At 42.0% G+C, this 103,996-nt stretch overlaps 2 protein-coding genes and 1 long non-coding RNA gene across 26 annotated transcripts; 1 reads left to right on the top strand and 2 right to left on the bottom strand.

Moving 5' to 3' along the window:
* Positions 1–7,217: 7,217 nt before the first annotated feature.
* On the bottom strand, positions 7,218–39,487 carry LOC124291266 (tropomyosin). Of its 24 annotated transcripts, none has more exons than XM_046728231.1 (9): positions 39,180–39,487; positions 38,233–38,358; positions 24,441–24,574; positions 20,952–21,069; positions 18,793–18,863; positions 15,229–15,304; positions 13,062–13,124; positions 12,554–12,623; positions 7,218–8,446 (listed from the first exon to the last, which is right to left on the bottom strand). In XM_046728231.1, the coding sequence occupies exons 1-9, from the start codon at positions 39,291–39,293 to the stop codon at positions 8,364–8,366; spliced, it is 855 nt and encodes a 284-aa protein (XP_046584187.1). In that variant the 5' UTR covers positions 39,294–39,487; the 3' UTR covers positions 7,218–8,363. The 24 variants fall into 24 exon arrangements, with proteins under 24 accessions (XP_046584187.1, XP_046584185.1, XP_046584186.1 ...); XM_046728229.1 differs by lacking the exon at positions 15,229–15,304 and adding an exon at positions 15,080–15,155 and having other exon boundaries at positions 39,180–39,480; XM_046728230.1 differs by lacking the exon at positions 20,952–21,069 and adding an exon at positions 21,430–21,547 and having other exon boundaries at positions 39,180–39,478.
* An 8,170-nt stretch (positions 39,488–47,657) lies between these two features.
* Positions 47,658–49,049, bottom strand: LOC124291258 (proline-rich protein 2-like). The gene has a single exon (XM_046728198.1). The coding sequence runs from the start codon at positions 49,047–49,049 to the stop codon at positions 47,658–47,660; it is 1,392 nt and encodes a 463-aa protein (XP_046584154.1).
* Positions 49,050–54,317: 5,268 nt separating this feature from the next.
* LOC124291275 lies at positions 54,318–79,366 on the top strand. Its single transcript, XR_006902182.1, has 3 exons — positions 54,318–54,331; positions 59,890–59,901; positions 79,297–79,366. It is a non-coding gene; the product is annotated as an uncharacterized LOC124291275 (long non-coding RNA).
* The last annotated feature ends 24,630 nt before the right edge of the window (positions 79,367–103,996 follow it).

The following is a 103,996-nucleotide window of genomic DNA, read 5'->3' as shown; positions in this document are numbered from 1 at the left end:
AATTCTCAATTACTGCAAGTTCTGGAAACGAACAGATATACCAAACTCATTTCTGGCGACAAACAAATCATTATGAAACTTTAGTTCGTCTTTGCTATGTTTCTAATAATTGCAACACAAATAAATTTTGCACAGTCACATGAAATCGACAGAACAACAAACGATCATTATTTTGTTGTCATTTGTCGCTATTTTTACGAGGGGTGACCACTTGCTGGTAGAACAGCCAGGTAATCAACAAGTGAAAGTTAAATTTCACACGTGCAACTCGCACACCTGGCTATTCCACCAGCAAGTGCCCCCCCTCCCCCCCCTCGTAAAACTAGCGAAAAGTGGCAACAAAATAATGATCGTTTGTTAAACAACCTTTTTATTCGGGTGTCCAAAATGATGAGATAAATCATCAGAATTGGTCTGTCGATTTCATGTGACTGTGCAAATTTTGGTTTTATTGCAATCATTAGATTTGTGTTAGTGAGCAATTCATCGGTCTCAAATGAAATCAAACGGACTATAGTTAAAGTTATTAGTTCACGCATGAATAAAGCATTCTAATGGACATAACGAACAAGGTATTGGTAGTATTTATGTCTATACTTGTTGACATGTTGGTTTTTCCATTGTTGATATATATACCTTAGATTTAATAATGGAAGTTGATGAGTTCTATACGCTTAATTGAACCTGAAGTTTCTTATCACTTTACGTCACATGGGTTCGAATCACTGTTTGGACAATAATTGTTTTTAAATAAAAATCTAGATTTTTGCAACTGTATATTATTTTTATATGTTATGAGTAACTTATATTTCAAATTTGAACGAAATCGGTGGAGAAATGGATTTTTTAGAAAATTCTCCCGCTACACTCATTGCATAAAATCACAGGGGTTCGAATCACTGTTTGGACAATAATTTTAAAAAATAAAAATCTAGATTTTTGCAACCGTATATTATTTTTATATGTTATGAGTAAGTTATATTTCAAATTTGAACGAAATCGGTGGAGAAATTGATTTTTTAGAAAATTCTCCCGCTACACTCATTGCATAAAATCACAGGGGCTCGAATCACTGTTTGGACCATAATTTAAAAAAATAAAAATCTAGATTTTTGCAACCGTATATTATTTTTATATGTGATGAGAAGGTTATATTTCAAATTTGAACGAAACCGGTGGAGAAATTGATTTTTTAGAAAATTCTCCCGCTACACTCATTACATAAAATAAACAAGGGGTGGCCCTCGCGATGCTAAAAGCCTGATCGAAAACCGGACAGCCCGACTATTTTAACGTGCGTTCAATCAAACCTTACGACATTTCCTCCATATAAATAGTGTGCTTTATATAGACATGTATACATTTGTGGCTTCAATGAGTTATGGCACGTTTATATCTTTCAATTTTACATTCTTAGGTATGCATACGGAAAATGTACTGTCAGATGGGCAAAGCTAAGCAAGTGTTATATTTTCTTACATAGCACCAGGGATACTCTACACCCCCTTATAGAGTCTCCCTGATAGCACATACTCATTTTGGAACATCATGTTTTCATAACATAGTACCAACAAATCCTAAATTGGGGGTACGAAGTATGAATGTATAATATTTAAAGTGTATAAAATTTCACAAATATGTGTTTATTGAAAGTATTGTAAACACAAAACTTTCATATAAAAACGACATCAATGTTTGGAGGTTACTCCAAACAAATTGGTTTTGTATATGAATTAACTGTAAACTACATCTGATTGTGAATGGTTTTGATATAAATGTAGTTTAATTTTATGTTTATGAAAGTGTTACAGAAATTTGGATAAATTTGTTTCATAATATTTCACAACTGTTTGCAATAACGAATGCAATTTTTGTGTGTGGATAAACTCTACTCTTTTTCCACCATCATTTGTCATCTCATGTACAACAATACTATCAATATTAAGAACTGTTGGAGTTATGAAATATTCATGACAAAGTAAGAGTTTTAGAGAAATGGGAAATAAATATGTAAGTAAAGATTCAGTTTCTATATGGTAATTGTGTAATCTATCATGATAGACAATGAAATGCATTGATAGATTACAAAAAAATTATTTGATTGTTTTACTAATTTTGAGACCATCCATAGGATTTATCCAGGAACAAATAGGAACACATATAATTGGGTAAGGAAAACTATTTGATAGATGAAAAGATATCTTGATATCCACTATCATTCCCTGGTAGGGGTTAGAAGGTTGGAGGGCAGTAGTTCCTTATATTAGTACCAACAAAAGATTTTTTAAGATTGGATAAAGCTCAGAATATTTTTGTTTGTTTGCAGATTCACCAACAGTCAGGTATGTGCATGTGCCACTAATGGGGTAAGGTAATACAGGAATGATTAAGAAGTTGAAATTTAATTCATATATGACCGACTCACTAGATGAGATTTAGAATTGATATTTAATGGTTTCATAGTTGATAATGCTTGAGGTCTTTGACTTAACTTGAGTCACAAGTATTTCTAGAAGAGTTTTTCAAATTTTAGAAATTGTACTATACAAGGGAAAATTTAAATGATTATACATTGCCAACATGAAAGTGTCAGCATTTAATTATTCTTAAAGTCAATTTTCATAGGATATTATCTTTTTCAAAAGATTGTTAAGATGTGATTTAAAGTATGTGGTAGCATTAGGTATTTGTTTATTATCATCATATTTCAAAAGTAATTTTGAATTATCTGTTTTGGTGAAATGTATTATTGAATAAAAAACCACATGAACTGTTTGTGTGTGTTTTATTATGCTGTGGACACTGTATGAAAATTGAATATTAAATCAACAATCACAATGAATTGATAATTGGAAGTCATTGGATATAACTGAAAATGTTGTTGACATTTATAATCTAAAAACAATCCATGAATTTACAGAAGTTAAATATTTTCCGCTTTGCATGCTTGATATTTTTATAAAACTGTTAGATTTTCATGCTGTATGCACCATGTGCACTATTTTATTGCATTTAACACCTAAACTAATTTTACTCATCATGAAAGAATTTCTAAAACCATGTTCGAGTTTTCCAAACATATCAACTGTCTAAACAATATTCCGCAATAATCGCACACGTGGAAATTGACCAATGAGAGCCGTTTTGTGTTCCGAGTCATTCCGAGATTTCGGACAGTGTCGATGTTTACCGAAGGGCGGCCAGACGTTTGTTCAAAACGGAGGGTAGTGCTAATGCGAGGGTCAGTGGTCAAATATGAAATGCTGTTAGACAAACTGAATACGATGAGCAGAAGGCCAAAAGAATAGCCTACAAGCTCAACACATTGTTTTGTAAAAAACGTAAGGTTTGATTGAATGCACGTTAAAATAGTCGGGCTGTCCGGTTTTCGATCAGGCTTTTAGCATCTCGAGTCTCACCCCTTGTGTATTTTATGTAATGTGTGTAGCGGGAGAATTTTCTAAAAATTCCATTTCTCCACCGATTTCGTTCAAATTTGAAATATAAGTTACTCATAACATATAAAAACAATATACGGTTACAAAAATCTAGAGTTTTATTTAAAAAATATATTGTCCAAACAGTGATTCGAGCCCCTGTGATTTACGTGCATTAAACAGAAAAGGAACGATGGCAGCTGTGTCAAGAAATAAAGCACTTGTTAACCTCTCGTAGCGAAATACAATGTTTATCTGTGTTGTATTTAATCGGAGGTAACCCTTTGCATCTAATGTTCAAGAGTAAAATCTCCTAAACCCATCAGAAATGTGGTACCCATGGCCAACCACATTTTAATGAACGCAGGTAGTGGTTTTGCGTGATATAATTGCGAGACCACGTGTACACACCTGCACCATGACAGTGCCAGGGGTAGGAGCCAAGACTGAAATTGCGACGACCGACTTTGGACCTTTGTCTGCATGAACTTCAATTCCAAAGGATAAAAACTCTGTTGCCACCATTCACGTAATTGCTATTATTTACCAACTGTACACCATGAACATTAACTGTCAGTCATCCTAAGAGAGTGTTGCCATGCAACTTCACGTTAATCAGTCATTCTCAATTAAAGTGGACAATTGCAGTCGTCGAGTTTGCAGGATGCGATTCATGAAACCAAAAGCACTTTTTTATCTTTAAATACATTAATAATAACAAGTAAAGTATAGGAAACACGAAAAGCAAGAAAGCTAACCAGTCATTTAAACAAATGCCTAGCATGGATTGACATACATGGGTAGGGGGGACGGTTTTTCTGGTGTCGGTGAGTGACGGACCCGTCAATAAAAGCTGCCTCTAATATGGCCACCGCTCCCACGAGTCGAATATAGTTAAGTTTTGAAAGCAATCGGGAACTGTTTATGAAAAAATAACATTAAATACGCATGTGAATACATACAAAATTGCAATGTAAGCAATAAACAATTGTCGACAGCACTCGTGTAATTTTCGTTATATCAGATTGTATTACCCATAACTAAAAACTAGAAACTGTTACAATACCAGAGAATGTGTTATTTAGGGCATGGAATGATATAGCTTAGATAGCAAGCATGTTCTGTCTACGAAAGATACAGGTTAGTTGAACACACACCAGTAATGTTCATTTTAAAGACCGATTATATTAGAACGTAATCATACGTGATGGTGATGATATTGTAACGTTGCTGCGAAGCTTTATGGGACCATTGGTTACTTTGAAACATTTCGTCCTACAGTTTAATACAGCATCAACGCAGAAACACAACCGCACAACCCGGACGATCACTTCAGATAAACAAAATGTAATTTACGTTTAATAAGCAGTTAGAATGGTATGATTACACAATTCCATTTAGAAAGTGATTAAATGTAACATGTTATATTTGGGATTACACTTTCTCAATAAAGTACAGATTCTAGTACTTTTGTTGGGTTGAGTCCCATCCGGGATACGAACCCACATCCTCGGAGTCGTTAACCTAACCGCAAGCACTTATCAGAGGGGTACACAAAGTCCGCAGTCTAGACTATATCAGTTGTCCGACTTGCATTTTTGTGGAAGTCGCGGTGGCTGAGCCGGTTATAGGCGGCTGACTTTGTGTGCTGGCGATTAGGACTCTAAGGGTGTGGTTTCGAATCACGGATGGGACTCAACTCAACAAAAGTACTATATAGAATCTGTACTTTACTAATAAAGTGCCATCCCAAAATATAACATATGTTACAGTTAGAATGATCTATGGCGTTACATGGGGAACCCAAAAAATCCATGTGTTACCCGTTTGAATGTCTGCGAGCAGAGCAATGCTCATTCTATGGATTCCATTGTCGTCCATGCCACTTTTTCACCCTGACGTAAATTATATACTAAAGGTGTTACGTAAAGTTCATACGAATATTTCTTACGGAATCATCAATTAAGATGATAAAACGATTAATATGTTGATGAAATTGAACAGTACGTTTTGCCAATATTCTAAATAAGTATGAATCCAAAGTAAACAAATGTCTCATTGTGTGATTGTTGCTTGTAGATATCTCAATGTTGCACGACTGTCTAGGCCATATTTCCAGAATATTTTTCACTTCACTTTTGATAACATATCTGGTGCAAAGATGTTTACTGTTTTTGTCATCTTTGTCGTTTCTGATAAAAATTCAGTCTTTGGATTTAACAAGAACGTAAGTTTCAACATACGTCACGCTGTAGAACTGTAACATGGTAAAGGTGTTTAACAGTTAAAGCCAACATATATTCATTCCCATTTTGTATGATTACATGGAGTTTTCGCGAAAGGGCTAGTTTTATTTTCAAGTTTCTGATTTTAATCTTTGATACTATGTAAATGTGGTATGCGTGGTTAATTCTGGATTTTGAATAGGTATCATGTGGTGTCAACAGTGTGAAATATGCTTTACTGAGTACACATTCTTTTCGATTTTCGGATGAATGAATTGTTTCCTTATTCGATGTTTGAATGAAAACAAGAACAAAAAGAGTTCATATTTTCGCGGTTTATATTGATACTACAAGTTACCCATGAACGTAAATTACTTGGGCGTTTATAGGTACCTTACTTCAAACTAGTGCTGCAAGTTTAATACTGTTCACGGAGTGCTGAAAAAGTATAAACTGTTCATTCACATGTTGTAGTTTGGGAAAATGAATATTTTTCTTGGACGGACGTGATTTTGTTTTCTGTACTGTCCTCTCTGAATTGTGCAGTTTCGTAGAGAATGACGTTTATATTTAGGACTTTATCGCGGCGTAAGCATAGGAATGGTGGGTTCTCACCTTCATCCAACATGCCCCGTCCCATAAAGGTGTATGTACGCTTACTGTCGTTACATATATCGTTTAGCTACGCACGTGTGTATATATATCTCATGTTCACATCCATGATTCCGCATATTTTACTGCGGTCGTCTGTGTTGTACCTCACTCAGTTTCCCCAATTACAAGAGTTTTAATACTTCACGAGGACACTATTAAAATCACAACCCCTTTCAGTTTCGAACTTGAACACACTGACATCACACCTTTGCTGTGAGAATACACGTCAGAATACTGCTTCAAAAGCACTTCTTTTCCCATCAAAAACATAAAACGAAATGAATCCTTCATGTGATGTAACCAATAACATCTTCCTTCACAAGAGACTGCAGTATCAAGTGTACAGTGTTACTGTGTTCACCTATTCCACATCAGTGTTTCCTGATGAAAGAAGGAACCGGGCAATAGCCTCTACCACGCCATGCCTTATAGTTCATGAAATGGTAGTTTCAGGCATCTGTTCACCTGAATTTCTCTGGAACCCTTCTTCGCGGACCTTCTTGCTCAGCACCACAGCTATTCATGATATTTAATTTTCCATACAGGTAAGAAATCCAAGGATTCTGGCTACAATCTCCTTTGACTGCAAGGTTATGACAATTTAGTGGTATCAATTAGAGAATTTAAAAAAAACCCCACCAGATTTTATTTAAAATACCCGATCAAAACAGCAAAAAAATTACACTAAAATCTTTTGAGGTGTCAGAAGATACATGTCCATTTTTGGAATATTTCTCATTGCCATAAACACTTCTAGTGCACTTAAAGCAGTATTACTACAGTGAACAAAAAAGTAATATATACCTGATCTATTCATTCAGGAAAGGAACTAAATTCTGCTTCAAAGTCACATCAGCCAGAGTCCTGATGGTATAACAAAGAAAGAATCACAGACTCTTGGTGGGAAGTAGATGATTTTTTTATTGTTAAAAAACAATGGCAATACCCAGGAAATGCAGCAAGCCATGGCTAGGGTTCTATGTGTAACTTGATACAATTGTCTTATGTGTTATGTGGAAGTCCACTACAAGCAAAGTACAAAATTGTCTTTTGTTTTCAGGATTGTTCAATATACATTATGACAAGTCAATAAGTACACATTTCTTGGATTAAATGCACAATTTCACTTTGTACGAAATAAAGTTACATGACAGCATGGAAACTTATTTGCATTATCAGCAGATCTGGATCTCAGAAGATAGCTGAGACATTAGCCGTGGAAAGAAGAGCATTTACGGGAAATAAAGAAAATTATAATAAATTTATCTGGGTCAAAATAAATACATATATAAAATTTTCGTGATCTTTGATCGCATGCAAATTTACTACTCTAATGTGTCTATCAAACATGGTGGATTTGGTTGTTTCTTAAATGTACAAGACAAAATTTGACAAGTTTGTGTCGCAGCCCTCGGTGGCCAGTGGTCGAACAAGACATGGTCATGAGATAGCACACGCCACATTCTTCTCATCTTTGGACTTGGAGACCTAGCTTGCTATCACGTGACCTCAGAGCCTAACCAGCGGCGAAATATCAAGTCCATATTGTCCCACTTCTACTTACACAAGTCTCGCCAAAAATATATAGGGACACTATAGCAGGCGTACATGCAGTGCAGACATATCCAGACATCGGCAGTTCTGAGTTACCTTCCCTTCTGCTGAGATGATTACCACTAGCCGTGTATACATGGCAGCTCAAGCAGACACCCAGTTGACATGGTGTAGAAGAGGATGATGATTCGAAAAAGGAATCAAAGTACCAAGACCACTGCAAATCTCCCATAATGTCACCCCAATACCTTTGGCAGGGCCCCAACATGTATGCTAGTAACTCTGTACAATTCATGATAGGTGTAAGTGAAAGCAAGAAATATGTATACACGTCTTACGTTGGTCATCATTTTTTCGCTTCACGCACTCAAAATAACAGGCAGAAGAGAAGAGGCACCGAGAGATAACTTTACAACATGATTCCAAAAATTGATAAATTTTTGAATAGCCTACAAAATCCATATGGCCGGTTGATAGAGGGAAGAAAACACTTTTAATAACCAGCCAACTCTGCGAAAGTCTGGTCGAGCTCGTCACTAATGGCCTTGTATTTCTCCTTCTCGGCAAGCAGCTCATCTGAAAACAACAGGCAATAATATTTCAGGTGGAGTTGTGGCAGCCAGCATAGAATCTCCATGTTATTTTGTTAGTCAATTTGTCTGAAAACAATTTGAGGACTTCTCACCAATCTGACATTAAGCCGTCATAACCATCACTAGTCACACACTTAACCTCTGCAACATCACTGGACACATACATGGCCTCTACAACAGTCACTTAACATTTCACTTGTGACAATCACTAGGCATACTTGAGGCAATTCCTGGTCTGAATGAGGAGCGCCACCATACTACACACATTAATTCTAATCAAATTCAATTTATGATACTGCTGTTCATGTACATGTCACTACTAATCAATGCTGAATTTTGATTCAAGGGCTTTCAAACGAAATGATAATTACTTGAAGCACCCTTAAAATTATCTGGAGATGAAAACTACCAATCAAGCCATTCCCATACCCCTCTCTAAACATGCTGGTAATGCCAAACTTGAATTAATACAATGTTTCTGTCTCATCTTCACAATAGTCCAGATCACAATTTAAGGAAATTAAACCTATTTTCACCCAGTCCAACCTTCGGTAATAACTTAGTTGCACAAGACAAGAACACATTGCACCTGCTGTGTTTTGGTATTTTCACTGTTATAACACAATTTTAATTTGGGTCTGTTAATGTCCACTGTATCTTACGTTAAATTATTTCATGACAAGAACAGTAATAGTCATTTAAATCAATGTTCTTATAGTCATCTGAGTCACTGCTGCAAGCCAGTTCCTCCTCATTTTGTTGAAGTCCAGATTCTTTCAACAGCAAATATTAACATGCACTGGGTGCAAATTGGTATAAATATGCGGTTGCATTTGCAGTTCATAAGTGCAAGTTCTAACTGCTTAAATTGAGGATTTAAGTCTCAAACTGGACTTAAACAACCATAACTTGTCCCATAACCTATGAAACAATCACTATACCATAACCTGATACTTGTGACTGCAACTTAGACCAGTCAGACATTAAGCTTTCATAACTCATGACACTTAACCTATATAACAATGACTACTTTATAACAAACAATCACCTCTTGACTACAAGAACATTTGTAAGATCACTGGGGCACATGGCCTCTGTAACATGACTAGACTAGATCACTATACAATTCTCACTGGCCAGCCTCCTGGACTTTATATCAGACATAGGAATCATACAGGGATGGATTTTTTTACTGATCTTTGACAAGTTACAAAATGGTGGCTAAATGTACAATTGATGTTACTTGACATCATTCTAAGGCTTGGTCTGTGCCCCTCTATGATGTTTGGATGGTTAGTTTTTAGTTTTTAATCTATACATTAAACACATCAAATTCATGCAATGCATTTAAATGTTGCTTCATTCAAGATGGTTTAACACAAATTAACAATCACATAATAAAACTTGGTTAGACTATGTGCACCTCAAACCCATGAACAATTACCAAAGTTACTAAATATAGTGAGAGTGAATATGGTTTTACGCCGCTTTCAGCAATATTCCAGCAATATCACGGCTGGGGACACCAGAAATGGGCTTCACACATTGTACGTAATATATGACACAACAGTAACTGAGAGGCCATATTTCACGTCTTCTTGTTGCATTTTCATTAGGTAAATGATGAATGAATATCTGTGTTACATCCATATCCAAAATTTAACAAAGTCAGAGATCCTTACTTATATACTATATGTAATGAGTTCTTCATACAAATAATCAGAAGCACTGGCAGGCACTAGAGAGGTAGTGATGTCACATCATATTTTTGTCTACTCTGCCAATGTTACTTTCACAGCAAGGGGATCTCCTGACAACTCCTTAGTTTCCAAATGAATGACATAGTGGGAGCCTAAGACTATAGCATTCAATCAATAATAATATAACAAAGATGAAGCTGTATTTTTGTCAGTGGGTTTGAGGCACATGGCAATACTTGAGGAAAAAATGGAGGGGGTCAGTACATGTCCTGCAGGTCGGCGAGTGTCTGCTGCATCTCCAGCTTCAGAGCCTGGTATTTTTCCGTCTGCTGATTTAGGTCGTCTGTAACACACACACAAACACATGCACATCATGCACAAACAGCCACCAGTTGCATGGTTGACTGATATCTAATAGGGTTAGCAAGAACTGGAGGATTCAGTTAACTCACATGCCATGGACATTTCAGAGATGCGCACACACAACTTATATAACAAAAGCTTGATTTAAGTTTGACATTTTCTGACACTTTCATCTGTTGATTTCTGAAGATGTTCTAGGTGTTTTCTGTCAATTTCAAATGAAGTAAATATATTTTTTTGCTGCAACAATATTCAATTATGTTCCAATCCCCCAGTTCTACATTCAAAGGTAATCACTTCAAACTTCACTGAATGGTGCTGATGATTTTCATTGAATTCTTTCTAAAATGTCTATTAAGGAAAGGAAAACGGAAAATATAACTTCACACTCAAAATCATCAGTACCTTTCACAAAAACACAAACATTTCATATACTATTAGTAAAACTCATGAAATTAGAAATTCCACTAGACATTGAAACTTGATCTTCAGCTGATACAACTCTTAGTATGAGTATGGATATCAAAAGTCTAGCGGAAATCTAATGTGCTTCACACCAGTTACCATCAATCTTCAAAGCATACACTCTAGCGTAAATCAATTATTCAGACTAAATGGACGTCACAAAAATGTATATATTACACCATTTCAAGGAGCAAGTTCTTAGTTTTTTCATGACGTCATAGCTACTAAACAACCATGCAGTCTTGTCAGCTATACTACAAAATAGCTGAAAGTAGTAATCATTATCTTGAAACATGTTTTTATCAAGACAAAAAAACTTGCAAGCATCCATGCTTCATTTACACTAGATCCGGAACAAAAACAAAAATGTAAATGATGATATGTATATGGTGTGTAAAAGGATTACACTTATGTGAATACAAAGGGTTACTGGAATTGAACTGTCATGATTTGCATATCTATTCATGGAGTTATGAGAGTTCCAGTCATGGGTGGGGTGTTAGGTGTAGGAGAGAAAGGCATACCTGATATCAGGACAGACAGCAACAGGTGGAAAACATAGGGTTAGCTACCAGTAACAACTAATGATGAAGAGCAAAGAAGAATATAAGGATGAAGAAGAAGTATTAAGAAAAGTTAAGTGGTTGATCAGTCCTTCACAGACCTCCTCTCTTGGGTACAAGCTCTAGTTCAGAATCTTTCAATTCAAGCTAAATTGATGTGCTCTTTTTGAATGACACAATCAAAATCAGAAGTTCACATGAATTGCCACAACTTCTGAAAGAATATAAGAATTTAGTTCTGCAATCATGTGTTACATTTGGGTAACTGCTCAAGACAAACTAAACCATCCAAAAGAGAAAGTCAGATCTTTTAACACGGCACTACACCCACCTCATACTTAGAACAATGAAAGCCAATGAAGTGCTTACAATTTTTTTAAAGATAATCTTAGAGTTGCTTTAAAATATTAGCCAGATTACAATTGTGGCAGTGAACGATGCCTTTCTATCAGAATGTGGAGTGAGCAGGTACGACAGTGGAAGAGGCGGCCACTGAGGAGACATACCTTCCATTGCATCTACCGTATGTTGTAGAGAATGATTCTCACGCACAGTCAACTCCAAGGTTGCTTCAGCCTGTCATGTCAAACCAGCCAAAAACAAGAATATCAACACATGCAAATAAGATATGGTAATAAAAAAAAAAAAAAAAAAAAAAAAAGAGAACTAGACAGTGCCGTGAGTTGTTGGTGAGCCAGGTGTGTAGCTGCCAAGATAGCCTAGCTAAAGTGGGGCTGGTGGGAAGATGGGTTGGGGAAGTGGGGAGGTTAGATGTCAGGTATGTCTCTCTGCTGTCACATGCTGCCAGCAAATGCTCGCCAGACGCCACCACCCATTCCTTGCCAATGCTGGTCCACTGTCCACTACTGCCTATGAGGGGCACGATGAAAATGATGCTATGATGGTATACAGACCAGCATGCTGAAACTAATACATTAGTAGAGGGACAAACATTGGTTCTTATTAGTCTGGGGGCAAGATGCAGGGCTGCAGCCATACCTTCAAGTCTGTCGACTTCCTTTTGCAATTTGGATACAGTTCTTTCAGCCTCAGTTGCCCGGTTCTCAGCCTAGCAGAAGAGAATGGGGAGTGCTTGCTTCATTACTATGCTTACACACTACCCAACAGGGGTTCTTGCCCATCCCAAAAGGTTTCCACACCTGATGACAAATGCTGCTAAGCATGTGGCTCAATCTACTGCATTCCTTTCCAAGGGCATACTCATCCCAGCTCCAACAGTATTCATATGGGAAGGTTAGGGGGTTCATTTAATCACAAAATGACATCAAATATCCCACCACCATGGGCAGAAACAAAGTAATAGGGCATAAAAGTAAACATTTATCAAAATTTATAATCACGTTTCTTTAAAAATTACAAAGAATGAATAGTTTACAATCTTCTTTTCAAATAATTTTAAACATATTAGAAGTTGATTCTCTTGAGAAAATTTAATGCTAGATTTTGCATAAAAGTTGTTGGTGTGTACAAGTGAGGTAGTACTCACGTCCTTGAGTCTCTGTGTGAGGTCACGGATGGTCTCCTCATAGCTGTCCTCTCTCTGAGATGCCTGAAACACACCCACACATGGTCTCAGAGCACAACCTCCCTCCCATGGGTTGGCAGCCCGCAAACAGACTACACAAACAACACACTACACTACATGTACATTCACACCTCTACATCACTAACATCAGAACAATAATATAAGTGAATAGTAACTTAGATACATAAACAGACATATATGCTGGAATTACAGTTAAAAAAGATAAGAGGCCATCAGGAATCATTTAAGACGAAGATCATCAGATTCTGTAAATGGTGAACATGTTAAACATTCTCCCCGAACACCGGACATCATGATGAGTTAGGAGGCACAGCACATTCCTCCTGTTCATCTACCACACGGTTTGGGAGGGTTGACTGTGAAATAAGGAGCTTGATCAGGGCACTTTTGGTGTCACAAAGACATCAGTAACATTTCAATCCACACTGACCAGACAGCACTTAGAAATGCGCACTCATCTGATCATGTGAAACGCAACCTGAAGTGGTTAAATTATCAGGACACACCTTCCAATGTTCAGTTCAATCATTACATGATTGAATGTGAGATTAACAAAGTGTAGAAAAATAACGGGATACAACAAACTGAGGAAATCCATACATTTAGTGTGTTGAACACTCGGAAAGGTGATGTGAAAATAATTTCCTTTGGTAATGTTAAATTTGCTGCAACTCTTTGTCTGAAATATGTGAAGATAATAATAGCAAAGCTGCAGTGAGTGGTATGGAGAGGGCCAGGTTAATACATGAAACATTCGTGTGAGATGGTCACCTAGAAGTGGTGCTTTAGCCTGCTCTCACTTGTCACAGATGGCAAGGCAAAAGGACAGCACTGCAGCTGTAGTTTGGGCACAGTGCCAAACACCACTGCCCTCTATCCTGCTGCATGCTTGCCAGGCAGGTGGGATGGGAAACTGTACCATTACAGATTCATTAACTTTACACTTAACAATATTAGTAATTCACTTCCATGCATGTTAGGACAATTTCCACAAAATCCACACGGTTAGATCTACATACGGAAGTGGCAATAATATACTGACAAATAACTTATGTATTGTTGAAATGTCTTTCATATGAAATTACTGTGAATGCACATGCAATTAAAAACAGCTTTCCTGAGAAGTGATGGGGGGACATTGTTGGATGGGCCGTTTTAAGGTTTAGTTGGTTTTTTTTGGCAGGTTGTCATCTTCACATATTTCAGTCCAATATCAAAATAGTTGACTCAGCTAGCATGCAGTTTGAGAGAAGATCTAAACGCTTGCTTACTCGCAGTCAGCGGGCAGCTACACCAACCAAATACAGCCTTTTTGGCAATTTCTGTCCAGATTTCCTCAGTTCGTCCTAGTGTCTGTGTGACTTCCACGTGGCCTACAAGCCAACATGGAATCTCCACATCTACTGTTACTGATGGTAGGCACCAAATGGTACGGAAGAGGCATTCCTTATCAATGATCCTTATCGTGATACCAGAGTGATTTCCAGGTAAAACGGCATTTGAGATTTGTCATTAAGCTACAATATTATGTACTATGGAGAAATATTAAAACCAAGTTAGTAGGACAGCAATATCTACTCAGCTATTCTTAAGCAAATGGGTGATAAGGGCAAGATCCTGATATTATTCATCTGGGAAACATTTCTATACATGCAATACAATAATTCCACACCAGTGGGTTGGTCATTGAGCACCCGTTCACACCAGACACTAGGCGATCAAGAGCAAATTTTTAAACTACCGGTCACTTGGTCATAAAAATAGCATGTCGAAAATTCTTGCAGACAAAATCTCCGTCCTTGACATAAATAAATAAATTACTGGGTATGAATGGGGTGCGGCAAAGTTGCATGATTGACTGCGGTCAGCAGATATCTAGCACTCTGCTGGTATGTAAACACATGCGTTGATGCCTGTAAGCAGGCAGACGGTTGGACACCATGCAACTATGGTGATACCTCTTGTTCACTGATTTCCAGTGATTTCATATTGTTGCCCACAACCTTCAACTCCTCCTCAAGCTCGAGAATCTTCCTGAAATACAGAGCTTAACATTAGATTTTGAGTACAAACTGCCTCCCTGGCACCAGCCCTAGCTCCAGCTTACCTGATCAAGTTGGACCTGGATGGTTTTGAGATTGTTACCCACTATGTGAAGCTCCTCGTCAAGCTCATAAATTTGGCTGGAATGGGATAAAAAAAGGGGTTGTTACTGGGTGTGTTAGATGAAGGTGAGTGTGTACGTACGGCAGACGTCATTCGGACGCACGAACACATTGGGAACAGGGACGCACGTATGGATGTACGGGGCGCAGACCAGAAACATGCGACCAACTGATCACCAAGTCATGAGTCACACAGCGGGCAACACTCAAACCCAGCCTTGTCCAACAAACACGGTGAGCTAGGGTGGTTTGCAGTTTGTTACGATAACCACCCACATAGCAGTCAGTCCCTATACTGACGATTCCTATACCTATGATGCGGCTGCTGACGGCAGTGTCAAAGTATCCAGCATGGTGCGAGGCAGGGGGGGGGGCATAAACTAATCCTTCCCAACTTGAGTATCTCCAACACAGCTGCTGCAAATTCTCCAAAATTAGTACTTTCTTGACAAACGGGAAAAAAAAAAGAGCAAAGTACAAACGCAGATAAAGTGGCACAAAGTTGACTGAAAACAATGTTGAAATCACTACTGCATGTTGCTGGCCAAACAGACATGCCAAATTTGAAGACATCCATATTGTAACAAATTTAACGCCAACAAAAACGCAGTGCACTTCTTTCGCAGATCATGGTAGACGGATGAACAGCAATATAGGGACTGATGCATGGAAAGAAACTAATGCATCATGATGTAACCAATGTGCAAGCCATCTAGCTGGGAGAGGGCTAATCTTACCTGCTCTTCATTAATTTCAAACGATCTAATGTTTGTGGTTAGAGAGGAAACTTCAGCTTCATAATGCTTGTACTTCCTGCAAAAGCAAACAGCAAACACACACGCAAAATTAGTCATGCAACCTAATTGCTAACAAAACATGTTAAATTCATTCTCAAACTAAACTGAACATATCAGTCCATCCATGAACATGAGAGGATATTGAAAAACAAGTCAATAACAAGACCATTTCATGATGAAATCTAGGAAAAGTAAATTCATGTGTTTTATACATTTCACTTATTCAGCAATTTTTTCTGTGTTCCATATCACCAGCAACTGAAATGAGGTCTGAGGAGACGTTCTGGAATGTGTACTTTTGGATCTTTTTAATATCAGAAAGACTGAACACAGTAAGAATTTGACAATAAGATAAAGGGTTAACCGTTCAAGGCAATGGAACAGTAATGTACGATCATAATATCCCAGTTTTCATCATCACTTTGACAAGTAAAGGGAAAATACAAGCAAATTTGGAGATAATTTAATATCCCATAAACGTATACATGGAGCTTTTTGAAACTTCCTTATTGTCAATTTGATTTCTTAATCACTATATGATAATTAAAAATGTAATATCAACTGGACAGATTCTTGTATGAGTTAATTATCAAGGAAAGATCACTGGTAATTCTTAACTACAAAGTCAACCAGTTTCAAAGTGCTCATTAATTCAAAGATGCCATTTGAAATGAAACATCAACCAGATGGGTTTTTAACAGAAGTGCATCAAACTACATCTTTGAAGCTGGTCTTTGCAAGATTCATTGTGCTTAACAGATAGATGCACCAAACAAGACTGAATCCATCACAAGCTACGCAACACCACATGCACTTGAAGATTCACAGGTGAGATAGAAGGACAGGTGTGTATGCAGCAGTGCTACATAAAGGAAAGAGGAACAGTAAGAATGATTAAGCAGACACAGATGAATGTTCTACGCTTTCCACAGGTCTGTTTTTGCCAAAGACGGACATAAATAGGGATCAACAGTTCTCAGCGTAGTTAGTTGAAAAACTACTCCAAAACATTTCCCTCTTATTATTCTTACCAATGGTAAGTTTCATGCAGAAGTGCCATGCATCTTATGTAAACTTTCTCTCACTGAACATGGTCGGGAAAAGCAAACTCAATACCTCTACTAGTCTACACAAGCTTGAAACTTATGGCTTTACACCTGGTTAACGGCAAAATTTCTAATAATAAATAATATATCATAGTTAAGAAAACTAAACGAAAAATCCCACCAATCCACCCCAAGAAAAGACCAAATATTAATTCATGACCTTTTATCACATTTAGAACTAAGAAGTGAAGCAGAGACAGCAGAGGAAACACAAAGAAATCTGATAACGCAACCAAGTGGTGGGCATCTAACCATCTGGCTAGATTGTGTCTATATTAAAATAAATAATAAGCTAGGTGAGGAGCGTGAGAGTGAAAAGATATGAAGAAAAGCAGCACCAATGGTTCAGGAGCTCACCTCCACCATCTACATTTTGCTTTGTTAAACATATAAGTAGTCAACAGCTCTTTTTATTTTTGAATGTGTGAAAGTTTTAGTTTAACGCCACTTTTAGCAATATTCCAGCAATATCACAGCAGGGGACACCAGAAATGGGCTTCACACATTGTACCCATGTGGTGGATCGAACCCGGGTCATAATTTTTTTATTTTTTTATTTATTCATTTTTTGTTGTTGAAAAGTTTGCTAATAAGAAATTGACACATTTAGTGTTGTACAAAATATTTTTAATCTGAGATAAGCGTTAGAAGATTAAACAAAACTGTACATAGTCCCTATGATGTGTACTTCTTTCCTAAGAATTCAACGAATGTGATGCCTCTCAGCTTTCCGCGAGTCAAGCAAGGTCTAATACTACTGTGACAGAGGTATTAGCATTGTGACGTCATAACTGTAAACCACTTTGACATCATAATCACGTGACGTTATTACACAGTATGTCATAACATTGTAAAATTATAAAACAGTGATATCTACCATGGGCGAGTAATAAGGGAAGTTATCCCCAAGTTACAATGACATAGGGTTAAACAGAGCAGAGTTATGCCCCCTTATCTTTATGCCTCTTACCACCCTTAGCCACTCTGCATATTGAATGTATTATTCATAGGCATGCAAATCCATCTGATATGCCAAATACAAAAAATAGTCAGTGCATTTTACGGTGTATGATCAAAGTGGCAAAATTTACTTTTTTTGTAACACATTTCTGACTACATTTGACAGTGTCTACTTTTGAAACTGCATAAGTATTTGCACCTGAATTTACACCATTGTGTAGTTTTATTAAATATATTCTACATATCTGTGTAATTCTTACAGTTGGAGGTAGATCCAGTGTCACGCAATTCTTGCTCAACATTCCATTTTGAAAATGTGCATCAGGCCAAAACAAACTTGGTATCCAGGAGATTAAACTAATTGCAAAAGAAAAATGTCAGACACCCATTTATGTCATAATGTGGTAACAATGAACAGTAGACAACACACCATACAGAGTCAACCAGGCCCTCTGAGCCGATTGAGCCGTTAAGCATATAGTATCTGCCACCAACGATCTCACCAACCTCCCGTAGTCCTCGCTCATCTCCTCCAAGCGTTCGATTTGTTCCTCAGACAATTTCAACTTGCGAGCAGTCTGAGAATACAAGACATGTTCACTAATCAGAGCTGGAGTTTTATGAAATGCTGAAAGATACTCACGCTTCTGCGGCTTCAAGACGAGCCTCTGCACGCTCAAGGTCAACCTCTGTGATCGCGAGTTTACGGGCAGCCTGTATTGAGATTAATGCCATTGGTCAATTCCATAAATGTCCAGAAAACAACAGGTCTTGGGACATTTATTTTAAACTAAGTTGTATTCATCAATTACATATATTAAGTCACATTTAATTCATTTAGGTTCTCTCCAATTAAAATAAGAAATTAAAACAGTTCTTTTCTACATTTTCAATGAAGCAGATTTTAGAAATAATTCCATATTTCTTTAATTAATCACCATGTCCCAAGACCTATACATATAAGTTAATTGAACACTGACGGAACATGCACCATGCTTTTCTTTGTACTCAAACACCAAACTTCTTTTTTGATGTAAATGCCAAGGTTGCAAAACATGCATGCTTTTATGGAGTATCTGTTAGTAGCACTCAAAATGCAGGCTCCTGACCACAGGGTTCCTCGGCTCCTCCTTGTACAAGGCAGGTTGAGCAAAGGCTCTGTTGAGGACAGTTACTGGACATGCCAGGTGTTCCTCCACACAGCATCAACTAGCACTGGCATAGATACTGCACTGGCCGATGTGGGTGGGACAACATCTGTACTAGAACTAACATGGTCTAACATGAAACCTGTCATACCAAATATAACCTATAGGAAGACAAGTTACATGTATGGTTAAGCTATAAACACTTCACAAAACTTGCAGTTGACAAACTGAACTCCTGGAAGTGACTATATCATCAGAATTTCCAAATTTATAAATGAAAATCAACATGAAAACTTTTGCTATGTAAAATGTTAATTGTTAATCTTGAATCCCCTTTTAGCAAAAGACTATACAAGGCGGTTATGAAGGAGGTTATGAATGTGAAGTATTTCCACTTTACACACTACCCTCTGGCCTGGAAGTACGAAGGTCAGTAAGAGGAAGGTGTTCTCCTTAACCGAGGGCAAATAGCTGATGTAGTCACTTGCAGAAGGACCCTAACACACTCATGTCACAAACACTATCAAATTGTAACATTGCAAACAGTAAATTTAAATCTTAATTTAAAAATTGCAAATTCTGTGTTAGTGATCTAAATATGTTACCCATCAAAGACGAAACAATTTTGAAATCCACAAAAACACTAGTATTGTTACTGTTCATGACATTCATCAAACAGCAAATTCCAACTGTGCATCCAGCATGCACCTGAAAGAAACACAAACATCAAAGCAGTCATTTGCATAGCAGTGGAACTCTGCTCGACACAGAGACTGAATATTTCAGCAGAGCCTGTATTCATAGAAGCAAGTTCCTCACTGAGTTAGTAAGCCATCAACTGTCTACATACAATATACATGTACAAACAAACACACACACACACACTTTCTTTAATGTATTGTTTCTTATCAAAAACAGAGAAATAATATAAAGAATTGTTTTAATGATTGAAAGTGAAGATATTTCTGTTATTCTAATTGTGGAAATGTCTATACAGAGCTGTTTTGTCACTGTTTCAGCATTACAAATATGAAACTGAGAGCATTTTTCATTTCCTCATAAAATAAGGAAGAACAGAAATTATCACATATGCCAAGTCTATAGCAAATTGAAGCCTGGAGCTTCAGGTCAAACTTTATTTGCATATTTGCACAAAAGTGTAAATAGAAATTGACCACGAAACCCCCCAAAAAGAGAGAAGAACATTCACAATAACAGTGATACCCATTTGATAATAATGACATGAAACAATAATAATAAAATGAATGAATAACAGTTTTTCTCTGAGTTTGCTTATGAGTAATGTTAGTAAATGAGAACATAACTGATGTCACTTGCAATCTTTCACTGTATTAACGGATTTTGTATGGTCCACCAAATGTCAAGACAAATTGAGCTGGTGAGTAAAAAGTGTTTTCAATTTGTTTCACAATGAAGAACCCATATGGAAATGCAGGGAAAGTTGCAAGTGACAGACTGGGAGCACAGCACAAAACACAACCAGACTGATGAGAATCCCAAACTAGAGCAGTGCAGGGGACGGACTGCTGACTGAATTGTTGGTCATGGATGGCAAGATGCCCATGTGCCCATGCCTACTGTGACAATGCTAATTCAAACACTCAGTTGGATGGGTGTACTTTGAGATTGTCACCTCATCATATTTACGATCTGCATCTTCAGCAATCCATTTGGCTTCATCTAACTGTTTCTCAAGGAACTCGATTCGCTCCTCATCTGACTGGCTCCTGTTTTCCAGTACCTTACGTGCTCTAGTGGTGTAATAGACAGATCGTCAGGTCAGTGGGTTAGATACCACAACAAGCACCAACGCGCAGTTTAGGTTTAGTATAACTTCTCAACTTGCTGTTATCAAAGATGAAGAAACAAAAATATTAATACTGTATTAATACTACAGTCTGATCTCTCCCTCAAACCAGTATAGAATAGTATTTTTTCATTTAACACTAAATGACGAATTTATAAAACACAAAGTAAGATAGCTGGTTGAAAAAGAGATCATTTGACCATTGTAAGACATTGTTAAGCGCTTTTGTACAATGAGGGATGTTAGCACGAGTCATGCCGTAGAATTTCATGTAGTGACATCTGTTGGCAGACACGAGAATCACCTCATCGTATTTGCGCTCAGCATCTTCTGCAATGTATTTAGCCTCTTTAAGTTGAGCTTCCAACTGATCTATCCTTTCATCATCAGCAAGACTCCTGCTCTCAAGCACTTTGCGCCCTCTGTGGGAAGACAGGGTTACTACATGGTCATAACAGGGTGAACAAATCCCTACACTCCTCTTTCTCTGCACCACCTACAAACTGCTGAAAAAAAAAGTCAATTAGTATTAAAATAATCAACCAATGAAGCAACCATTGTGCTAATACTGCATTCCTGCAATTGTTAACTCACAATACCTTTTTCAAAGAAGTATATAGTCTCATAATGTTGCTACAGTAAGATATAAGTTCCGTTGTACCAGCTTTTCATCATTTCTCTTTGTGACCATAAATCCTGAACTTGCATAAATGACCCCATCTGTGAGTACAATAGCAAGACAATATTGAACACAAGGCTTAGCAAGCCAGACATGCATTGCCTGTGTCCTATCTGCAACCTGAAAAGCTGAAGAAATAAGGAGTTAGTCGTACATGGCCAACCTACCTCGTCATATTTCATCTCAGCCTCCTGGGCCACTATCTGAGCAGTCTTCAACTGTTCCTCAAATGCTTCAGCTCGTTCCTCAGTTGCAAACAGTTTACTTTCTAAACTCCGCCTAGCCCTGTAGAAGACATCACAACACACCATGCAAATCTCATGCTCAATCAACTGAGGCTCCTTCCCGCACAATTTTTTTTATAATACAACTTATGTACTGATTAGCAGGCTGGCGAGTATTTCCAATCTGAACGACTGACTGATCACTGCTGCTTCACAAGCATTGATTTCTTGTCTTTTGGGATTCACAAGCAGCAGAGCTCACAATATTTCAAACAGGACGGTTGAAGCAAGCTTACCCTTGGTATATGTGGAATGCTATTATTTTAATGATACAACTTGTTGCCTTATGTGAAGTTTACTGAAGAAATAATAAATACATTTTTTCACACAAGTGTAGGTCAAGTATAGTCAAGAAATGTGCTCAACATGTTTCATTTAATTCGTCAGGGACATGAGGGCTATTCTCTATTCCCTCATAATATGAGTGAAACATGTCCGAAAACACTTGAGTGTTCTTTTGTGTGTGTATAAACCCAAACAATATAAACAAATAACAGCAGCTATGAAACACATAAGTTTTATGCTGTAGTTTCAAACTGTCTCGACATGCGAACAGATACATGCCAATAAAAAAGATCATTAAAACGGACAACTTGACATCCAGGAGTCTGTACAAAATTTGTTTGAATAGGCTTAATGCTGCACCTCATCATAGTCCTACTAAATCCATGAAAATGAATTTTAACAGTTGTTGCTTGAACGTGTTGTTATCAACAGAATGCTGAATGATGCAGTAGGCAGGAGCACTTCTCATCACTACACACAAACATAGGCTATTGGGTGTTTGCACATTAACTGGCTTGCTGGAGGGGTGATTCAGTCACTGAATGCCAACGACGAATATGTACACAAGTCAAAATAAGGAATTCTTTCAAGATTTGTCTGAGGAGAGAGAATGGGTGTTTGACTGGCGATAAGATGATGACATGTAAACAGTGACAGGTCAATACTGACACCATGAAAGGTCAAAGCAACAGCACATCTACCTTTGTTGCTACCAACACCCTCCACAAATTGAAAATTACCACCAATCTGTATATTATTATTTTTGCCTTGCCATTCAATCAAGATTGCCTGAGAAAACCAGTTAACTATTGACCAACAAGTCTGCAGACATCTTTTTGGGGGTACAGCCATTCTTCAAGGAGACTCGTGGATATCAGTCATCTAATAAATGCTTATGGTTTTATTCATAGATATACATGAAAACAATGAACATGCTGAAAGGAAAAATAGATGAATTTAATATATAATTAATTCCTGTCAAACAAAGGCTTACTGGGCCATGTTCCAGATTAAACAGATTTCTGATCAGCAAAATATGAACTCACAGAAATGTCCTCTTTAAGATAAACATATTCTCAACATTAGTAAGTTGACATCCAGGAGTTGATTAACAGGGTGGCATTCTACATAAAGCTCCTGATATTCATAAAAACTGAGAAGAAGAAATAAGGAATATATGAATGTAGTCAGATTGATACCCACATTTGTAAGCTACCTTTTGCTGAATTTTCATTTGCCATCTGGATTTGTTTTTGCTCTGTTGTTCTATAGTCTGCACATGCTTAATGACAGAGGACATTTTTGGGAGAAATAACTAACCACTTTCTGTCAATAAAACAACAACAACAACATATATTAAAAATAACTTAACAATAACCCACCTTTCCTTTCCAATTGTTTAGTAGGACTGCATGGTGTTACTGGTATATCACAACACGCTTTTCAAACGATATGTATTGCAATATTTTTTCTGAGAACCGGTATATTGGGTAAAGAACATATGAATTTTTGTGATTATCTTTATGGTTTAAATTAAAATCTACACATACTTACATTCACAACATGTTTTCCTGTGTTATTCAATGACAAAACAGCATACTGTAATACTATAAATTGTATAAAAAGGAAAATAGAATCCCTGACTATGCAACCTAAGTTTGAGATCGCTGTTATCAGAACCATAACCATGTATGTTTAGCGACTTATAATGTAGAAAATAGGATTGACATGAACAATTAGTGTCACTCACTGTCAATAACTAAAGTTCCCAATATATTGCAATACATATCGCAATACAGGTACCTGAATCACAATATATTGCAATACAATTTATTTGCCAATACACAGCCCTACTGTTTTGAAAACGACAACAGTTGTCACCTTATGGCCGACATATGAACTAGCAGCCTTGACATATATATCAGGCAGTGTACGCAGAGGTACCCTCACCAGTCCACCCATATCTCAGCCCCATATTCTCATCTGTAGCTTTGGATGCAGTCTGGTGTCTCAAAACAGCCACCGATACCCAACCTTAGCATACCAACTACATTGCTGGTGACTGACCTCTCACTCTCATCTGCAGCTTTGGATGCCTCCTCGAGTCTCTCTGTGGCAGTCTGAAGCCTCTCCTCATTCCTCTCCAGGTCTTCCTCCAGCAGTGTGATCTTTCTGGTGGTGCCGCTCACCTCTTGTTCCATCTACAAGATAACCTGACATTTAGCCACATGCTGCACTCACTAAGCTAGCAGAAACAACTAGTCAGTTTGACAACTATATTGAAGACTAAGTATGATTTTGTCTTTATTATTCAGGAATAACCCATTGCCCCACATCCTAGTCCAGTGTTTTTTTCTGTCGGGCAAGCAAATTTGTATATGATGCTGTATCGGTGTCCAGTTGACTTTCCAAAGTTAATTATGTTGCTTAATTAAAAAATCAACAAGAAAATCGGCTGGTATAGTGGAAAAATTATCAGGGCAAGTGATTTTACATGTGCCACTGTACCGGAGTACACTAGCAATTTAAAAGTTATTTACACCCCTGAATACATTATACTGTATTTTATAATCTATTCATTAACATTCAAACAACATGGCTGTAACAAGTATCCTTTTTGACTTCCAGCTTACATTTAAAACGCAAATAATGTGTGAGACAGTAACAACACCAGTGTTAACCCCTGGGTGCCCCAGGGACATATGTCCTTCCTCCTCAACCCTCACTTTGACGTCCAATAAAATTCTAAATATATCACGCACACAAATATACTTCACAGTTTTGAATTCTGCGGGGAATCCCGTTTCTTGATACCATCCACTATTATCTCAGACAATGCTTAAGTGCTGTAAAAGACCTTTCAAACCAGGCTTCATCGTAAATGTAACAATTTTTGACACAATACAAAATCGCGATTACAGTGTTATTTGCTGTATGTTTTGAAATGTGAAAATCGAATAATTACTGGGATGATTGAATTTCAAAAATAGCATATTAATGATCACTGATATCAGTTTTTCATTAAACCACTAATGACTATTCTGAAAGGTTGCTGATGACCTTAGAAATCAGTTGGGATGTTTTCGAAAATACACTAACACGAACGCTGAAGTGCTCTTTCCAGCATATTGGATAGTGTTTACAAAATCACGTTTCGCGAAGGCCGGTATTGAGACGCATATGACATCACTTATGTTTCATATTCAGCTGCGACAAGCGCATCACTGAATTCCCCATACATTTTAGAATTAAATTACAAATGGTCTTTGTGACCAATACTAACTGTCTAGATGAAACGAAACGAAACAAAAGACAATTCTCACACAACGTTCACTTTTCAAACCTTATGAAAATGTGCGCCTGAAAAAAAACCTCGGCATCCAGAGGGTTAACAACAGGACATCTGAGCAAGCATGTATGTGAAGAAATAATATCATCAGGTTCTTCCTATAACTGCTAACACAAATGTGATGTCAAGCTTGACACTCCAGGCCCCTCAAGAGCACAAAGCTAAATCTCATTATTATAAGCTGAGAAAAATCTATAGCCATAAAAGTGGACCAGATACACAGGAATCAATGACACCCTGCATGCAACTTGTGCCTGGTAATAAATAATCAACCCGATGCTGTAGATGGTTTGAAAGTATACTAGGGGAAGGACACTGGTGATTGTGTGCTACCTGGCTCAGAACGCTTGCTGACACAAGTTGCATGAACAACCTATGACTCATCTACACTTCTTCATTCTAAGATCACTGTAACACTAACAGCACATGGCAAGTACAACAAAGAAGGTAGTAAGCAGCATAAAATATGAACTCAAATTGAAGGGCAGCCTACCACATTTATTTATCAGCAGGATGTGATCACTTGCCAGTGTAGTTTGACTTTCCTTTTACTTAATCATGCGAATGCCACAGTGTACACAACCTTCCTGGTCTCACCAGAATGCAAGGCACTCAACAGCTTAACGCGCTGCACTTCATTTTGTTAACTACACTATGCTGCTATGATGACTAAATAGAAACTCCAGTTGGTTATGGATAATACTTTGCATTTACTGATCCCATACAAAGCAACCGTATCTACCAAGTACTCTAATGCAACAAGATTAAGAGACGATCCTATTACTGAAGCATAATGCATGATAAAATTCATGTCTGACCTACAAAACTTTATTTCAGCTTGGTTGGTTTAACCGCCTACAATCAGTCTGAATCAAAACAGCAGTGCAGAAAGCTCATTCATCAATGCATGAGCAGACCTCACCTGGATGCTGTAATAATGTATATTCGCATACAAATGATACAAATTGGGTTGTAACTGTGATGGTTGTCATTGTACAGTCTGTTCCAGATCATTACTGTCAACATTATTACAAACTGTAAAAGTCATTCTTATTCTTTTCAAAGGTTTATGCACAATATCTCTGCCAAATGAACAGATTAGTTCATAAATAACTATAATCAATGACTACTCAATTCAAAGACAAGCAACTAATTCAGCCAAGCTTTGCTGTGAACAGGACATGTATATCTTATCTACTGTATAAATGCTGTCTTAAAGAAACCTGATAAGGATCCAAGTCGTCCGATCAACAATACAGGGCTATGACTAAGTGCTGTGAACAGTGCAAGTCATATCATGAACTGGTCTATCTACATAATAATATACATTCAACAGCAAATGCTTGTACATACAAATGCTTGTTCACAAGGATAGCTGTACTCCCTAAATTTTAACGGCGAGGAAAACTTTCTCTGAGTGGCAATTTAAGAAGTAGAATCAGGGATTTATATTTGAAGGTCCTGTATTTGAAGGTCCCTGGGACTCATACTCTTAATTTTCAGGGGTCCTGGACAACACTTAAATATTATTATTAATACTGTTATTGTATTGTGTATCATGATCATCACACTGTTACATTAAATTGCAAATAATACCATAACCTAGCTAGTAGCAAACTCAGTGATAACGTATTGTCACTTGATTGGAATTTTTACAAAAAGTATTTGGATTTTTTCTGAGTCCCTGTGGACGCGCTCATAAATTTGGTTGCGTCCATTGTCAATTTTTATGCGTATAGGACGCAGGAATTCGCGTCCTGTAAATCCATGTAGAATATGTCTTTCAGTATGTTCAGATACAATTAACGAAACACGTTAAAACTCATCCTTATCTAAGACTAAGAGTGAGCCTTAAAGTTGAATTTTCGGGTGGGGGTTGGGGAGCCATGCAGCCAGCCATAAATACCTTTCTATAAATGAGCACCGGCAAAGTTATCAAACCAAGCTAAATATTGTAAACTGTCAAGTAAATTATATTGCAAATGCATATATTGTGAATTTGGTTTAAATGCAGCATTTCAAAAACGAAAACATCATTGAAATTACCATGTATTTTATTAAGATAATTGCCTATATTTAAAACAGGTGTTTTTCTGTCCTAAAACAAGTTACCTTATTTTGAAAAGTCAAAGTAATAATTGATTGTTGTGTGGCCTATAAATTTGTTATTTATTGTGAATGGGTTGATTAAATTGATGGCTATACCCTAACTTATCTGTAGCATCACATCTTATTTTCAAAATTGGGTGGTGCTTAATTAATGCACAGGTGTATAAAAACATGAGAATGAATGCTTAGAATAAGATCAATTAGGTTTAATAAACAGTATGATATCTTCAGTAATTTGGGATAATGCAGTGTTATGTGGCACCGTCACTGCATAGCTGGCAGACAGGCCCAGAGGTAACCAGGTCAGCACTGAAGTCTTGCTGCTGCCTGCCAGATTATGTCTATCTTTCTTACTGCAAACAAATTAGAAACCTTATCTTTTCAACAGAAACTTAATCATTAAATCTGGCTGAGCAAACACCATTGTGTTTCGCTGTGCCTGAGAGAGCGGGAACACTATCCTTACATTCCCCACAATTCAAGGACCATTCTCCTATATGGCCTGGTAGAGCACAAGGAGAAAGCACTGCTTCATGCAACAGAAGATACTACTCATACTAACATTTCACACTAAAATACTTGCATAGGCAATATCCAAAATGCTTTAAGATCATACGAGGATACTTTCGAATTATGTTAATACATACTTGCCAAAGGTCTTAAACATACAAGGTAGCACAGTAACATAAAACTCCATTTTACTGATCTACCTCATAATTTCATGATAAATATCTTTACTTGGGAAATATCATACTCTCACAACAGTTATCACAGCTATTTCTAAAATTCTTCACTCATGTCATTTCATGAATGATTTCTGCAATCATTAACAACATAACTGTTTCAGAACCGACCAGTGTGTTCATAAACAAACAAAAACTGTGCCAAAATTGATTCTGAAATTTACTTGATTACAGCAAACAGTATTGGCAATACTTGCAAATGTCTTCAATTTTCTAATCTTGTGTTTTGTTAGATACAGGCATAAGCATGACAAATGAATTCTTACATCTGAAAAGACCTTCCTTTCATAAGGTTTGGGCACAAGGAAACAAAAATGTGAATCAGACACCTGATGGAAATGATTGAGTGATGTTCAGACTGTAGCTCCAAATGATGAGTATTCCAGTGTTATGAGATAATGCTATTTATTGACAATTTGTGGTCACCACTTGGGTCTTGCTACTCTCAACTGACAACACTCAGCATTCCAAACTTTCACTAAATTCACAAGACCAGCAGACCAACAGGAACTCTCTCTGCCTAACAAAAGGTTAGCAAACCTTATGAATGCAATAACATACAAATAAAAAAGGAAATCGCAATCAGTATGACAAGTTAGTAAGACCACAAATTGACTGTAAGTCAAAGTGCATAATTAACTTAATAATCCTGAGATTGACACATCTTTCATTGCTGAGGTAGTTCTGAAGAGAACATAGTTTGTTCAAGAGTCCAAACGGAGAGAGGTAGGCTGCATTCTTGCTTTGACCGACATAGCTGATGTGACCTTTATGAGGTTATGTTTATCTTTACAACTCTCAGAGATTCTTCATTTACAGACACATTTGGACTGGACAGCACTGTGCCCATCCTCAGCCCGTCAGTGCAAATAAAGAACTCATTAAGAGGTCATAAATATTACAAGTTACCAATATCAATAAATTTTGGGCGTACATGCTTGAAACTTGTGAACCCTTTAGAAGTTCCTGTTGTGAGTCAACAGTGGTGGTGATGGGTGTGACATTACAATAGAATCACTCAGTGGTCAACAATACAGCAGGATACCAACACTTAGCCTATCCTTGTGCATACCCTCCATGCTGAACAAGACTGGCCTTATATGGTAGGGATATCTGAAGTTACTTTGCCTTAATATTGTCCTCTTTGAAAGAAGCAGTATATGTACTTTTGTTCATAATCCAAATCCTGTTAAGCCAAAGTTCATGATTAGCAGTAAGTGCTGCTAAATAACACAAAGAGACCTGTACATGTTCAAATTGGACTTTGTTCCTTTGGCCATGCTCATTTCTTCGTCTGGATGATGAAATTAATGACTTAGTGTTGAATGGAGATATTGACAGCTGCCATTTACTGATAGATTAAAGACACAATACAATACCAAACAGATTCCAAAAGAACTTTCAGAATCCAACTTGTAAGGTCTCCCAAATGACCAAAGCCATAAATCATTTTTAGGAGTGAAGTAGTCTGCCATACAGACCCTGAAACAAATATATCCCCAAAAGCCCATGCAAGTCTATATCATGTGGCAAGTCTATATTTAATAATAATAATAATTCACTTGTATAGCACCTGGTGTCCATTTGCTCACTGACGTATATGTAGGAGCCAGTAGAGTGAGAGGGGAAATTGTCAAATATAGTAAGCAGTTCTGAACAGAAAAGTTTTGATTAGGCTTTTAAAAGTGGATCCACAGTTTCTTGAAATGAAAAAAAGTCTCTGGACTTTTTATTATGTTTTATGATTATAATTTAGGGACTGTTTCTTTCTGGTTTACCGATAAAGTATGCATTTGGAAAAGAAAAATACAGGTTTTTATTTGGAAAGAGTTCCGCCCGTAACCCCGCTTGAAATGTATTCTGTTTATTATGATTATTTTAGGGGGTTAGGGTTTAGATTTAGCATTGTTAGGTTTAGGGTTACGGTAGGCTTTCTATAAAAAAACCCATCTATTCTTACTATAAATCTTAGGTATAGAACGATAAAAAGAACATGGGGGTTACGGGCGGAAATCTTTTATTTTATTTTACACGATATTTTGAGTCATCATTAAGAGTATAGATTGGAACAGCACATGCCTCTCAAATACCCCCAAAAAGTAAGTGCAACTGCAACGGCCTAATGTCTTTAAAAACCGTCATCCTGAAAGTCAGACGAATTACTAATTCTCCTTTCCTCCCTTCTTCTCAGACCACATTTGAACAGTAGTTATAATAGTTCCACGATTGACACTGAAAACAAGAACTTAACTGAATAACATTGACACTGAAAACAAGAACTTAACTGAATAATATTGCCTATATAACAGAACTGATTCAAAACTAGCCAAAGATGGCAGAATGTGAATGACACTGATCTCTATGTGGAATATTCACTATTAATCTGAAACTATACAACTCTGTACAGCCCATAAGTACAGTATATCCTGTCCGTGAGGCCAATTTGGGGTTTGCCGGCACAAGGTCATGTTGCCCCATTGGAATTTATATGCAGAACATATATACATTCACGTTTGGCTAGACAGACTAGACTTACATACAGATCAGTATGCCCTTGTTATGCAAAACAGTCATGAAGTTAAACTTGTAGAAACTTCACGAGAAATGTGCTGTTTCCGGAAACATCCCCAGGTCCGCCATCTTACCTAAATTTCTATGTATCGGTTTGAGGTTACCGAGACGTACATCGAGATCGGGTTACATGCTTATCTTGACATTATGCGAAGTCGCAGCTGTTCTAAGTACCTGGACGTAAGTCATCGTGATTGCAAACGTCAGAAAATTGCAGACAACAGCTTCATTTCACCTCGAATCGCTAGAATAGCAGACAATTTTCCACCTACCTTGGTAATGTCTTCCTCCTTTTTGACCAATTGACGTTTTAACATATCCCGTTCGTCCTTCAAACAGTCACTTTCTTCTCGTAATGTGTTCATTTTGCTCTTTAGAGCTGCCAAAATACCCCCCGAATTTTGCTGCATTTGGATTTGACTCATTTTGCCTGATGTCCAACTTCAACTTCTATGCTTCCGAATAGACAATCAACTCCTAGCCGGGCAGACCGAACCACCACTATGCCTATAACCCTGCACTACAAATGTAGTCCCTTCTGGTGAAGTGGTTCCGATCTGTTGGGTCAATATGTCGGTCTCGTATAACTGTGGATCGTATAGTCTTCCACTTGCTGAAACGTCCAAACTGAATGACTACGACAAATATTTCATCCAATTTCAATCGTGTCACAATCGCTCCGGAAAAGCGATATGGTCTGCGTTAGGTGTATTCTGTCACGTGACAGGGGACACCTGGCTGTTCCATTGAAATGTGTCACTCCCTCTACAAACTTTACTTCCATTTAAGGCAATAGCAAAGTTCATAATGGGAATCCCGCCCTACGACGAAGAGACGTGCGTGTAAATGTCACAGACAGTAGTGTCAGCAACACATCTTGGAATGAATGATAACTTGTTGGAAATTGCTGACATTTAATCGAGATATGGCGTGAATTTAGCGACCAATAATATACCTATAAATGTAAGTACTACAACCTTTATCCAATTGTCCATTCATAATAACACGTACTGAGCTGTTGTAATAACAATTCAATATCGGTTTGGAAAATAATGCATTCATGAAGTAGGAGGTCGAATTAATAACTTATCTTGCGATGATCATGTAGATGTTGCTATCTTTGGCCGTAGCGAGATTTCCAATAAAACCCAACAGAACATTCACGAGGAAAGGCGTTACCGAACTAAATGAGTATATAGGGCTATGTCTATGTCCATTGCAGTTTCAGCTTGTCGCATCACTTTCATAAAAATATATTGTTGCCAAATTAAATAAAGGAAGTGAAAGTCTTATCTACATTCTGAAGAGAGGATGTGTCAATGCATTCCGTAGCGAAGTATTACTTCAAAACAATGTAAAAATGTACTTTTATAGACTTTAATGGCCTAATGACTTGTATCCCGAGAGTGATGTAGCTTAGAGAAAGCTAGTAACAGACTCATAATTTGAGGACTGCTAGTTTTCAGTAGAGAAGCGTATAAGTACATGCAGGCCCCGTTGTTGAATTTGTAAACATCAAATACGGGCATGTGTTCGAGTTATCTCCCTTAATCAAAAACCCGACCTGCGATGTGCCTTCCCTTCAAAGGGAAATGACGACTTTTTAGGGCTGTGAATTTAAGTCGTTTTTAATAATTCACCCGGTGATGCGACAAGAACTAGCTCGTTACCAGCATTGAAGAGGTCATCCATAAATGTTTCTTGTAATTAAGAGGGAAATCGGATATAGAACAAACACGTTTTACGATTTTCAGCGGCATCTTCCCATAAGACAGACCTCCCAAAAGACAGACCGCTTAAAACAACACATTTTATGGTTGGTTGCATAAGCTGTACCCTTGCTAATAATAACATGTACGGTGTGTTAATACCATAACATTAGGTATTAACAATAGTTTTATCAATTCATGTAATGAATTATGATGTTTAAATGAAAACATATTGCATCAACATATATGTACATCAACATATATTTGCCAGATCACATTTACTTGTGAATATTATCAAAAACAACAATTTGTATACATGTACCTATCAAACATATTAGACCAAGCACCATCATATTTTAAATCACATGTTTGTCAGTGCACAGATATCACTTATTAGAAAGTCACTTGAACATCATAATTTTCTCCTTTCATCTTTATGAACATGATGTAACTGGCCTCGAACATGTAATTAAGCTTACTGAGGACCAGCTTGGTATCTTTATGAAATTGTTCATATTACTTTATGCTGACGATACTGTGATATTAGCTGAAACAAGTGATGGATTGCAAAAATCTTTGAATGTGTTTGACCTGTATTGTAAAGAATGGAAACATAGTGTGAATTTAGATGTCTGTGATGAACTTCACTGTTTATTATACTGTCCACCACTAAATGCTCTCAGAAATAAATTTCTTCCCCAATATTTCTGTAAACATCCTACTATTGAAAAAAAATTGTTTATCTAATGAAATGTGATTATTCACCACTTAACTCTAAAGTTGCCAAATTTATCAAAACTGGACATTGTTCAATGTTTTAATATGTATCAATATGCTGTATGTTATTGTGTCACTATAATGTGATTGTTTAGAATAAGATTTTGGTTCTATTCTGTTCAGTAAAAGGATCAGCTCCTTAATTAAATAAGGGTGGACAGCATGGCTCAGCTAATTAGTGTACTCATTGAGTCTGTCTTATGGGTGGTCTGTCTTTTGGGAAGACTTGTCTTTTTGGGAGCAATACAGTATTGGATATGATGCTTATTCTGAAACACCAACTCTTAGTTTACTTGGCGTACGTGTAACGATTGAGCGTGTAGGGCTGTCAACAAGGGGAACCGAGGTAGCCTGACGGCTAGAGCTCTGTCTCGCCACACGGGCACAAATATTCTTCCGTCACCTTCCATGATTTATGGTTAAGATATTATCGGAAAATATGTTTGCATTGAAACATTTCAAATCACAACAATACTTATTTCGTATAGTTTCGATGTTTACACGCATCACAACGTAAAGTTGAAGCTAAGATAAAAAAAGGTGGTACCAATAACTTTATATTTTCAGTGCAATCCTGAAGGAAGGCCAGTAACATGGTTTGTTGTGCGTGTTCTTCTCTACTAAACCCTCGTGAATAGTTGATACAACCATTATAGACATGTATTGGAAAGAATGATATCGTAGACAGTTGGGTCACTTTTTAAACTGAAACTGGTTTGACCACCTAACCCCAAGGTATGCAGTCAAATCGCCGCATGGGTGCTGCAATTGCTTTTACATCAAGTAATCCACCTCGCCTGTATCAAACCACTCATGTGATACGAATTATTTGACAATAACATGGGCACAGACGAAAAGCTATGTCACACGGACCCAGAACTATTATTGCACCAACTAGAAGTGTATCTAGCTATGGATTCTTACTATTCTACTAACTCATCTCAACTTTTCTAATCAATTAAGTAAAGTAATTTATGATGTATAGTTTCAAGTATGACAACGCTCAATTTAAGCATTTAGAACTTGCACAGGTGCCACCTGAAACTGCAAAACACAACCTCATATTTATACCAACGTGCACACTCAGTGCAAGATAATAATTTGCTGTTCAAAGAACACAGACTTCAGCGAGAAAGCAGAATCCGCGGGAAAATGAAATGGCGAGGAACAGGCTTAGAATATTGGCTCTGATGACTACACAGACAGTGATTGAATATCAGTTTCTGTTCATGTCAAGATATTTTAGTAAGTAAACTGTAATATAAAACGTTCTTATCAGACCCAGACAGAAATGTGTTGCTATAATGACGTTCCGAACCATCCATGCCAAACTAGAAGCATTATTCACAATTGAGCAGCAGTTGCAACCTGTTTTGGTATAGTGCAACAAGTTTATGACCAAAGGTTGCACCGAGTGCAAGTAGGCTTCATGTCCCCAAATCGAATGCTACAGTTTGTGTTTTGTTGTCACATATGATCACGTGAGCAAATGTGGTAAGCAAGTCAGTTTATACCTGTATCCTTAAAAACAAAGAAAACAAAACAACCCATCCCCCTTCCCCCAAAAAACAAAACAAACCCCCACCCCACCCCCCAAAAAAAACAAAACATTACTTAAGGTCATACTGAGTTATGAGGAATTTAGTCACGTTTTGATCACGTTTGTAATGTTTTTGTCACAAATCCAGATCTCAAATGTATATAGTTTCTTTTCTTGTCCGTTTAATTTAGAGTATATTATAACTTAAACTTAGTTCCTGCTTCTACTGTCTTTGATAAACCGAAGCTTAATTTCTGGTGAATTCAATATGCACATTAGCGTCTCTGTTCTAAATAAGATGCACAAAACAGATAATACTAGTATACGTAAACAATGGGGTGATACTACTATTCCTGCATATTGTCAAAAGAGTTGTAATTGTATGTTCTATCAAAAGTACCTCACAATGTAAAATATTTCAGGTAAAAAATTGTTTTTTCTAAAGAATAAAAGTGACATACCGGATTGCGGGCGCTCCCGTCGACACCCTCAAGATATACTAGTATGTCAGAAAGAATGCCAGTACATGAGTACACTCAAGCTTGTCACCCTCGATCGCACAAATAAATGACCTAAAAGAACCTACTGTACAGGTGCTGGCCACAAGATGAGTCAAGTAAGGAGGTGTGGAATATTTTTGCTCGCAAAGGTACAAGCTAACTAAAGCGTATAGTGACTACTGAGATAATATAGCTATTAAGAACCGCATATGTGTTTGCATTTTCATGTTCAATACCAACGAAAACACAAACTGGCAACTGTGGACAATGTTGCCAAAGCTGTTGAGGTGTCATTGATCTGTTGTCTTTAACTATTGTTCAAATAGGAACAGGGGACAAAAGATCCCTACACTTTCCTGAGACAAACCTCAAGCCTGATCAATATTCACCACGTAAATACGAGACACGAATAAAGTGGAATTCCCGACGACCAAAACAACTACTCTCTACAAGCAAACTGTAATGCTTATCACATATAACGATACGTTGAAAACAGTTTACCCTACTCTCATTTTGAAAGTTTGAAAGGTCAACGTAATAACTTCCGGTGCGGCCAAGGACTCGGCGACCGTTGTAATTGATAAATTCTCGACAGAGAGTTGTGAAAGTTTCAACTTACCTAAATAATGTGATTTGTTTACAAGGAAAATAAATACAATGATATAAACTCCTATAAGCATCTCATGGACTCGTGTTACGTGCACATAAATATCTGCAATGCCTACCCTTTTAAGGGATACTTGTATCACATTCTGCAATTCTGTTCCAATTATTGCAAACTTTATCATAGTGTTGGAATTGATCCCGAGTTGTGTGCATGGTATAAGTATTGCACCGTCCCTTCCCTGCCTGTTGGCTCTATGAAGCTTTCGACAGTCTTTATTGAAGTTGGCATAGTCCTCATCAGTGATCTCCACGTCTGAGAACAGAGCATCGTTACTATAAATAATCCTCTCATAGTCATCCACATAGGAGGCGGGCGCGTTCCCTCCCTCCGGCTCAGGTCGTCTGCTTGACGAACGTCCGGACTTCGATTTGGAACTTTTCTCACTTTTGTCCTTAGTTGATTTGTCTTTGTCTTTATCCTTCTTCTTTTTAACCTTCTTGCTAGACTTCTTCTTTTTTGGCTTAGCACCGTCTGTTGTCAGTGGAATATCTGTAGATCCTTGTGAGAGATCCTGTGTGGAAATCTGAGACTCCTGCGAGAGCTCCACACAGCCACTATACTCCGGTTCGACTGAGAGTAAACTTTCTCCCATACTGACTGAACTTTGTGCGGAGTTTTCTGAAGTTTCGAGACGTTCAACTGTCTCTTCATTTGGATCCTAAAGTCAGATGTAGACACGTGTTGAGTTTACATAAACAGTAGGAACAGGGCACAACTTGTATAAGTTCGTCTACAACACAAGAGATGGCAACCACACGCTAAAAATAGCTATTCCGTCCAGAGGGGTGAAGCGCGGCTGCCTGCACAGCCGCTATTTCCCACTTCAATCTTGCCGCTTGGGCTTTACAAACATTCCTCGCGTTGCATTCCATTTATGGCTTCATGACGTCACGGTCGGGAATGAATCACCAGGCCCGTATCATAACGAGCTGCTTCGAACGAGGGTGTATCCCCGAACTATTGATATCACTGTTTCAACGAGCAGGAGGCGTGGCCACGCTGACATTAATATTAATACACAGTCTTCTTTCAATGGCAGACCATCCCGTATGACCTTTCCTGCCGGCGGTAAATATTTGACAAGTTTCCCACAACGAAAACAAGAGATGTTGTTCCACGGTACACTACTAAACTGACTGACTTGATGAAAAAGACAGTAATAGCTCGAGTTAAACACCAGATTCACAACAGGGCCATACGTCGTGTGACCATCAGACGCCAACTGCAAACAGGTTCTCAACACCCTAACCTGGACACATGGTCATAGACACATCGCAAGGGACAAAGGTCACTGAGGCGAATTAACTGGCGATAAGCCTACCCAAATTAGGACTTAAGATTATCTTATTTCAATACAAGGTTAATGTGTGTAACCTGATACTGAGCGGACAATTAGTAAGCCATTCGCATTTCACGTAATGCATACACTGGCGATTATGTCAGACAGCGAACCAATTACACAAGAAAGACAGAAGCCAAGAAAGTAGCCATGTGTAGAAAACGTTATTAATCACAATGGTACAATGTTACGCACAACATTCCGATACACAACATATAGTCTATGGCCTTTACCAGATCTACGTTCAGTTACTATTCAGAGAGACAAGGGACCGCTTCTCAAGAGAACGCTATGAACAGGGCCAGAACATGAGCGTCAGGCCTTCATACAGGTGATTGTTTTGTATGGTTATCTTACTTGGTGTTTATTCCATTTACATACTTGTATGCTGTTAATTCAGTTTACGGTATAATCAAGTATCACTTATTAATATATATAGGGCAACCACTGATACGGTGTTAAAAGCGTGCAACTGCAGCAACTTTGCCTTTCTGTAGCAACGCGTGTCATTGATGTCGCCGTGCAAGGTCACGTGATGACCACCCGGACACCTACCTCTGTAACTCTCTTCTCGGAAGTTTCCAACTTGGTCATGGCTTCCTGCAGTTGCTCGTTTACATTGTCGAAGTCGTTTTCCAAGTTTGCGCATTTCTTTTGCAGGTTGTTCAGATCTTCTTCAATCTGCAAAGGTAAGTCATACGTGAGTATACTTCGTCCAGATGTGCTTTGTAACCTTGTATATGATTGAAGACCTTTAAGATCATAATCGTATTAGTTTTCATTATCACAGCACAATTCTGTATGACGATCATGAAACAGTGTAAAGATCATGAACTTTAAGTATGGATGAGAATATATTATATGTCGATGTAAACCTTAAAAAGACATGCTATCCTGTCAGTTCGTTACTTTCATATGTTCGTGATTGCTAAAATCCATGCAAAATTGATTTCGTATTTTTGTATTGCTCTTGATGAACAAACATTTACAAACATAACATACAGAAGCACCCTAAACTAGTATATACTTCTTTTGTAATTTGTCTAATTCGTGCTGTTTGAAGGGGTGAGGATTATTATGACATGAGCAACAGCCAAATAAAGCATTAGCCGACAACAGGATCAGTGCTGGTACAGCGAAAATAGCAAACAGACAAGGATGCCCGGGTGGTGGATCAGGTTTCAAGATGGCCGACTCTATGAAGCGGATGTCTTCAGGGAAAGAAAGTAAAAGTTTGAGATTATACAGTAAACTTTGGAAAAGGAAAGGTTGTGTGAATGAGGGTTTTCTGGCACTGTATTTCAGGGTAGGAAGAAACACACTTTAAAATTTTGGGCAACTCTCATATTGTTACTTGTTCGAACGTGCCGAATGTGCATATTTTTCGATGGCGAAAAATGTACATTGTACAGAAACTTTGAGAGAGCACGATTACACGAGACGGGTCCACCCCATGCCGTTGAGAATGTGACTGGTCAGTTCATGCCAGATAGGCGTCTTACCTTGGCCTTCTGCTCTTCGGTATCCCTTAGTTTCTGCTCGTTCTGTTCGGCCCTGTCAACAGCATTTTCCTTCTCCATCTTCATGGCCAACATCTTCTTCTTGATGGCATCCATGGCTGTAGTTTGTGTTGTGGAGCGCTAACAAATACAAAAGTATAAAAGAAAGGGAATTCCAAGCAGAAGGGAATGATCGCAACTGCAGACGAGAGTGCCTCACCAACTGAACTGAGAGCGTCTGTGCTTGGACTTAGACTCCGAAAGAGAGATCTCAGAACTGTAGCGAGGTTTCTGGCGAATGGTTTGACAGTGGGCCAAAACAGGAGGAATGCACAAGATAGCCTATCAGAGGCTGTAGGGGCAATTATAGTACAAGCAGGGCCCTCCTGGCGGCATCCACGGCGATAGGGTTACTGCCTTGTTTGGCAAGACCTCGAATGGTGGATGTGTAGGCGATTCCATATGGTATTGCAGGGGTGAGGGGCATTCCTGCAACTTAGCAACTTTCACCTAACTGGTACTGCTTACTCTGGAAACTTTACTGGCCAAATAATTCCTGATAAAAGACTGAGAAAAACCTGATTCTATATTCCTAACATTTTAGGGTTATTTTTAGGGTTATGTGTTCATACACTTTAATACAAAAACGTTTCATGGAACATCTGAGGCCGATATCCGCCATGTTTCGTAAACTGAAACCAGTAGGTAAGAGTATGCATGTGCGCTTAATCTCAACCAAAGGTGTTGTTGCCATGGTGACTGAAGTATGGCGCTGACATAGAAGGGTCGGTGTTATCTGCCGACATGACGCTTCAGTGTGACTGTATGGTTCTGCATGTGACGGCAGGGAGACACTGACACCACCATCACTTCCGCCATGCTGCCGGGGAAGCAGCTGTGTTAGGAGGTGGGGAAGGTGAAACATGATACCTGTCACCTACACTGTATACGGGATACTGCGTTACTGACATCACCTGGATTTGGTACCTTGCTGTTTGCCTTGCACCTGCATAAGCTGTCTTTGTGTCGGTGTGTTTGTTATCGTGGTTTACACATGCTCAACGAGTTATCTAACGATTTACACTTACCAGAAGCTGACGTAACGTGGTGTGAAAATGTCTTTTGTGCGAAGTGTGTATATACCCTGTCTGATTTATGGAGTATGACTATCCTCGGCAACAGAATATGGAAAATGCCACAGCGAAATAACAAGTTTACAGAGAACTGAAACGTGAACAGATCAAAATAAATTCTTCAGGAAGTGGAATTTTCTGTGTGACTGGATGAGACTGGCCCGGCTCCGGGTCTTAATCTGTCAGATATAACGGATAAACTCTGACATCTCACAAACAACCATGTCCTCAGAACTGGTATATTGAGACACATCACAATTCAGCATGTCATCAGAACTGGTATATTGAGACACATCACAATCCAGCATGTCATCAGAACTGGTATATTGAGACACATCACAATCCAGCATGTCATCAGAACTGGTATATTGAGACACATCACAATCCAGCATGTCATCAGAACTGGTATATTGAGACACATCACAATTCAGCATGTCATTAGAACTGGTATATTGAGACACATCACAATCCAGCATGTCATCAGAACTGGTATATTGAGACACATCACAATTCAGCATGTCATCAGAATTGGTATATTAATACACATCACAATTCAGCATGTCATTAGAACTGGTATACTGAGACACCTCACAATTCAGCATGTCATCAGAACTGGAATATTGAGACACATCACAATCCAGAATGTCATCAGAACTGGTATATTGAGACACATCACAATTCAGCATGTCATTAGAACTGGTATATTGAGACACCTCACAATCCAGAATGTCATCAGAACTGGTATATTGAGACACATTACAATCCAGCATGTCATCAGAACTGGTATATTGAGACACATCACAATTCAGCATGTCATCAGAATTGGTATATTAATACACATCACAATTCAGCATGTCATTAGAACTGGTATACTGAGACACCTCACAATTCAGCATGTCATCAGAACTGGAATATTGAGACACATCACAATCCAGAATGTCATCAGAACTGGTATATTGAGACACATCACAATTCAGCATGTCATTAGAACGGGTATACTGAGACACCTCACAATCCAGAATGTCATCAGAACTGGTATATTGAGACACATCACAATCCAGAATGTCATCAGAACTGGTATATTGAGACACATCACAATTCAGCATGTCATTAGAACTGGTATACTGAGACACATCACAATTCAGCATGTCATCAGAACTGGTATATTAGTACACATCACAATTCAGCATGTCATTAGAACTGGTATACTGAGACACCTCACAATTCAGCATGTCATCAGAACTGGAATATTGAGACACATCACAATCCAGAATGTCATCAGAACGGGTATATTGAGACACATCACAATTCAGCATGTCATTAGAACTGGAATGTTGAGACACCTTCACAATCCAGCATGTCATCAGAACTCCAGGGACCCGTTTCACAAAGCGATCGTAGCGCTATAAAGGTGATCATAACTCCCATACTTTAACATAGACTTACGACAGTCGTACCGCTACGATCGCTTTGTGAAACGGGGCCCAAGTAGTAAAGTTGGCTTGTGCGTAACACTGAATACCGGTATTGTTGTCTCAAGAATACAACTGAATGACAGTCAGCCACAGGCTACATATATATCTCGTAAAGCTGGCATAAGAAAGATACAGTTATATATTGGAAAAATACTGTACATCGGTATACTTGACCTGTCAATAACACTGTACATCGGTATACTTGACCTGTCAATAACACTGAATACTAGTCAACCACCGTCTGCATGCATCATACATGTAGTGTTGTCTTGAGAAAAGCACTGAATACCAGTAAGCAACCGTTTACAAACAACGTAGTATAGCTGTCTTAGGAACAACACCAAATAACAGCGACTTCCATATAATAAACGGGAATCTTCACAGTTGTGATATGCATAAACAAGATCTTCACAGAGCGAAGATATATATAGTGAAGTAGATTCATATCTCCAGATATCAGTCTCAGACATGATAGTCACAAGGACCCGAGGTATAGCTGACTGGTGATCTGCACTTAATATTGGTCTCAGACATCCATGATATCCAGGAGGTATAGCTGACTGGTGATCTACACTTAATATTGGTCTCAGACATCGATGATATCCAGGAGGTATAGCTGACTGGTGATCTACACTTAATATTGGTCTCAGACATCGATAATACGCAGGAGGTATAGCTGTCTAATGATCTACACTTAATATTTGTCTCAGACATCTGTGATATCCAGGAGGAATAGCTGTCTAATGATTTACACTTAATATTTGTCTCGCGCATCGTTGATATCCGGGAGGTACATCTGACTGGTGATCTACACTAAATATTGGTCTCAGACATCCATAATATCCAGGAGGTATAGCTGTCTAATGATCTACACTTAATATTGGTCTCAGACATCGATGATATCCGGGAGGTATAGCTGTCTACTGATCTACACTTAATATTTGTCTCAGACATCGATGATATCCAGGAGGTATAGCTGTTTAATGATCTACACTTAATATTGGTCTCAGACATCGATGATATCCGAGAAGTATAGCTGTCTAATGATCTACACTTAATATTGGTCTCAGACATCGATGATATCCAGGAGGTATAGCTGTCTAATGATCTACACTTAATATTGGTCTCAGACATCCATGATATCCGGGAGGTACAGCTGTCTAATGATCTACACTTAATATTTGTCTAAGACATCGATAATATCCGGGAGGTATAGCTGTCTAATGATCTACACTTAATATTTGTCTCAGACATCGATGATATCCAGGACGTAAATCTGACTGGTGATATACACTTGATATCAGTCTCAGACATAATGACTAACTACCTATAGTACATAATGAACTTATGTCTCAGACATAATGACTAACTACCTATAGTACATAATGAACTTTGCACTGCTATATATATCATTGAAACGGCATGAACTATATACATTTTCTCAAACTCCATCTTTGTAACTTCCTATTAATAATGACATTTCGTGTTCAGCCTAAACAACCCCCCAAAAAACAAAACAACCAACAAACAAACAAACAAATACTCGAGACATTCAATGTGAAAAATGATATGAACAGAAGAAGACCTTAATGTGAAAGCAGGTGCAACTTCTACACCCGTCTTTTGATAGGTCACGCCGAGAACCCGGGTTCCATTCCTAACATGGGTACAATGTGTGGAGCCCATTTTTGATGGTTTCAGGATGAATATTGCTATAAATAGCTTAAAACCATACTCTTTCACTGACGCACTCATTCGCACTCGTGTTTTCTAGGTTATAGAGGTGGGTGGCAGGGTAAGTTCAGTCACACGAGGGTTGTGCCACCGACATACCCTCACAGATCGGGGTTATCGTGCTCATATATAGTCGGAACTTAGTGTGTAACTCTCATTCGCCCAGTCCTTCAGTCACACGAGGGTTGTGCCACCGACATACCCTCACAGATCGGGGTTATCGTGCTCATATATAGTCGGAACTTAGTGTGTAACTCCCATTCGCCCAGTCCTTCAGTCACACGAGGGTTGTGCCACCGACATACCCTCACAGATCGGGGTTATCGTGCTCATATATAGTCGGAACTTAGTGTGTAACTCCCATTCGCCCAGTCCTTCAGTCACACGAGGGTTGTGCCACCGACATACCCTCACAGATCGGGGTTATCGTGCTCATATATAGTCGGAACTTAGTGTGTAACTCCCATTCGCCCAGTCCTTCAGTCACACGAGGGTTAGTGTGCCACCGACATACCCTCACAGATCGGGGTTATCGTGCTCATATATAGTCGGAACTTAGTGTGTAACTCCCATTCGCCCAGTCCTTCAGTCACACGAGGGTTGTGCCACCGACATACCCTCACAGATCGGGGTTATCGTGCTCATATATAGTCGGAACTTAGTGTGTAACTTCCCATTCGCCCAGTCCTTCAGTCACACTGCGACGAGGACGCCTTGTAATATGCCCTGAATACAACATCCACGTATATTTAGTGGATCATACGGATAAACAAAAGAAATATGGCCATGACTATAATAATGTCATACCAGATTCCGACATTGCAATCATACATCGATGATATCCCTGTGGTAAATCTAACTTGTGATCGAACTAGTGATCTAAACACTTGTCGACAGTGCCGTACCACTATATGCCGAAGACGTGTTTGATGTGTCAGAGTTAAAATAGTAATTGGACATCTTCACGTACTTTGGACATAATGCGTATAAGTTTGTTAATTTCCCCCTTTTGTAGTATAAATCAGAATTGTATATTTTTGTTGTGTTGTGTGGTATAAGTTACAAGGTGCTTGAGAGCGGGAATATTTTCCTCACCGGGATCTCAAAGCATCTACAAACATCTTTCATCGGGTAAAGAGGATGTGCTGGAACCTGCTATTGTGTACAGTGGGCAACAGTTATAGTTACTTATTTAACTGTGCTTCATATAAAGTGGTCACAATGTATAATGTTACTGAATATAACAACTTAGTATTGGGCCATTTGTCCAGATCAGTGTCTTTATCATAACAAATTCGCATAATTACACGTCTTAATTCGGCTGTAACACCGCCCCTCTTTGAGGACGTCCTCAAGACGGTCAATGTCGTCATTTCTGTCGACATGATCGAACATAGAGGAGGAGATGTTATTCCAAATGTCACCAGATATTGGTTAGCATTACAGGCTGGCTTTGGTCCTATTCCCAAGCATGTTTTATAGTGGAGACGTCTGGGCAAACAGCCTGCCAGTGCAGTTCAGCAATGTAATGCTGTCTCAAAAAGCCTGTTACAAAACATGTGGGCGGGCATTGTCCTGCTGCGACGTTACGACTCGGCATTCGGGGGGAAAGATCCATGCTGCGTGTGGTGTTGGTGTTGGGATGTCGTAGTGAGCGGGCAGTGTCGGTGGTGTTGGTGTTAGGATGTCGTAGTGAGGGGCAGGGTCGGGTGGTTATGATGTTATACACAGCTGGGGTGTTGTAGTGAGGGGGCAGTGTGCTTGGTCATCTACAGGTTGCTGCCTCACAAGGACCCGACTGTTCCACCCTACAGGTTGCTGCCTCACAAGGACCTGACTGTTCCACCCTACAGGTTGCAGCCCCCACAGGTACCTGACTGTTCCACCCTACAGGTTGCTGCCTCACAAGGACCTGACTGTTCCACTCTACAGGTTGCGGCCCCACAGGTACCTGACTGTTCCACCCTACAGGTTGCTGCCTCACAAGGACCCGACTGTTCCACCCTACAGGTTGCTGCCTCACAAGGACCTGACTGTTCCACCCTACAGGTTGCGGCCCCACAGGTACCTGACTGTTCCACCCTACAGGTTGCTGCCTCACAAGGACCCGACTGTTCCACCCTACAGGTTGCGGCCCCACAGGTACCTGACTGTTCCACCCTACAGGTTGCTGCCTCACAAGGACCCTACTGTTCCACCCTACAGGTTGCGGCCCCACAGGTACCTGACTGTTCCACCCTACAGGTTGCTGCCCCACAGTTACCTGACTGTTCCACCCTACAGGTTGCTGCCTCACAAGGACCTGACTGTTCCACCCTACAGGTTGCTGCCTCACAATGACCTGACTGTTCCACCCTACAGGTTGCTGCCTCACAAGGACCTGACTGTTCCACCCTACAGGTTGCTGCCTCACAGTTACCTGACTGTTCCACCCTACAGGTTGCTGCCTCACAAGGACCCTGACTGTTCCACCCTACAGGTTGCTGCCTTACAGGTACCTGACTGTTCCACCCTACAGGTTGCTGCCTCACAAGGACCGACTGTTCCACCCTACAGGTTGCTGCCTCACAAGGACCCGACTGTTCCACTGCCTACAGGTTGCTGCCCCACAGGCTGCCTCACAAGGACTGTTCCACCCTACAGGTTGCTGCCCCACAGGTACCTGACTGTTCCACCCTACAGGTTGCTGCCCCACAGGTACCTGACTGTTCCACCCTACAGGTTGCTGCCTCACAAGGACCCGACTGTTCCACCCTACAGGTTGCTGCCCCACAGGTACCCGACTGTTCCACCCTACAGGTTGCGGCCCCACAGGTACATGATTGTTCCACCCTACAGGTTGCTGCCTCACAAGGACCCGACTGTTCCACCCTACAGGTTGCGGCCCCACAGGTACCTGACTGTTCCACCTACAGCTTGCTGACTCACAAGATACCCGACTGTTCCACCCTACAGGTTGCTGCCTCACAAGGACCCGACTGTTCCACCCTACAGCTTGCGGACTCACAAGATACCTGACTGTTCCACCCTACAGGTTGCTGTCCCACAGTTACCTGACTGTTCCACCCTACAGGTTGCTGTCCCACAGTTACCTGACTGTTCCACCCTACAGGCTACCTTACAGTTACCTGACTGTTCCACACTACAGGCTACCTTACAGTTACCTGACTGTTCCACACTACAGGCTACCTTTACAGTACCTGAGTTCCACTACAGGCTACCTTCTGTCCCACAGTTACCTGACTGTTCCACACTACAGGCTACCTTACAGTTACCTGACTGTTCCACACTACAGGCTACCTTACAGTTACCTGACTGTTCCACACTACAGGCTACCTTACAGTTACCTGGCTGTTCCACCCTACAGGCTACCTCACAGTTACCTGACTGTTCCACACTACAGGCTGCCTTACAGTTACCTGACTGTTCCACCCTACAGGCTGCCTCACAGTTACCTGACAGGCAGTCTGCCTCACAGTTACCTGTTCTGACTGTTCCACACTACAGGCTGCCTCACAGTTACCTGACTGTTCCACCCTACAGGCTGCCTTACAGTTACCTGATTGTTCCACCCTACAGGCTGCCTCACAGTTACCTGACTGTTCCACCCTACAGGTCTGCCTCACAGTTACCTGATTGTTCCACCCTACAGTCTGCCTCACAGTTACCTGATTGTTCCACCCTACAGGTCGGCCTCACAGTTACCTGACTGTTCCACCCTACAGTCTGCCTCACAGTTACATGATTGTTCCACCCTACAGTCTGCCTCACAGTGTTCTGACTGTTCCACCCTACAGGCTGACTCACAGTTACATGATTGTTCCACCCTACAGGCTGCCTTACAGTTACCTGACTGTTCCACACTACAGGCTACCTACTAGTTACCTGATTGTTCCACCCTACAGGCTCCTCACACTTACCTAACCGTTCCACACTACAGTCTGCCTCACAGTTACCTGATTGTTCCACCCTACCATTCCATTCCTTCAGATTCCTTCCACGCCCCCTCCTGAGCCATTCATTCCACCATTCCATTGTCCACTGGGTGCACTTCCAGTTGTTCATTCCACTGGGTCCTCCCTGGGTCCCATTCCACCATTCCATTCCATTTCTTCAAATGATTCAAGGATTCTATTCATTCATTCCATCCTGGGGTCGGCCTGTTCCATTTCCTGGGTTGGCCATTCAGTGGGTTCCTGGGCCATTGGGTTCCACCTTCCTGTTCTGTTTCCACTGTTCTTGTCCATTCCTGGGATGTTGGGGTCCTGGGCTGCCACTGATTCCACTGGCCTGTTTCCACTGGGCTGCCTCCACAGTTCTGTTGTTCCACTGCTGGGTTGCCTCCTGGGTGTGTTCCACTGGGATCTGCCTGGGACCCTGGGTTTCCACCTGGGCCTGGATTGATGTTCCACCCCTGGGGTCTGTTCCACGGGATTCCATGGGGTTTCCACTGGATTCCTGGTCATTCCTGTTGTCCCGTTCCCTGGGCTGATGGTGGCTGTTCCTGGGGTCCTGTTCCGTTCCTGGGTTGGCCTGGTTCCACTGGGGACCCAGTTCCACTTCCACTGGGCTGCCTCCTGATTCTTGGCCGTTCCACCTGGGCTGATTGGGGTTATTCCACTGGGCCTGGGGTCCGGTGTTCCTGGGTTGGCTGGGTCCTTTCCTGGGGCTACAGTTGTTCGTTTCCTGGGCTCCACCTGGGATTCCGATTCCACCCTGGGCTGCCTCCATGTTCGGTCCTGTTCCACAGGTTGCTGGGTTGACTGTTCCACCACAGGGCTGCCTCCATGGTTGGTTCCGTTCCTGGGCTGCCTGATTCGTTCCACCCTGGGTTCCACTGGTTGGCTGTTCCCTGGGCCTCCTGGGTTGTTCTGGGCTGTCCTTGGGTCTCGTTCCGTTCCACTGGGCTGCGGCTGGGTCCGTTGTTCCACCTGTTCCACCTGGTTCGGCCTGGTTACCTGTTCGTTCCACTGGGTCTTCCTGGCTGTTCCACCTGGGTTGCGGTTATTCGTTTTCCACCCTGGGCTTCCGGTGTCCTGGGGACTGTTCCATGGGTCCTGGGCTGTTCCATTCCTGTGCGTTGCCTGGGTTATCTGGGTTGCCTGGGCTGTTCCACTGGGTTCTTCCACCCTATTCTGCCTCCACGGTTGTCCGTTCCACCTGGGTTGCGGCCTGGTTACGGCTGTTTCCACCCTGGGTTCTGCCTGGGTTCCATTCCTGGGCCTGCTGGTGTTCGGCTGTTCCACCTGGGTTCCGGTTTCACCGCTTCGTGGGTTCTTCCGCTGGGTTGGTCCTGGTCCGGCGTTCCACGGTGGGTTGTTTCCTGGATTTTGGTGTTTCCACCCTACCGGGCTCCACCTGTTCCACTGGCCGGACTGCCTCCGGTTACCTGGTTGTTCCACCTGGTCCGCGGTTATTTCCTGGGCTCCGGTTCCGGTCCTGGCTGGCGTTCCGACCCTTCCACCTGGGTTGCCTCCGTCCGGTCTGGCTGTTCCACTGCTGGGGTTCCTTCCGTTGCCTGACTGTTCCATGGTTTCCGGATTATTTCGTTTGCTCCTGGGTTACGTTCCATTCCATTCCATTTCGGTTGGTCCATTCCACCGTTCCTGGTGGGGTCCGGTCGTTATTCCACCAGTTCGGCTGGGGTCCACCCTGGGTCGGTTGACTGTTTGATTTCCGGCGTTCCGGCGTTCCGGTTTCCGGTTATTCCTCGTTCTGTTTCCACCCGGTCGTTCCTGGTTCAGTTCCGGTTGTTCACCGGTTCGGGTTTCGTTCCACCCTGGGTTGTTTCCTGGTTGTTTGTTCGGCTGTTTGTTCCTGGGGCTATTCGTTCCACAGTCTGGGTTCCATTCCTGGGATCCTTCCATTCCATTCCATTGGGTCCATTCCACCGTGATTCGTATTTTATTCCATGTTCCCATTCCTCCACCCTTCCATTCCATTCCTATTTCCACCATTCCATTTCATTTCCAATTTATTCCCCCGATTCCTTCCATTCCGATCCGGTTCATTCCACAGATTCTTTCCACAGTTTCCATTCCATTCCACCATTCGTTCCACATTCCATTCCATTCCACAGGGTCCACCCCATGGCTTCCTCCTGGGCTGGTTGTTTCCACCCCTACATTCTGTTTCCACTGGTCCTGCCTTCCACTGGTCTTCCTGATTTCGTTCCATTTCCACGTTATTCATTCCACCTGGTTGCGGCCCGTTCCACCCGGTCCTGGCTATTTTTTGCTCCTTCCATGTTCACCACTGGGTTGTTCCTGTCCTGGGATGGCTGGTGGCCGTTATTCCCTGGGTCCTCCTGGTGCATTCTTCCACTGGGTTGGTCCGGTTCTTCCTGGCTGTTCGTCCGGGTTGCGGCCTGGGTTGCCTTTCCACTGGGTTGATTCTGTCTTCCTGGGGTTGACTGTTCCACCCTGGGTCTGGTGTTCCGGGTTGCGTCCACAGTTGCCTGGTTCCCGGTCCTGGGGTTCTTCGGGCTGGGTTGCTGGGTTGTTTCCATTTTGGGTTCGTTGTTCCCGGCTTTCGTTCCTGGGTTCATTCCGCCTCGTTTTCCGATCCACCGGTCTTCTTTCGGTTCCTTCCTGTCCCCGTTCTTCCGTTTGGTTCCACGGTCCTTCGTTGTTCCTTCCTTCCATTCCATTCCACTGGGCCTGAGTTCCTGGGTTCCATTCCACTGGGCATTCCACAGTTCCATTCCACTATTCTTTCCATTCCACTACCTGGATTCCTATTCCATTCCACCATTCCACATTTCCCTGTAAATTCTGTTCCACTAGGCTACCCTCATGTTGTTTCATTTCCATTTCTGTTCTATTTCCACTGCCTGACATTTCCACTAAGTTATTCCATTCCACCTCCTGATTCCATTCCACTGGGCTGATTCCACAGATTCCATTCCATTCCACTGGGATTTCCATTCCATGTTCCAGGGCTTCCATTCCATTCTTTCATTTCTGGCTGATTCCATGTTCCACTGGGTTGCCTCCATTCCACTTCCTTCCACCTCCCAGATTCCGGCTTTCCACTGGGGCTACCTTCCACGGCCTGATTTCCACTACATCTGCCTTCTCAGTTGTTCCATTCCAGATTTTCTTCCTGTTCCACCTCTGGTTTCGTTCCACTGTTCCTCCGGCTTTACAGTTGGATTGGCTCGTTCCACACCTGGTCTGCCTCTGGAGTTACCTGGGCTGTTCCACCTCCTGGTTCAGTTATTTCATTCCACTGGGCCACCTCCGGACGTTGCTGTTGTTCCACCCTGGGTTCCTTCTTCGTTCCACCCTGGGCTTCCGTTGCCTGGGTTGGTTTCCTGTTCCACTGGGCTGTCCATTCCTATTCCATTTCATTTCCTGGGGCTGTTCCACACGGGATTGTGCTTCCTGTTCCTGGGGCTGCCTCCGTTTTGTTCCACGGCTGCTTCCACAATTCCTGGGGTGTTCCACTGGGCTGCCTCCATGGCTGTTCCACCCTGCCTGGGCTCGTCCTGGGCTGTTCCACGGTCCTTCCGGTCCTGGCTGTTCCACTGGCAGCTCCACAGTTCAGTTGTTCCACCTGGGCTGCCTTCCTGGCGTTGCCTCACCTGGGCTGACTCCACCCGGTTACCTGGGTTCCGGTTCCACCTGGGTCTGCCGCCTATTTGTTTCCACTGGGCTGCCGTTCCTCGGGCTGTTCCTGGGTTCCGTTCGGCTGCCTCTGGTTGGATTCGTTCCACCCGGTCGTTCCATGTTCCACTGGGTTGTCGTTCCTGGGCTGTTGCCTGTTCGTTCATACCGGGCTGACTGATTCCTTCCGTTCTGGCCACCCTGGGTTCCACGTGTTTCCTGGCTGTTTCCACCTGCGGCCTGGTTGTTCCACCCTGGGTTGCGGCCACTGGTTGTTCCCTGGGTCCTGGGATTCCTGGGTTGTTCCTTTCGGCACCGGGTTGTGTTCCTGGGTTGCGGACTGGGTATGTCCTGGGTTCGGCGTTTCGGTCTGGACTGTTCCACGGTTATGCGGCTGAGTTGTTTGTCCCTTCCACTGGTTGCTGGGATCGTTTCCTGTGCCGTTCCCACCTGGGGTTCGTTGTTCCTGGCGTCTGGCCGTTCGGTTCCACTGGGGTTACGGCGTTCCACCCTGGGCTACGCGGGTTGCTGTTCCTGGGTTACCTGGATGTTTCCACCGGTTACAGGTTATTCCACCCTGGGCTGCCTCCACCGTTCTCCAGGTTTCCACCTACTGTTCCCCTCGATCATTTCCGGCTCGTTCCTTATTCCGGGCTACCACAGTTCGGTTCCATTCTATTTCCACGGGTTACGTTCTGGGTCCGTTCCACTGGGTTCACTGATTCTGTTCCACGGGTTCGTTGCCCTACGTTGCCCCAGGTTGCTGTTTCCACCACAGGTTATTGGGTCACCGGTTCTTCGTTCCCTGGTTATTCCACCTAAAGTTCCACGTTCCTGGGTTATTTCGTTCCACTGTTCCACCGGGTTCTGGCTGTATTCTGTTCTTCCGGGTTCACCCGGGTCGGTCCTTCCACCGGGCTGGGTCCGTTCGTTTCCACTGGTTGCTGTTCCACCGGTTATTTGTTCCGGGTTATTCCCACAGTTCCTGGGCTGTTCCACGGGGTTATGGTCCTTCATTCCACCATTTCCTTCCGCTGACTTCCATTCCACTTCACCCTGATTCTTCCATTCCACCATTTCCAATTCCTTCATTCCACAATTCCATTCCATGGGCTTCCACCACCGGGTTGCTACCCGGGGCTTCACCTGGGATTTGTGATTCCATTCCACCACAGGCTTTCACCTGGGCTGATTCCTTCATTCCTGATTCCTGATTCCATTCCAGCCGGTCTTGTTCCACTACAGGTTGCGGCCCTGGGTGCATTCCACCTGGGTTCTTCCCGGTTCCCTGGGTTCGTCCATGTTCTTTGTTCCATTTTTCCGTTGACTGTTCCACCCTGGGTTGCGGCTGGGGTTGACTGTTCCATGGGTTACTGGGTCGGCTGTTCCACGGTTACCTGGGTTCCACCCGGGTTGTCCACGGGGTCCGTTTCCACCCTGGGGGATATGTTCGGGTTGATTTGGCTGTTCCCTGGGTTGCGGGTTCTGGCCGTTTCCTGGGTTCCGGTCCTGGATTTTCACGTTCTTCGGCCAGGGTTCCGGTCTTTCCGTTACGTCCGGTCCGTTGTTCCTGGGTTCTTCCTGGGTTCGGGTCGGTTCCAGCTGTTCCTTCCAGTTCCACCGGGTTCGATTCCGGGACTGGATTCCATTTCCTCCGGGTTATTCCGGCTTTCCACTGGGTTTCCACGTTGCCGGCGGTCCACCTGGTTATTCGGCTATTCCACGTTCCTGGTTCGTTCCATGGCTCGTTCCGGTCCCGCACGTTGACTGTTCCACCTGGGTTCCACCTGGTTACCTGACTGTTCCACCTGGGTTCTGGGTTTGGACCGATTTCGTTCCACCCTGGATCGTTCTGTCCTCGGCCCCTGTTCCTTCATTCCAACCACAGTTCTTCCACCTCCTTCCATTTCCACCCACGATGTTCACTTCCCCAGTTCCTGGGCTATTTCCACCCATGGTTACCTGGCTCCACACTGGGCATTCCACTGTTCCCCCTGTCCACCTGATCCACCTGATTCTATTCATTCCACCATTACCAGTCTTCGGCTATTCCACCCCAGTTCATTCACCCTGATTTCATTTCATCCATTCCATCTCCTCCTGGGGCTGTTCATTTCCACCATTTTTCCTGATTCCATTCCACTGGGTTGCGGTTTGGGATTCCAGTTCCATTCCATTTCCATTCCACCACATCTTCCTGGGATTCCACCTGGGTTGCGGCTTCCTGGCTTCCTGGGTTATTGCCTCCTGGGGATTCCACGCAGATTCTGCCCTTCCATTCCACCGGGTTCCACCCTGGATTCCAGGTCTGCTTCCTGGGGACCAGGGCTGTTCCACCCTGGGTCCTGGTTCCATTCCACCCCTGATTCCCTGACTGTTCCACTGGGCTGGTTCATTCCACTGTTCTGCCCCAGTTTTCCATTCCACGGGTCCGGCTGTTCCACCTTCAGTCTTCTTCCATTCCACTGTTTCCATACAGTTATTTTGTTCATTCCACCCTTTGCCTCCGGTTGATTCCATGCCATTCCACCACGATCTGCCCCACGGTTATTTGTTTCCACTGATTCTGGCTGTTCCACACTGGGGCTGTTCCTGGGCCTCCACCGGTTTGTTCCACTGGGTTCCGCCACAGTTCCTGGGCTGTTTCCACGGTTGTGTTTCCACTGTTTCCACTGGGTCCTGGGCCACCCTCCTGGGTTATTTCCACCCTGGCTTTCCACCCTACAGGGGACATCCTGTGGTTCCACTGGTCTGTTCCACTGTTTCCACTGGTTCTTCATTCCACAGGGGTTGGCCGTTCCACTGGGTTGCCCTGTGTTCCACAGGGCTGCCTGGTTATTCGTTGATGGGCTGGGGCTGTCCTGGTTGTTCCAGTCTGGGTTGTTCGTTTCCTGGTCCGCCCCACAGTTGGCTGTTCCACGGTGGCTGTTCCACCTGGTGTGTTCCTGGTTACGGCTGGTTCCGGCCTGGTCGTTTCACACTGGGCTGCCTCTGGGTTTGGTCTGTTCCACCTGGGTTCACGGTTGTTTCACCACAGTTCCTCCTCCCTGGGCTGCCTCCACAGTTACATGGTCGTTCCACCACGGGCCTGGTCGTTCGGCTGTTTCCACTGGGGTTGTTTCCTGGGGCTGCCTCCACGGATTCCATTCCACCTACAGGGCGTGCCTCCTGGTGTTCCACTGTTCCACAGTGATTCCACGGATTCCGTTCCACCTGGGCTGCCTTCATTGTTCCACTTCGGGTCTACATTGTTGTTCCTACGGGCTGCCCACAGTTGTTCCTGGGCTTTTGCCTCCTGTGGTCCTTCGGCTGATTTCCACTGGGCTACCTTCCACCTCCTGGTTATGGGTCCGTTCCTACTGGGCTGCCTCACGGTTGCCTGGGGCTGGTCCGTTCCTCCACGGGCTGCCTCCAGTTACCTGGATTTCCACCCCTGGCTTGCCTGTTCCACCGGTTATGGGATTCCGGTTGGGCACCTGTTTCCACCCGGTCCTGGCCGTGCACGATCCTGGGTTATTCGTTCCTGGGTTCCGGCTTTCCACGGTTGCTGCCTCCTGGACCTGACTCTTCCATGCGTGTTCCGGCTGTTCCACCTGTTCCTCCGTTCCACCTCTTCCGGGTCCTGGCGTTCCACTGGTTGCGTCCTCCGATTCTGGCTGTTGCACTGGGCTGCTGTCCGTTTCAGTTGTTCCTGGGTTGGTCCTGGGTCGTTTCCTCCGTGGCTGGGTCGTTCCACCCTGGGTTGTTCCACCCGTTGGGTTCCTGTGTTTCCACCCTGGGTTCGTCTGTTCGTTCGTTTTGTTCCTGGGTTCGTTCCGGTTGACGGTTCCGGATGGGTCTGGCTGCGATCCCGGGTTCTTCGGGTTCCGGCCAGCTATTCCAGCGTTTCCACGGGTTGGCTGTTCCTGGGTTCGGCTGTTCCACGGGTTATTTCCGGGGACTGGTCTGTTCGTTATTCCACGGGTTCGTTATGGGTTATTTCCATGGCCTGTTCCACTGGGTCCTTCATTCCACGGGTTCGTGTTCGTTCCATGGGTTGCGGCCCTGGGTTCTGGGTTCTTCCGTTATTTCGCGACCCTGGGTCGTTTCCGTGTTCCTGGGGTTCCGGGCTGTTCCTCCGGGTTATTTCCACAGGGATTGTTCCATGTTATTTCATTCCTGGGTTCTTCAGTTATTCCTGGGTTGGGTTCCACATTCCTGGCTCCGTTCCACCAGTCTGCTTCCGTGGGCCTGGCCAATTCCTGGCTGTTCCACTGTTTCGTTATTCATTCCTGGGTTGTCTGGGGATGTTCCACCTGGGTCCTGGCTTTCCACGGGTTGACCCCAGTTGGCTGTTTCCACCGTTCAGCTTCATTTCCACCCCGTATTTTGCCATGTTGGCGTTTCCACCCTGGGTTCCGGCCGGTTCGTTCCACTGGGTTCGTTGGGTTCGTTCCCTGGGTTACCTGACTTCATTTCCATTCCATTGATTTTTCCACCACGTTACCTGTTCAGTTCTTCTGATCAGGTTCTGGCTGTTCCACCAACTATTCCACCCCTACAGGTCTGCTTCCACATTTTGCCTGACTGTTCCACCCTGGTTGCTGCTTCTTCGACCTGGTTATTTCCACCCTACATGTTCCGGCTGCCCCACAGTTACCCGGCTATTCCACCCCTACAGGTTGCGGCCCCACAGTTACCTGAGCTGTTCCACCCTACAGGTTGCAGCCCCACAGGTACCTGACTGTTCCACCCTACAGGTTGCTGCCCCACAGTTACCTGACTTTCCACTACAGGTTCACGGCCCCACACCCACTGACTGTGCTAACCTACATTGCTGCCTCACCCTGACTGTTCCACCCCTACATGTTGCCTCACAGGACCTGACTGTTCCACCCTACCATGTTTGCTGCCCCACAGTTACCTGACTTATTCCACCCTACATTTGCGGCCCTGGTTACCTGACTGTTCCACACTACAGGCTGCCTGACGGTTACCTGACTGTTCCACGCTACAGTCTGCCCACGGATTACCTGACTGTTCCACGCTACGATTTTCCATTACACAATACCTGACTGTTCCACCCTACAGTCCACAATTCACACTGGTCTGACTGTTCCTCCCTACTGAGCTCTACACATTTTGCCTGATTTTCCCACTACAGTCTGCCTTACAGTTTTCCTGGTTCCACCCTACAAGCTGTCACGGTTACCTGAGCTGTTCCACCCACCACTGGCTGTCCACAGTTACCTGGCTGTTCCACACTACAGTCTGCCCACCCTGATTGTTTCCACCTACAGGCTACCTTACAGTTATCTTGACTTCCATCCTACTGGTTGCCTTACCTGATTGTTCCACCCCTACAGGGTTGCTGCTTCACAGGACCTGCCTGTTCCACCCTACAGGTTGTTCCACCTCCAGTTACCTGACTGTTCCACCCTACAGGTTGCGGCTGTGACTTTCCACACTACGGGCTGCGGCCCAGTTACCTGACTGTTTCCACTGCCACGGCAGGGGTTGTTTCCACACTACAGTCTTGCCACGGTTACTGACTGTTCCACCCTACGGGTTCTTGACCCCACAGACCTGACTGTTCCACCCACAGTCTGCTTCACATTTACCTGACTGTTCCACACTACAGTCTGCCTCACAGTTACCTGACTGTTCCACCCTACAGGCTACTGTGGCAGTTACTGGCTGTCCACACTACAGTCTGCCCACACGGTTATTTCCACCCTACAGTTCCTGCCCACACAGGCTGTTCCACACAGTTGCCTGGCTGTGTCCACACTGGTCTGCCCACTGGTTACCTGACTGTTCCACCCTACAGTCTGCCCCACAGTTGCCTGACTGTCCCACACTACAGTCTGCCTCACAGTTACCTGACTGTTTCCACCCCTACAGGCTGCCTTCACAGTTTGCCTGACTGTTCCACCTACAGGCTGCCCCACAGTTACCTGACTGTTCCACCCTACAGGCTGCTTCACATTTGCCTGACTGTTCCACCCTACAGGCTGCTTCCCCACAGTTACCTGACTGTTCCCACACTACAGGCTGCTTACAGTTTGCCTGGCTGTTTCCCCTACAGGGGACCTCACAGTTACCTGACTGTTTCCACCCTACAGGCTGCCTTACAGTTACCTGACTGTTCCACCTACAGGCTGCCTCACAGTTGCCTGACTGTTCCACCCTACAGGCTGCTTCACAGTTGCCTGACCTGTTCCACTACAGGCTACCTTCACAGTTGCCTGACTGTTCCACACTACAAGGCTGCCTTACATTTACCTGGCTGTTCCACACTACAGTCTGCTTCCACAGTTACCTGACTGTTCCACCCTACGGTCTGCTTCACAGTTACCTGACTGTTCCACCCTACAGTCTGCCCACAGTTGCCCTGGCTGTTGTTCCACACTACAGGCTGCTTGTTACCTGAAGCTGTTTCCACCCTACAGGCTGCCTCACAGTTTACCTGGCTGTTCCCACTACAGTCTGCCCCACAGTTACCTGACTGTTCCACCCACTACAGGGGACCCAGTTTGCGCCTGGCTAATTTCCCACCGAGTTGCCCCACAGTTACTGGCTGTTTTACAGTCTGCCTTACAGTTACCTGACTGTTCCACACTGGGCTGCCTTTTGGTTACCTGGCTGTTCCACACTACAGGCTGCCTCACAGTTACCTGACTGTTTCACCCTACAGGCTGACTTACAGTTACCTGACTGATTCCACACTACAGGCTGCCTTACAGTTACCTGGCTGTTCCACCCCTACAGGGGGACCCCACAGTTACCTGGCTGTTTCCACCTGGGGCTGTTCCTGACTGTTTCCACAGGTTGCCTGTACAGTTACCTGACTGTTTCACACACTACAGGCTACCTTACAGTTACCTGACTGTTCCACACTGCTGGCTGACTTACAGTTACCTGACTGTTCCACACTACAGGCTGCCCTTACAGTTACCTGACCGTTCCACACTACAGGCTGCTGCCTCACTGTTACCTTTCTACAGGCGTTTCCGTATTGAGGACTAGAATGTGTTTCTACCTTGGAGTTGCCAAACAAGGATGTTTCTTATTACATCCAACAGCGTCAATATTTTTGGTAACATCTTGCAACAATGCTTTTATGGCGTTACAGTTTGAGGCATAAATATGTTTAGGTAATGCCTACAAACGAAAAACGACAAATGATCTTTTCTATAAGATCCCAGCGGCCTCAAAACATTTGAATAGTGTTTGAATATATAAGTATCAAACTAGTGTAACACACTCTTCCTGAAGCCTCGCGTATTCAATCATGTGTCAACGTAGTTTACTCATTTGTAGCAGGTTTAGGCGTTTTGATCATAGTGTATCTGTTACCATCGGTAAGTTCCACATGTTCTACAGCCATTGTGATCTTTTTGAAGTCAGGGGCCGGATCCGTAAACTGTATGATGATCGACTTTTCAAATGACTATTGCTCAACAAAACCTTAATCGGCCCTCCTATTCACTTTATTTCTTGTATACTCAGGGCTCAGTTATTTGAGTTATGGTTGATTAGTTACGATGTTATTGATGAGTTGATAGGTTACGATGTCTACAAACCTTGTCTACAAACCCCTGGTATGTCTACAAACCCCCTGGTATGTCTACAAACCCCCTGGTATGTCTACAAACCCCCTGGTATGTCTACAAACAGACATATCTTCTGATGTGCATCGACCACTGTAATGAACCACATGTGCACAAGAACCGCAGATGTACCGAGATAAGTCTTTGAATGAAACCCGAGCCAGACGACTAAGTACACCTCACAATGGAAGGTATCGTTGCTCACTAGGTGATTGGTATAGTTCATCTGTCTCGGCATGAACACGCTCTGAAGCTGTGTATTACACCCATCTTGGGTTGGCTTTAAGTTCATGGGTCGTGCAGAGATTCCTGATGTGCAGCTACAACTGGAAGCAGCACGCATAGTAGTATACATAAAAGGTGTGAAGGTGGTCAGTGTGCGGGTTGTTATGAACCACGTGTGTGTGCGTGCGTGTGTGCGTGTGATGGGGATATAGGAAGATATTTGATGGGACACATGGAGAGCATCTTTTCAGAAAAACAAGGCACGTGTGTGAATACCCATTTTACACTGATGCACTTCCTATCTTCAGATCTCTCATTGTTACAGATAAGAGAACTGATCTGCATAGAAGTTTTGAAGTTTTCAAAACATCACGTAAACATCATGTTCTACGAAGGAAGTTTCCACAGGAAGGTATTCAGTGACGTCACCACCATGGTAAGACACGGGCACTTGTGCCAGAGCCGAACACCTTCAATCTATACTGAAATCAAGTAAACATAAGATCTTCTCCATTTGTGTTTCAACTTGGCAGTCAGGCCATTTTGAATTTCAGTTCTCACCCGCACCTAGACTTACTCAGACTTGCCCATAGGCGCCAGATTATTCGCGGATGCAAGTTGAGCGCTGGCAGCCATGTTAATTGTTCGTCGGGTGATGGAAATACCTGGCCAGGGCTTACATCAACCGCACAACCAAGTGATTGTACTATTAGGCGGTATAGTCTATATGTCACAGATCCACATGGCACAAACCTAATCTTATCTATAGGATACAGTAGTAGATCAGGCAATACGGGCGATGCTCTAATATGATTTCACAACGCACGAGTTTACATGCATATACATGTACTCAATGAGATTAAGTAGACAGCCAAGTCAAGGGTTATGTCTGATGACGTCATGGGTATCAGAGACTTCCCCTCAGTTGGAAGGATGAGAGCATCCAGCTGGTCATACATGTGTGGTCACTGCTGGGTCACGTGCCAGCTGCAGTCATAACCCCAGGCAGGCGGCTGGGGTTACGTCACAGAAATCTTACTGAAGTTACCAGTTAATCATGCCCTCCGGCTCGAGTTTCAGCACAGTTCATGGCGAGTGATCCCGGACATGTCTGGAAAATAATAGACCCAATGCAGTGAGGCAGCAGTTGCTGAATTTTGACAGGAAATAAAAAGCTTGACAGTGAATGTTGGTTATCTGCCGTTATACTCTGCCGAGTTAGCGTGTGGTTGGGAAGTTGGGAACAAAGTGAATGCCGGTATCTGACTAGCCTGGAAGGTCTGGGACTCTCACATTCATTAGTGATAAGCGTTGAACATTTGGTGGATTCATTACTCATGCTGTGTTTCTTACATGCCTTTGATGTATTTTCAAGAGTAAACCAATCTTTAATAGGCGAACTGTTTGCTTTTGACATCAAATTGCATTACATGCATGTCGTGACCCATGACTGTGGCTGGCAACAAAGGCAGACATTCTAGACAGTTCTTGTTCCATATGATGTACAAACACGTGTGATGGCAAGGTACTGACTAGCCTAAAACCGTTGAGTGCTGAGCACACCTTACGTCTGTGTGGCGGAGGTAGCGCAAGCCGGTGTTCGTCAGTCGTGGTACCTCAGAGAAGCTTGTACCTGGATCCTCCTGCTGACTGTCAGTGCTGGCGAGGGACCATTTCTCACATGTTGACCTTTAAGGATGTTAAAACAATACCAGGTTATCTCACCGCATAGTTGACCCCGATAACACGAATGGACGTTGCATGCTGAGAGAATATAAGTGTAGGTAAATTATTATAAACGGTGGGGAGAGTTGGGGGTGGAGAAGTGTGTACAAAATTGATACTGAAAGCGCACCATGGCTTTAACGCGCACTTGCAAAAGTAGAGTACGTTTCCTGGTGAAGTTTTTTATAATTTATCAAATCGTTTAAAAGGCTGGTCACACTAGTGTTCTGGTTGCGGTATGTGTAAAGCTACTCTGGTGTTGAATGAGGCAGGCCACCATTACACGCCTACATCCTACCTTTCCATACCTGCCAGATCTCGGCATTCCTACCTACATCACCAGATGACTACACATCCTCGCTATAACGCTCGCACTGTACTACACCCACCCACCCCACCCCACTCCCACATCAGTAAATAGTGGCGTGGTACTAATGTATGGATAAGTGATCATGTGTTCAATCAATTTGCCTACTCTCCTCCACTCGAGGATTTCCTACAAATTTCTTCAGCATATAACGAGTCCCATAGTAATCTGTTTGCTGGCATGGCTTTATGTACGCTCTTGTGAGAATGTGCTGCGTCTTCAATGCTAAAAATAGCAAAACAGATACTCAGCGTAAATTTCGTGAGGTGTTAGAGTCTCTCTTGCACTTGAATAATATAAACGTGGTGATGTAGTAATACTAACTGAAAGAGCTCCACACCATCGCCCTCGCAGCTACAGCTTGTCGACTAGTAATATAGTAATACTAACTGAAAGAGCTCCACACCATCTTCTTTGCAGCTACAGCTTTTCGACTAGTAATATAGTAATACTAACTGAAAGAGCTCCACACCATCGGCCTATAGTAATANTGCAGCTACAGCTTGATGACTTGTAATATAGTAATACTAACTGAAAGAGTTCTACACCATCGTCCTTGCAGCTACAGCTTGATGACTAGTAATGTAGTAATACTAACTGAAAGAGTTATTTACCATCGTCCTTGCAGCTCACAAACCATCACCGGGGATATGAAGGTTAAAATCCAACACTGGGGATATAGAGCTTAGAAACCATCACTGGGGATATGGAGCTTACAAACCATCACTAGGGATATAGAGTTTACAAGTCATCAATGGGGATATGGAGCTTACAAGGCATCACTGGGGATTTGGAGCTTACAAGTCATCAATGGGGATATAGAGCTTACAAGCCATCACTGGGGATATAGAGCTTACAAGCCATCACTGGGGATATAGAGCTTACAAGCCATCACTGGGGATATGGAGCTTACAAGCCATCACTGGGGATATAGAGCTTACAAGCCATCACTGGGGATATAGAGTTTACAAACCATCACTGGGGATATGGAGCTTACAAACCATCACTGGGGATATGGAGCTTACAAGCCATCAATAGGGATATGGAGCTTACAAACCATCACTGGGGATATAGAGCTTACAAGCCATCACTGGGGATATAGAGCTTACAAGCCATCACTGGGGATATGAAGGTTACAATCCAACACTGGGGATATAGAGCTTACAAACCATCACTGGGGATATGGAGCTTACAAGCCATCACTGGGGATATAGAGTTTACAAGTCATCACTGGGGATATAGAGCTTACAAGTCATCACTGGGGATATAGAGCTTACAAGCCATCACTGGGGATATGGAGCTTACAAACCATCACTGGGGATATAGAGTTTACAAGTCATCACTGGGGATATAGAGCTTACAAGTCATCACTGGGGATATAGAGCTTACAAGTCATCACTGGGCATATAGAGCTTACAAGCCATCACTGGGGATACAGAGCTTACAAGCCATCATTGGGGATATAGAGCTAACAGGTCATCACTGGGGATATGGAGCTTACAAGTTATGACTGGGGATATAGAGCTTACAAGCCATCACTGGGGATATATAGCTTACAAGTCATCACTGGGGATATAGAGCTTACAAGCCATCACTGGGGATATATAGCTTACAAGTCATCACTGGGGATATGGAGCTTGATGACTAGTAATGTGATAATACTAACTGAAAGAGCTCCACACCATCGTCCTCGCAGCTACAGCTTGTCGACTAGTAATATAGTAATGCTAACTGAAAGAGCTCCACACCATCATCCTTGCAGCTACAGCTTGATGACTAGTAATGTGAAAATACTAACTAAACGAGTTCCACACCATCGTCCTTGCAGCTACAGCTTAATGACTAGTAATATAGTAATACTAACTCAAAGAGCTCTACACCATCGTCCCTGCAGCTACAGCTTATGGACTAGTAATATACTAATACTAACTGAAAGAGCTCCACACCATCGTCCTCGCAGCTACAGCTTGTCGACCAGTAATATAGTAATACTAACTGAAAGAGTTCCACACCATCGTCCTTGCAGTTACAGCTTGTCGACTAGTAATATAGTAATACTAACTGAAAGAGTTCCACACCATCGTCCTTGCAGCTACAGCTTGATGACTAGTAATATAGTACTACTAACTGAAAGAGTTCTACACCATCGTCCTTGCAGCTACAGCTTGTCGACTAGTAATACAGTAATGCTAACTGAAAGAGCTCCACGCCATCGGCCTTGCAGCTACACCTTGATGACTAGTAATATAGTAATACTAACTGAAAGAGCTCTACACCATCGTCCTTGCAGCTACAGCTTGTCGACTAGTAATATAGTAATGCTAACTGAAAGAGCTCCACACCATCGGCCTTGCAGCTACACCTTGATGACTAGTAATATAGTAATACTAACTGAAAGAGCTCTACACCATCGTCCTTGCAGCTACAGCTTGATGACTAGTAATGTAGTAATACTAACTGAAAGAGTTATTTACCATCGTCCTTGCAGCTCACAAACTATCACCGGGGATATGAAGGTTACAATCCAACACTGGGGATATAGAGCTTACAAACCATCACTATGGAGCTTACAAACCATCACTAGGATATAGAGCATATGGAGCTTACAAGCCATCACTGGGGATATGGAGCTTACAAGCCATCACTGGGGATATAGAGCTTACAAGCCATCACTGGGGATATAGAGCTTACAAGCCATCACTGGGGATATAGAGCTTACAAGCCATCACTGGGGATATGGAGCTTACAAGCCATCACTGGGGATATAGAGCTTACAAGCCATCACTGGGGATATAGAGCTTACATCACTGGGGACAAGAGCCATCACTGGGGATATGGAGCTTACAAACCATCACTGGGGATATGGAGCTTACAAGCCATCACTGGGGATATGGAGCTTACAAGCCATCACTGGGGATATAGAGCTTACAAGCCATCACTGGGGATATAGAGCTTACAAGCCATCACTGGGGATATAGAGCTTACAAAGCCATCACTGGGGATATAGAGCTTACAAACCATCACTGGGGATATAGAGCTTACAAGCCATCACTGGGGATATAGAGCTTACAAGCCATCACTGGGGATATAGAGCTTACAAGCCATCACTGGGGATATAGAGCTTACAAGCCATCACTGGGGATATAGAGCTTACAAGCCATCACTGGGGATATGGAGCTTACAAGCCATCACTGGGGATATAGAGCTTACAAGCCATCACTGGGGATATGGAGCTTACAAGCCATCACTGGGGATATGGAGCTTACAAGCCATCACTGGGGATATGGAGCTTACAAGCCATCACTGGGGATATAGAGCTTACAAGCCATCACTGGGGATATAGAGCTTACAAGCCATCACTGGGGATATAGAGCTTACAAGCCATCACTGGGGATATAGAGCTTACAAGCCATCACTGGGGATATAGAGCTTACAAGCCATCACTGGGGATATGGAGCTTACAAGTCATCACTGGGGATATGGAGCTTACAAACCATCACTGGGGATATGGAGCTTACAAGCCATCACTGGGGATATAGAGCTTACAAGCCATCACTGGGGATATAGAGCTTACAAGCCATCACTGGGATATAGAGCTTACAAGCCATCACTGGGGATATAGAGCTTACAAGCCATCACTGGGGATATAGAGCTTACAAGCCATCACTGGGGATATAGAGCTTACAAGCCATCACTGGGGATATAGAGCTTACAAACCATCACTGGGGATATGCCATCACTGGGGATCACTGGGGATAGGAGCTTACAAGCCATCACTGGGGATATAGAGCTTACAAGCCATCACTGGGGATATGGAGCTTACAAGTCATCACTGGGGATATGGAGCTTACAAACCATCACTGGGGATATGGAGCTTACAAGCCATCACTGGGGATATGGAGCTTACAAGCCATCACTGGGGATATGGAGCTTACAAGCCATCACTGGGGATATGGAGCTTACAAGCCATCACTGGGGATATAGAGCTTACAAGCCATCACTGGGGATATAGAGCTTACAAACCATCACTGGGGATATGGAGCTTACAAGCCATCACTGGGGATATGGAGCTTACAAACCATCACTGGGGATATAGAGCTTACAAGCCATCACTGGGGATATAGAGCTTACAAGCCATCACTGGGGATATAGAGCTTACAAGCCATCACTGGGGATATAGAGCTTACAAGCCATCACTGGGGATATAGAGCTTACAAGCCATCACTGGGGATATAGAGCTTACAAACCATCACTGGGGATATAGAGCTTACAAGCCATCACTGGGGATATAGAGCTTACAAGCCATCACTGGGGATATAGAGCTTACAAGCCATCACTGGGGATATAGAGCTTACAAGCCATCACTGGGGATATGGAGCTTACAAGCCATCACTGGGGATATAGAGCTTACAAGCCATCACTGGGGATATGGAGCTTACAAGCCATCACTGGGGATATGGAGCTTACAAGCCATCACTGGGGATATAGAGCTTACAAGCCATCACTGGGGATATAGAGCTTACAAGCCATCACTGGGGATATAGAGCTTACAAGCCATCACTGGGGATATGGAGCTTACAAGCCATCACTGGGGATATAGAGCTTACAAGCCATCACTGGGGATATAGAGCTTACAAGCCATCACTGGGGATATAGAGCTTACAAGCCATCACTGGGGATATGGAGCTTACAAGCCATCACTGGGGATATGGAGCTTACAAGCCATCACTGGGGATATGGAGCTTACAAGCCATCACTGGGGATATGGAGCTTACAAGCCATCACTGGGGATATGGAGCTTACAAGCCATCACTGGGGATATAGAGCTTACAAGCCATCACTGGGGATATAGAGCTTACAAGCCATCACTGGGGATATAGAGCTTACAAGCCATCACTGGGGATATAGAGCTTACAAGCCATCACTGGGGATATAGAGCTTACAAGCCATCACTGGGGATATAGAGCTTACAAGCCATCACTGGGGATATAGAGCTTACACAAGCCATCACTGGGGATATAGAGCTTACAAGCCATCACTGGGGATATAGAGCTTACAAGCCATCACTGGGGATATGGAGCTTACAAGCCATCACTGGGGATATGGAGCTTACAAACCATCACTGGGGATATGGAGCTTACAAGCCATCACTGGGGATATGGAGCTTACAAGCCATCACTGGGGATATGGAGCTTACAAGCCATCACTGGGGATATGGAGCTTACAAGCCATCACTGGGGATATGGAGCTTACAAGCCATCACTGGGGATATGGAGCTTACAAGTCATCACTGGGGATATAGAGCTTACAAACCATCACTGGGGATATGGAGCTTACAAGCCATCACTGGGGATATAGAGCTTACAAGCCATCACTGGGGATATGGAGCTTACAAGCCATCACTGGGGATATAGAGCTTACAAGCCATCACTGGGGATATAGAGCTTACAAGCCATCACTGGGGATATAGAGCTTACAAGCCATCACTGGGGATATAGAGCTTACAAGCCATCACTGGGGATATAGAGCTTACAAGCCATCACTGGGGATATAGGAGCTTACAAGCCATCACTGGGGATATGGAGCTTACAAGCCATCACTGGGGATATAGAGCTTACAAGCCATCACTGGGGATATGGAGCTTACAAGCCATCACTGGGGATATAGAGCTTACAAGCCATCACTGGGGATATGGAGCTTACAAGCCATCACTGGGGATATGGAGCTTACAAGCCATCACTGGGGATATGGAGCTTACAAACCATCACTGGGGATATGGAGCTTACAAGCCATCACTGGGGATATGGAGCTTACAAGCCATCACTGGGGATATAGAGCTTACAAGCCATCACTGGGGATATGGAGCTTACAAGCCATCACTGGGGATATAGAGCTTACAAGCCATCACTGGGGATATAGAGCTTACAAGCCATCACTGGGGATATAGAGCTTACAAGCCATCACTGGGGATATAGAGCTTACAAGCCATCACTGGGGATATAGAGCTTACAAGCCATCACTGGGGATATAGAGCTTACAAAGCCATCACTGGGGATATGGAGCTTACAAACCATCACTGGGGATATGGAGCTTACAAGCCATCACTGGGGATATAGAGCTTACAAGCCATCACTGGGGATATAGAGCTTACAAGCCATCACTGGGGATATAGAGCTTACAAGCCATCACTGGGGATATAGAGCTTACAAGCCATCACTGGGGATATAGAGCTTACAAGCCATCACTGGGGATATAGAGCTTACAAGCCATCACTGGGGATATAGAGCTTACAAGCCATCACTGGGGATATAGAGCTTACAAGCCATCACTGGGGATATAGAGCTTACAAGCCATCACTGGGGATATAGGAGCTTACAAGCCATCACTGGGGATATGGAGCTTACAAGCCATCACTGGGGATATGGAGCTTACAAGCCATCACTGGGGATATGGAGCTTACAAGCCATCACTGGGGATATAGGAGCTTACAAGCCATCACTGGGGATATGGAGCTTACAAGCCATCACTGGGGATATAGAGCTTACAAGCCATCACTGGGGATATAGAGCTTACAAAACCATCACTGGGGATATGGAGCTTACAAGCCATCACTGGGGATATGGAGCTTACAAACCATCACTGGGGATATGGAGCTTACAAGCCATCACTGGGGATATGGAGCTTACAAGCCATCACTGGGGATATAGAGCTTACAAGCCATCACTGGGGATATAGAGCTTACAAGCCATCACTGGGGATATAGGAGCTTACAAGCCATCACTGGGGATATGGAGCTTACAAGCCATCACTGGGGATATAGAGCTTACAAAGCCATCACTGGGGATATAGAGCTTACAAGCCATCACTGGGGATATCAGCTTACAAGCCATCACTGGGGATATAGAGCTTACAAGCCATCACTGGGGATATAGAGCTTACAAGCCATCACTGGGGATATAGAGCTTACAAGCCATCACTGGGGATATGGAGCTTACAAGCCATCACTGGGGATATAGAGCACAAGCCATCACTGGGGATATAAGAGCTTACAAGCCATCACACTGGGGATATAGAGCTTACAAGCCATCACTGGGGATATGGAGCTTACAAGCCATCACTGGGGATATAGAGCTTACAAGCCATCACTGGGGATATGGAGCTTACAAGCCATCACTGGGGATATAGAGCTTACAAGCCATCACTGGGGATATGGAGCTTACAAGCCATCACTGGGGATATAGAGCTTACAAGCCATCACTGGGGATATGGAGCTTACAAACCATCACTGGGCTTACAAGCCATCACTGGGGATATGGAGCTTACAAGCCATCACTGGGGATATAGAGCTTACAAGCCATCACTGGGGATATAGAGGGATACAAGCCATCACTGGGGATATAGAGCTTACAAGCCATCACTGGGGATATAGGAGCTTACAAGCCATCACTGGGGATATGGAGCTTACAAGCCATCACTGGGGATATAGAGCTTACAAGCCATCACTGGGGATATAGGAGCTTACAAGCCATCACTGGGGATATAGAGCTTACAAGCCATCACTGGGGATATAGAGCTTACAAGCCATCACTGGGGATATAGAGCTTACAAACCATCACTGGGGATATAGAGCTTACAAGCCATCACTGGGGATATGGAGCTTTACAAACCATCACTGGGGATATAGAGCTTACAAGCCATCACTGGGGATATAGAGCTTACAAGCCATCACTGGGGATATGGAGCTTACAAGCCATCACTGGGGATATAGAGCTTACAAGCCATCACTGGGGATATGGAGCTTACAAGCCATCACTGGGGATATGGAGCTTACAAGCCATCACTGGGGATATGGAGCTTACAAGCCATCACTGGGGATATGGAGCTTACAAGCCATCACTGGGGATATGGAGCTTACAAGCCATCACTGGGGATATAGAGCTTACAAAGCCATCACTGGGGATATGGAGCTTACAAGCCATCACTGGGGATATAGAGCTTACAAGCCATCACTGGGGATATGGAGCTTACAAGCCATCACTGGGGATATGGAGCTTACAAGCCATCACTGGGGATATGGAGCTTACAAAGCTTACATCACTGGGGATATAGAGCTTACAAGCCATCACTGGGGATATAGGAGCTTACAAGCCATCACTGGGGATATAGGAGCTTACAAACCATCACTGGGGATATGGAGCTTACAAGCCATCACTGGGGATATGGAGCTTACAAGCCATCACTGGGGATATGGAGCTTACAAGCCATCACTGGGGATATAGAGCTTACAAGCCATCACTGGGGATATAGAGCTTACAAGCCATCACTGGGGATATAGAGCTTACAAGCCATCACTGGGGATATAGAGCTTACAAGCCATCACTGGGGATATAGAGCTTACAAGCCATCACTGGGGATATAGAGCTTACAAGCCATCACTGGGGATATAGAGCTTACAAGCCATCACTGGGGATATGGAGCTTACAAGCCATCACTGGGGATATAGAGCTTACAAGCCATCACTGGGGATATAGCTTACAAGCCATCACTGGCCATCACTGGGGATATGGAGCTTACAAGCCATCACTGGGGATATGGAGCTTACAAGCCATCACTGGGATATAGAGCTTACAAGCCATCACTGGGGATATAGGAGCTTACAAGCCATCACTGGGGATATGGAGCTTACAAGCCATCACTGGGGATATAGAGCTTCACTGGGGATATAGAGCAACAAGCCATCACTGGGGATATAGAGCTTACAAACCATCACTGGGGATATGGAGCTTACAAGCCATCACTGGGGATATAGAGCTTACAAGCCATCACTGGGGATATGGAGCTTACAAGCCATCACTGGGGATATGGAGCTTACAAGCCATCACTGGGGATATGGAGCTTACAAGCCATCACTGGGGATATAGAGCTTACAAGCCATCACTACAAGCCAAGCCATCACTGGGGATATAGAGCTTACAAGCCATCACTGGGGATATGGAGCTTACAAGCCATCACTGGGGATATGGAGCTTACAAGCCATCACTGGGGATATGGAGCTTACAAGCCATCACTGGGGATATAGAGCTTACAAAGCCATCACTGGGGATATGGAGCTTACAAAGCCATCACTGGGGATATAGAGCTTACAAGCCATCACTGGGGATATGGAGCTTACAAGCCATCACTGGGGATATAGAGCTTACAAGCCATCACTGGGGATATGGAGCTTACAAGCCATCACTGGGGATATAGAGCTTACAAGCCATCACTGGGGATATGGAGCTTACAAGCCATCACTGGGGATATGGAGCTTACAAGCCATCACTGGGGATATGGAGCTTACAAACCATCACTGGGGATATGGAGCTTACAAGCCATCACTGGGGATATAGAGCTTACAAGCCATCACTGGGGATATAGAGCTTACAAGCCATCACTGGGGATATAGAGCTTACAAACCATCACTGGGGATATAGAGCTTACAAGCCATCACTGGGGATATAGAGCTTACAAACCATCACTGGGGATATAGAGCTTACAAGCCATCACTGGGGATATAGAGCTTACAAGCCATCACTGGGGATATAGAGCTTACAAGCCATCACTGGGGATATAGAGCTTACAAGCCATCACTGGGGATATAGAGCTTACAAACCATCACTGGGGATATAGAGCTTACAAACCATCACTGGGGATATGGAGCTTAGCTTGGGGATATGGAGCATACAAACCATCACTGGGCTTACACGCCATCACTGGGGATCTGGAGCTTACAAGTCATCACTGGGGATATAGAGTTTACAAGAGAATCACCTGTGATCTGGAGCTTACAAGCCATCACTGAGGATATGGAGCTTAGAAGCCACCACTGGTGATATAGAGCTTACAAACCATCACTGGGGCGGTGGGGTAGCCTAATGGTAGACTAAGGCTTAGTCTCAGAACATATATAATTTTGATAGTAACAAACAAGCCCATTTATATTGAAAAGGAGCCCAAGGGAGACCAGAGATTCAGACCTGAACCTGAGGAAATCTAGACTTGCTTTATTTAGGGCTTTAGCACTGCAGAGAGGGCTTGGCAGTAGGGAAAATAATATGGTTCAGGGACTGTGAGACAGACTAGCCTAATGGTTAAAGCGTTGGCTCGTCACGCCGAAGACCCGGGTTCGAATCCCCACATAGGCACATAGGCACAATGTGTGAGTTTGGTTTTACGCCGCTTTTAGCAATATTCCAGCAACATCACTGCGGGGGACACCAGAAATGGGCTTCACATATTGTACCCATGAGGGGATTAGAACCCGGGTCTTCGGCGTGACGAGCCAACGCTTTAACCACTAGGCTACCCCACCGCCCCAGTGGGGATATTGAGCTCAGAACTTATCACAGCAGATATAGAGCTTTCAAGCCATCACTGGAAATTGAGCTTACAAGTCATCCGAAGAGATATGGAGCAGAGGATTTGGAATATGCAACTCATCACTGGGGATATAGAGCTTACTTGCCATCAGTGAGGATATTGAGCTCAGAACTTATCACAGGGGATATATGGAGCTTACAACTCAAAAGGAAAATGCCGATCTGCGACGGGTAGGATGTTCAATGTTGCACAGGGATGTCAGGCTTACCTGAAGAAAGATGTGGAGCTCATACTTGATATTTTGTGCCGAAACCTTGCTGAAGTTAGCCGTTGATGTTTATATGATTTGGTTTATTATGTTGGAAAATATATTACCCTCACAGACGAAGGTAGTACTTCCCCCAAATCCCGACTGTCAAATGATCAGTGCTTTATGCGACGGTGGCTTAGCTCTTTAACCGTGTGGTACAAACCCAACTCCTTCATGTTTGGCCATTATATCCATCCCGGAGAATGACGTCACATAGCAGCATCTGGCGAATGCAACCCTGTGTGAATGAACGAGGTTGATTGGTGACATCTGCGAGGAGCAAGGTCGCCATATTTGTGATTATGCAACTTGTATTACTGAGGTACTCAGGTCTGTGCAACTAACGTTTTTGAGTGTGATCTAATAATCATATGTCAGAGCAAGCCAAGTGTTTGGTCCGAGAAAGGGCAGCAGTAATCTACGCACGAAGAGCTGTGTGCAAAGACAAAAGGCATTTAATATTTGGACACTTTTAGTTGAAGACGACTGGTCATTCAACATGCTAGTTAATACACAGTTTAGCAAAGAATTTAGTTTTTGTTGTTAATGGGACATTTGTATTATTCCGAAAACTAATTTCAAACGTTTATGTAGCCAAATTTCCCTGACAACAAAACTGCGTGCCAAACAACCACGATACAACATTCCACACTGTCTCTGATGTCACATAATTGACACTACCTTATGTCTCCCTGACCCTAAAAGTCTCTGATATCACATTATTGACACATGCTCTAGGTTGTCTGCCGTCTCTCCTACTGATAGTCTGTCATACAGATCCTGAAACACCTATACCTATGTGGTGGCGCATGGTCCTGTGTAGTCTGTCTCAGTCCCTGAACCACATTTATTTCCCTACTGCCAAGCCCTCTCTGCAGTGCTAAAGCCCTAAATACAGCAAGTCTAGATTTCCTCAGGTTCAGGTCTGAATGTCTGGTCTCCCTAGGGCTCCTATTCAATATAAATGGGATTGTTTGTTACTATCAAAATAATATATGTTCAGAGACTAAGCCTTAGTCTATCCTACTGACTACATTGAAGACAGTATCGGTGTCGGTGCATGACTGACAGGAACCACGGGCAGTGTCCACATGCTCTAGGTTGTCTGCCGTCTCTCCTACTGACTACATTGAAGACAGTATTGGTGTCGGTGCATGACTGACAGGAACCACGGGCAGTGTCCACATGCTCTAGGTTGTCTGCCGTCTCTCCTACTGACTGTATTGAAGACAGTATTGGTGTCGGTGCATGACTGACAGGAACCACGGGCAGTGTCCACATGCTCTAGGTTGTCTGCCGTCTCTCCTACTGACTACATTGAAGACAGTATTGGTGTCGGTGCATGACTGACAGGAACAACGGGCAGTGTCCACATGCTCTAGGTTGTCTGCCGTCTCTCCTACTGACTGTATTGAAGACAGTATTGGTGTCGGTGCATGACTGACAGGAACCACGGGCAGTGTCCACATGCTCTAGGTTGTCTGCCGTCTCTCCTACTGACTACATTGAAGACAGTATCGGTGTCGGTGCATGACTGACAGGAACCACGGGCAGTGTCCACATGCTCTAGGCTGTCTGCCGTCTCTCCTACTGACTACATTGAAGACAGTATCGGTGTCGGTGCATGACTGACAGGAACCACGGGCAGTGTCCACATGCTCTAGGTTGTCTGCCGTCTCTCCTACTGACTACATTGAAGACAGTATTGGTGTCGGTGCATGACTGACAGGAACCACGGGCAGTGTCCACATGCTCTAGGTTGTCTGCCGTCTCTCCTACTGACTACATTGAAGACAGTATTGGTGTCGGTGCATGACTGACAGGAACCACGGGCAGTGTCCACATGCTCTAGGTTGTCTGCCGTCTCTCCTACTGACTGTATTGAAGACAGTATTGGTGTCGGTGCATGACTGACAGGAACCACAGGCAGTGTCCACATGCTCTAGGTTGTCTGCCGTCTCTCCCTACTGACTCCATTGAAGACAGTATCGGTGTCGGTGCATGACTGACAGGAACCACGGGCAGTGTCCACATGCTCCTAGGTTGTCTGCCGTCTCTCCTACTGACTACATTGAAGACAGTATCGGTGTCGGTGCATGACTGACAGGAACCACGGGCAGTGTCCACATGCTCTAGGTTGTCTGCCGTCTCTCCTACTGACTACATTGAAGACAGTATCGGTGTCGGTGCATGACTGACAGGAACCACGGGCAGTGTCCACATGCTCTAGGTTGTCTGCCGTCTCTCCTACTGACTACATTGAAGACAGTATCGGTGTCGGTGCATGACTGACAGGAACCACGGGCAGTGTCCACATGCTCTAGGTTGTCTGCCGTCTCTCCTACTGACTACATTGAAGACAGTATCGGTGTCGGTGCATGACTGACCGGAACCACGGGCAGTGTCCACATGCTCTAGGTTGTCTGCCGTCTCTCCTACTGACTGTATTGAAGACAGTATCGGTGTCGGTGCATGACTGACCGGAACCACGGGCAGTGTCCACATGCTCTAGGTTGTCTGCCGTCTCTCCTACTGACTACATTGAAGACAGTATTGGTGTCGGTGCATGACTGACAGGAACCACGGGCAGTGTCCACATGCTCTAGGTTGTCTGCCGTCTCTCCTACTGACTACATTGAAGACAATAGTATTGGGTGTCGGTGCATGACTGACCCAGGAACCACGGGCAGTGTCCACATGCTCTAGGTTGTCTGCCGTCTCCTACTGACTACATTGAAGACGGTATTGGTGTCGGTGCATGACTGACCGGAACCACGGGCGAGTGTCCACATGCTCTAGGTTGTCTGCCGTCTCTCTACTGACTACATTGAAGACAGTATCGGTGTCGGTGCATGACTGACAGGAACCACGGGCAGTGTCCACATGCTCTAGGTTGTCTGCCGTCTCTCCTACTGACTGTATTGAAGACAGTATTGGTGTCGGTGCATGACTGACAGGAACCACGGGCAGTGTCCACATGCTCTAGGTTGTCTGCCGTCTCTCCTACTGACTACATTGAAGACAGTATCGGTGTCGGTGCATGTCTGACAGGAACCACGGGCAGTGTCCACATGCTCTAGGCGACTCAAGGCATAACCATGGCCAAGTTAGAATTAAAATAACTATGATGGACAGATGAACTAACTATGATGAACCTATGGGGGTTGCATTGAGGGCACACGACACAACACTGGTCATATTGTCAGTTGCTCGCTTTTGGAGAGGAGGTCAAGGAATGTGTCAGTTAGTTATGGTGCGGTCCCAGTGGCGACCTCGGGAGCTCGACCGACTCGACCTCGCAAACTACTCGACCGGTCTCGACCTGGGGGGTATCTCGACCTCACAACGACCTCAAAACGACCTCACAACGACCTCGTAAGGACCTTTACGACCTTAGTTCGATTTTAGTTCGTCTTCAGTCGATCTAAGTTGAGAAGACCTATACTCGACCAGCTAGACCTGTATATCGGCCTAATTTCGAATTAATTTCGTCCTAAGTCGACCGGCCCGACCTCACCGCGACCTGTGTTCAACCGGAGCGACTGGTTCTCGACGGAAATTCCATTTTTCTGCCGAATAGACCCTTGGTTTCCATATAGTATAAATTACAGGGTGCATTTTCACCAGGTACCCATTCAATTAGAGGACTGCAAAGTAGTAACATCACCATCAGGAACCTTGACGTAAACCTGGTGAGCCCCGAGAAGCGAAGACTGCTTACTATTTGGGTGCAGATAGCCTGGCACCTGCTTGAACTGGTGGATGACCTGGAGAATGCCAACCCTCCTCCAAAGCCAAAGCCCCAGCAGTAAGCACATCAATCCTATCCTTGACGCCTTCAAAGCTGAGTATCGGTCAGAAGAGTGGGATCAGAGCAGATGGAATACTGTAGCCCGTGCTTTGAAGGAAAGGTGGCAACTTCCATATTGCACCGGTGCGTTGGATGGCAAGCACATACGCACCAAGAAGCCTCCCAAAAGCGTGTCCCTCTTCTACCACTACAAGAACTTCTGCTCTATCGTCTTTCTGGCACTCGCGGATGCCGACTACAAGTTTCCGTGGGTCAACGTCGGGGCCAAGGGATCAGCATCAGACGCTCATGATCTTCAACCATTCACGAGATCGGATGGAGGGCGATGACCTTGTATTCCCCGTATGGTGTGCCATACTTCATCATCGGAGACGATGCCTTTCCACTCAGCCCCTGGATGCTGAAGTCCTTTTCCATGCGTCAGATGGACCCCGATCAGCAGATCTTCAACTGCAGGTAATTATTCTTTTCCATAAATACCTAAATCAAATTATAACTTAGTATCTTTGGATGTATGCAATATTATATCAAAGGTTTTGAATTTTGAATACATTTGACTTAAAAATGTTTAATTTGTGACTTTTGCAGACTGTCTCGGGCCAGACGAGTGGTGGAGAATACCTTCGGGATTCTGGCTATGAGGTTCGAGATCTTCCTCGGCTCCCTAAATAGCACTGCAGACAGAGCTGAACAGATAACCCAGGCCTGCGTCACTTTACACAGCATGCTGAGAACGAGGAACCGGAACAGTCAGATGAACCTCATAGACCGGGGAATGGGGACTGTTCACTCACCCCAGGTGAGTGGCGCACTATTTGAAGGACTATTTCATGGCCCCAGGAGCTGTTCATTGGCAAGAGAAGATGATATCCAAATGACTTTAAAGTGTACTCTATTATTTAGGACTACTTCATTTACAAAGGAACTCTTGTTTGTTTTATATTTACACTATTTACAATTTGTAAATGAACAAAACAAACTTTATTACAATCGTACAATATGTATTTACATTTACACTTAGCAATGGATGGAAAATAAAAAAAAAACATATCAGATAAAAAGCTTTTAAATCTTGTATTGGAAACTCATTAAAGGTCACATAAACCCTAGGGGTACAAATACATAAATCACTAACTGGCATCGTTTTAAATGAAACCCCGTCATTAAAACTACTCATTTCGACCTTTAATTGACTTAAATCGACCTTTTTGACAACAGTGCACAATTCTCACCCGCGAACGAAATTTCAACCAATCAGAACGGCGCGTCTCTGTGACGTCATATGAGGAATAGCTTTGAGGGCCGATGCAGAATTCATCTACATTTTAGGGGGTAAATTATCTTGTTTACAGGCTTGTATAAACCTGAAATCGTGACAATTGTTGTGGAAAATGAAAGCTATATGTTCTCACAATCTACTGTCATTTAATTTTGTCTCCTGCTTTGCCTAGTTTCCGAGTTACAACTTGTTTTCATAGACGATTCTGTCAAAATCGATTGGTGTCGTTAGGCCCTATTTGTATAATGACTGATCTAAATTGATCCCATTTCTGTGTTTTTTACCTCGATATTTAATCATGTCATGTAAAAATCTGTTTGTATTCTCAAAACAGTGTCGGCCCATAAGTTTTCACATGCAATACAGCAATTAATACTCCCTTGTTGTAACCCGTGTTAGGTGGTATAAACCTACACATGTTATTTGTCATCATTCACTTGATGGTCAGTTAATGAATTTATAACAGGTATAATTAGTGGTAACACACTGAGATTACCCGACAAAGGTTCCCATTTGGCATTTCTTGTGTCTGGAGTAAATATTCAACATTATAAACATCGATCAAAGGATTAACCGATAACACGCTGATTGATTAATTACTTTTATCTTACACAGCGGAATTGTCAAAGGTAGTGTTTATGTATGTAGATTTACTAATCTATACTGAATACACTCTGTCGTGTCGGTGTCTGCGTAAAAACAACGTGCTTCGTTCAAAGGATTAACCGGCAATACATTGATTGATTGCCCATTATTGGCTAACTAAATTACTGTTTTTGAAAGAAAGGCGGACATTATGCAATTAGTTGCCAGGTGTGCTATCTTGGGTGACCAATGAGACTATACACCAATACCTGAAAAGATTGATCACTTTTTCGTATATTAAACTGTTAAAAGACACATCATTTGGAACAGTTTTGTGGATATTGATGGATACATTCCTCGAACAAGGTAATGGCCTGATATTGTTCCTATAACTTTAATCTGTTTTAATTTTAATATTTGCATTTTGTTTTTATTCATTTGTCGAAGCATTCAACAGAATCATTGTTTTCGCCGTGAAGTGTAATAAGACAGACAACATACACTAGGTGTGTGTGCGGATTATGATTCACATTGGCAAACTATAAAATGTCTAGCTATTACAGTTCTGTTATAAATTCACTATAAGTATCAGCAGATCGTCTGCTTTTTATTTAGTTTCAAAATGCATACAAGTATGATAACAAACTAATTAGGATTATAAGACCAAATATAAAGACGCACATTGACTAGTATCTACATACTGGTGAGTGGACGTTAACCACGTGAATGTAGCAAGAAATTTATCGCGCAGTATTGTAACTTCGACCCCCACCTCGCTTCCGTGGAAGAAATCGTTATGTTATAAGTTGTGTCATGCAAAATCCGTTTGGTTATGATTCCAATACATATTTAACTACGAGTAGAAAGTAGTTTTGATTTTCTAACTTGATGAAAACAAACTATAATCTCATTAATTCGAACAGACTTTACGATTTTCAAAAATGGCGGCGCCCTGTCGGGAACATCCGCCAGTCTGAGGATAAATGCTATTTAGGTTTGTTTTCACCGAGTTACAAAATCAAAACTACTTTCTACTGGTAGTAAAATATTTATTTTATTGATGGCCAATAGGATTTTGCATGATATAAGTATAACATAACAATTTCTCCTGGCAGCGAGGTGGGTGTCAATATAATACTACTTACAATATTATTGTTACTTCGACCACAACCTCACTTCCGAGGAAGAAATCGTTATGTTACAAGTTGTGTCATGGAAAATCTTTATGGTCATCAATCATATACATATTTTACTACAACCAGTAAGTAGTTTTGATTCTTTAACTTCCGTGAAGCGATCTGAACACAAGTAAGATATCGTTTCAGGCTTCCACAACGCTCGCTTCGCACTCACAAACATAACCCATTTAGCACGAACTGCGGGGTCCTGTGGAAATCTGTGCATGGTGACACCATCGCCCGACCCCTAGGAGCAATTGACGACAAAGCAACGATTCGGCATGTCGTCGTTGATGTCGAGAAAATCATCAAAATGATGAGCATGCTTCACACTTTCTATACAACTAACTGAAAATCGTTCCTCATATGACGTCACTGCAGTGCTCTGGCGACAGAGTTACGTAACCTGTCTGTGGTTTCGTTGGCGGGCGAGAGAGAAGCAGGCGACTTTTTGGCCACTTTTAATCGTTCGGTATTAATTAACCACAAGTTTTTAAAGAATAAATTTGGTGTTCCGCATAAGACTAACCACAAATCTTTCATATGTAATGGTTAAAAGAGTAACAAAAAACAAAGTTTAGTGGTTCTTTAAAATAATCTGAAGGTAACATTTCACATCATTATAAAGTGCTCATGACAATATATGAGTATCAAGTTCTACTTCTTAGTTTCACTGTCCTTGCTGAGAGTCCTGAACATGTGACTGATCCTCTGAGGTGTATGTAGGGTCCAAGAGACAGCTTGGCAGGTACAGAGATATACCTGCTGCAGCACTGGAGTCAAAGTTGGGGAAGATACCAGCCTGATCCGCTGCTTTGCGGCGTGTTGGAGAGGGTGATGTGCTCAGGGTGGACCTCTGGGTGGCAGCAGATTGGTGTGGAGATGATGTGCTACCACTGGCTGCCGTTTGGCTTTTATGAAGCATCTGGGAAGATGGCGACCATTTATGCGGTCGGCGCGGACTCGATTAGGTCGAGTTGAGGTCGAGATAGGTTGACTTCAGGTCGAGTCGGTCGACTCCAGGTTGAGTCCAAGTCGAGTCCAGTTCGAGTTGGTCGACTCAAGGTCGAGAAGAGGTCGAGTCGAGGCCGAGTACAGATCGACTCTAAGACGAACACAGATCGGCATCTCAGGCCAGCTCGACCTTCAACTCGACCAACTCGACCTAATGTAGACCTAAACGCGACCTTTTTCGACCTACCTCGACCTATTCTCGACCTGGTCTCGACTCCATCTTGGACCGAAGGTCGAGGAGGAAGTCGGGGAAATTGTTTGACATGTCAAAAAAAATTCAAAAACTTGGTAGACCTGATTCGATCTGACTCGACCTGACTCGACCTAACTCGATCTAACTCGACCAATTCGACCCCCAACTCGACCTTCAGGTCGAGAAGGTCGAGTAGCGTGAGGTTGGCACTGGAACCGCACCATTACGACTTACCCTATGCGTCCGCATACACGATCACATTATGTCCACGAGGTGGAAGGAGTACAAATGTGTAATTTCTGTCAGATTTATTACACATGGGAGGTATGGTAAAACTTTGCCTACATGCAGCGTGACACCAACACATAATCCGGATGTTCTATAGCAGCAGCTGGCTCGGTTACTTTAAGAAAAAACATATATGTAAGTTACATGGAAGTATAACTAGGTGTGCGTGTATGCCACGCGAGAACATAGCTGGCAATATGTGATGTTCGTCAGTGTACAACGCTACCTCTCAACAACATAACAGGAAGTGATTATTGTGACCCTCCATGAGTAGTCTAATGTACGAACACCAGCCTGACGCTGGCAGTGAAAGTAGTGCACATTGGAAGGGGCAAATCACATGACCGCAAGCCTATGACCGCTCATGGCGGCATGTCACGTCTGTACCACCAGAGACCATATAATCTATAGACTAATGCTTAGTCTCTGAATATATATAGATTTTGATAGTAACAAACAAGCCCATTTAAATTGAAAAGGAGCCCCATGGAGACCAGAGATTCAGAACCTGAACCTTAGGAAATCTAGATTTGCTTTATTTAGGGATTTAGCACTGCAGAGAAGGCTTGGCAGTTGGGAAACTATAGTATGACCAGACATTATTGAGAATTTTAGGAATATGTTTAATTGGATTTCTAGTATAAACAACCTGAACCAGCTATCAAGTGCTTGGTTTCATTCAAGAGAAATAACTCCGTTAATCATTTTTCATTAGTTTGTGAAGAGTTATCCTACTTTGTTTACTTGCTAGCAGACGACATTTTCAGTGATCCTCAGTATGGATGATTTAGAGAAGAGGAAGTTGGTTTTAGAGTATTATAACAAGGACATCAAATCAGCTAAAGTGATTTCAAGTAGAACAGGCTTCCCTTTGTCCACTGTTTATCTTGTTTTGAAAAATATTGCAAATGGATATGGCATTGAGCACCAGGGAGGCGCATGTAGGCCCAGAAAATTGACTGTCGGTGACAGCAGGCGGCTTGGTATTCTCGTTTCTAAAAACAAACGAAATAGTTTAGAAAACTTAAGGCTGGATATGATTGATAGAGGAACTGTGGCTGTCTGTAAGGAGACAATTAGAACTGAGCTGCATGCAATGGGTTGGCAGAAAAGTCGAGGAATTCCATCACCGATCATGAAACCTGAACAAAAGGAGCGAAGGTTGAAGTGGTACTTACAGCATAGAAATTTTAACTGGGACAATGTGATTTTCTCAGATGAAAGTTCTGTGTGGCTGTTTCTGTTTCTGGACCAAACAAACTGAAATTCCTGTATCAGCGCCCCAAGTACAGTCCTGAAAACGTGTGGGGTGGCATATCTGTGTTAGGGGCAACGCCCCTCTGTGTATTTGAAGGGAATATGAAAAGTGAGGGTACACAGATATTCTCGAGGGACATTTACTTCCACCTGCTCACGTGGTCTATGGAAATGTTTGGATTTTCCAGCAGGACAACGTCCCAAAACATCGTTCAAAGCATTCACAGGCCTGGTTTCGGACCCAAAATATGACATTATTAGATTGGCCAAGCTATAGCCCTGACCTAAATCCAATAGAAAATGTATGGGGACTTATGAAGGAAAGTGTCCATAAGAAAAATCTGACAAATATTGCTGAAATGAAAGAAGAGGTGGTCCGATATTGGGACAGCATGGACCACGACTTTCTAACTTCTTTGATCAGTAGTATGCCCCGCCGCATTGAAGCCTGCATTGCTGCCCATGGTGACTTGACAAAATACTAACTGTCCACCTGCCTTTGAATCTGGAGTTATGTTCTGCTAATATTCACATTTAATACGTGAGTAATGAGTGAAAAAAATATAAAATTTACAATCTTTAAATTCTCAATAATTTCTGGTTGTACTGTAAGTGGTTCAGGGACTGTGAGACAGACTATATAATCTATTGTATGGTCTCTGGTACCACGCTTGACTGAACAGAGGTGGTCAACATAACTCACAGTCCAGGGGCCGGCCAGCGACCCTGCTTCAGTTTTCCGACCACAGGGTTTCACAAAACCACAAGAATGACTGAAATATTGATCTAAGTTATGGGGTGTGTCAACAAAGTCTCACGACACACAGTATCGAAGAGTATCCTGTAGAGTGAATATCGAAATGCCCTCCGATACTGTTGACGTCACTATATCAGTCTCTGCGAGGAGACCCACGGGACAGTCTCTGCGAGGAGACCCACGGGACAGTCTCTGCGAGGAGACCCACGGGACAGTCTCTGCGAGGAGACCCACGGGACAGTCTCTGCTCCACATATGAGCCGATTCCGTTGTTTAAAGCAAACTATTTACAGTGAAGTTTTGCCGACAAGAAGGAGTTTGCGTTCTCCTGAAGAGTCGACATGAATACTCAGATATGAGGAGCTGTCAACAGTTGTCATAAACACTGACAAGTGGACCAAGGTAGTTACACACCTACTTGACCACACACTCAACTTTATATGTGTACTTGACCTCCGGCCATTATAACTGGGACAGACGCCGAGATGAACGACATACCTTGATGACAGATATGCAAGGTGCGGGGGAGTGCGTGCACCTTGATTAGGATCGAACTCTGTTGTCGCGATTGACTACGATGCACGCGGCATACAGCAATATTCCAATAATGTCACGGCGAGGGACATCAGAAATGGGCTTCACATATTGAACCATGTGGGGAATAGAACCCGTGTCTTCGGCCTAACGAGCGAACTATTTGGCTCAGGCTGGCACTTCATGAAAATACCCATTATATATGACTGAGAATGAGGTTGGCCCATCGAGTGCACCAGAGACCATATGCCGGTACAGACTGAGGTGGTGGAGAAAGAAGAGATTGAGGTGTGTTTAGTATAAACTATCGTGACAACAGTAATTAGACACTATATTTTAAAGGTCAGTCAGTCAGCCGGCGATGGAACCCCCGAGCCTCTACTGACGCAAAGTATGACTTGTGTTATACCCTGTCAGTCCCAGCACAACCATGAACCAAGTGTTATATTAAACTGTATCCCGCTTCCTTCTCTCTGAACAAACTGGGTTCCATTATTAAAATCTGAGTGACTTGAGTCAACCAAAGGTAGCATATTTTTGGCAAACAGGATTGACTTGATCCAGTTTGAATTATCATACACAAAATGGTGGTCTGGAGAAGGACAAACACAATGTGAACTGCCATAACACACAACTATGAGAGGTCGACAAGTGCTTCATTGCTTGACACACCTGCCATTGTACCTTTGCCATTTAATGCATGTAAACTGATAAGAAAGATTATAATATGTGTGGAACATCAAAGTCGCCAAGTCATCAAGTTCGGTTATTACATTTAAGGCATATGAATTAACAAGTCATCAAGGCAAAATATAGACATATATGCTATCAATACCTAGTTATTCAGCAATACGTAGTTATTCAGCAATACCTAGTTATTCATTCACTGAGACGCTGCTGACGAAAGCCCAATAGGCTCAGTAGGTATGGCCAACCGACGTATGGCGTAAATCTGGCAACATATGTTGACACTGGTCAGTCACGGAATACCTGGATCAACTTCTTCCGGGTCGTCACAGATTCAAGCACTGGTCATCCAGAGTATCCCTGTAACGGTATTTTGTGTGCCATATACCAGATCAATCACGGCATGTGATGGCGTATGGGTGAATCCCACAGGCAATAGAGAACACGCAAGACGTAAAGGTGAAGGTCAGTTAAGATAAATGTAGACACCCGGTGACGTTATCCTACACACTGATGTAGACACCGAGTCACGTTATCCTACACACTGATGTAGACACCCAGCGAAGTTATCCTATACACTGGTGTAGACACCCAGTGACGTTATCCTACACACTGATGTAGACACCCAGTGACGTTATCCTGTACACTGGTGTAGACACCCAGTGCCGTTATCCTACAGACTGGTGTAGACACCCAGTGCCGTTATCCTACACACTGGTGAAGACGCCCAGTGACATTATCCTACACACTGATGTACACACCCAGTGACGTTATCCTGTACACTGGTGTAGACACCCAGTGACGTTATCCTACACACTGATGTAGACACCCAGTGACGTTATCCTGTACACTGGTGTAGACACCCGGTGACGTTATCCTACACACTGATGTAGACACCCAGTGACGTTATCCTACACACTGATGTAGACATCCAGTGACGTTATCCTACAGACTGGATATCATGTACACTGGTGTAGACACCCAGTGACGTTATCCTACAGACTGGTGTAGACACCCAGTGACGTTATCCTACACACTGGTGTAGACACCCAGTGACGTTATCCTACACACTGATGTACACACCCAGTGACGTTATCCTACACACTGATGTAGACACCCAGTGACGTTATCCTACACACTGAACTAGACACCCAGTGACGTTATCCTGTACACTGGTGTAGACACCCAGTGACGTTATCCTGTACACTGGTGTAGACACCCAGTGACGTTATCCATGTTATCCTACACACTGGTGTAGACACCCAGTGACGTTATCCTACACACTGATGTAGACACCCAGTGAGGTTATCCTACACACTGATGTAGACACCAGTGACGTTACCCTACACACTGGTGTAGACGCCCAGTGAGGTTATCCTGTACACTGGTGTAGACACCCAGTGACGTTATCCTATACACTGGTGTAGACACCCAGTGACGTTATCCTACACACTGATGTAGACACCCAGTGACGTTATCCTGTACACTGGTGTAGACACCCAGTGACGTTATCCTACAGACTGGTGTAGACACCCAGTGACGTTATCCTACACACTGGTGAAGACGCCCAGTGACATTATCCTACACACTGATGTACACACCCAGTGACGTTATCCTACACACTGATGTAGACACCGAGTGACGTTATCCTACACACTGATGTAGACACCCAGTGATGTTATCCTGTACACTGGTGTAGACACCCGGTGACGTTATCCTACACACTGATGTAGACACCCAGTGACGTTATCCTACACACTGGTGTAGACATCCTGTGACGTTATCCTACACACTGGTGTAGACACCCAGTGACGTTATCCTACACACTGGTGTAGACATCCAGTGACGTTACCCTACACACTGGTGTAGACGCCCAGTGAGGTTATCCTGCACACTGGTGTAGACATCCTGTGACGTTATCCTACACACTGGTGTAGACACCCAGTGACGTTATCCTACACACTGGTGTAGACACCCAGTGTAGACACCCAGTGACGTTATCCTACACACTGGTGTAGACACCCAGTGTAGACACCCAGTGACGTTATCCTAGACACTGGTGTAGACACCCAGTGATGTTGACATGCAGTGTTTAATCACTGAGTTCATCTACATCATATGGGGAGGTGCAGATACACCATGTCCTAACACGACAAACTGACACCCGATCATGTTAAACCACAAAATGGTGTAAACACGATTAAGATAAGGGTATTGCTTTATCGGGGATGACATCGTAATAGACCGATCCAGTCTGTCAATCAAAACTGGCGCATGCGTCAATTTTGGCCAATCAGCAGGCCGGGCGCGTTGTGTGGATTTGTCAGACTTATTTCCGGGGTCAAACGATGCATCCGAAGCGATGTGCTTCGAATTATGCCATTTACACTCGCTATATTTATTACATATTGCTGCGATTTGATGTGTACCTTAACAAAACCATTACGGTCAAGACAACAAAAATGGAGGCGGATCAAGAAACGCGATAGGCCTGACGATCAGTTAAATGTCTGCACCATCGTTCAGGAAACCTACGTCTGCCTGCTGATGAGAATTTGCACGAATTTGCACACTTTTGCACATGTGCAAAATCATTACCAATTGATGACAACAAATAGCAGTTGAAGACTTTGCAAGTGTTATAAACACGGACAATTCTTGTAACTACAAAATTGTTTTTGCTTCACGTTTTTAGTCACTACTAGGCATTGAGTTGGTACGCCACAAAGCTCAAAAGAGACAGGCGAGAAAGCCGTGACACAATGTAAACAAATTTTCATTTCGGTAAGGTTCAACCGAAATAGCAAAACATGTTACATGAAAGAACAATGTGGCGGATATTGTCCCCTTCGCTCTTAGATATTCTTCAATTTGTCACACATTTTAGGATGTTTTAAGTTTCATAAGCACAATCTGAAGGCCTACAGTATCTTGTTAACAGAGCAAAATATTCGATGAGTAATATTTTTTTATTCAAACGGAAATATTGTCAGTGTCAGCAGTTGCCTATCATGCAATATCCAAGTATCAAAATTAGTTCATATGAGTGCCTATAAAACCATGCTTTAAATATTTCAGATTTTTTAAAGAATTGCATGGGACTTTGACCTGAATTACCATCCTCCAGGTTGATCGAATACGAAAACTATGTGAGAAGAATAGTGACTTTCTGGAGTATATGGACAGAGTGAAATAAAGTGTATATCTTAATTATGAGAACATTATTTGAAGTTTTGTTACCACATAAATTATTCACATATAATGGTACATTTTAGGAGTAATATTACAACTGTAATTTTGATTAATTCACTGGAAATGATATCAAGGTACATGTTTTCAGAATCTTGCTTTTTTAGTAAACGTGGAAGGGAAATAAAATTAATAATAATCTAATCAATAATAAATAATTATTTAATTGATTGACATATCAGATTTTTAGATTTTAAGGCAGAACTAGGCAAACAAACACCATACATATCAAGGCAGGACAATCACTTGGTATTAACTTAGTTTCTTGGCTCCTGCTTTTAGATGGGTTTTTTAAATACTACATTTACTAATAAGATAATTCTGAAAGTGATTGCTAGTATCATAACTCATTAAAGTTATTTCAACATCAGAATATTTGAAAAAGCAAAGGCTACATTTTGGTCAAACCCTGGACAGGCATTATCTAGTCCTGGAACAGAATAACTTTCAAAAAAAATCTCAGGTGACTTTTCATGTAATGGAATAAAGATTGAAACATATATTAAACCCATATTTGATGTAATTCTTCTGATAAATCATAAGTTTTTTAGGAGGTTACTACTATTTGAAGACTGAGCCAAAGCTAGTGTTTATTAAGATGGTGGATTTGGACAAATTGTTCAAGGTTTGTTGATGGTTATTTGCAAAATGAGCTTCATATTAAATTGCACACAGGTTTGTAGGAGGTGAACGCTTCAGGACATTTTCATGTCTGTTTTCCTAAACCTTTGTTATGACTTTTACCAAATTTTGAATCAACTTTACTATAATTTTTATGACACCAGTAAGTATCTCAGAAAAGGAAATAGATCAAAATCAGTGTTATGTCCTCTAGGGATATGGTCTCAGATCTAATAAAACAAAGATTATCATTGTTTAATTAAGAAGCAATAATTGTATTGACAGAAGGCTTTGAACATAGGATATATTCTTTGCACCTTATTTACACTAGTAGTTAGCAGTTAAACATCTCTGATGAAAAACAATAGATCTACATTTGTATTTTGTGTAACATTCTATTTCAATGCTAGTTAATTGTTCGAATAACTGTGGATTCTCTGTTCCAAAATTTTGCATCACATGTTTCCTATTTCTGGAAGATGGGTCAGCTAGTGTACAGGTGCAGACTGTATCTTGGATCTTCTTTGTGTTCTGGTGCTGTGACATACCTGTACATAAACGCTGGCAGTTCATGAAGTCCAGTATTGTGGAAGTTTGTATGTAAATTAGAATTCCACAACAAAGTACATATAGAAAAATTAAATGGAAATGATGATTAAAAAAATGATTTCCTTATATTCAGTGTCATTTTATCATGGTGTACAGAGAGAAACTCCACTGAGAGTTGCTGCAGATCAGCTGTTGAATATTTGCTTCTGGGTATGTCCAGATACGTCCATGGAAACATATTGTTTACAAGCCCAATTACCTTTTCCAGATTTCCAAATAAGATCAAATAGGTTATGCTGTGATTGATTTGTTAACATTAATTGTACAGACAAATAAGGTGCATGAAGTAGTAGACGGAAATATTTTCTGCTTTTTATTTACCATTCTCTTTAATTCATTAAAAGATTGAAACCCATGTTTTCAGATTATTGAACTAAATTTGAACAACGCAAACGGATAAGTAAAGGCGCCACGCGCAGTGTTGATAATCTATTTATAGATACCGAAGCGATGTGCAACATGACCATGTGGTTGTGTTCACGAGTTTTAAAAAATTATAAACCCAAACAACAAAATTCAGTTATCCTTTCCCTGCTAATATCTGTGACGGAGGTGAATTGCCAGATAGATTAATTGAGTCGAAAGAAATTACGCTTCCTACAGTCTCAGCAGCTAGTCGAGACGCTTTTTCAGCGGGCATGTAACTCATTTTCACTCGCCAGTTGTAATCTGCCAGCTAAAATATATTAAAAATCACATACGTATAACTTGCCTCTTTAAATAACATTCACAAACGACGGATACCAAAGTATCACAAGCAGAATTCATCAACAACGTTCGCAATCACGTAACGTTTCGCCGGCGGTGACGTCATTGTGATTTGCCAGTGGTTGTCCCTGCTAACGTCAAAAACGAAGTGGGCGGGGCTTATCGGCCGAGACTGGATCGGTCTATTTCCTGTTTATGATTCATGTAGCTGGGTAATCAGAATATGACTCTCCCTATGTGATTGTTCACATTGTGTTGAAATAGAGAATGGAAAGAAGAACAGGTAACATGGAAACCTGCGCAATTACCATTTGAATATGTAGTGTCATTGTATAACTTATTTCTGAACTCTTGAAACAACTGGTTTCACTTTTTTTGCTGTTAAATCTGTAAAGCATAGATCTTGTTTGTTGTGCTATACACATGGCCAAGACCATGATCTAACTTTAGCTAAAATATTAACAAGGATGGAACAAGAAACAAAAGATATTAAGGCTATATTGTAAATGTTCTCTCAGGGAAGGAGTGTCAAATGAAGGGTTGTCTGGGTATGAGCGTAACTGTAGACCTCCAGGCCCCGTACATCTTGTAGGCGGCTGTGCAAAGCGTGGCGGAGAAGGGCGCCATATTGGTAGCCCCGATACAGCCCCCGCATGTTCCTTGAGGGTGGACGTAACACTAGCACATGCTTTACAATGGCTTCTGTTGTTTCTGGGTTTTCGTACTTTGCTTATAATCATGTGTGTTGGCACCAAACAATATTGTTTTTTCCAATTAACTCTGGCTACATAACTACTAGTCTCTGTCTCCCAGTCCCTGAACCATATTATTTTCCCCTACAACCTAGCCCTCCGTGCAATGTCAAAACCCTAAATGAAGCAAGTCTAGATTTTCCCAGGTTCTGAATCTCTGGTCTCCCTGGGGCTTCTTTTCAATTTAAATGGGTTTATTTGTTACAATATAAATTATATACATTCAGACACTAAGCGTTAGTCTACACAGAGACCATATAATATCTATTATATGGTCTCTGGTCTACATAACAACATGCGCACGCCAGTTCTCCTCTGTCCCTAATTTAGGGATGGGTAATCACCTCTAGCAACAATTGGTTTCCAAGGTAACAGGAAATTCCTCTGCTACAGATTCACATAGGGAAGATCAAATACAGTACATTTTGTGGTGTTACTAGGCGGGATGTACTGTTGGCGTGAACCATCCCCTGTTTCGAGTGTTGTGCGTGATGTAGAGTAGTGACCTTGAATGCAATATTCAAGACTGTGATGAATGATATAGTACTACATAAGTATTAACGAGCTCATCTGTGAAACACAACTTGGCAACGTGCCAATTATTCTACCATTGACAATCTATTTACTCTTTGGTGTGTGTGTACAAATTGCTTGTGTTAACCAAAAGGTCAAAACTGTCTCTTTCACTGTGCATAATTATATAAGGTAGATGTATTCATGTATAGACAGAAGTGTTTCTTCTTAGTAAGCGTTCTATTGGTAACATGTACAACATACATAAAAAATGAATATGCCAATGTTATACAAAGGGAGTGCCATCGTGGTACTTTGAATTCCAAGATATTGAAGATATTTTGCGATTACTGATGATGTTGTATTATTTGATAATCATAATGGTTGCTGTGGCTAAACACCTAGATGCTTAGAATATAACGGTAACACGAAGGGCACATATGTTCAACTAGTACATGATGATGAGCTAATAGTTCAGTACATTTTCTATTTTGTTTTGTTTTGAGAGATGTTTTACAGATTAGTTGATATATTAGACTGTACACTGTGGCAGATTAGTTGATATATTAGACTGTACACTGTGGCAGATTAGTTGATATATTAGACTGTACACTGTGGCAGATTAGTTGATATATTAGATTGTACACTGTGGCAGATTAGTTGATATATTAGATTGTACACTGTGGCAGATTAGTTGATATATTAGACTGTACACTGTGGCAGATTAGTTGATATATTAGATTGTACACTGTGGCAGATTAGTTGATATATTAGACTGTACACTGTGGCAGATTAGTTGATATATTAGATTGTACACTGTGGCAGATTAGTTGATATATTAGACTGTACACTGTGGCAGATTAGTTGATATATTAGATTGTACACTGTGGCAGATTAGTTGATATATTAGATTGTACACTGTGGCAGATTAGTTGATATATTGTACACTGTGGCAGATTAGTTGATATATTAGACTACACTGTGGCAGATTAGTTGATATATTAGACTGTACACTGTGGCAGATTAGTTGATATATTAACTTGTACACTGTGGCAGATTAGTTGATATATTAGACTGTACACTGTGGCAGATTAGTTGATATATTAGATGTGGCAGATTAGTTGATATATTAGATTGTACACTGTGGCAGATTAGTTGATATATTAGACTGTACACTGTGGCAGATTAGTTGATATATTAGACTGTACACTGTGGCAGATTAGTTGATATATTAGATTGTACACTGTGGCAGATTAGTTGATATATTAGACTGTACACTGTGGCAGATTAGTTGATATATTAGATTGTACACTGTGGCAGATTAGTTGATATATTAGACTGTACACTGTGGCAGATTAGTTGATATATTAGACTGTACACTGTGGCAGATTAGTTGATATATTAGACTGTACACTGTGGCAGATTAGTTGATATATTAGATTGTACACTGTGGCAGATTAGTTGATATATTAGACTGTACACTGTGGCAGATTAGTTGATATATTAGACTGTGTACACTGTTGCAGATTAGTTGACATATTTAGTTGATATATTAGACTGTACACTGTGGCAGATTGGCAGATTAGTACACTGTGGCAGATTAGTTGATATATTAGACTGTACACTGTGGCAGATTAGTTGATATATTAGATTGTACACTGTGGCAGATTAGTTGATATATTAGACTGTACACTGTGGCAGATTAGTTGATATATTAGATTGTACACTGTGGCAGATTAGTTGATATATTAGACTGTACACCGATGGCAGATTAGTTGATATATTAGATTGTACACTGTGGCAGATTAGTTGATATATTATAGACTGTACACTGTGGCAGATTAGTTGATATATTAGACTGTACACTGTGGCAGATTAGTTGATATATTAGACTGTACACTGTGGCAGATTAGTTGATATATTAGACTGTACACTGTGGCAGATTAGTTGATATATTAGATTGTACACTGTGGCAGATTAGTTGATATATTAGACTGTACACTGTGGCAGATTAGTTGATATATTAGACTGTACACTGTGGCAGATTAGTTGATATATTAACTTGTACACTGTGGCAGATTAGTTGATATATTAGACTGTACACTGTGGCAGATTAGTTGATATATTAGACTGTACACTGTGGCAGATTAGTTGATATATTAGACTGTACACTGTGGCAGATTAGTTGATATATTAGACTGTACACTGTGGCAGATTAGTTGATATATTAACTTGTACACTGTGGCAGGTTAGTACTAGTAACCGAAGATCCTGCATGCTACTGTATACACGTCCGGAGGGCAGAGGGTCGTCCGGAGGGCAGAGGGTCGGTGCCACACCTACAATAGCTGTAAGAAGGTAGTTGTTGCTGACGCTCGGCATGAAAGGAACAAAATGTTCGGTGGAGTCAGTATACTGTATCAATCTGTGCAATAATGTTGTTGAAGTTTCACGGCCCTCACTACTCATACAGTATACTGTGGAGTCACGGCCCTCACTACTCATACATTGTGGAGTCAGTATACTGTATCAATCTGTGCAATAATCTTGTTGAAGTTTCACGGCCCTCACTACTCATACATTGTGGAGTCAGTATACTGTATCAATCTGTGCAATAATGTTGTTGAAGTTTCACGGCCCTCACTACTCATACATTGTGGAGTCAGTATACTGTATCAATCTGTGCAATAATGTCACTACTCATACATTGTGGAAGTTTCAATAATGTTGTTGAAGTTTCGGCCCTCACTACTCATACATTGTGGAGTCAGTATACTGTATCAATCACGGCCCTCACTACTCATACATTGCAATAATGTTGTTGAAGTTTCACGGCCCTCACTACTCATACATTGTGGAGTCAGTATACTGTATCAATCTGTGCAATAATGTTGTTGAAGTTTCACGGCCCTCACTACTCATACATTGTGGAATCGTATGTCGATAGAGTCATAGCCATATGCGATTTCTTTAAATATCAAAATTATACGGAATGTCTCCCGTGATTACCACTTATTATAATGTACTCTGAATTGATCCAAACGGAACAGGTAAACATAGGCCTTCTAAATATTGTGCAAAGCCTTCTGAACTGAACCAGATTATTTTACTTTACGCCCAGCCCTTACTGTATATGATAGGTCTTAATTTTCCATACGTTAAGGCTCCGTATCTCCAATCTGAGTGGGGATCCCTAAATCTACTTACGAAATTCTATTTTTTAGTTAAGACTTGCGTTTCGTTGGTTGGTTTGGGTTTGTTTCCTACAAGAATGTATTGCGTTGTTTAATCACACAGTACATTCCAGGCGGTCTAAAGTGAACCTTCCTCTCCATGATGCCAACCGTCCTCTCCATGATGCCATTTATAAACAACCAGTAGCTATCTTTAGCCATGTTTGCCTGCTCCAGACTCGGTTCCTTTCAGGAACTCTTTAAACTTGGGTTTACTTAAAGAAGGTCAATGACGTCATGCATCACGTCTTCGCGAACAAAAAAGAAAAGGCGGCGGTAAGGAGATTAGAACAATCTACAGACTTACTCACGATCTCCCTGACTAAGCAGCACGTAACTGTGTATTCTATCTAAACGCAGTATGCTAGGATGAGGTAACCGTGGATGTCATGACATGCCACTTCACAGACCTCTCTCAGCTGGGGGGTCTGCTGTCTCTGATAAGCTCTGGTTTCACGTCTGCCATCAGAGATAACTCACTACAGATAGTGGTCATCAGCCTGTATACGCCATCCACAGCCGTGAGTCAACTCACCTGAGAGGTCTAGCATGCGAAGGGAGGCAACTATTATAGAAAAAAGCATTTCAAGAACATATTGCATAATACTCATACTGTTTGATTCACAAATGCATAAACTGGGAATGTGTACAAACAGGTGTATTCTTTAGTAAGCTGAATTTGAATTTGATAATCAGGTTTATGGTTGTTTCCATACTGATTTATAATCAATAGAAACAGCCCCTTGTTCTGTTGTGTCTAGTAAAAGTCGAAAGTATGTGGCGTTACAAACCAACACGTGGTTTTCTGTCATTTATCTAAAGCTATAAAGGCGTATTGTAAATGCGACGTACCTAGTACAAGAAAATTAAGAGTCACACTTCAGAGATCAACATACTGTATCAACACAATCAGTTATCATGTTTACAGCAATGGTTAACACATGACATATACATCTAGGATATTTTTGATCGTCAATCTTGTGTGTTGACATGCACGTTTCTCAAGAGACCTCTTTTGTGCTGTAATGAAGAAGAATGTTTCTAAACGTGTTGACCGTGCCCTGCTGGCGAGCACTCCGTATTTAGCAGTGAGGTAATGCACCGGCCAGGAGCGGGGTGGAGCGTACAGTGCTGCTGCTGGCTGGCTGAGGGCATCACCTATCCAGCTATCACCTTGAAACCTGATCCTCTCACATTACGCCCACCGAGTTTAGCATTTGGCATCTCCCCCTCCATCGCCCCTTCCTCCCCGCCCCTGCCTCTGCGTCTCGTTGCCCGGTTGTCTGTTAACTGAGATAATGTTCGCTATGGACCACTTGAGGGAAATACACACGGACATGTAACCTTTCTGCTGCTACGCCAAGCTGCTTAAATCGCTGCATCAATGCATCCATGTAACACGTGGTCCCGGTTCCTGTTTGGATGTCTTTGTTATATACAATTTAGCATGCGAGCGAGTAGACTGTCAATAGAAACAATGATCTAACTTGTTTTGCACTCAATGTAAACAACGACATGTATGTACGCGTCCACACGTTTGGGGATATTTTTCTCCAAGTCCACCCCCTACCCCCTCCCTCCTCGCTCTCTCTCTCCACCTCTATAGCTAAATATAGCTGAAGGGGTCGTTGTCGGCACAGGTACTACAGATACGTACCCCAGGTACGTCTCAATATGGCCAGGGTACATATCTGTATACAGAAACGTACCTGGGGTACATATCTGTAGTACCCGTGCCGACAACGACCCCTTCAGCCTAAATATATGCCGAGAGACGCACGGTCGTTCATGTTTACAGCTAGATGTACACCTTAAGACGTATGTTCCGAGGCGTATAGATGATTGTCCCTATGCATAGGCGGATCCAGAAATTTTCAAAGGGGCGGGGGATGGGGTGGGGATCAGGGGTTGAAACCCTGAACCCCACCTTCGCTCGGCCATTGCAAAACATTAACTTTAATGTGGTCTTTAGTAATTTTTAAAAGGGGGGTCGAACCCCTGACACCCCCACCCCCGGATCCTCCACTGCTATGTGTATTCTCCAAGAATTGTGTCCTAGATGTACGCCCGAGAATAATTCCTTTTGATGTAAGCCTATCGATGGACGCCTGTACATCAATGTCCGCACCTAGATATATATTCCTAGGCGTATTTTCCTAGATGTATGACCCTACCGGTGTGGTCCCAGAAGTATGTCTCTACATGAGTGTACCTATATATGGATCCCTAGATATAAAGACTTAGATGAATGCCTCTAGATATAGACCCATATTATATGTCTCTCGATGTTCAAACTTGATATATGCCCCTTGACGTTTGTCCCTAGAGTAAAAGCCTTTAAATGCATGCCCAAGAAGTATGGTCGTACATAGACACCCCGAAATGGGCACCCGAGAGATGCTTTTTCCGAGAAACATAGCCTACCATCATGTATCAAAAGCTGCATATTCCAAGATGTATTCATTTAGATGTATGACAATAGATGCATGCTGTCCAATCAATGTACCTTTGATCAATGCACCTGGATGCATGGTCTTCAATCAATGCAACTTGATGTATATAGAAGCGACAAAACCCTTTCCACATTCGTAAGAAATCTCTGCCAAAAGGAGAGTCGATTGTACGATTGTGACTATATCATGAGCAAATATTTGCTTCAGCAGTATTACAGCTGTATGATGCTGATGACAGAACATGTGTATAATGATGATACCAGGTGTTCGCGTAAAGGTGAGCGTATCACCCGTCATAAACATAAGCTAAGTCTAGTCAGTTGTTCACCTGAAATATTCCGGGAACGTATGGTACAAGTCAAAATAGGGAATGGCATCGGACATCATTTTGGTCACTGATGCATCACATCTGGAAGTTTCCTCCACATGTCGACCATAAAACTTCTTGAAAGATTTACTGAGGCCTTGAATGTTGTAACCTTCATCAACTAACTTCTCAGTAAGGGTGGCATGGCATTCTTTAAAATCCTGATAAAAACAACACGCTCGATTGTACCTCAAGAGGTTTGAAATGTAAACACCAAAGGCTGGAGCTGTTGGAATATTGCTCGACAGGGAAGTTGACTGTTGCAAAGTTGAAATCACCCCTTTTGTCATACAGCTTTGTGGAGATTTTTGTCACTCTGAATCTTTGTGCACATATCTAAATATGAATATGGATGTATGCCTTAAGATCAATGCACCTGGATGTATGCCCTTCCACCAGTGCACCTGGATGTATGATCTTCAATCAGTGCACCTGGATGTATGATCTTCAATCAATGCACCTGGATGTATGCCCTTCCACCAGTGCACCTGGATGTATGATCTTCAATCAGTGCACCTGGATGTATGATCTTCAATCAATGCACCTTGATGTATGCCCTTCCACCAGTGCACCTGGATGATGATAATCAGATCTCAATGCAATCACCAGTGCACCTGGATGTATGATCTTCAATCAATGCACCTGGATGTATGCCCTTCCACCATGTATGATCTTCACAGTGCACCTGGATGTATGATCTTCAATCAATGCACCTTGATGTATGCCCTTCCACAAGTGCACCTGGATGTATGATCTTCAATCAGTGCACCTGGATGTATGATCTTCAATCAATGCACCTTGATGTATGCCCTTCCACCATTGCACCTGGATGTATACCCTTCAATCATTGCACCTGGATGTATACTCTTCAGCCAGTGCACCTGGATGCATGCCTTCCATTCAATACACTTGGGTGTATGCATTTCAATCAATGTACCTTGATGTATGCCTTTCAACTAATGCACATGGATGTATGCCTTTCAATCAATACACCTGGATGTATGCCCTTCAATCATTGCAGCTGGATGTATGCCCTTTAATCAGCACATCTGGATATCTCCCCTTCAATCAGTGCACCTGGATGTATGATCTTCAATCATTGCACCTGGATGTATGACTTCAATTCAATACACCTGGATGTATGATCTTCAATCAATGCACCTGGATGTATCCCCTTCAATCATTACACCTGGATGTATTACCCTTGATGAAATCAGTTGCATGTATATTATTAGACGTATACACACAGATGCATTACCTTTGATGAAATCAGTTGCATGTATACTATGACATCGTATACACACAAATGCATTACCCTTGATGAAATCAGTTGCATGTATATCATTAGACGTATACACATGTATTGCCCTTGATGAAATCAGTTGCATGTATGTCACTAGATGTATACACACACATGTATTACCCTTGATGAAATCAGTTGCATGTATGTCACTAGATATATACACACAGATGCATTACCCTTGATGAAATCAGTTGTATGTATACCATTAGACGTATACACACAGGTGTATTACCCTTGATGAAATCAGTTGCATGTATATCACTAGATATATACACACAGATGTATTACCCTTGATGAAATCAGCTGTATGTATATAATTAAACGTATACACAGAGATCTACTACCCTTGATGAAATCAGTTGCATGTATATCATTAGAGGTATACACACAGATGTATTACCCTTGATGAAATCAGTTGTATGTATATCATTAGACGTATACACACAGATGTATTACCCTTGATGAAATCAGTTGCATGTATATCGTTAGACGTATACACACAGATGTACTACCCTTGATGAAATCAGTTGCATGTATATCATTAGATGTATACATACAGATGCATTACTCTTGATGAAATCAGTTGCATGTATATCATTAGATATATACACACAGATGTATCACCCTTGATGAAATCAGTTGCATGTATATCATTAGACGTATACACACGGATGCATTACCCTTGATGATATCAGTTGCATGTATATCATTAGATGTATACACACAGATGCATTACCCTTGATGAAATCAGTTGCATCTATATCATTAGACGCATACACACAGATGCATTACCCTTGATGATATCAGTTGCATGTATATCATTAGACGTATACACACATGATGCATTACCCTTGATGAAATCAGTTGCATGTATATCATTAGATGTATACACACAGATGCATTACCCTTGATGAAATCAGTTGCATCTATATCATTAGACGCATACACACAGATGCATTACCCTTGATGATATCAGTTGCATGTATATCATTAGACGTATACACAGATGTATTACCCTTGATGGAATCAGTTGCATGTATATCACTAGATGTATAAACAGAGATGCATTACATTTGATGAAATCAGTTGCATGTATATCATTAGACGTATACACACATGTATTGCCCTTGATGGAATCAGTTGCATGTATATCACTAGATGTATAAACAGAGATGCATTACCCTTGATGAAATCAGTTGCATTTATATCATTAGACGTATACACACATGTATTGCCCTTGATGGAATCAGTTGCATGTATATCACTAGATGTATAAACAGAGATGCATTACCCTTGATGAAATCAGTTGCATTTATATCATTAGACCTATACACACATGTATTACCCTTGATGAAATCAGTTGCATGTATATCATTAGATGTATACACAGATGTATTGCCCTTGATGAAATCAGTTGCATGTATATCACTAGATATATACACACAGATGCATTACATTTGATGGATGAAATCAGTTGCATGTATATCATTAGACGTATACACACAGATGTATTACCCTTGATGAAATCAGTTGCATGTATATCATTAGACGTATAAACAGAGATGCATTACCCTTGATGAAATCAGTTGCATGTATATCATTAGACGTATACACACAGATGTATTGCCCTTGATGAAATCAGTTGCATGTATATCATTAGATGTATACACACAGATGCATTACCCTTGATGAATCATCAGTTGCATGTATATCATTAGACGTATACACACAGATGTATTACCCTTGATGAAATCAGTTGCATGTATATCATTAGATGTATAACACACAGATGCATTACCCTTGATGAAATCATCAGTTGCATGTATATCATTAGACGTATATACACACAGATGTATTACCCTTGATGAAATCAGTTGCATGTATATCATTAGATGTATACACACAGATGCATTACCCTTGATGAAATCAGTTGCATGTATATCATTAGACGTATACACACAGATGTATTACCCTTGATGAAATCAGTTGCATGTATATCATTAGACGTATACACACAGATGCATTACCCTTGATGAAATCAGTTGCATGTATATCATTAGACGTATACACACAGATGTATTACCCTTGATGAAATCAGTTGCATGTATATCATTAGACGTATACACACAGATGTATTACCCTTGATGAAATCAGTTGCATGTATATCATTAGACGTATAAACACAGATGCATTACCCTTGATGAAATCAGTTGCATGTATATCATTAGACGTATACACACATGTATTGCCCTTGATGGAATCAGTTGCATGTATATCACTAGATGTATAAACAGAGATGCATTACCCTTGATGAAATCAGTTGCATGTATATCATTAGACGTATACACACATGTATTGCCCTTGATGGAATCAGTTGCATGTATATCACTAGATGTATAAACAGAGATGCATTACCCTTGATGAAATCAGTTGCATGTATATCATTAGACGTATACACACAGATGTATTACCCTTGATGAAATCAGTTGCATGTATATCACTAGATGTATACACACAGATGTATTACCCTTGATGAAATCAGTTGCATGTATATCATTAGATGTATACACACAGATGTATTACCCTTGATGAAATCAGTTGCATGTATATCATTAGACGTATACACACAGATGTATTACCCTTGATGAAATCAGTTGCATGTATATCATTAGACGTATACACACAGATGCATTACCCTTGATGAAATCAGTTGCATGTATATCATTAGACGTATACACACAGATGTATTACCCTTGATGAAATCAGTTGCATGTATATCATTAGACGTATACACACAGATGTATTACCCTTGATGAAATCAGTTGCATGTATATCATTAGATGTATACACACAGATGTATTGCCCTTGATGAAATCAGTTGCATGTATATCACTAGATGTATACACACAGATGCATTACCCTTGATGAAATCAGTTGCATGTATATCATTAGACGTATACACACAGATGTATTACCCTTGATGAAATCAGTTGCATGTATATCACTAGATGTATACACACAGATGTATTACCCTTGATGAAATCAGTTGCATGTATATCATTAGACGTATACACACAGATGTATTACCCTTGATGAAATCAGTTGCATGTATATCATTAGATGTATACACACAGATGCATTACCCTTGATGAAATCAGTTGCATGTATATCATTAGACGTATACACACAGATGTATTACCCTTGATGAAATCAGTTGCATGTATATCATTAGACGTATATACACACAGATGTATTACCCTTGATGAAATCAGTTGCATGTATATCATTAGACGTATACACACAGATGTATTACCCTTGATGAAATCAGTTGCATGTATATCATTAGACGTATACACACAGATGTATTACCCTTGATGAAATCAGTTGCATGTATATCATTAGATGTATACACACAGATGCATTACCCTTGATGAAATCAGTTGCATGTATATCATTAGACGTATACACACATGTATTGCCCTTGATGGAATCAGTTGCATGTATATCACTAGATGTATAAACAGAGATGCATTACCCTTGATGAAATCAGTTGCATGTATATCATTAGACGTATACACATGTATTGCCCTTGATGGAATCAGTTGCATGTATATCATTAGACGTATAAACACAGATGCATTACCCTTGATGAAATCAGTTGCATGTATATCATTAGATGTATACACACAGATGTATTACCCTTGATGATGAAATCAGTTGTATGTATATCATTAGACGTATACACACAGATGTATTACCCTTGATGAAAATCAGTTGCATGTATATCATTAGATGTATACACAGATGCATTACCCTTTGATGAAATCAGTTGCATGTATATCATTAGATGTATACACACAGATGTATTACCCTTGATGAAATCAGTTGCATGTATATCATTAGACGTATACACACAGATGTATTACCCCTTGATGAAATCAGTTGCATGTATATCATTAGATGTATACACACAGATGTATTGCCCTTGATGAAATCAGTTGCATGTATATCATTAGATGTATACACACAGATGCATTACCCTTGATGAAATCAGTTGCATGTATATCATTAGACGTATACACACAGATGTATTACCCTTGATGAAATCAGTTGCATGTATATCATTAGACGTATACACACAGATGTATTACCCTTGATGAAATCAGTTGCATGTATATCATTAGATATATACACACAGATGCATTACCCTTGATGAAATCAGTTGCATGTATATCATTAGACGTATACACACAGATGCATTACCCTTGATGAAATCAGTTGCATGTATATCATTAGACGTATACACACAGATGTACACCCTTGATGAAATCAGTTGTATGTATATCATTAGACGTATACACACAGATGTATTACCCTTGATGAAATCAGTTGCATGTATATCATTAGATGTATACACACAGATGCATTACCCTTGATGAAATCAGTTGCATGTATATCATTAGACGTATACACACAGATGTATTACCCTTGATGAAATCAGTTGCATGTATATCATTAGATGTATACACACAGATGCATTACCCTTGATGAAATCAGTTGCATGTATATCATTAGACGTATACACACAGATGCATTACCCTTGATGAAATCAGTTGTATGTATATCATCATTAGACGTATATTGACACAGATGTATATCATTACCCTTTGATGAAATCAGTTGCATGTATATCATTAGACGTATACACACAGATGCATTACCCTTGATGAAATCAGTTGCATGTATATCATTAGACGTATACACACAGATGTATTACCCTTGATGAAATCAGTTGCATGTATATCATTAGACGTATACACAGATGCATTACCCTTGATGAAATCAGTTGCATGTATATCATTAGACGTATACACACAGATGTATTACCCTTGATGAAATCAGTTGCATGTATATCATTAGACGTATACACACAGATGCATTACCCTTGATGAAATCAGTTGCATGTATATCATTAGACGTATACACACAGATGTATTACCCTTGATGAAATCAGTTGCATGTATATCATTAGACGTATACACACAGATGTATTACCCTTGATGAAATCAGTTGCATGTATATCATTAGACGTATACACACAGATGCATTACCCTTGATGAAATCAGTTGCATGTATATCATTAGACGTATACACAGATGTATTACCCTTTGATGAAATCAGTTGCATGTATATCATTAGACGTATACACACAGATGTATTACCCTTGATGAAATCAGTTGTATGTATATCATTAGACGTATACACACAGATGTATTACCCTTGATGAAATCAGTTGCATGTATATCATTAGATGTATACACACAGATGCATTACCCTTGATGAAATCAGTTGCATGTATATCATTAGACGTATACACACAGATGTATTACCCTTGATGAAATCAGTTGCATGTATATCATTAGATGTATACACACAGATGCATTACCCTTGATGAAATCAGTTGCATGTATATCATTAGACGTATACACACAGATGCATTACCCTTGATGAAATCAGTTGCATGTATATCATTAGACGTATACACAGATGTATTACCCTTGATGAAATCAGTTGCATGTATATCATTAGATGTATACACACATGTATTACCCTTGATGAAATCAGTTGCATGTATATCATTAGATGTATACACACAGATGCATTACCCTTGATGAAATCAGTTGCATGTATATCATTAGACGTATACACACAGATGTATTACCCTTGATGAAATCAGTTGCATGTATATCATTAGACGTATACACACAGATGTATTACCCTTGATGAAATCAGTTGCATGTATATCATTAGACGTATACACACAGATGCATTACCCTTGATGAAATCAGTTGCATGTATATCATTAGATGTATACACACAGATGCATTACCCTTGATGAAATCAGTTGCATGTATATCATTAGACGTATACACACACACAGTATTACCCTTGATGAAATCAGTTGCATGTATATCATTAGACGTATACACACAGATGCATTACCCTTGATGAAATCAGTTGCATGTATATCATTAGACGTATACACACAGATGTATTACCCTTGATGAAATCAGTTGTATGTATATCATTAGACGTATACACACAGATGTATTACCCTTGATGAAATCAGTTGCATGTATATCATTAGACGTATACACACAGATGCATTACCCTTTGATGAAATCAGTTGCATGTATATCATTAGATGTATACACACAGATGTATTACCCTTGATGAAATCAGTTGTATGTATATCATTAGACGTATACACACAGATGTATTACCCTTGATGAAATCAGTTGCATGTATATCATTAGATATGCATATATACACACAGATGCATTACCCTTGATGAAATCAGTTGCATGTATATCATTAGACGTATACACACAGATGTATTACCCTTGATGAAATCAGTTGCATGTATATCATTAGACGTATACACACAGATGTATTACCCTTGATGAAATCAGTTGCATGTATATCATTAGACGTATACACACAGATGCATTACCCTTGATGAAATCAGTTGCATGTATATCATTAGACGTATACACACAGATGCATTACCCTTGATGAAATCAGTTGCATGTATATCAATTAGATGTATACACACAGATGCATTACCCTTGATGAAATCAGTTGCATGTATATCATTAGATGTATACACACAGATGTATTACCCTTGATGAAATCAGTTGTATGTATATCATTAGACGTATACACACAGATGTATTACCCTTGATGAAATCAGTTGCATGTATATCACTAGATATATACACACAGATGCATTACCCTTGATAGAAATCAGTTGCATGTATAAGTCATCATCACTCTAGACGTATACACACAGATGCATTACCCTTGATGAAATCAGTTGCATGTATATCATTAGACGTATA

Source organism: Haliotis rubra, unplaced genomic scaffold (genome assembly GCF_003918875.1).
Source record: "Haliotis rubra isolate DU_JTF1 unplaced genomic scaffold, ASM391887v1 Scf489, whole genome shotgun sequence".
NCBI lineage: Eukaryota > Metazoa > Mollusca > Gastropoda > Lepetellida > Haliotidae > Haliotis > Haliotis rubra.
The sequence above is the reverse complement of the archived record's forward strand: the minus strand, read 5'-3'. Positions and strand labels throughout refer to the sequence as shown.

Coding starts and splice junctions, on each gene's coding strand:
- LOC124291258 (XM_046728198.1), bottom strand. CDS start 49,049: ATGGAACAGTCAGGCAACGGAAGGAACCCCAGCAGTGGAACAGCCAGA.
- LOC124291266 (XM_046728220.1), bottom strand. CDS start 36,930: ATGGGAGAAAGTTTACTCTCAGTCGAACCGGAGTATAGTGGCTGTGTG. Junction 24,575..36,396: donor TACAAGTATCCCTTAAAAGG/GTAGGCATTGCA, acceptor GTTATCTTGTAG/ATGGAACAAGAGGTGAGCGG. Junction 22,090..24,440: donor GCTGCAGATGAGAGTGAGAG/GTCAGTCACCAG, acceptor TGTCTTCTACAG/GGCTAGGCGGAGTTTAGAAA.